The sequence below is a fragment of the Bos indicus genome, chromosome 3 (genome assembly GCF_029378745.1).
Source record: "Bos indicus isolate NIAB-ARS_2022 breed Sahiwal x Tharparkar chromosome 3, NIAB-ARS_B.indTharparkar_mat_pri_1.0, whole genome shotgun sequence".
NCBI lineage: Eukaryota > Metazoa > Chordata > Mammalia > Artiodactyla > Bovidae > Bos > Bos indicus.
In genome coordinates this window covers 119,091,766-119,233,812 of record NC_091762.1, presented here as the reverse complement: position 1 = coordinate 119,233,812, position 142,047 = coordinate 119,091,766, and the positions used below count along the sequence as shown (strand labels likewise).

The 142,047-nt window shown below is 49.4% G+C and overlaps 3 protein-coding genes across 5 annotated transcripts; all 3 read left to right on the top strand.

The window, feature by feature from the left end:
• The first annotated feature begins 38,686 nt into the window (after nucleotides 1-38,686).
• On the top strand, nucleotides 38,687-39,625 carry LOC139180373 (olfactory receptor 6B2). Its single transcript, XM_070782012.1, has one exon. It carries the CDS (start codon nucleotides 38,687-38,689, stop codon nucleotides 39,623-39,625), a length of 939 nt encoding a protein of 312 aa, XP_070638113.1.
• Nucleotides 39,626-50,252: 10,627 nt separating this feature from the next.
• Nucleotides 50,253-51,173, top strand: LOC139180371 (olfactory receptor 6B2-like). Its single transcript, XM_070782006.1, has one exon. It carries the CDS (start codon nucleotides 50,253-50,255, stop codon nucleotides 51,171-51,173), a length of 921 nt encoding a protein of 306 aa, XP_070638107.1.
• A 4,518-nt stretch (nucleotides 51,174-55,691) lies between these two features.
• Nucleotides 55,692-94,675, top strand: NDUFA10 (NADH:ubiquinone oxidoreductase subunit A10). 3 transcript variants are annotated; one of them, XM_070787013.1, is made up of 11 exons: nucleotides 55,692-55,844; nucleotides 63,259-63,427; nucleotides 64,142-64,357; nucleotides 64,873-64,959; nucleotides 66,576-66,697; nucleotides 68,557-68,636; nucleotides 70,461-70,515; nucleotides 72,695-72,780; nucleotides 77,759-77,867; nucleotides 79,309-79,621; nucleotides 94,333-94,675. In XM_070787013.1, the coding sequence occupies exons 1-10, from the start codon at nucleotides 55,806-55,808 to the stop codon at nucleotides 79,618-79,620; spliced, it is 1,275 nt and encodes a 424-aa protein (XP_070643114.1). In that variant the 5' UTR covers nucleotides 55,692-55,805; the 3' UTR covers nucleotide 79,621; nucleotides 94,333-94,675. The 3 variants fall into 3 exon arrangements, with proteins under 3 accessions (XP_070643114.1, XP_070643115.1, XP_070643116.1); XM_070787014.1 differs by lacking the exon at nucleotides 79,309-79,621 and having other exon boundaries at nucleotides 55,693-55,844; XM_070787015.1 differs by lacking the exons at nucleotides 77,759-77,867; nucleotides 79,309-79,621 and having other exon boundaries at nucleotides 55,693-55,844.
• The last annotated feature ends 47,372 nt before the right edge of the window (nucleotides 94,676-142,047 follow it).

Here is a 142,047-nt window from a genome sequence, read left to right as displayed (position 1 = left end):
CAACGAAATCGAGGGAAAGGGCGAAAATATTGAGATATCTGAATAAATGTGGATGTTATAAAATGCTTGAAGGTCAAAACAGAGAGGGATTAAAATAGAAAACACCAAATGTATGCCATTCAGGAGGGGGCAATTAGGGTACAAATAGTCTAAGGCTTTTTGCCTTGTTCAGAAAGTAAATAAAAATGCTACTGTGAGTTGTATTCATTCAAAAATGCAACTTTAATCTTTTTGTAACAACTGAGAGAAAAAGTGAAGGAATGTGAAACATCCCAAGTAATATAAAGAAGAAATGGAATAATAACAGTTTTCAGTGAATGCAAAGGAATGGAAGGAAATAAAGAGCGCAGGCAAGCTCCACTGTTGGTAGAAATGTAAATTGGTGCAGCCACTGTGGAGAACTGGAGGCAGGGTCCTCGAAAAACTAAAAATAGAGCTACCATATGATTCAGCGATCCCCCTCCTAGGCGTGTATCTTGAGAAAACCATGGTCTGAAAGGATGCCTGCACCCCGCTGTTCACAGTAGCCAGGACATGGAAGCAACCTGAATGCGCATCAGCGGAGGAGGGGCAAGGAAGACGCGGAAACACGTTATGGGAGCATTGCGCGTGTGTGTGCGCTCAGCTGCTCGGTCGCGTCGACTCCACAACTACACGCACAGTAGCCCACCAGACTCCTCTGTCCAAGGAAATTTCCAGGCAAGAACACTGGAGGGGGTTTCCATTTCCTTCTCCAGGGAATCTTCCTGACCCAGGCATCAATTTGGCATCTCTTGCGTTGGCAGGTGGGTTCTTGATTACTACCCACCTGGGGCTCAGCCATTAAAAAGAATAAAAAATGCCATTTGCAGCAACATGGACGGACCTAGAGATTGTCATACTGAGTGAAGTCAGGCAAAGAGAAATATTGCATGATATTGCATATATGCCCAATCTAGAAAGAAATGATAGAAGTATTTACAAAACAGAAACAGACTCACAGACTTAGAGAACAAACTTATGGTCACCGGGGAGGAAGACTGGGGGGAAGGGATAGCTAGGGAGTTTGGGATGCACGCACACACAGCAGTATTTAAAATGGATCGCCAACAAGGACCTACTGCACAGCACAGGGACTCTGCTCAATGCTATGTGACAAAATAAATGGGAAAAGAATTTGAAAAGGAGTGAATACAGGTACGTTAGCCGAATAACTCTGCTGTACACTTGAAGTTATCACAACATTGTTGATCAAGTATATTCCAACATACAATAAAAAGTTAAAGTTTGAAAAGAAATACCATGATTACCTTAAACGTCAGGACAGTGCCTACGTTACCAGGGATCAATGGAAGCTGGGGCTCCTGAACAGCCAGGGCACGTGGGGCATGTGAACTGCTGAGCTGAGACTGGGGGTAGAGCGTGTCTTGGCCTGCATGCTTCCTGGGCGGGGGTCTGCTTTGCTATCATGCCTGGACACCGAGTGTGACTCTGTGCACACTTCTGCATGTGTTGTAGTGAAGGTGGAGGGCTGGAGCACTTGTCCGCGTCCTGAAGCCGTGGCACTGGAGAGGGGTCCACAGGAGACCTGCCCTTGCTGACCTGGGGAGCAGCCGCCACCGCCTCCTCTGAAGGAGCTCAAGCCAGACTGAAAGGGAACACATACAGCACTTAATTTACTGCACAGATGCCACTTCCTTATGGATCAGACAGACACCAGGATGAGTTAGAAGTAACCTTGCCTCAAGTCACGTGAGATGAACAAGCAGTTTTTTGCCCCCTGCTTCCTCCCTCTCTAGACTTTCTCCTTTCAGGCTTGGTGACCCCAGTCTTTGCTTGTCCCCAGCCAGGTTCTCTGACCACTTCCTTCATTTCTTTCAGTTCAGTGCGGTTCAGTCGCTCAGTCATCCGAGTGATTCCGCAAAGAGTCCGACTCTTTGAGACCCCATGGACTGCAGCACGCCAGGCCTCCCTGTCCATCACCAACTCCCGGAGTTTACTCAGACTCATGTCCATTGAGTCAGTGATGCCATCCAACCATCTCACCCTCTGTCATCCCCTTCTCCTCCTGCCTTCAGTCTTTCCCAGCATCAGAGTCTTTCCCAATGAGTCAGCCCTTCGCATCAGGTGGCTAAAGTATTGGAGCTTCAGCTTCAGCATCAGTCCTTCCAGTGAATATTCAACACTGATCTCCTTTAGAATGGACTGGTTGGATCTCCTTGCAGTCCAAGGGACTCTCAAGAGTCTTCTCCAATACCACAGTTCAAAAGCATCAATTCTTCAGCACTCAGCTTTCTTATAGTCCAACTCTCACATCCATATATGACTGCTGGAAAAACCATAGCCTTGACTAGACGGACCTTTATTGGCAAAGTAATTTCTCTGCTTTTTAATATGCTATCTAGGTTGGTGATAACTTTCCTTCCAAGGAGTAAGCATCTTTTAATATCATGGCTGCAGTCACCATCTGCGGTGATTGTGGAGCCCCAAAAAGTAAAGTCTTTCACTGTTTCCACTGTTTCCCCATCTATTTGCCACAAAGAGATGGGACCGGATGCCATGATCTCAGTTTTCTGAATGTTGAGTTTTAAGGCAACTTTTTCACTCTCCTCTTTCACTTTCATCAAGAGGCTCTTTAGTTCCTCTTCACTTTCTGCCATAAGGGTGGTGTCATCTGCGTATCTGAGGTTACTGATATTTCTCCCGGCAATCTCGATTCCAGCTTGTGCTTCTTCCAGCCCAGTGTTTCTCATGATGTACTCTGCGTATAAGTTAAATAAGCAGGGTGACAATATACAGCCTTGACACACTCCTTTTCCTATTTGGAACCAGTCTGTTGTTCCATGTCCAGTTTTAACTGTTGCTTCCTGACCTGCATACAGGTTTCTCAGGAGGCAGACTTCTCCACTGTCTCATTCTGTCTGAAACACCTGCCTAGCCCTGTCCACCATGCAGGGGTCACTAGCTCTCTCGTCTCGCCAGGGACCCTCTGTGGCCTGCTCTGCTGTGACTGTTTCCTCCTCTGTGCCATCAGCAGCCTGATCATGCCCCCTCTTGCTGTCCTGGTCATGTCAAACTGCAGGTATTTGATTCCATGTCTGCGGCCCGAGGCTGGCCTTGGTCTGTTATTTGTGCACCCCCAGCATGGGGTCTGTGCCCTAGTAGCGCGTGCTCAGGGTCTGGTGGTCCTGATCTGACCCTGAGCAATGCATTAAAGTGAAGTAGACAGTGGTGCTCTCTGTTTATAATGAAAACTGTCCCTTTAGTCTAAATGGCCCTGCAGCCCACAGGCAGGGCTGGTCAGGCGGGAGGGTGCCCCCACTTCCCCTGCCGAGAGGAGACCTGAGTGCTTACTGTATACACGGCCCTGCTGCCCCTTACACACATGGTCTCCTCCCACTCCTGCAGCCCCTCCGGGTGGCTGCCCTGACCTTACCCTGTCCAGGTGAGGGTCGTGACTCACTCAAGCCCACACATGCAGGATCTGCTTGCCCAGGTCTCCTGAGCTCCTGACCCAGGTCTGTGCTGCATCTGAGGTGGCATCGAGGACCCCCACCCCTCCCCATTCACCTCTGGCTTCCCACGCCGTGAAGCGCCAGTGGGGAGTGGGTAGGGGAGGACGCTGGGGTGTCAGCAAGCGTCAGGCCGGTGCTCTGGGTTCTGGAGTGGGAAGGCCCTGGGTCTTGGTGGAAGCAGGGGAGTCTATCAGCTCACCTGCCCGCCCAGCTCCTGTTGCATCACCCAGGCAGCAGGTCAGGCCCCTACCCTGGGGTCACTGCTGGGGAGACCTCTCTACTTGGCATGGTGAAACTTGCTGCCTCCAGTGGCTAATTAGGTGAGCCGCTTTGTGTCCCAGCCTCTGCGGTGAACTGGGACTCCGTGTGCTCCTGGGGCCCCAGTCACCTGCCCTTGTCTGGTCCTGCTTCACCTCAAGGTCCAGTGAGCAAAGCCCAGAAGCCCCTCAGCTTCCAGAGCGGCAAACAGGAGCCAAGCCCAGAGCCAAAGAACCGGCCCCGTGACCTCAGTGGACATGTCCCCGGGGCGGCAGGGGTGGATGCCGGGGTCCAAAGCTGCTCCATCGCCCCCCCTCCTCCACCCAAAGCGCGCTGCTCTGTCTTAAATGGCTGCTGAGGAGCAAATCCTCCTCTGGACCCCTCTGGGCTCCTCCCTCCAGTGGATCCTGACCTTGTGCAAGTCAGTCCCCATGAGAGAGAGAAGACCACCCTAAATATATTTCTTTCCTGGGGGAGGATGGAGGAAAGTGAAGCATGATAACTGAACAATCTTGATTCTCAAAACCATAAAAGTGTCTGACAAAGTCAGGCAAATAGAAGGTGTTTGGAGCCAGCTGTGAGTATGCCACTGTGTCTTTGCCAATCGCTGACCTAACCTTGGCCAGCAGTTTGATGTCTTCACTTTTGAAACCATGAGGGGAGGAGGTGGCATCAGCGAGCATGTGCATTTTGTAGAAGTTGATTTTTCCTTACAAAAATATGGTCACACTACACATCAGGCCTGTGATTTTTTAACCAAACACTGTAATCTTTGTCCTTCCAAGCCAGGCTTTCAATGTCTCCAGTGTATGGGAAGATCACAGTTTGTTGACTGAACTCCACGAAAATGAATATTTAGGACATCACATTATTTTTTTGTTGTTGTTATGTAAAGAACACTTAGAGATCTACTGCCTAACAAAATTTAACGTGTTGGCTGTGGGTACAATATTGTACAGCAGAACTCTAGAGCTTATTCATCTTGTTTGGATGAAAATTTATGCCTCCTAAATAATAGCTCTGCCCAGTTGCACTGCAACCACCTGCTTACTGTTTGATTCTATGAATCTGAGCATTTTAGGTACCTCCAACGGGTGGGATAATGCAATTTTGTGATTGGCTCATCTTACTTAGCATAATAAACCCATGCTTTTGCATAGTGCAAAATTTCCCTTTGTAAAAAAATGTTTTATTTTTTAAGTTATGAAAGTATGATAACACATTTACAGGAGACTTGGAAAATACAGAACAGGTTACATATAGTTCCACTATGTATTATAATTATTTTTTAACTAGATAAGATTTTTAGTTGGAGTTTCAATATTAATAGAAAAAATTAATTATTATTTTCTCAAAAATTAATAGAACAGACAAAAAGTAGAAGGATATAGTAGACCTGAAAAGCACTATATACCAATTCAATATAGTTAAGATTTACAGTTCTAATGAGGTGGATGAAACTGGAGCCTATTATACAGAGTGAAGTAAGCCAGAAGGAAAAACATAAATACAATATACTAACACATATATATGGAATTTAGAAAGATGGTAACAATAACCCAGTGTACGAGACAGCAAAAGAGACACTGATGTATAGAACAGTCTTATGGACTCTGTGGGAGAGGGAGACGGTGGGAAGATTTGGGAGAATGACATTGAAACATGTAAAATATCATGCAAGAAATGAGTTGCCAGTCCAGGTTCGATGCACGATACTGGATGCTTGGGGCTCGTGCACTGGGACGACCCAGAGGGATGGTATGGGGAGGGAGGAGGGTTCAGGATGGGGAACACATGTATACCTGTGGCAGATTCATTTTGATATTTGGCAAAACTAATACAATTATGTAAAATTTAAAAATAAAATAAAGTTAAAAAAAAAAGATTTACACAATTTTCACACAACAGCAGGATACAAATTCTATTCAAGTTCCCATAGACTATAAACAAGGAGACACTGGAACATATCCAGGGACATAAAACAAGGTGCAGAAATTTCATTGTGTAGAGGCATTGAAATCACACATAGGCTGCTCTGTTATTACTGTGGAATTATGTTAGAAGTAACTATCAAAAATGTTTGAAAATAGCCCACATATTTTCAATTGCAGTGTGACGTTTTCCGAGAGAGCTCTTTGAGTTAGCCGTTGAAAACCTTGATAAAATTAAAAGAATGGAAAAGCACAGAGGGTGACTGTAGAGAAGGAAGTATTTAAATGAGTAATTAATATCAAAATGATAAGTTAATCTCAAAGATATTTTTTAAAACCCTATTTTTGGAAATTAAATGTCCACTTTTAAATGATGGGTGTGTCTAAGATGCCAAAACAAGGAAAATTTGAAGACATTTGTAACAATAAAAATGAAAAGAACTTGTCAGAATTTGTTGCATGTGCTGAAGCTGCTCAATGCAACTAAATACAACGTGGACTCTTGAATAAGGTGTGCAAAGCAACAATGGACACTAGCATAAAATTTGTGAACAAAACTTCCCTTTTCTGAAAGGGTAAATAGTATTCCATTGTATGTACAGACAGCAGTTTCTTTGTTCATTCACTTGTTGATGGACAGCTGGATTGTGTCCACGTCTTGGCAGCTGTGAATACTGCAGCAGTGAACACAGGAATGCTAAAATCTCTTCCAGATGCTGATTTCAATTCTTCTGGAAAAATACCCAGAAAAGGGACTGTTCGTTCATGTGTAGTTCTAGTTGTCATTTTTTGAGAAACGGTGATAGTTTTTACATAGACGTGCATCACTCTGCGTTCTCATCCACACTGTACAGTTTCTCCGCATCCTTGCCAAAATCCGTTGCCTTGCATTTTCAGTTTTGAAAATAGCCATCCTGACAAGTATTAGATGATGTTTCACTTTGCTTTTGATTTGAATTTCCCTGATGATTAGTGATGTTGAGCATTTTTCAGCGTGTCTGTTGAATATTTGTATGAATATGTCTTCTTTGGAGAACTGTCTACTTAAGTCCTTAGCCTATTTATGTTTTTGTCCCTATGTTGTGTCCGACTTTATGTGATTGCATGAACTTGCAGCACGCCAGGCTTCCCTGTCATTCACTATCCCTCAGAGTTTGCCCAAATTCATGTCCACTGAGATGGTGATGCCATCCAACCATCTCAACCTCTGTGTCCCCTTCTCCTCTTGCCCTCAATCTTTCCCAGCATCAGGATCTTTTCCAATGAGTCAGCTCTTCACATCAGGTCGCCAAAGTATCTGAACTTCAGCTTTAGCATCAATCCTTCCAATGAATATTCAGGGTTGATTTTCTTTAGGATTGACTGGTTTGATCTCCTTGCAGTCCAAGGGACCCTCAAGAGTCTTCTCCAACAACACAGTTTGAAAGCATAAATTCTCCAGCACTCAGCCTTATTTATGGTCCAACTCTCACATCCATACATGACTACTGGAAAAACTATAGCTTTGACTATACAGACCTTTGTCAGGAAAGTGATGTCTCTGATTTTTAATACAGTGTCTAAATTTGTCATAGCTTTTCTTCCAAGTTTTTCTTCCTCCCTTATGGCAGAAAGAGAAGGAAAACTAAAGAGCCTCTTGATGATGTGAAAGAGGAGAGTGAAAAAGCTGGTTTAAAACTCAACATTTGAAAAACTAAAATCATGGCATCTGGTCCCATCACTTCATGGCAAAGAGACGGGGAAACAGTGGAATACACTTTATTTTGGGGGGGCTCCAAAATCACTGCAGATGGTGACTGCAGCCATGAAATTCAAAGACACTTGCTCCTTGGAAGAAAAGCTATGACCAACCTAGACAGCATATTAAAAAGCAGAGAAATTACTTTGCCAACAAGGTTATAGTTTTTCCGGTAGTCAGGTATGGATGTGAGAGTTTGACCATAAAGAAAGCTGATTTCCAAAGAACTGATGCTTTTGAATTGTGGTGTTGGAGAAGACTCTTGAGAGTCCCTTGGACTGCAAGGAGATTCAACCAGTCCATCCTAAAGGAGATCAGTCCTGAATATTCATTGGAAGGATTGATGCTGAAGCTGAAACTCCAATACTTTGGCCACCTAATTAGAAGAATTGATTTCACTAAAAAAGACCCTGATGCTGGGAAAGATTGAAGGTGGGAGGAGAAGGGGATGACAGAGGATGAGATGGTTGGATGCCATCACCGCCACAATGGACATGAGTTTGAGTAAACTCTTGAAGTTGGTGAGGGACAGTGAAGCCTGGCATGCTTCAGTCCATGGAGTCACAAAGAGTTGGACATGACTCAACTGAACTGAACTTTCTTCCAAGGAGCAAGTGTCTTTTAATTTCATGGCTGCAGTCACCATCTGCAGTGATTCTGGAGCCCAAGAAAATGAAATCCATCACTGTTTCCACTTTTCCCCCATCTGTTTGCCATGAAGTGATGGGAGTGGATGCTCTGATCTTAGTTTTTTGAATGCTGATTTTTAAGCCAGCTTTTTCACTCCCTCTTTCTCCCATATCAAGCGGTTCTTTAGTTCCTCTTCAGTTTCTACCATTAGAGTGGAATCATCTGCCTATGTGAGGTTGTTTATATTTCTCCTGGAAATCTTGGTTCCAGCTTGTGATTCATCCAGCCTTGTATTTCACATGATGTAGTCTGCATATAAGTTAAGTTAAGCAGGGTGACAATATACAGCCTTGACATACTCCATTCCCAATTTTTAACCAGCCTGTTGTTCCATGTCTAGTTGTAACTGTTACTTCTTGACCTGCAAACAGGTTTCTCAGGAGGCAGGTAAGATAGTCTGGTATTCCCATCTCTTGAAGAACTTTCCACAATTTGTTGTGACCCACACAGTCAAAGTCTTTACTGTAGTCAATGAAACAGAAGTAGATGCTTTTCTGGATTTCCCTTGCTTTTTCTCTGATTCAGCAAATGTTGGCAATTTGACCTCTGGTTCCTCTGCCTTTTCTAAATTCAGCTTGTTTGAATTGTAGGAATTCCTTAAGTATTTGGAGATTAACCTCCTATCAGATATATGTGCTGTGCTTTTTGCTCAGTCGTGTCCCTCTTTGTGATCCCATGAACTGTAACCCACAAGGCTCCTCTGTCCATGGGATTCTCCAGGCAAGGATACTGGAATGGGCTGCCACGCCCTCTTGCAGGGGATCTTCCTGACCCAGGGATTGAACCTAGATCTCCTGCATTGCAGGCACATTCTTTACCATCTGAGCCACCAGGGAAGCCCTATCAGATAGTTTGCAAATATTTTCTTTCATATCCATTTTACTTTGTTGAGTGTTTCCTTTGTTGTTCAGCTTTTTAGTTTGATATAATCCTATTCATCTGTTTTATTTATAAATTAATTTTTACTGGAGTATATTGTGGGTGGGGTGAATTTGGAGATAGGGATTGACATACATACACTATTGGTACTGCGTAAACGAAGATCATGGCATCCGGTCCCATGACTTCATGGGAAATAGATGGGGAAACAGTGGAAACAGTGTCAGCCTTTATTTTTTTGGGCTCCAAAATCACTGCAGATGGTGATTGCAGCCATGAAATTAAAAGACGCTTACTCCTTGGAAGGAAAGTTATGACCAACCTAGATAGCATATTCAAACGCAGAGACATTACTTTGCCAACAAAGGTCTGTCTAGCCAAGGCTATGGTTTTCCCTGTGGTCATGTATGGATGTGAGAGTTGGACTGTGAAGAAGGCTGAGCATGGAAGAATTGATGCTTTTGAACTGTGATGTTGGAGAAGACTCTTGAGAGTCCGTTGGACTGCAAGGAAATCCAACCAGTCCATTCTGAAGGAGATCAGCCCTGGGATTTCTTTGGAAGGAATGATGCTGAAGCTGAAACTGCAGTACTTTGGCCACCTCATGCGAAGAGTTGACTCATTGGAAAACTCTGATGCTGGGAGGGATTGGGGGCAGGAGGAGAAGGGGATGACAGAGGATGAGATGGCTGGATGGCATCACTGACTCGATGGACATGAGTCTCAGTGAACTCCGAGAGTTGGTGATGGACAGGGAGGCCTGGCATGCTGCAATTCATGGGGTCGCAAAGAGACACAACTGAGCGACTGAACTGAACTGATAGAATAGATAACAAATGAGAACGTATTGTATAACATTCTCTGTGGTGTTATACATGTTCTGTGTATAACTCCATGTTCTGTGATGACCTAAATGGGAAGGAAATCCAAAAAAGAGGAGCTGTATGTATAGGTATAGCTGATTTACTTATGTATCCTGTATACATACACTGTAAAGCAAAGATAATTGGGTATATGTACACATATAGCTCCTCTTATAGCTACACACAGCTCCTCTTTTTTGGATTTCCTTCCCATCTAGGTCACCACAGAAGATGGGGTAGCGTTACACAATAGTTGTTCATTTGTTATCTGATCTGTACGCAGTGTCAGTAGTGTCCGTATGTCAACCCCCATCTCCCAGTTCACCCCCCACCCCCCTTCCCCCACTTGGTGCCCATATATTTGTTCTCTACATCTGTCTCTATTTCTGTTTTGCAAATAAGATTATCTATACCGTTTTTCTAGATTCCACAAGCATGTGTTAATATACAATATTTGTTTCTCTCTGTCGATTTTCTTCACTTAGTATGATAATCACGTCAATTCACGTTTCTGCAAGTGGCATGGCTTTGTTCTTTTTAATGACTGATTAATATTCTATCACATGTATGTACCACGTTGTCTTTATCCATTACTCGGTTGATGGACATTTAGGTTGATTCCACATCCTGGCTACTGCAAATCATGCTGCAATGAACACTGGGGTGCATATGCCTTTCTGAATTATGGTTTATCCTGGGTATATGCTGGATTGCTGGGTCATGTGGTAATTCTATTTTTAATTTTTTAAGGAACAGTTCTCCATAGTGACTGTGTCAATTTACATTCCTGCCACCAGTGCAGGAGTGTTCCTTTTTTCCCACACCCTCTCTAGCATTTATTGTTTGTAGATTTTTTAATAATGGCCATTCTGACGGATGTGAGATGATACCTCATTATAGCTTTGATTTGCATTTCTCTAATAGTTAATGATATTTAGCATTTTCCCATGTGTTTGTTGATCATCTGTATATCTTCTTTGGAAAAATGTCTATTTAAGTCTTCCACCCATTTTTTTATTGGATTGTTTGTTTTTTGATATTGAGCTGCATGAGCTGTTTGCATATTTTGGAGATTAACTTGTCACTTGCTTCATTTACAAATGTTTTCTCTCATTCTGAGGGTTGTCTTTTCATCTTGTTTATAGGTTCCTTTGTTATGCAAAAGCTTTTAAGTTTAATTAGGTCCCATTTGCTAATTGTCATTTATATTTTCATTGCTCTAGGAGGTAGGTTGAAAAAGAGATACTAAAATTTATATCAGAGTGTTCTGCCTATGTTTTCTTCTAAGAGTTTTATAGTGTTTGACCTTACATTAAGGTCTCTAAACCATTTTGAGTTTATTTTTGTATATGGCGTTAGTGAGTGTTCTAATTTCATTGTTTTATAAGCAGCTGTCTAGTTTTTCCAGCACCCTTGATTGAAGAGGCTGTCTTTTCTTCATTGTATATTCTTGCTTCCTTTTTCAAAGATTAGATGATAATATGTGCATGGGTTTATCTCTGGGTTTTCTATCCTGTGGTTTTTATTTCCATTTTTGTGCCAGTACCATGCTGTGCTGTGCTTAGTCACTCGTTGTGTCCAACTCTTTGCAACCCCATGGACTGTAGCCCACCAGGCTCCTCTGTTCATGGGGATTCTCCAGGCCAGAGTACTGGAATGGGTTGCCATGCCCTCCTCCAGGGGATCTTCCTGACCCAAGTATCGAACCCAGGTCTCCTGCATTGCAGGTGATTCTTTACCATCTGAGCCACCAGGGAAGCCCAAGAATACTGAGGTGGGTTGCCATGCTCTCCTCCGGGGGACCTTCCTGACCCAGGTTTTGAACCCAGGCCCCCTGCATTGCAGGTGGATTCATTACCAGCTGAGGCACCAGGGAAGCCCAAGAATACTGAGGTGGGTTGCCATGCCCTCCTCCGGGGGACCTTCCTGACCCAGGTATTGAACCCAGGCCCCCTGCACTGCAGGTGCTTCATTACTAGCTGAGGCAGCAGGGCAGCCCGTACTGTCTTTTCTACTGTAGTTTGTAGTATAGTCTGAAGTCAGGGAGCTTGATTACTCTAGCTCTGCTTTTCTTCCTCGAGATTGCTTTGGCTATTTAGTCTTTTGTGTTTCCATACAAATTATAAAAATTTTTGTTTTAGTTCTGAATATCATTGGTGATTTGATAGTTCCACTTGTTTAGTTTTCCTTATGTTGTCTGTACCAAGATGAATATCTTGAAGATTTTCTCTTATATTTTCATCTATGAGTTTTACCATTTCAGTTTTCATGTTTAGGCCTTTAATCTATTTCAAGTTAATGTTTGTGTGTGGTGTAAGATAAGGATCCAGTTTCATTCTTTTGCATGTGATATACAATTTTCCTAACACTATTTGTTGAAGAAACTATGCTTTCCCTCTTATGTATTTTTGGCACCCATGTCAAAGATCAGTTGATCATATATGCATTGATTTCTTTCTGGGTTGTCTATCCTGTCCCACTGATCTGTAAATCTGTCTGTATGCCAGTATCATGCTCTTTTGAATATTGTAGTTTTGTAATATATTTTAGAACTAGGACATGTAATACTTTCAACTTCATTCTTCTTTCTTAAGAATGATTTGCATATTCATAGTCCTTTGTGATTCCATATGAATCCAGAAAAAAATTTTCTATTTCTTTAAAAAGTGTCATTGAGATTTTGATAGAAATCGTGTTTAATCTGTAGATCATTTTAGGTAGTATGGGCATTTTAAGAATATTAAATCTTTAAACAGTGATTGGAATGACTCTGAAGGTGGAACGGGCTACAAGCCAAGGAACGGAAGCAGGCTCTAGGAGCTGGAAAAGGCATGGAAACTGATTTTCCTCTACAGTTTGCAGGAGGAACACAGTTCAAGAGACATTGAAACTGACTTGGGCTTCTGCCTTCCAAAACTGTAAGAGGATAAACTCATGTGTATTTTTTTTCAATGTTAAATCTTTAACAGTCTCGTGCTCTACTCACTGAGCTAGCTGGGCTGCACAAAAAGATATCATATCTTTGGAGAAAAACACACTAATGTTTCACTACTGTCTACTGTATGATTCTAATAGATACATTTTATCAAGTGAAAACATTGCCATGAAGTTTCATATAAATACTACTTTAGCTGGATTACCTAAGTTTTGATATGCAGAGTTTTCCGTATCATTTAGTTTTACGTACTTACCTTTTAATTATCTCTTCTTTGACTTGAGAGTTACTTAAAAGACTGTGTCTTAAATTTCCCAATATTTAAATTTTATTTCTTATGGACATCTACTTAAAGACAGTTAATTAGGTTATTCTTGACCAGCTGGGAAGACCAAGAATACTGGAGTGGGCAGCCTATCCCTCCTCCAGGGGATCTTGCTGACCGGGGAATCAAACCAGGGCCTCCTGCATTGCAGGCAGGTTCTTTACCACCTGAGCTACCAGGTAAGCCCTAAAGGCAATGTATGCATGTGTTCTTAGTCACTGCAGTCATGTCTGACTCTCTGCAACCCTGTGGATTGCAGCCACCAGGTTTCTCTGTCCATGGGATTCTCCAGGCAAGAATACTGGAGTGGGTTGCCTTGCCCTCCTCCAGGGGATCTTCCCAACCCAGGGATGGAACCCAGATCTCCCGCACTGCAGGCAGACTGTTCACCGTCTGAGCCATCAGGGAAGCCCATATGCACCCAACATAGGTGCACCTAAATATATAAAGTAAGAATTAACAGGCATGAAGGAAGAAACAGACAATACAACAATAGCAGGAAATTTCAGTGGCCCCCTTTTAGCAATGTGTAAATTATCCAGACAGAAAATCAAGAAGGAAACATCAGACTTTAACATTAGAGCAGATGGACTTAACATTTACCAAACATTCCATCCCACAGCAACAGAATGCACGCTCTTCTCAGTCACACATGAAGTATTCTCCAGGACAGACCAGATGTTAGGTCACAAAAAAAAAATGTTTTAATACATTTAAGGAGACTGAAATCAGGTTAAGTACTTATTCTTACCACAAATGTATGAATCTAGAAATTAAATACAAGAAGAAAACTAGATAGTTCACAGTTATAGGGGGCTTAAACATTATACTACTGGAAAACCAACACATCAAAGATGAAATCAAGAGAGAAATAAAAAGTCTATTGAGACAAGTGAAAATACAGCATATCAAAGCTTGTGAGATGCAGCAAAAACAATTCTAAGAAGGAAGTTAATGATAATATGTACCTACATTCAGAAATAGGAAAGAGCTCAAACAACATAACCATACAATTCAAGGAACTAGCAAAAGCAAAAAAAAAAAAGCTCAAAGCTAGTAGAAGAATTTCTTACTTTATTACTTTTCAATTAATTTATGATTTCCCTTTTTATTTTCCCTTTAACTCAAGGCACATTTAGAAACATGTTTCTAAGTCTCCAAAAGTTAGGATTTTCCCCCTTTGAATAAATATTTTAAATTTTATTGTATGTGACCAAATGACTTTTTAAAAATATTTATATATTTTTAATTGATTCATGATTGGCTTACAATATGGGCTTCCCTGATGGCTCAGCTGGTAAAGAATCGGCCTGCAATGTGGGAGACCTGGGTTCAATCCCTGGGTTGGGAAGAGAAGGGAAAGGCTACCCACTCCAGTATTCTAGCCTGGAGAATTCCATGGACTGTAGAGTCCATGGGGTCACAAAGAGTTGGACACGACTGAGCGACTTTCACTTTCACTTTACAATATTGGTTTGATTTCTGCCGTACATCAGCATGAATTAGCCACTTAAACTTATGAAGATTTCAATCTATGTCAAAGCAAAGATGTAATTTTGGAATATTCTATAAATAAACAAACAAAATAAACCCAATATATGCTTTTTAAACTGAAATATATTCAATGTGCAATATTATGTTATAGATGTACAATATAGTGATTCACAATTTCTAAATGTTTTACTTAATTTATGTTTAGTATAAAATATTGGCTATATTCCCTATGCTGTGCAATACATTCTTGTGGATTATATAGGTAATAATTTATACCTCTTAACCCCTTCCCCTATATAAGCCCTACTCCCTTCCCTCTCCCCACTGGTAACCAGTAGTTTGTTCTCTATATCTGTGAGTATGTTTCTTTTTTCTTATATTCACTAATTTGCAGAGTTTTATAGATTCCACATATAAGTGATAATAATACAGTATTTGTCTTTGTCTGATTTATTTCACTTAGCGTAATGTCCTCCAAATTCAACCATGGCAAAATTTCATTCTTTTTATTTTATCCTTCTTGTGGACTACTATCTAGACCATGAAGAAGGCTGAGTGCCAGAATTTATGCTTTAGAGCTGTGGTGCTGGAGAAGACTCTAGAGAGTCCCTTGGACGGCAAGGGGATCAACCAGACAATCCTAAAGATCAGTCCCGAATGTTCATTGGAAGGACTGAGGCTAAAACTGAAGACCCAATCCTTCGGCACCAGATGTGAAGAGCCAACCCATCGGAACAGACCCTGATGCTGGGGAAGACTGAGGGCAAAAGGAGAAGGGGGGCAGCAGAGGATGAGATGGCTGGATAGCATCAGTGACCCAATAAACATGAATTTGAGCAAACTCCGGGAGATAGTAGAGGACAGAGAAGCCTGATGTGCTGCAGTCCGTGGGGTCACGAAGAGTTGGACACAACTTAGTGACTGAAAATCAACTATACATACACAAATAGCACATTTCTTAAGTCATTCAGCTGTTGATGAACACTTAATTTGCTTCCTTTACTGACATTTGTAGATTGCTATGAGCACTGGGATTCACATATCTTTTCAAATTAGTATCTTTTTTTTCTTTTTCTATTGTTTAGTATATTCAGTTCAGTTCAGTTGCTCAGTCATGTCCGACTCTTTGCAACCCCATGAATCACAGCACGCCAGGCCTCCCTGTCCATCACCAAATCCTGGAGTCCACCCAAACCCATGTCCATTGAGTCGGTGATGCCATCCAACCATCTCATCCTCTGTCATCCCCTTCTCCTCCTGACCTCAATCTTTCCCAGCATCAGGGTCTTTTCCAACGAGTCAGATCTTCGCATCAGGTGGTCAAAATATTGGAGTTTCAGCTTCAACATCAGTCCTTCCAATGAACACCCAGGACTGAACTCCTTTAGGACGGACTGGTTGGATCTCCTTGCAGTCCAAGGGACTCTCAAGAGCCTTCTCCAACACTGTTTAAAAGCATCAATTCTTCGGTGCTCAGCTTTCTTCACAGTCCAACTCTCACATCCATACACAACCACTGGAAAAACAATAGACTTGACTAGATGGACCTTTGTTGGCAAAGTAATGTCTCTGCTTTTGAATATGCTATCTAGGTTGGTCATAACTTTCCTTCCAAGGAGTAAGCATCTTTTAATTTCATGGCTGCAGTCACCATCTGCAGTGATTTTGGAGCCCAGAAAAATAAAGTCTGACACTGTTTCCACTGTTTCCCCATCTATTTCCCATGAAGTGACGGGACTGGATGCCATGACCTTAGTTTTCTAAATGTTGAGCTAAAAGCCAACTTTTTTACTCTCCTCTTTCACTTTCATCAAGAGGCTCTTTAGTTCTTCACTTTCTGCCATAAGGGTAGTGTCATATGCATATCTGAGGTTATTGATATTTCTCCCAGCAATCTTGATTCCAGCTTGTGCTTCTTCCAGCCCAGCATTTCTCATGATGTACTCTGCATAGAAGTTAAATAAGCAGGGTGACAATATACAGCCTTGACGTACTCCTTTTCCTATTTGGAATCAGGCTGTTGTTCCATGTCCAGTTCTAACTGTTGCTTCCTGACCTGCATACAGATTTCTCAAGAGGCAGGTCAGGTGGTCTGGTATTCCCATCTCTCTCAGAATTTTCCACAGTTTATTGTGATCCACACGGTCAAAGGCTTTGGCATAGGCAATAAAGCAGGAATAGATGTTTTCCTGGGTCATGTGGTGGTTCTATTTTCACTTTTTTGAGAACCATCTATACTGTTTTCCACAGTGGCTGTACCAATATGCATTTCTACCAATAGCGTACAAGGGTTCCCTCTTCCCCACACCCTTACCAACATTTGCTTCTTATGTCCATTTTGCTGACAGCCATTCTGACAAGTATGGGGTGATATCTTATTGAGGCTTTGTTTGCATTTCCCTGATAGTTAGTGATGTGAAACATCATTTCACAGCCTGTTGGCCATCTGTATTTCCTCTTTGGAAAAATGTCTTTTCAGGTCTTCTGCTCATTTTTAAATAGGATTGTTTCTTTATTTTTTTGATGTTGAGTTGTGTGAGCTGTTCATTTACTCTAGATATTAACCCCTTGTCAGTCACATCATTTGCAAATATTTTCTTGCATTCAGTATTTCTTCTTTGACCCTTCCATGCCATTTTGTTTTAGATGTAGTTTATAGATAAAGTATCAAAAAAATGTAGTTTTTTTTTTTTAATCGTACTAAGAGCAATTACTTTGTCAACAAAGGTCTGTCTAGTCAAGGCTATGGTTTTTCCAGTAGTCATGTATGGATGTGAGAGTTGGACTGTGAGGAAAGCTGAGCACTGAAGAATTGATGCTTTTGAACTGTGGTGTTGGAGAAGACTCTTGAGAGTCCCTTGGACTGCAAGGAGGTCCAACTAGTCCATTCTAAAGGAGATCAGTCCTGGGTGTTCATTGGAAGGACTGATGAAGAAGCTGAAACTCCAATACTTTGGCCACCTGATGTGAAGAGCTGATTCATTTGAAAAGACCCTGATGCTGGGAAAAATTGAGGGAGGAGATGGGGATGACAGAGGATGAGATGGTTGGATGGCATCACCGACTCAATGGACGTGGGTTTGGGTAAGCTCCAGGAGTTGGTGATGGACAGGGAGGCCTGGCGTGCTGCAGTTCATGGGGTGGCAAAGAGTTGGACATGACTGAGCAATTGAACTGAACTGAAGAGCAATTCTCCCTGAAAAGTTTAATTTATTACATTTTTCTTCATTGAAATTTTTGATATATTTTGATTTGTAACTCATGTATTTATTATGTTATTTAGTATTTAAAATCTGGTCATTTTTCTTACCTTTTATCAGTGAATTGTATAATTGATTTTTCTTCCACTTTTTACACAGTATTTTGGAAATTTCACATTTATAGATATTCTTTTATAGTTTCTCTTGCATTTTTAACACATGTTAAACATATTTTGTATTGAATCAGAATCCACTTCAAGAAACCAAGAACATTAGCATGCTCTTCCCCCAAACCAACTACTCTAAAATTAACATTACTTAGCACTTTAGAACCAGATTCTATTAAAAAAAAAAAAAACTGTATTACATTCTATATAAAAAGTCATGGGCTTAAAAATATGTTTTACATTTTTGTTTTTCACCCTGACTTCTTTCATCCCCTGTCTCTCTCATTTTTGAACCATTTATTTTACTGGAGTGTATCACATACAATTATCTCCTTTACTTGGTAAACATGATGTACCAGAGTCTTACCTTTTTGGATCTGTGGCTACCTATACAGGACCACACTTCTCTGGCTCTGATTTCAACAAGTAGTAATTTTGAACTGTGAACAAATGCACCCTAAGAAAACTGGGGAGGAACTGGTTCATGCAGACTGGTTCAAGTAGCTCCCCAGTTAATCACCTGGCAAAGCCCTGGAGTGGTTTCTGCCTCTTGCATCTGTTAATAGAACACCGATCATGCTTATCTTCATAGACATCTTCCCTGCATATTTGGGGGTTTTCATCTGCACCGTCTCGGTCACTTCACAGGGCTTTTCCTTTCTGAAGTAATCTATAAAATATCTGCTAACTGATGACATTATTTCTGACTTTCCTAATTATTAATGCAGTTTTACATTTCAGAAATGATCTTTTCTGTCATTTAATGAAATCTGGAGTGGACACAAAAACCAAACATGTTTATTCAGCCATTTGTCCTATGCAGTTTCAATTTGTATGACAATACAATAAGTGACACCTATTATTTGGATTTTTAATCTGAATTTTTATTAACTTCCAAATTAATTAATTTTTATTCAATGAAGAAGAGATTGAAAAAGATTCTTAGGGTTAAAATGCATTTTAAAATTTCTAAGCACATGAGTACTAACATATCAGTTTAATATATCTATCCATGGAATTCTCCAGGGAAGAATACTGGCATGGGTAGCCATTTCATTCTCCAGGGGATCTTCCCAACTCAAAGATTGAACCTGGTTCAACTGCATTGCAGGCATATTCTTTACCATGTGAGCCACCAGGGAAGTCTGATATATATTTGACTGTATTTAAATGACACGCTAGTACTTAAGTGATTAGATGCTGTATTCAAATACATCTTTTAAAATAATAATCCTAATCAACCTATTCTATACTATGCTATGCAGCTAAAATGCATTAACATGCTTATTTAAATATATTCTAACACCACTGTGAATTGAGTAGTAATAGTACCTGGTAATTGGCTCTTTTCAGAGAGCCTACTCCTAGCGATTGAACTGAGACTCAGGTCTAGGTCTTATAATACAAGCTTAGCACTGATTCTGCACGAAAGCTGCTCTTTTCTATTGCCTTCTAACCTCGCCTTATCAGAAATGAGTTAACTATGGCCTCGGACTGTTTACCAATAATGCCAGAGCCTGTTTTTCCCCAACCATGAGGTAATATACTCCCTTGGGCTCTGTCTTCAAGCTAACTCTGCTGCTAACCATCCTGAAACTCTTGCCTCATTAAAGAGTTTCTAATGAGGTAATCAAACATGGATAGAGTGCAGCCAAGGAAAGGTCCTCAGAGGATGCGGCTTCTGAGACAAGGAGGGTTGAGATTTGAACCCCTGGAGAACTCAGACTTGAAGCTTTGGGGGTTCTAATGAACGAGGTTGGCGCACAAACAGCTCCCAATGAGCATGCTGGATCAAAGTGCGTGTGGTAATGAGCACGAGGTCTCCACCCCAGCTTCCAGGGCACCACCTTGGTGAACCACCATGCTGACAAACCAACAGCTGCAAAGCTAAGCCTCACACTCCGTAGTTCTGACATGCACCCACCAAACACAAATGCTCCTCCTCCGTCTAAGCTGTCAAACACTGGCTTCTGAACAGCTCACTGTCCTGTGGGACCAGAACTGGAAAACTCGGAAATATCCAGAAGTTCATATAGCCGAATCCTATCATCTGATGGCAAAAGAAAATGGGACCTAGACAAATGGGGATACAACAGGTTGTACAAACTCAGATGTCAATCACAAACTGAAAATAACTGAAAACTTTGAAAAAGAACAATGAGGAGAGATTTCTTCCCCCAGCGGATATTCACATGTATTATAAAGGTAATGCTATCTTGTACTGTTGCTTGTCTTGTACTGGGCTTCCCTGGTGGCTTAGATAGTAGAGCATCTGTCTACAATGCAGGAGACCTGGGTTCGATCCCTGGGTTGGGAAGATCCCCTGGAGAAGGAAATGGCAATCCACTCCAGTACTCTTGCCTGGAAAATCCCATGAACAGAGGAGCCTGATAGGTTACAGTCCATGGGGTTGCAAAGAGTCGGACACGACTGAGCGATTTCACTTTCACTTTCTTTCACTGTTGCTTAAGCGGCCTTTTCTTTGTTATCTGCTCATTGGCATAGCCACCATCCATGGCAGAGATTAGAAATGCCAGACCCCAGCTTTCTTTACCACCTTATAGCTGGGGTACTTATGTTGGTGCAGTTGTGACCAAGGAGATGTCAAGCGGAATGATCTGGCAAACAGTTTACTCATGCTCAAAAGGGAGAGGAGGCCAAGATACCCTCTGCAGAAAAGACTAATAATTTCCATCAACATCCATTTCCTTTTATTATATTCTAAAACATCCCTATTATTAGCTGTTCACATGATCACCCAGAAGAAAGACAGCAATTTTCATTCTCTTTGGCAATGGGTGTGGCAATGTAGCTGAGTTCCAATTAATGTAATATAGCAATTTCCCACTTTTAGTAAGATATTTGTTGTGTGTGTGTGTGTGCTCAGTCACTCAGTTGTGTCTGACTCTTGTGACCCCATAGACTGTAGCCCACCAGGCTCCTCTGTCCGTGGAATTTTCCAGGCAAACATACTTGAGTGGGTTGCCATTTTCTACTCCAGAGGACTTTCCTGATCCTGGGATCAAGGCTACGTCTCTGTGTCTCTGGCGTTGGCAGGTGGAAATATATACTATTCCTCTTGAACTTCCCTCCCCCACTTCTAGGTCTTCACAGAGCACCAGGCTGGGCTCCCTGTATAATATAGCAGCTTCTTGACATTTTTTTTCCAAAACGGGAAGGGAGTACTTCAAGGCTGTACATTGTCACCCTGCTTATTTAACTTCTATGCAGAGTACATCATGAGAAATGCTGGGCTGGATGAAGCACAAGCTGGAACCAAGTTTGCCAGGAGAAACATCAATAACCTCAGATATGCAGATGACACCACCCTTATGGCAGAAAGTGAAGAAGAACTAAAGAGCCTCTTGATGAAAGTGAAAGAGGAGAGTGAAAAAGTTGGCTTAAAACTCAACATTCAGAAAACTAAGATCATGACATCTGCTCCCATCACTTCATGGCAAATAGATGGGGAAACAGTGAGAGACTTTACTTTCTTGGGCTCCAAAATCACTGCAGATGGTGACTGTAGCCATGAAATTGAAAGATGCCTTCTCCGTTGAAGAAAAGTTATGACCAACCTGGACAGCATATTAAAAAGCGGAGATATTACTTTGCCACCAAAGGTCCAACTAGTGAAAGCTATGGTTTTTCCAGTATTCATGTGTGGATGTGAGAGTTGGACTATACAGAAAGCTGAGCACTGAAGAATTGATGCTTTTGAACTGTGGTGTTGGAGAAGACTCTTAAGAGTCTCTTGGACTGTGAGGAGATCCAACCGGTCCATCCTAAAGGAAATCAGTCCTGGGTATTCATTGGAAAGACTGATGTTGAAGCTGAAACTCCAATACTTTGGTCACTTGATGTGAAGAGCTGACTCATTGGAAAAGACCCTGATGCTGGGAAAGACTGAGGGCAGGAGGAGAAGGGGACGACAGAGGATGAGATGGTTGGATGGCATCACTGACTCTATGGACATGAATTTGGGTAAACTCCAGGAGTTGGTGATGGACAGGGAGGCCTGGCGTGCTGCAGTCCATGGGGTCGCAAAGAATCAGAAACGAGTGAGTGACTGAACTGAACTGAACAATTTCCCAGGACCTTTCTAAAGAGATGGCACACGTATACCCTCTGCTCTTTATTTGTCTCTTCCTCTGGCCTTCCATTTATAACAGATCTTACCAGCTTGGACCATGAATTCATATTCACATGGGTGGAGCAAAAAGGAAGGAGAAATGTGAGTTCTTGCTACATGGAGCTCCACAGCAGCCTTGCACTATCTACCCGGAAGGGTTAACAAGAAATAAGTGAACTTTTTTTCTTATTTAAGCCACTGTTGTTTGGGGTTTTCTATCACTCACAAATCCTAAAGAGTACACACTTTCCTCCATGGTCCCTTTCTTTCTCTCTCTGGATATGTTTGAGGGTGGATGTGATGTTTGGAGTTATAATAGTCACGTTGAAACCCTGAGTATTATACTCAATACTCTGAGGAATGTGGCAAAAGGAGGAAGGAGCCTGCATCTTTGAGCACTTGGAGCACTTTCAGTCCAACTACTCTTGGGCTGTACCCTTGGCACGGTAATAAGGACATTTTTATTTAAGCCACTTTTAGTAAGATATTGGTTGTGTGTGTGTGCTCAGTCAGTCGATTGTGTCTGACTCTTGCAACCTCACGGACTGTAGCCCATAAGTCCCTTCTGGACTCCCACCCTTCTAGGTCTTCACAGAGCACCAGGCTGGGCTCCCTGTGTAATACAGCAGCTTCTTGCCTTTATTTTTTTTAAGCCTGTTGAACTTAAAAATCAGTAACCTTGCTTTAAAAAGGCAGATATTTTTTGAAAGTGCTGTTGGCACAGATTCCCTGTGCTTATCCAAGAATTCCGAGAGGCCTGTCTCCCTTCCTTAGTGGCTTTCTAAGCTCTGAAAAATAGGAGCAATCATTTTTCTTCTCAAATAAATATGCACTGAAAAGGCTGAAGAATACATTACCACTCTCCCTTTCCCAGGAAGAAGGGGGAATGTAGGCCAAGGAAAGCAGAGGCTTTCTCCAAAAATTTCTGACTGTAAAATTGTCAGCCCAACACAAATTGGACAGTCAAAACCAATTTTCATCCTACAATTAGCTCCAAAATTCATAGTCAAACCTAATGTGACCTGTGTGGTTAGTGTTAGCACAACATTGCTTTGAACGGAAGCTCTAATAAGATTCCCTCTTCTAAGTCCCAGGAGCCTAACAACACGTTTAAACTAGTTTTTACTGGAGTGTAGGCGCTTTACAAGGCTGCGTTAGTGTCTGCAGTGCGCGCAGATGCCCTCTCTTCCGGGCTTCCTTCCCAATTAGGTCACCACGGTGCTGAGTCAAGTTCCCCGGGCATACGGTAGATTCTCACTGCTGCTGTTGTTCCGACACTAGGTCGTGTCCGACTCTTTGTGACCCCACGGATGGCAGCCCACTAGGCTCCTCTGTCCGTGGGATTCTCCAGGCGAGAACACTGGAGTGGGTTGCCATTTTCTACTCCAGAGGACCTTACTGATCCTGGGATCAAACCCACATCCCTTGCATCTCCTGCATTGGCAGGCAGATTCTTTACCACTGAGTCACTTGGAAAGCACCAACAAATTTGACAACTTGGATGAAAAATCTACATACTTTAGAAATTCACCGTATCAAATATGACATCGGGCACAGTAGAAAGCATTCATAGACAGATTTCAGTTATAACATATGGAACTTGTAAACAAAATCTTCCAACAAAGAAAATTCTAGGTCCATATGATTTCACAGAAATCTCTATAAAAAGGTAATGAAAAATAATACCCACTCCACAGACACTGCCAGAAAATCTGTGGCTGAAGCTAGTAAAAGCCTGGTTCCAAAACACAAACGTTACAAGAGCAGAAGACAACAGATCATTTGCTCATTAGCATAGTCACAGAAGTCTCTCAAAGTGGGAGCAAAGAACCCAGAAATACAGGAAGGGTGTCATGGCATGACCAAGCAGGGTCCATTCCAGGCTGGAGGATGTTCAAAAATTTTTATGGTAATTTACCAAGTTAACAGAAGAGAAAAAAACATGATGATCTCAATAAATGCATAAAAAAAAAAAAACCTTTGACAAAATTCAATGCTCATTTCAAAATATCTGAGAAAGTAGGAGTAGAATAACTAAAGAAAATGTCATCTGGCCAAAAAGGGCATCTCTAAACTTACAGCTAACATCACACATGACGGTGAAAATTGGAATGTTTCCTCTAAGATCGGGAGTGGAGCATGGCTGTCTGCTCCCCCTATCCTCATTTAACTTTGTGCTGGAGACTTCAACAAGGGCAAGAAGACAAAGAAAAGACATGAGACGTAGCCATTTTGACCAAAAATTTAAGATGCTATTTATTTACAAATAATATGATTTTCATTGTATAAAGTATTCGGGAATCTACAACCCAAATATTCAGCCTAATAATGAACTTAATTAAGCCATAGAACATGAACTGCTTTTCGATATACAAGCAACAAATAATGGGGGAAAAAATTTAATGTGAAAGCTATTTATGATAGTAGAAAAATAAGGAATAAATTTAATAGTAGGCATACACGAGGTCTGCACTATAAATTGCAGAACCTTGAAAAGGAAAATTAAAATAGACCTAATAGAGAAATATATTATGTCCATACTTTTCTAATATAAACACTAAATTCCCTTAATCTGCCTGCGATGTAGGAGTCTCGAGTTCGATTCCTGGATCAGGAGGATCCCCTGGAGAAAGGAGTGGCAACCCATTTCAGTGCTCTTGCCTGGAGAATCCCATGGACAGAGGACCTGCGGGTTGCAGTCCACAGGGTCTCAGAGCCAGACATGGCTGAGCAACTAACACTTTCACTTTCAGGCTTTTCAAATTCCCTTAAATGATCCCAGATGGAAATAGAATAATGTAAAAATCAATGAAGAGTAATTTAAGCATAAATAGATGGATAAATATTAAATTTTTTGGTTGTATAAAAATAAGACAAATGATATGTGGACTAAGATTTATGTGGAAATTTGCAAAAGTTGGGAGAGAGTAAGTGAATTTGAACTTTTAAAGCTCTAGCATTATCATAGCAGTTACAAAATAATAGTTCTCCTTTGACTATACTGAGAGAATAATGCATGTTGTCTTTCATAAGATAGCAAGAAAATAATAGTATAAAGTGTGCAGTAATGTAATAATAAGAGGAAAGCAAAAATCTAAAAAAAATCCATTCAATTGCATGTAGATAAAAAATATAAATAGAGGGGCCAAATGAAAACAAGCAACACATGTTAATAAAATTATACACCATTTACACTAAGCTTTAATGTAATAAATATTTTATTATCAGATTGGCTAAATAAAAAAACCTGTATAAAACCTATGTACTTTTTACAAAAGACATCATAAATATAGGGAGAGAGAAAAGACAGAAGCAGGAGTAAGGGAGAAATCTGGGCTTCCCTGGTTGTTCAGATGGTAAAGAATCCACCTGCCAATGTAGGAGATCTGGGTTCGATCCCTGGGTCGGGAAGATCCCCTGGAGGAGGGCATGGCAATCCACCCCAGTGTTCTTGCCTGGAGAATCCCATGGACAGAGGAGCCTGACGGGCTACAGTCCGTGGGGTTGCAGAGTTGGACATGATTGAAGCAACTTAGCACATAAGTGTAGTTGTTGGAAAAATGACCAGAGGGTGGAGAAAATATTTGTCTTGGAAACCTTGACATAGGAGCCCGACTTGGTTCCAAAACCTGTTGGTAAACCTTCCAGGTAGAGTCCCACCTGGAAGATACAGGTAGATTGGGAGGAGATAGAGCTAGACTGGGCGGTGATGGGATTAAGGTGGAAGTTTGGATGAAAACTGGAATACCTGAATGGACTTCATTGAAGTGGCTGCATCACATTTACCTGACTATATTATTGGGATAGATACTGTGTCTGACTTGGCAACACTTCCCCTGCCTAGTTTTGTAATATGGGAAATGTGTAAGCTCACCCTTCAGTCAGTGTTAATTCAGTATACCACATGGGTGCCCAAAGAATTGCCTGAGCCCATACAGGTCGTTAACTTGAAATAGTGCAGAATTATAAATGAATGTATAGTAGACAAGAAGAGATAACCACTTTAGTTAATAACATGTTAGAAACTGGGATGCTTGTAAACAAATTTCTGTACAACAGCCCTGTGCAACCTGTGAGAGAATCAGACTGCTAGTGGAGACCCACATAGACTGCTGCTGCTAAGTCACTTCAGTCGTGTCCGACTCTGTGCGACCCCATAGACGGCAGCCCACCAGGCTCCCCCGTCCCTGGGATTCTCCAGGCAAGAATACTGGAGTGGGTTGCCATTTCCTTCTCCAATGCATGAAAGTGAAAAGTGAAAGTGAAGTCGCTCAGTCATGTCCGACTCTCAGGGACCCCATGGACTGCAGCCCACCAGGCTCCTCCATCCATGGGATTTTCCAGGCAAGAGTACTGGAGTGGGGTGCCATTGCCTTCTCCACCACATAGACTATTAAGGCTCAAATACCACCCATAACGGGGCTTCCCAGGTGGCTCAGTGGTAAAGAACCTGCCTGCCAGGCTAGGATCCATGGGAGACACGGGTTCAATCCCTGATCAGAAAGATCCTCTGGAGGAGGAAATAGCAACCCACTCCAGTATTCTTGCCTGGGAAATCCCAAGGACAGAGCATACACATACCACCAATAGCATCAGAAGTTCTTCGTATGGTTTCAGTAGTGCAAAAAAAAAATAAAAAACAAGCAAGCTAAAGGAGATGTGTACTCAGGGATGGGTCTTGCAGATGGCCTTTTTCTTATCTCAGTCTTATATAGAAGTCAACCACAGTGTGTCTCCATGTGGAAAGCACCCCATTTTACATTTACCGTCTAGTCACAGGGTTTCCTGAATTTGCCAACTTTCTGTCATAATTTGGTAGGAGGACATTTGTACTTGATGCAGGGCCTGACTGTAATAAACACTAAACTGATATCACAGTAATGTCAGACACTGGAGAGCAAGCTGGGAGTGACTTACGTACACTGCTGGTGCACGTGACTAACAGAAGCCGGTAGGTGAGTCCAGCAAAGACAGAAGGGCCCAGCAGACAGAGAAATTCTTAGGAACGACACAGGAGAAGCCACCCTTGACATCCCACAGGCATCTGAAAACAGACTGCAGTCCTTGCCTCTCCGTGGAACTAAGGAGAAACGCCATGCACGGTTGGGTTGTTCAGAGGATGCAAAGTGCCACATTTGAAGACTGCTGGCTCCTACCCACACCTGACAGAAGCCATGTCTGAAGGGGAGCTGAACAACAGCAGCTTATATCTGAGTCTCTAGTGTGCCCTTATTGGAGAAGGAAATGGCAACCCACTCCAGTGTTCTTGCCTGGAGAATCCCAGGGACGGGGAAGCCTGGTGCGCTGCTGTCTATGGGGTCGCACAGAGCCGGACACGACTGAAGTGACTTAGCAGCAGCAGCAGTGTGCCCTTGGCCCTGAAGAGCATACAGTCTCAGACATGGCTTGGGAAGAATCTGTAAGTCACACTTTTGCGGACTGGAGCGCATGGTTAAAGCCTGTGAGTGCCACCTAGTGGCAAACAGCGGGATTTGGGGCAGGGCACTTCTAGACCCAGGGATGATGAAACATATCTGAGGGACAGTCAGCAGCTACTGTTGAGCATTGGGTGCAAGTGTCCCCAGGACTGATGATGTGAAATAATCCTGAAGCCAAGACACCCATAAAGTCTTGGGTGATGTCAGAGAAACACTGCAATAAGGGGGGAGTTCCATGATAACACGGAAATGGCCGTTCAGGAGCCTGGTGTCATGAGCTGGGTGCCTCTTCCTCCAGGGCTGGCTTTAGGGCCGTCTGCCGAGCAGCCAGACCCCACTGCCACATGGACAACGTCCTACGAGTGGCTCTTGAGTGACCAACTGCAAGCGTCCTGGTTTAGGAAGGGCAGGTGCAGGTGGACAGGCAACATCCTGTTTGGAATCCTGCCATCCTATGACCAACTGATGGGAAAGCCCTGGTTGAAGCACAGAAGAGCCAGCCAATGCAGTGCGCTGAACGCTGTGCTGCTGTTTTCATGGTGATGGGCAAACAGATGTGATAACCATGCTAAGCGCGCAGGCTTAGACTAATTAGCCCTCTCCCAGGAGTTAGCAAAATGGCTGTCTGAGGAGGCCTTACAAATAGCTGTGAAAAGGAGAGAAGTGAAAAGCAAAGAAGAAAAGTAAAGATATACCCATTTGAGTGCAGAGTTCCAAAGAATAGCAAGGAGAGATAAGAAAGCCTTCCTCAGCGATCAATGCAAAGAAATAGAGGAAAACAATAGAATGGGAAAGACTAGAGACTGCTTCAAGAGAATTCAAGATATCAAGGGAATATTTCATGCAAAGATCGGCTCAATAAAGGACAGAAATGGTATGGACCTAACAGAAGCAGAAGATATTAAGAAGAGGTGGCAAGAATACACTGAAGAACTGTACAAAAAAGATCTTCACGACCCAGATAATCACCATGGTGTGATCACTCCCACATTCGGACATCCTGGAATGTGAAGTCAGGTGGGCCTTAGGAAGTATCACTACGAACAAAGCTAGTGGAGGCGATGGAATTCCAGTTGAGCTATTTCAAATTCTAAAAGATAATGCTGTGAAAGTGCTGCACTCAATATGCCAGCAAATTAGGAAAACTCAGCAGTGGCCACAGGACTGGAAAAGGTCAGTTTTCATTCCAATCCCAAAGAAGGGCAATGCCAAAGAATGCTCAAACTACCACACAATTGCACTCATCTCACATGCTAGTAAAGTAATGCTCAAAATTCTCCAAGCCAGGCTTTAGCAATATGTGAACCATGAACTTCCAGATGTTCAAGCTGGTTTTAGAAAAGGCAGAGGAACCAGAGATCAAATTGCCAACATCTGCTGGATCATCGAGAAAGCAAGAGAGTTCCAGAAAAAACATCTATTTCTGCTTTATTAACTATGCCAAAGCCTTTGACTGTGTGGATCACAATAAACTGTGGAAAATTTTGAAAGAGATGGGAATATCAGACCACCTGACCTGCCTCTTGAGAAACCTGTATGCAGGTCAGGAAGCAACAGTTAGAACTGGACATGGAACAACAGCCTGATTCCAAATAGGAAAAGGAGTACGTCAAGGCTGTATATTGTAACCCTGCTTATTTAACTTATATGCAGACTGCATCGTGAGAAACGCTAGGCTGGAAGAAGCACAAGCTGGAATCAAGATTGCCGGGAGAAATATCAATAACCTCAGATATGCAGATGACACCACCCTTATGGCGGAAAGTGAAGAACTAAAGAGCCTCTTGATGAAGGTGAAAGAGAGTGGAAAAGTTGGCTTAAAGCTCAACATTCAGAAAACTAAGACCATGGCATCCAGTCCCATCACTCAGTGGCAGATTTTATTTTGGGGGCCTCCAAAATCACTGCAGATGGTGATTGCAGCCATGAAATTAAAAGACACTTTCTCTTTCGAAGGAAAGTTATAACCAACCTAGACAGCATATTAAAAAGCAGAGATATTACTTTGCCAACAAAGGTTCGTCTAGTCAAGGCTATGGTTTTTCCAGTGGTCATGTATGGATGTGAGAGTTGGACTGTAAAGAAAGCTGAGCACAGAAGATGTTTTTGAACTGTGGTGTTGGAGAAGACTCTTGAGAGTCCCTTGGACTGCAGGGAGATCCAACCAGTCCATCCTAAAGGAGATCAGTCCTGGGTATTCACTGGAAGGACCGATGTTGAAACTGAAACTCCAATACTTTGGCCACCTGATGCGGAGAGCTGACTCATTTGAAAAGACCCTGATGCTGGGAAAGATTGAGGTCAGGAGGAGAAGGGGATGACAGAGGATGAAAAGGTTGGATGGCATCACCGACTCAATGGGCATGAGTTTGAGTAAACTCCAGGAGTTGGTGATGGACAGGGAGGCCTGGCATGCTGCATGCAGTCCATGGGGTTGCAAAGAGTCAGACACGACTGAGCAACTGAACTGAACTGATACAATGGTGTGTGTGTTGATTATGTATGTGTGGAAAATGTTCTTCTCTTGAATCAAAAACTCAAATTTCCCTGCCCCTTTATGAATAATAATGTCCATGAACCCTGAGATAGCACAGGGTCCCCACTGAGTCCATCTCCCTGGAGCAGATCATGGTCATTGTCCCTGGAGCGCCCCCTGGCCCCAAACAGGAGTCATACCCCTTCACAGTCATGACGGGAAGGAGTATCAGAGGTTGGGGTGAAGACAGCACTCTGTGGTGGGAGACTGAGTGGACAGGGGCAAAAGCTCCATCAAGGGCCTGGACCCCTGGACAGGGCGAGGGCGGGTCAGCATTGAAGCCCAGCAGGGCTGTGTCAGCAGATGCCACCAGCAGGGCCCGGAGGCGCAGGCTGGGAGACTCCATGCTAATTGGTGGTGTGGGGGCAGTTACGTCTCTGTGGCAGGGTAATTAGACCCTGGAGCCCCGCGTCTGGGAGGGATGGGGAGGAAGCCAACAGCCTTCTTCCCGGCACCTCCTTTAAATCAGCAGAGCCCCAGAGCTGGCCAGCTGCCTCTCAGGAAAGGCCAGATCACACGGGCGCTGTCTGCTTGGGGGTCAGTGGGCAGAGGGGGCGACAGCAGCCTGTGCTGGGCTGGGGGAAGCCAGCGGCGCCTGTGGCCCTTAGGTAGGTTCCTGGGTGCTTCCTCTCGGTCGAGGGGCCTGTCTGGCGGCCGCTGGACCCGGTGTCTTGGGAGTGTGTGGAGCGGGGCCAGGACTGAGAGGCCCCTTGCGACCTGTGTCCCCCTCCCTGATCTCACGACGGGGGCTTCCTCCCTCCCACGCTGCCCCCACCACCACCCAGCCACATCTCCAGCATCCTCCCCCTGAGCTCTGAAGGTATCCATGGAGGGTCCCAGGCTCTCCTATCGTCCACTCTGTCCGCCAGGAGATGTCCCCCTGCTCTAGAAATGTGGGGGACACGTCCACCAGAGGTCAGCTGCCCCTGCCGGCACCCCAGGCTGCTCAAGGCTGCTCTGCGTCTCCCCTGCCCCCGCTGGGCCCTGCCTCCGTGCCCTGCTTTTGTCCCCTCCTGTCCTCACAGGGATGGACAGGGAGGGACGTGATCAGACAGGGACGCTGGTCCACGTCTGCTCTGTCTTCTGCTGTCACAGCAGGTGCGGTGGGAGACCTCCGCTTTGCCCACCGCCCCCATCAGGGGAGACCTGAGTCTCAGTGGAAGGGACCCCTGATTTTGGGGTAGGGCTACCCTGGCATCCTCTGCTCCTGCCCTCTCGTCCTCCACGGGGTGACCCCCCCCCTTGGTGGCGGAGCTCCCGGAGGCTGCACTGTCCCACTCTGCTCCAATGGGCTTGTCTCCTTGCTGTCCTCTCCGCTCTCAGATGCACCCTAGGGTCCTCCCCACACAGCTGCCCGGCCAGTCCTCACCGCATCAGCTCCTCACCAATGCCCACTCCCACACCCAGCATCGCCAGCCCCACCCGCCCTGACCTGCCCTACATCTTCTCATCACCTGGGAACGCCCTCAGCAACTGATCTGCAAGTTACAAGTGTAGGTCCCTTTCTTTCTGCTTCTATGCCTCTCCTAGAACTTGCATTTCATGAAGGCGGAAGTTGTAGACTGTTTTCTCTCCTGATTGAGCCCAAGTGCCTTGCAATCCTAACTTCCCAGTAGTGGGCGCTCAGTGTCAGATGGATAGGGACTGGCCCCTCCCCTGCCTTCCCCCTACCCCGTGAGGTCTGGACATCAGGGCCCTACTCGCGGGGTCTGGACACGGGGGTCCCTCAAATCCAGCACAGCCCAAACCCAGCTCTTTCTTCCCCTCTCTAGCAAGCATGCTTTCTCCCCTCTGCGCCCAGATCCTGAAGCCTCCCCTTCAGGGTGTCTCGGAGCAGCACTGGGGGCCCAGCCAGCCCTTGGGGAAGAAGACATCCGAGACCTGATGGATGCCCGAGTTCTGGCCTCGGCGGGGCATCAGGGGCACCTGAGGTCAGCAAGGTGCTCTCAGGGACCGAAAGTGGCTCCTTGGGCAGGACTGTTGTTGTTGGAGGGGGAGGAGGTGAGGGGGGAGAAGACGGGTCTGTTGGGAAAGCAGAGTTCGTACCAGGAATGTTGCATGGATGTGGCTGGAAGATCCGCATGCTGTTCTCCACCCTGTGGAGGGTGGACCAGATGGAGTCAGGAAGGCGAGTGAGGATCAGTTAGAGTTCAGGGACTGTCATTCTGGCATGGTGATGAAACCTGAATGCAGGGTAGCTGGGCGGAAGCCCAGGAGAGTGGAGACAAGGGAGCCAGTTCTAGAGACGCCAAGGATGCGGGACGACTAGGACCAGCCTTGGCTGAGCCACGCCGGGGAGAAGAACTGAAGCTGGGCATCTGCCAGGGGCAGCTGGGTGCATGATGGTGCCGCTGCCTGATGACGAACACAAGGAGGAGGGTTTGGACTCCAGGGCCAGTGGAGGCCTCTCGTCATTGGCTGGACACATGGGCAGGATCGGTAGAGAGATGGGGGTGTGGGCCTCACCAGGTAGAGACTTGGGAGTGGGTGGCCTTGCTGAGCATGGACGGTGAGAGAAGATGGCTGGGGTCAAGGCAGCACACGTGGAGGAGAGGCCGGTGGAGAAAGAACTGGATCGTGGCCCGGAAATTAGGATGGGCTGGTGACAGGCACCTGAGGGACTGCTGGTGTGGGGACAGAAGCCTGTGGGCATGGGGGCTAAGACCATGGCGCAGCTGAGCAGTTGCAGATGAGACAGAGGGTGGTACAGCAGGGATGCCGAGTCAGAGAGATGTCTAACCGCTCAGCAGAGTCCACGGCAAAGGAGAGAAGAAGCAGGAGGAGACTGGACAGGGCGCACGCAGGGCGGTGGGGATGGCTCAGCTCTGTGGGAGCCTAGCGCCCATGGCTGGAGCCAGGTAACAGAGGGGCCATGGGTGTGAACAATTTGAGGGCAGCCTGGGGAGCAGGAGTGGTTCTCACACCGTCCTAGGGTTCAGCCTGTCTGAGGGTCTGGCCTGTGTGGGCATGCAGGAACTCCGACCATGCTGTCCCCACCCCTGACCTTTTAATTTTTCAAGAGAAACCAGAAATCTGTGCTTCGCCATGCAATGTTCTGACTGTCCAAAACAATGGCCAAAGGGAGGGTGTAAAGAATTTTCAGATGTGGGTGTGATAACACGCCGGTGTCTGGGAGGGACCCTCAGACTCGCTCAGCTCCAGTTAAGCTTTCCCTCTGCCCCACCACGAAATCTGACCTCTCAGGTATTTTTAAATGTCACTCTTAATCTTTGACTTATTCATTAACAACCAAATTCCAAAGAGTGGCTTCTGCCTCCACACATGTGGGCCACGCTCTCCACTCCATGGTGTCCATGGACAAGGACAGGGCTGGTGGACCTTTGAGTACTGATGTCTTATCCATCAGAACCCTGCTTTCTGGTGTTACATATAAAGAAAAGACTCACTTAGTTTTTTAACAAATATTTAACAGATGACCTTGGAATCATTCATTAAGCAATCTTCCCTTTTCTTCCTAATTATACCCCATGAGATTTGATTTAGAACTTTCTATCTAAGAACTAGAGATAGAGATAGTTGAAGAGGGGACTCCTTGGAAAAGACCCTGATGCTAGGAAAGATTGAGGGCAGGAGAAGGGGATGACAGAGGATGAGATGGTTGAATGGCATCATCAACTCAATGGACATGAGTTTGAACAAACTCTAGGAGATGGTGAAGGACAGTGAAGCCTGGCATGCTGCAGCCCATGGGGTCACAGAGTCGGACATGACTGAGCAACTAAACAACAACATACTGTTTTCACACTGTCCCATCGACTAAGTGGCAGCACTCATTATTTTTAACATTTCTTTTATTAAACCATTCAGTTCAGTTCAGTTGCTCAGTCGTGTCTGACTCTTTGCAACCCCATGAATCGCAGCACGCCAGGTCTCCCTGTCCATCACCAGCTCCCGGAGTTCACTCACACTCACGTCCATCGAGTCAGTGATGCCATCCAGCCATCTCATCCTCTGTCGTCCCCTTCTCCTCCTGCCCCCAATCCCTCCCAGCATCAGAGTCTTTTCCAATGAGTCAAGTCTTTGCATGAGGTGGCCAGAGTACTGGAGTTTCAGCTTTAGCATCATTCCATCCAAAGAAATCCCAGGGCTGATCTCCTTCAGAATGGACTGGTTGGATCTCCTTGCAGTCCAAGGGATTCTCAAGAGTCTTCTCCAACACCACAGTTCAAAAGCATCAATTCTTCAGTGCTCAGCTTTCTTCGAAGTCCAACACTCACATCCATACATGACCACAGGAAAAACCATAGCCTTGACTAGACAGACCTTTGTTGGCAAAGTAATGTCTCTGCTTTTGAATATTCTATCTAGGTTGGTCATAACTTTCCTTCCAAGGAGTAAGCATCTTTTAATTTCATGGCTGCAATTACCATGTGCAGTGACTTTGGAGCCCAGAAAAATAAAGTCTGCCACTGTTTCCACTGTTTCCCCATCTATTTCCCATGAAGTGATGGGACCAGATGCCATGATCTTCATTTTCTGAATGTTGAGCTTTAAGCCAACTTTTTCACTCTCCACTTTCACTTTCATCAAGAGGCTTTTTAGTTCCTCTTCACTTTCTGCCGTAAGGGTGGTGTCATCTGCGTATCTGAGGTTATTGATATTTCTCCCAGCAATCTTGATTCCAGTTTTGCTTCATCCAGCCTAGCATTTCTCATGATGTACTCTGCATAGAAGTTAAATAAGCAGGGTGACAATATACAGCCTTGACGAACTCCTTTTCCTATTTGGAACCAGTCTGTTGTTCCATGTCCAGTTCTAACTGTTGCTTCCTGACCTGCATACAAATTTCTCAAGAGGCAGGTCAGGTGGTCTGGTATTCCCATCTCTTTCAGAATTTTCCACAGTTTATTGTGATCCACACAGTCAAAGGCTTTGGCATAGTCAATAAAGCAGAAATAGATGTTTTTCTGGAACTCTCTTGCTTTTTCCATGATCCAGCGGATGTTGGCAATTTGATCTCTGGTTCCTCTGCCTTTTCTAAAGCCAGCTTGAACATCAGGAAGTTCACGGTTCACATATTGCTGAGGCCTGGCTTGGAGGATTCTGAGCAGCGCTTTGCTGCGTGTGGGGTGCGTGCAGCTGTGCACTGGTCTGAGGGTCTTTGGCACTGCCTTTCTCTCTACTTTCACTTCATTGCATTTTCTCATCTCCAAAATAGCAAGTTGTCTTCACTAATCCTCGCCTTTCTTTTTCCTGAACCGTCTTTGATATTCCCATGTGTTCTTACTTGAAGAGGATTTTAAGGATCATTTCATTCCGTTTTAAGGAAAATAAAGTTTGGTGAGGTTTCAACTGTGATCAAAGCTGCCCTGGCAGTGCCAGTAGCAGATGCAGGAGGCGTAAGAGACGGGGGCTCGATCCCTGGTGGGAAGATCCCCTGGAGAGGGCATGGCAACCCACTCCAGTATTCTTGCCTGGAGAATCCCATGGACAGAGGAGTCTGGGGGCCTACAGTCCATGGGGTCGGACAGAGTCAGACACAACTGAAGCAACTTAGCACATGCATGCACAGCTATAGTCAAGTTAAAATTTAAAATCCACTTGGAAATATTGACAGCTTTACAATATATCTTCAAGGGACATATTCATGATTAATTGCTGGCAGCCCAGGGGTTGAACCTGTGTCTCTTACGCCTCCTTCATCGGCAGGTTCTTTACCACCAGTGCCACCTGGGAAGCCATATAGGATGACTACAGCTTTAATATCATTTTGAAATCCCTTAATCAATTATGCATGAACTTGGGCAAGCATCGGGAGACGGTGAGGGACACAGAGGCCTGGCGTGCTACAGTCCATGGGGTCGCAAAGAGTCAGACCCAACTGGTGACTGAACAACACCAACAATCAATTATAATCTGGGTTTTCTAGGTTAAAGACACATTATCTGGAAATAACGACAGTTTTGTCTACTTCTTTATCCATTTTTGTAGTAGGTAGTAGAGGGCGGCGTTCTTACTTCTTGGTGGTTTTAAAGAATACCCATCTTCATCCTAGTCTCAGCAGAATGTGAGTGATTCTGATACTAACCACAGGGATGTCACAGGCTGTTGGCTGAGTGAGAGATATTTTTTCTTACCTGAAGTCATGATTCATTGGAAGTCATTGCTAAGAGAATCTACTGCAATAGGTATTGACATTTTTGACTTGTTTTTACATTTTTACTGGAGTCCACTTGATTTATAATGGTGTGTTAGTTTCAGGTGTGAGTGAAGAGTGAGTGAAGTCGCTCAGTCGTGTCCGACTCTTTGCGACCCCATGGACTGTAGCCTACCAGGCTTCTCCATCCATGGGATTTTCCAGGCAAGAATACTGGAGTGGGTTGCTATTTCCTTCTCCAGGGGATCTTCCCAACCCAGTAATCGAACCTGGGTTTCCTGCATTGCGGGCAGACGCTTTACCCTCTGAGCCACCAGGGAAGCCCGAAGGCAATTCACCCATAGATTCTTTTCGGTTATAGGTTATTACAAGATGTTGAGTGTAGTTCCCTTTGCTACAGAGAAGGCCTTTGTTGGTTCTCTATCTTATATATAGTAGTGTGTATGTATCTGTTAATCCCAAACTCCTAAAGTACCCCCCACTTACCCCTTTGGTAACCATAAGGTTATTTTCTATGTTGAATCAGAGATTTTTTATATATTAATATTCAAATAAATCACTTATTTGGGGATGGCAAATATATACAAAGTTTGGGATCGTTTTTGGTCAAAGCCTTTCTGCATCAGCAGGACTCCCGTCATCACTCTGATACGTTTGATCGCCCGGCAGCAGCTTGCGCTCTGAGCACGGGCACGCTTGCTTGTCTGTGGCATTTGCTGTCTGAACGTGCTTCTGGGTGCTACCTCCTGGCTTTTCATTTGAGTTTTGTAACTACACTAAATACACACACACACACACTAGGTCATTGGCACCTAGTTCTCCTTTCGTGGAAAGGAATTTGCCACTTGGTGAAATGAATTGGGAAATCCCCGCACCCTGCGACAGTTTATAAGCCATGAGAAAGCTCTGCTCCTGAGAGAAGAGGGAGATTCATTCTGGTACAGCATCTGAGGCCATGGCTGTCTCTGAAGCATCTCTAACAGTTCTTGTGTTTATATCATGGGGACATGGGGCCTTCTGTCTTGTCAGCTTTCTCAGAAAGTGGAGACCTTGAGACTCTAATGTTGGCCATCCCATGAGTGCCTTTAGGAATTGTCTAAGCTCTTGGCATGTCATTTTCATCTGTGAAATTAAGCTATAAGAAAACCACGGCATAAACCTCTGCCTTTTCTTCTGATGATACTATTTATTTTGTGACTTTCTGTTTTATAGCCTGTTAGAATAGTGTCAGAGGGCAACCCAAAGCTCTAACAGTCCATCTTAATAATTCCGAGTCTCTAGCCTGCACCCAAATGGGCTCACTGTTTCTCTTGTTGACGTCCCTTGGGAAGAGTCGTGGCCTCAGTGTCTGAGGACCCGTGTGTCTTCGTGAGTTCCTGAATTTTTCACCGTGAACCTCAGATTTTCACGTGAAAAATCTGAGCCTTGTTTCCCCATGGCCATGGTGAGGGTTACAAGAGGGAATTTATGTGAGTTACATCTGACATATGATAAGGGCTAGGGTCGGGAAGATCCCCTGGAGAAGGAAATGGCAACCCACTCCAGTATCCTGGCCTGGAGGATCCCATGGACAGAAGAGCCTGGTGGGCTATAGTCTACAGGCTGGCTCTGGGGGACCCACCTGCAGGTGGAGAAAGCGTGCCAGGGCAGCCCCTGGACTGTTCTGCAGACACTGCATGTAGAGCTCTGTCTTTATGCCCCTGTCACACACACCCCCTTAACCCTGGTCATGGGCTCGCTGGGCAGGTGGCTCCTCCCTCAGCGGTGACAGGCCCCTCGAGAATGTTCTGGACTCCCCCACTCTGCTGCCCCAGCCCCTCTGCCTTCTGTTTGCTCTCCTCCGGAACCCCGTTGACACCTCCCCTTGCTGGTACTCCCCGCAGGAGTTTCTGATGTTGTGGGGCTTTATCTTTTCATCCTTTACCAGATCTCAAGGGGGCCTTGAGGTGACAACTCTCTCCTGTTGACCTGGGAGGCTCCTCCTGCTCTTCACACCCCCAGCTCTGTGGAGAGATGCCATGGGTCTGGAGTCTGGCTGCTCAGAGAGACCCATAAACCTTACCAGCCCCTGGTATCCCTTCCTTTTACAAAAGCATCTCTGAAACCAGGTGAAGGACAACTATCTTCCAATGTAGCCAAGGACTGTGGACATCCCTTATGGCTATTAGACGCCTTCGGGAAAGTCCAGCTTATAAAAGCAATCAGATGATTTGAAGATCAACCGGGGGAGGAAATGGGCAGGCTATTCCAGAGCCCCACCTGCTCTCAGGGTGTCCAGTCCACAGGAAACCTAGACCCCCCCCCCACACTGAATGCTTCAGGCTTAACTTAGAGACAGTTTCTGTTCCCCTGCTGTCCAAGGACACAGGCGCCCACTCCTTGGGTCAAAACCCACCCCCAGGCTGACCTCTGCTTTCTTTCCCCAGCCGTCCTTGGCCCTCATCTGGCCTGAAGGTTGTTTGTGGCCCTGGGTGCCCCGCACAAGAGAATGAGGGGGAAGAATGTGACCCAGGTCAGCGCCTTCATCCTGGTGGGCTTCCCCACGGCCCCCCGGCTGCAGTACCTGCTCTTCCTCCTCTTCCTGCTCACCTACCTCTTTGTGCTGGTGGAGAACCTGGCCATCATCCTCACCGTCTGGGGCAGCCCCTCCCTCCACAGGCCCATGTACTACTTTCTGGGCATCATGTCTTCCCTGGAGATCTGGTACGTGTGTGACATCATCCCCAAGATGCTGGACGGCTTCCTCCTGCAGAGGAGGCGCATCTCCTTCGTGGGCTGCATGACCCAGCTCTACTTCTTCAGCTCCCTGGTGTGCACCGAATGTGTGCTCCTGGCCTCCATGGCCTACGACCGCTATGTGGCCATCTGCCACCCCCTGCGCTACCAAGCCATCATGACCACAGGGCTGTGTGTCCAGTTGGTGGCCTTCTCCTTCATGAGTGGCTTCACCATCTCCGTGATCAAGGTCTATTTTATCTCCAGCGCCACGTTCTGTGGTTCCAATGTCCTGAACCACTTCTTCTGTGACATCTCCCCCATCCTCAAACTGGCCTGCACGGACTACTCAACCGCAGAGCTGGTCGACTTTGTCCTGGCCTTCCTCATCCTGGTGTTCCCACTCGTGGCCACTGTGCTGTCCTACGGGCACATCACCCTGGCCGTCCTGCACATCCCCTCGGCCTCGGGCTGCTGGAGAGCCTTCTCCACCTGCGCTTCTCACCTCACCGTGGTCACCATCTTCTACACAGCCTTGCTTTTCACGTATGTTCGGCCCCGGGCTATTGATTCCCGGAGCTCCAACAAGCTCATCTCTGCTGTTTACACTGTCCTCACCCCAATCATCAACCCCTTGATCTACTGTCTGAGGAACAAAGAGTTCAAGGGTGCCTTGAAAATGGCCCTGGGCTTTGGTCGAGCTTCACTGTAGCAGACATGTTGTGGACTTTCATTCTGTTCATCTGAAACAGAATCTGAAAATACACCTCTTCTCTTTGAGGACATTTATTTGTAATCATGGAAATGCATTGCATCGTTGCAGTGCTTCATTTATTTTAAAATTTACTTCCACATCAGTTTTTCCCCTTCAGCTCATGGATGCTGATACAATAGCTGTGGGGATGATAATGCCATTATTTTCTGCATTTTCAGTTCAATTCAGTTTCTTAATCACGTCCAGCTCTTTGTGAACTCATGAACTGCAGCACACCAGCCTTCCCTGTCCATCAAAAACTCCCAGAGTTTGCTCAAACTCATGTCCATTGAGTCAGTGATGCAATCCAACCATCTCATCCTCTGTTGTTCCCTTCTCCTCCTGCCTTCAATTTTTCCCAGCATCGTGGTGTTTTCCAATGAGCCAGCTCTTCACATCAGGTGACTGAGTGACTTCGGCATCAGTCCTTCCAAGGAATATTCAGGATTGATTTCCTTTAGGATGGACTGGTTGGATCTTCTTGCAGTCCAAGGGACTCTCAAGACTCTTCTCCAACGTCATGGTTCAAAAGCATCAATTCTTTGGCGCTCAGCTTTCTTTACAGTCCAACTCTCACATCCATACATGACTACTGGAAAACCCATAGCTTTGACTAATGGACCTTTGTCAACAAAGTTGGGTCTCTGCATTTTAATATACTGTGTAGGTTGGTCATAGCATTCTTCCAAGGAGCAAGTGTCTTTGAATTTCACAGCTGCAGTCCCCATCCACAGTGATTTTGGAGCTCAAGAAAGTAAAGTCTGTCACTGTTTCCATATCAGCTTGCCATGAAGTGATGGGACTGGATGCCATGATCTTGGTTTTTGAATGTTGAGCTTTACGCCAACTTTGCCACTCTACTCTTTCATTTTCATCAAAAGGCTCTTTGGTTCCTCTTCACCTTGTGCCAAAATGGTGGTGACATCTGCATATCTGAGGTTATTGATATTTCTCCTGGAAATTTTGATTCCAGCTTGTGATTCATCCAGCCTGGAATCTCACCTGATGTACTCTGTATAGAAGTTAAATAAGCAGGTGACAACATACAGCCTTGATGTATATACTCCTTCCCTGATTTGGAACCAGTCTGTTGTTTCATGTCCAGTTCTAACTGTTTCTTCTTGACCTGCATACAGATTTCTCAGGAGGCAGGTAAGGTGGTCTGGTACTCCCATCTCTTGAAGAATTTTCCACAGCTTGTTGTGATCTACATACTCAAAGGCTTTGACATAATCAATAAAGCAGAAGTAGATGTTTTTTCTGAAATTCTCTGCATTTTCTATGATCCAGCAGATGTTGGCAGTTTGATCTCTGGTTCCTCTGCCTTTTCTAACTTCAGCTTGAGCATCTAGAAGATCACAGTTCACATATTGTTGAAGCCTGGCTTGGAGAATTTTGAGAATTACTTTGCTAGTGTGTGAGATGAGTGCAGGTGTACATTAGTTTGAACATTCTTTGGCATTGCCCTTCTTTGGGATTGGAATGAAAACTGACCTTTTCCAGTCCTGTGGCCACTGCTGAGTTTTCCAAATTGCTGGCATATTGAGTGCAGCACTTTCACAGCATTAGCTTTTAGGATTTGAAATAGCTCAACTGGAATTCCATCACCTCCACTAACTTTGTTCGTAGTGATGCTTCCTAGGCCCACTTTACTTCCCATTCCAGGATGTCTGGCTCTAGGTCAGTGATCACACCATGATGGTTATCTGGGTCATGAAGATCTTTTTTGTATAGTTCTTCTGTGTATTCTTGCCACCTCTTTTTAATATCCTCTGCTTCGATTAGGTCCATGCCATTTCTGTCCTTTATTTTGCCCACCTTTGCATGAAAATTTCCCTCAGTATCTGTAATTTTCTTGAAGAGATCTCTAGTGTTTCCCATTCTGTTATTTTCCTCTATTTCTTTGCATTGATCACTGAAGAAACATTTCTTATCTCTCCTTGCTATTCTTTGGAACTCTTCATTTAAATGGGTATAGTTTTCCTTTTTTCCTTTGCCTTTAGCTTTTCCTTATTTTATGGCTAGGCAAAGGCAGGCTTCCTCATCTTTGAAATTACCCTGCGCCTTTTGGGAAACAGTGAAATGTATCAGGTCATCTGAGGTTTTCACGTCCTAAACAAAGTGCGGTGTTTTGGGGAATGGAGCCCTTGAACTAGGCAGTGAACCGAGCACCAATGTCCACAGAGCAACGTGTGTCTGGGAATCATCAGGGCCTGTAGATTTTGGTTTAAATGTTAAAGTCCTGTTCCACTCAGGTCCCAGCTAGACTCCACCCCTCTGTCTTCTGTATATAAGCCCCCACCCCTCACATATCACTGCTGAGAGAATGAGTTTTCTTACCGCACAAGGTGATCCTGGTTGACCTGTAACACACCCAGGTGCCCAGGCCACTGGAGAGCCATGTGCAGAGACCCTGGCAGCCCTGCATGGTGCCTGGTGGGCAACCCACCAATATTTATTGAAGGAATTCCCCAAGGTACAAACAAGAGGTTCTAGCCATCTGCAGGGAGGAACCAGGAGCACTAACCCCTCAGCCGCATGCTCCAGGGAGCCCACCAGGTGTCCTGAAGAGGAGCTGGCATCTTAGAAGCAGCATCCCTCAGGGGCGAGGTCACCAAGTTGCCACCTGGGGACCGCAGAGTCAGAATCTTGGGATGTGGGCCCAAGAGAGGTCAGGGCTCTCAAAACATCAGACAGCTTTCCACACGGCTCTGATCGGCTGCAGAGTTCAAACCCTGGTCAGTCAGGCAGTTGGGATCAAAAAGAGATAATCTGAGGAGCACCCACACGACCAGGGCCAGGTTTGGAAACACAAGGAAAGGGGGATGGGCTATGGAGACCACAGACGACCTCAGGGCATTTCAACTGCTCTGTATGGACCACCTCTCTCTGTGGAGGCCCCAGAGATTTGGCTTCCACCTTGTCTCTGTGTCCTGAGGTCTCTACCCCTTAACCCTCCTGGGTCCTGCACCCATAGAGACATGCACAGGCCCTTTCTCATTCACTCTCTCATTAGGAGTCATGTAAAATTCATCAGATTCACACCAGCACGGGGGGATGCCAAGTGAGTGGCTTTTAAAGCCGGTGCCTGGTGCTGCCTGGACCCCCAGCCCATCTCTGCTCTGCACTTGTCCCTTCAGCCACGTGCATTTGCTACCATTTGGTTCCCTTTCTGGTCATCCCTCTGTGCCAGGTCCAAGGTCCATGCCAGATAAACAAGGTGAGGGAGACTCAGCCAGCCACGGCAGCCCTCAGGGTCTAGCGAGGAAGAGATGGCCTGAGTGGACCATGAAACCCCAGCCAGGGTGGGGTGTGCAGTGTCCCCTTGGAGCCTGAGCAGGGAACAGACCCAGTGGGACCACCTAGGTGCAGGTGGGAGGTCAGAGGGGAGGGGCTCCGGGGATCCCGCATCAGCTGTCCCAAGGGCAGGAAGTGTGTGTCCTGGAGACACTGAGCTGCGGGCACCTGATGTCAGTGGAGGGAGACCCCAGGGGCAGGAGGAGGGCGGTCCTAGGAGCGGAGGTCAGCTACAGCCCCGGACCCCCCTCCACCTTGTGAAGCGGCTCATCTGCATCCGGTCCACCCTTGGCCTGCTCGGTCAGACCCCTTGGCCCCATGTGATTTAGCAGAGAGAGTAGGGCACCTCCTGGACCACCCCTCGTCCTCCTGCTCCACCAGCCAGAGCACAGCTCCGGCTCAGCCGAGGTGACTGCAGGCCATGCACAGGGTCCTGAGAGCCTGTCTCCCTCATGGGCAGCTGAGACAGAAACCGGTTCCGTCTCCTGGGAACCCCTCAGTCCATGGCCTTCTCTGGTCACAACTGACTGACTCAACCATTTACTCATTCACGCATGTGTAGCCCAAGAACTGCCTACATGCCAGACAGGAGTCAGACAACTGGCGTTTGATGACGAACAAACAGACAAGAACCCAGCCCCATGCAGCTTGCCTTCTGTGATGGGTAGGGAAACACACAACACACACAAGTAGCATGCTCAGAGGGGTGCTCAGGGGCTCACGCTAAGGAGGGAAAGCCCAGCAGGCCCAGGGGGCCGGGAGACGGTCCCCAAGGTTATCTGCACCCCAGAGCCCATGATTGTGACCTGAGTCCTTCAGGATGGAATCAGGGAAGGATGTGGAGATGAAGAGGTCCCTGTGGGCTGTCCAGGGGGAGACACAGACAGCAGAAGACGACTCCTTGTGACCACAGAGGTAGAGATGGGAGGGATGCGGCCACGGGCCAGGGAGCCTGGAGCCGCCGAGGATGGAGAGGCAGAAAGAACCCTCCTCTGGGGCCTGTGGGAGGAGCCTGGCACTCCCACCCCTGATGTGGGACTCTCAGAATCATTTTCTGTTGTGTTAAGCCTCCTAGTTTGTGGTAGTTTGTTTCTGCGGACCCAGGACACTAATCCCACAGGCAGGAAAACAAGACCGTCCTGGGTGGGTGTGGGGGAAAAGTGCTTCAGGAAGGACAGTCCAGAGGCAGCAGGAGTCCAGAGCTCGAGGCAGGAGGAGGGGCAGGGCCATCTGTAGAGCATGAGGTGGGGGGAAGGGGAGGGGCCAGGGCAGTGGAGTTAGAGCAGAGAGAAAAGGAGGGTCTGGGTGAGACCAGAGAGGAGACACAGGCTCCCACTGGTGGCCCAGCCTCCCTGCCAGGCCCCACCTTCGGGACTGGACACTGAGGAGGTTCTGAGCTGGGAGGACCAGGGACTGAGCCTGTCCCATCGGTTCTGTGACTCTGCGGGGTCAACACATGGCCAGCCGAGCCTCTGGCTTTGGCCTGCACCCCTCCTGACAGCAGCCTGCTGTCCCTCCCCGCCACCCTCCTGGGGATGGAGGTGTGGGACCGAGGGACAACTCAGGGACAGCGGCTCCTCAGGTTGGCCCAGGACACGGCCACCGAGCTGTATGGAGTGAAACGGGGGCCACAAGGTGGACACGCAGACCTGCCCTCAGCTGGTCCCAGAGGCCCGAGGACCCACTAATTGGCCATGTGGGCAGTGTTGCCTGCCTGGCAGGGTAATTGGGCCCTGGAGTCCTTGAGCTCCAACTGAAAAAGCCAAGACTTCTGTGCCTCCCAGCCACCCAGGCAGTTCTCCTCTCCAGAGTGAGTCCCAGTCACACTGGTCCCCGTGGCTTGCCTGTGAGTCATTGGACACCAGGAGAAGCCAGTCACAGAGAAGACCAGAGGACCCCAGTTGGGATCCAGCACCTTCCATGTTGATGCCTGTTGTTTTACTGTGATTCTAGAGCATGGTGTGTACACTGCATCCTGGCTAGTGATTTTGTGTGTGTGTGTGAGAGAGAGAGAGAGAGACTCCACCAGCCATGCCTGCCCCCTCACAACAGCCAATCTGTGGCAGGGGCTGTGCAGGACTCCCCTCTGCAGTCCCATCACCAAGACTCGAGGGTGCTCCAGAAATGGCCCTCACACCTGTAGGCCCTGTGCCGACTACACACTTGTAGGCCCTGTGCTAAGCCCGTTTCTGACATCACCCCCAGCCTCACCAACAGCCTCACATGGACTGGGAAGACCAAGGGCACTTGTCCCCATGCTGCCTCAGGTGCTGTCCAGGTGTTCCCAGTTGCGGGGGAAGCGGCTGCAGGCTGCCAGTGCCGGTGGAATCAGGGAGACCCTGCTCTAAGACTAAGTCTCTAAGACCCCCAGAGGCACGTAAATCCATCCTTCCTGGAAAGGGAATCTTCCTTTGCCCCTCTCAGGTTTTCCCAAAGGACCCAAAAGAGTTTGCATTTGCTGGCCTGGTGGGAGCCTTCTCTCTGCAGCTGCTGGAGAACTTGTTTTGGAGCAGAGAACCCCAGGCTCCTTACTGCTCTTGGACTCTGAGCAGGGGACCAGGCAGGGGTGGGGAGTTGGGGCAAGCACACCAAAAATGCAGGCTGTCTGAAAACCATGTGTGACCCTGGAATGGAACAGGGCCATGAGAGGGACGCAAGACCAAATCCCAGCAGGGCTGGGGTCTGGTTGGCGGCAGGGCATTGGGGTTAAGCCAGAGACCAGAGGAGCTCCAGTGCTGTGTGAGATGTGCCCTCAGAGCGGCGGGCATGTCACTGTTGGGTCCCTCTGCACCATCTTTGCAGCTTGTCTAAAATTCTCCCAAACAAAGGGTTTGCTGCAAAAGAAACCAGCCATTGTCCTAAGTGCAGGGAAGGAGGATGAGCTCCAGTTGTCCTGAATTTCTAAGTAAACACAGTTTTTCACTGAACCAGACAATCCAGTATGAATTATCCAGCACACTGGTGATCAGCTGCTCAGTGGCTAAGTCATGGCCAACTCTTTGTGACCCCATAGACTTCAGCGTGCCAGGCTGCCCTGTCCTTCACCATCTCCCAAAGTTTGTCCTAACTCATGTCTATTGAGTCAGTGATGCCATCCAAGCATTGCATCCTTTGTCACCCCCTTCCACTCCTGCCCTCTCTCTTTCCCTGCATCAGAGTCCTCCCAATGAGTCAGCACTTCCCACGAGGTGGCCAAAGTACTGGACCTTAGCTTCAGCATCAGTTCTTCCAATGAATATTTAGCCTTAATTTCCTTTAGGGTTGACTGGTTTGATCTTGCTGTCCAAGGGACTCTCAAGCATATTCTCCAACTCCTCAGTTCAAAAGCATCAATTCTTCAGTGCTCAGGCTTTTTTATGGTCCATCCCTCACATCGGTACATGATGACTGCAATAACCACAGGTCTGACCACATGGACTTTTGTTGACAAGTGATGTCTCTGCTTTTTAATATGTTGTCTTAGGTACCTGACTGGGTCTAAAGTGAGGGAGAAAAGCATGTATGTAATAGCATTTTGGTGAAACACAGGAGCCTTTATAAGGGAAGGTAATCTGAAGAAATGGCCACACCTAGAGTCTGATGCTGTGTGACGTGGACAGTCATGGACCACAAGGCTCAGGGACTACTCAGGGAAGTGCTGAGCCTCAGCCAGGCCTGTCTGGCTCCTTCTCAGCATCTGCTTGTCCTCGGAAGTGAGGATGCTCCTCTCCTCTGGGTGCAGGAAGAGCCCCTCTCATGGGAGTGTCTTATGACCTGATCCAGGGGAGATGGTGGTAGGGTGGTTCAGGATGACCCTCCTCTCTCTGCCACTTCTCAAACTCCTTCCACTTTGAATGGTCAATGTGCCAGGGAGCCGTGTTCTGGGCTGTGCACACTCAACCCATGTATGTAGTGTGCTTTCCTTGGTTTTATTGCCACCTTTGCACGTCTCTGAGTCCTCTGCCTCCTCAGCTGGAACACAAATGCCATCCGGAACAGGACAATTGCCTCTCCGGCCCTGCCCCCAGCATGTGTTCAAGAAATATGTCTCAAAGAAAAGGAAAATAGGATAGCAATGAGGAGGCAAGAAACGTGTGGGATCTGACCTCATGAGAGCCAACCTGGTGAGACAGAGGCCTCTTCCCAGATGGAGACAGAGGCCAGGAAAGCCTTGTGAGTCCGGGGCTCCCATGTTAGTGCTTCCCCAGCGACGCTGTGTCTTCTCACAGGCTCACTGTGTCCTTTGGGCACATCTGTTCTCGTATTAGGAAGTCATCATGTGCAAATCGAGATGTTGTTATTGTTGTTCAGTCACTAAGTCATGTCTGACTCTTAGAGACCCCATCGACTGCAGCGCAGAAGGCTTCCCTGTCCTTCATCATCTCCTGGAGTTTGCTCAACTCATGTCCATTGAGTTGGTGTCGCTATCTAACCATCTCATCCTCTGTTGCTCCCTTCTCCTCCTGCCCTCAATTTTTCCCAGCATCAGGGGCTTTTCCAGTGACGTATGCCTGGAATTATTCTTCACCACCATACCCTCTGCCTGGGTCCCCTGCACCCAGCATGGTTGTGGGGTGGTGCAGGTGGTGGGATAAAAGCCCACACCTGTCGGGTGTCCAGGTGCTGCACATCCATCACCTCCTACAGCGTGGCAGGGAGATGGACACACCACTGTGTTTCTGGGTCAAAGACTCAGGGGCCTGAGGTTGGGCAAGAGCCTCAGGTGCCGTCCAGGGAAGGCAAGTGGGTAACAGGTTCAGACAGGGCCCGAGGCTGCTCTGCTGAAGCAGAGAGAAGGGGCACCTCCTAAGGCAGAGGGGAGCTGAGCAGATGAACAAGGAGCAGGACGGATGGGAGGGTGGTGGGAGCCAGGGGTCCACACTCAGGGGGGCAGGAAGGCAGTGGTCTTGCACCTCAGAGCCTCCTTTCCTGTGGTGCCACCAGGTGAGTCGGGCTCCGTGAGAAGACCCTCTGCCCTCAGGCCAGTCTTCATCTTGGGTGTTTGTCAGAAGTGGTCTCCTTAGCTCCCCTCCACATGCCACTGGCTCTGTCGTCCCATGCATCTGCCTCCTTACCATAGGCACCCCCTGCCTGCCTCCTCTGGGACAGTCTGCCCTTCATGTCCTGCTAGTTGACCTGAGGAGACAGCCCCGGAGGCCAGCAGAGGCCAGGCTCAGCCTCTGCCCATCCCGTGATCTCCTGAAGCCTGCAGCCCTTTCCTAGAACCTTCTCCACCCTCCCCCAGCCCTACAAGCTCAGTTGCGGTTCTTCCCTTTTGGCTGGTGGCCCTAACTTCCTACAGGTCCCTTTCTTCCTGCTCAGCATCAATGGAACAGATCTGAAGGAAGCTTCCAGGCCTGACGATTGCTCCCTCCTTCCCATCTGATAGAGACCAGTGCTGGCCACACTCCCCCTGACCCCAACTTCCCACTCACTGCCCCAACCCCTCACTCCACCATGCCCACAGTCTGCGCTGGCCAGGAAAGGCAGCCAAGACTTCCTGTGTGTGTGTGTGTATGGGTGTGAGACTGTGAGTGTAGTTGTGCTGTATGAATGTGTCAATGTGTATCTGTGTGTGTACATATGGGTGTGAGACTGTAGGTGTGTGTACAAATGTGGCAGTGTATCTGTGGGCGTATGTATATGGGATGAGACTGAGTGTAGGTGTTGTATGAATAAGTCAGTGTGTATTTGTGTGTGTGTGTATGTATGGATGTGAGACTCTGAGTGTAGGTGTGCTATGTGAACGTGTCAGTGTGTATCTGTGTGTCTGTTTATATGGGTGTGAGACTGAGCGTAAGGAAGTTGTATGAATGTGTCAGTGCGTATCTGCACGTGTATGTGAATATATGAGTGTGAGAATGTAGGTGTGCGTATGAATGTGTCAGTGTGCATCTGTGTGTTTATGTATATAGGGTGAGGCTGTGAATGTAGGCGTGTTGTATGAACGTTTTAGTGTGTATCTGTGTGTGAGTCTGTACATAGGGTATGAGACTGTGAATATAGGTGTGTTGTATTAATGTATCAGTGTGCATCTGTGTGTCTGTGAGTATGTATGGGTGTGAGACCGTGAGTGTAGGTGTGCTGTATGAATGCATCATGTGTATTGTGTGTGTGTGTGTACATATGGGTGTGAGGCTGTGAGTGTAGGTGTGTCGTATGAATGTGTCAGTGTGTATGTGTGTGAGACTGTGGTTGTAGGTGTGTTGTATGAACATGTCAGTGGGTAACTATATGTCTGTACACATGGCTGTGAGACTGTAGATGTGTTGTATGCACAAGTCAGTGTGTATATCTGTGTGTACATGGCTGTGAGACTGTGAGTGTAGGTGTGCTGTATGAACGCGTCAGTGTGTGTCTGTGTATGTATGGGTGTGACAATCTGAGTTTAGGTGTGTTGTATGAATGTGTGACCGCATATTTGTGTGTATGTACAGTTTGAGACTCATGGTGGAGGTGTGTTGTATGAATGTATCAGTGTGTACTGGTGTGTGTGTATGTATGGGTGTGAGACTGAGTGTAGGTGTACTGGATGAACGTGTCAGTGTGTATCTGTGTGTGTGTGTATGTATGGGTGTGAGAATGTGAGTGTATGTGTGATGCATGCACGTGTGAGTGTGTGGGTATGACCATGGGTGGGGGCATGGGTTGAGGGTGGGAGCGGCAGGTCACACCACCAGAGACCTGGAGACCCTTGCTCACCTGCAACAGCTTCTCAGGCCCTGACAGCACTTCCCTCTGGGGAGGGGCAGGCATGACCCCAGTCACACCCAACTTGCCTTCCCTGTGCACCTTTCTGCACCAGGGCAGGGCACCGCAGAGGTGGAAGAGCAGCTGCCATGCATAAAACTTGGGAAAAACGAAGTTCAATATGTTTTCCTCATGCTTCGTCCTGATGCAGGTGGTGGAGGCAGTGGATGCTAGTGGTGGCCGAGGAATCCAGGCTCATGTTCTCTTGTAAAACATGCCCTACAGCCAAAGATGGGGCTGATACATCCATCCTGGGTCCCAGACACACATCCCGATGGGCCGTGCAAAGGATCTCCTCTCTTAAGTCAAAACAACTACTCCTTGCATGTCCACTCTCCCTAGATGTCCTCTGTCATTACCTCTAAATGTATGCAGGGCTTTTCTAACACAAAACATGGAAATACTGTTATCATTGCTCCCCTGCTGTCTGAGGAACCAGGCATCACCTCCTTGGATCAAAACCCACCCCCAGGCTGACCTCTGCTTTCTTTCCCCAGCTGTCCTTGGCCCTCATCTGGCCTGAAGGTTGTTTGTGGCCCTGGGTGCCCCGCACAAGAGAATGAGGGGGAAGAATGTGACCCAGGTCAGCGCCTTCATCCTGGTGGGCTTCCCCACGGCCCCCCAGCTGCAGTACCTGCTCTTCCTCCTCTTCCTGCTCACCTACCTCTTTGTGCTGGTGGAGAACCTGGCCATCATCCTCACCGTCTGGGGCAGCCCCTCCCTCCACAGGCCCATGTACTACTTTCTGGGCTCCATGTCTTTCTTGGAGATGTGGTACGAGTCTGACATCATCCCCAAGATGCTGGACGGCTTCCTCCTGCAGAGGAGGCGCATCTCCTTCGTGGGCTGCATGACCCAGCTCTACTTCTTCAGCTCCCTGGTGTGCACCGAATGTGTGCTCCTGGCCTCCATGGCCTACGACCGCTACGTGGCCATCTGCCACCCCCTGTGCTACCAAGCCATCATGACCACAGGGCTGTGTGTCCAGTTGGTGGCCTTCTCCTTCATGAGTGGCTTCACCATCTCCGTGATCAAGGTCTATTTTATCTCCAGCGCCATGTTCTGTGGTTCCAACGTCCTGAACCACTTCTTCTGTGACATCTCCCCCATCCTCAAACTGGCCTGCACGGACTACTCAACCGCAGAGCTGGTTGACTTCATCCTGGCCTTCCTCATCCTGGTGTTCCCGCTCGTGGCAACTGTGCTGTCCTACGGGCACATCACCCTGGCCGTCCTGCACATCCCCTCGGCCTCGGGCCGCTGGAGAGCCTTCTCCACTTGCGCTTCTCACCTCACTGTGGTCACCTTCTTCTACACAGCCATGATCTTCATGTACGTCCGGCCCCAGGCCATTGATTCCCGGAGCTCCAACAAGCTCATCTCTGCTGTTTACACTGTCCTCACCCCAATCATCAACCCCTTGATCTACTGTCTGAGGAACAAAGAGTTCAAGGGTGCCTTGAAAAGGCTCTGGTCTTAGGCCAGGTTTCAAAGCAGCACAGTTTTTCTATAGTCTAATTTATGATGGTAATAACACCTTATCTTCCACTTGAGAATTGTTTGCCTATTCCAACATCATGAAGATATTCTCCTGTGTAACTCCAGAAGCTTTGCTGTTTCACCTTTGTCTCGATTTATAGTCCATCAGAAAATGATTTTTATTTACAGTATGAGATCTGGGTTAGCATTAATTCTTTTCTATATGCATATGAAATTGACCAGAACCCACTCTTTGTTGAAAAGACAATGCTTTGCCCTCTGCAAAATCACCCTTTCCATAAACCAAATATCTATCTATTCTCATCTCTTTTGGACTCATTTTGTCCCATGGTCTGTTTGTCTATTCATGTGTATTATGCTCTTGATGTCAAGCCCAAGAATTCTTTCCCTAATCCTAAGTCCTGAAGGTTTTATCCTATGACTTTTTTCTAAGGGCTTCATAGCTTTGCCCCTACAATGAAGGGCCATGATCCACTGTGAGTCAGTTTTGTATAAGGCGTGATGGGCATATTAAGGTTTGTTGTCCATGGACGTCCAGCTGCTGTAATGCCATTTGCTCAAAAGCCTGTCATTCCTTTGCTGAGCTGCACTGCATCTTTGGAAAGCATCGGTTGACAATACTGGTGCAGATTTATTTCTGATCTCTGTGTCAGTCCTGTCAGGACCACATGGTCTTGATTAACGTAGATGCAGAGTAAATCCTCAACAGTGGAGGAATGATCCCTCCCACTTCACTCTTCCTTTTCCAAATGGTTGCTGCTCTTCTAGGGCCTGGACAAGTGAATTTTATTACAAGCTCATCTACATCAATAAAAACGTTGTTGATATTTTGACAGGACTTGCGTTAAACTTACAGATCAGTTGGGGGAGAGTTCTCATTGTTTCTCTGTTGAGTCTTCTCATGTTGTGTAGCTTTCAGCATACATATCCTGTATGTTTTGCTAGATTTGTATGTCTTTGCTAGATTTGTATGTCTGTGCTAGATTTATACCCAAGTATTACATTTTTAGAGCAATCATAAGTGGCATTGCATTCTTTTTGTTTCCCCTTGTTTTTCTGTTGGTATATAGAAATGCAGTTGATTTTCATGTTGATTTTGTAACCTGAAATCTTGCTGAATTCACTTATGATTTTTTGTAGGTTGCTTTGAGTTTTCTACATAAACAATACATGTTACCTATGTATACAGATAGTCTTACTTCTTCCTTTCCAATCTTTATGCCTTGAAAGTGAAAGTGTTAGTCATTCAACCGTGTTCAACTCTTTGGGACCCCATGGACTGTAACCCACCAGGCTCCTCTGTCGTGCATGTGATTCTTCAGGCAAGAATACTGGAGTGGGTTGCCATTTCCTCCTCCAGGGAATCTTTCCGACCCAAGGATCAATCCTATGTCTCCTGCATTGGCAGGTGGATTAACGCTGAGCCGCCAAGGGAGCCTGCAGATATTGCAGCCTGTTTCTTATTTTAGAAAGAGTAGAAGGAAAGCATCAGTCTTTCACTATCAAGTATGAGGTTTGCTATAGGTTTTTATAGATATTTTTTATCAAGCAATTAGTAAATTGTTGCACCTTATGTGATTTCAGGATAATGCAGCTATAATATTTTTGTTACAATAAGTCCCCTACATACAAACATTCAAGTTGCAAACTCTCAACAATTTGTTTGTGTGTCCAATCACACAAGTAGAACTGTACACAAAGGTTGCAGCAGCTATTCAGAATGCAATCCAATGCTACCGTGTCATCTATGAAGAGAAAAAGAGGTACTATCCAGACATCATCGGATCATTTTTTTCCAAGAGGCTGGATAGAACTGAATCCAGGAAGGAACCATAACCTGTGTGATCCATGTCATGTGTGAGTGAAGCAGCAGCTCACCCTCCATCTCCTGTTGCTGACGATCCTCCAGTTCTACTGTCTCCCACCTCCTCTCTCTCCTCCAGTCAGTAGCTCTTCTCGCCTGTTGAGTCCATGCCAGCCCTTGCGTGCCAGCTGTTAGTATGCACTACTGCACTTTTCAAGGCACTGTGTGTGCTGTCAGGTTAAACATGCTTTTTGTTTGCTTGTTTTTTATATATTGTGAAAAGTATTATAAAGCTATTACAATACAGTATTAGTCAATTGTGTTAGTTGGGTATCTAGGCTCACCTGGTTGGATCTAGAAACGTCTTAGGACTCAGAACAGAACTCATTCAAGTGCAGGGGCCTTAATGTATTGTTGTTTTCAAAGTATCTCATACTGATCCAGAAAATCCAACTTTCTCTCTTATAAGCTAATATTGAACTTCTGCTCATTTGGTTTCACTGCTGTAGTTAAGTGATTATACAATTGCTCCAACTGAAGCTGGACAGATACGCTAGAGACTCATAAATGGAGCTCCTTTGGAAGGGACATCCCCAAGCGCACTGCTTCCTCTCCTTGTTTCTGGATACGGAATGGCAGCACCTGGTCGTGGCTGGCTGTCCAGATCCCAGAACAAATATTCACGTGTTACTATTAGGGACATCGAACATATCATTTATTTCTGTGCACCAACAGCTCAACTTACTCTAGATACAAGAGTATTTCTGTGTAACTGAGTAAGGTTTGGTTTTAAAAAAGTAGTTGGGGAAACATTATATATAACAAACCATGCCTTCCTACAATATTCATCATAAGCATTAGGGTTAAGAGCCGTGAGGAGGTATGCCCCTGTGGACACCATCTCCTGCTCATGATCTATAGCTGGACGCAGGAACCAGGGAGAAGAGGAGACCAGGCCTGGAAAGGCCCTTGACAGAAAGGCAGTTCCCAAAATAGAGTGGTGGGTGTGGGGCCAAGGAGACTGACCATGTGATTCCATTTGGGGGAGCTGTTTCCAGCTGGCCCCAGTGGTAAAGAATCTGCCTGCTAATGCAGGAGATGAGGGTTCGATGCCTGGGTCAGGAAGATCTCCTGGAGCTGGAAATGGCAAACAGCTCTAGTATGCTTGCCTGGAAAATCCCTTGGACAGAGGAGCCTGGCAGGCTACAGTGCATGGTTTAGCAAAGAGTCGGACATGATTGTGTCTGTGTTTGCATGCACGTGTGTGCAAACGTGCACGTGCGCGTACACACACACACACATGCTGTTTGAGAAAACTTAGTACAGTGATACCTCAGGACAGTGATATTTAACTTAAGGTTATTTTGTTTCCACTGAGATCTCGCTCTCTTTTTCACTATGCCATCAGTACAAAGTTAATAAACACAGAACTTGGTCTTGGGAAGTGATAAGAAGGGTGTGTGTTTGCTTGGGTGAAGCAGGAAAGACAACCAAGTACTGGAGCGACTATGCAAATTGGCTAGTGGCACAAGGCCAGAGAACCTGACAGGGAGGCGTCCCCACCCTCACCCCCCACACCCCAAACTTCTCAGACATACTGGCAAGGACATGGGGCTTTCTAGACATCACAATGTGGAGCCAGCACTTGGGTAATAAGTGGTGACTCCACCGGGCCAGATGGCTTGGGGCTACCTGGTCACACCTGGTCATCTAACTGTATTTGAGGCACACCTGTGCTGTGTGAGGAGTCTGCTTGGGGCTGAGGGCACAGTGGTGCAGGATCTGGACACGGCCGTTGCTCTCGGACAACGTATAGAGCCGTGTTTCTCTCAATGTGGGTCATTCACATCAGAACTAGCTGGAAGCTTGCTAAACAGATTTTAGAGCCCATCCCAGATCTTCTAAATCAGACCCTCCGGCATTGGGGGCTGGGGATCTGAATTTTGGACAAGCAGTTCTCTTACTGGAAACACATCCATTGAAAGGACATTTGTTGTGACAACTCCATGACCATTCTGAAAAGCTGAAAACCGAATGAATGTCAAACAACACTTAGGGTATTAAAAACAATACGCCTGAGGAGGAGGAGGTGGAGGAGGGTGAGGCTTGTGAGAAGTTTCAAATGTCAAGTGTAGTAGGAAAGAAATCATCTCAAGCCCCGTGGGCCGGGAAGGGCGATCCTGTTCCCGATCCCTCGTTGAGAGCCTCTCTGAGGATCACGCTTGTCCGGCGTGCGCTCTCACACCGTCCCTCCTTTCACCCGCTGACCGCCCTCCTAGCCTCCGGTGGTTTGTGAGCTGCGGAGACACTTTCAAGATGACTCTGGGTTGCCCTGCAGCCCTGGGGAGTCGGGGGGTGGGGTGCGCCCTGGACGCGGATGAGGCGCGGTAGTAACTACCGGGCCCGGGGCGGCTTCAGCTCCCCACACTGTGCCACCTCAAAACCCGCGGCGGGCGGGCCTCCCTTTAGGATCCAGGCGGCGAGAGGACCGTCCCTCAGAATCCAGGCGGCGGTCGAGCCTCCCCTGGGAACCTGGGCGACGGGAGGACAACCCCTCAGAACTCACCCCTCAGAACTCGGGCTGCGGGCAGGCCCTAAGACGCCGGGTCGAGGCGGACGCCAAGGGAGACCCCTGGCGGACCAGCCCGCGGCTGCGCGCTGTGCGCCTGCATTCGCCGCCGGAACATTCCCGTCAGGCGCGGCGCGGACACCCCAGCCGTGACGTCACGGCGGCGCGCCGGCAGCGGGAGAGGACCCTGTCACGACCGCGTCCCCTCGGGTCCTTGAGCCGGTGCAGACAGCGGAGCCATGGCCTTGAGGCTGTTGAGACTTGTCCCACCGCGCGTGGTGAGCCGGCGGCGGGCGGGAGCTGCGGGGGGCGGGGAACCTGTTTTGTCCTCCTGGCGCCGCCCCTTCCTCGCCTCCCCGGGCTTCCCAGGTCCCTTCCTGGCGGTGGATCCCACTGTCCTCTGAAGTGTCTGGTCGTGCATTGCGAGGGCAGAGCTTGCAAGAGCCGCCAGCTTCTTCAGGCCATTTTCTCTCAGCTCCAAGTAGAACGTGGGGCTCGGAGGTGAATGGGCTGCCTGGCCGCCCGGCAGGGGGAAGCCAGGTTACAGCGGTTACGGGGTGGGCGAGTGAACTGGTGTGTTGAGCCGGGGCCGGGGGCGTGCGCGCTCATTCACTCGTTAACTCCTGAGGCGGCGCTGTCAGTGGCCGGTAAGGGGTGAGTGACGGAGAGCAGAAATGGCAGAAGGCGTTCAGGTCCGATCTGGAAGCATTAGGAGACCTTCTGGAATGACACTGTTCGCAGAGCCAGCAAGACAAGCAAAATGAGTTGTGTCAGGAAAACCAGTTTATGACAGTGACTGCATCTTAGCTTCTGTGGCTCCTAGTGACTGGAGGAACGTTGGTGGCTGTGGCAGCAATATCATTGACTCAACAAGTGCATCCTGCCCAATATGTTGATACCATGTCTAAAAATGTTTCTTTAACTCTAGCAACACAGAAAGTTATAGATAGAAAATTGGAGATGAGAGTAGATGCCTTAGAAGAGGCAATAATGCATATTGGGACTGAGTTACAGGCTTTAAAAGTGAAAATGGCTCTGTCTTGCCACGCTGATTACCGGTGGATATGCGTGACATCTTTAAAGGTAAACGAGACAGATTATGAATGGGAAAAAATCAAAAAACATATCTCAGGTGTTTGCAACAGCTCTGACATTGGCCTGGACTTAGGGAAAGTTCATAATCAAATACAGGCCCTGGAACACTGTCGACTGGATTTTACCACCGCTGGAGCAGCTAATGACTTTTTTCACACCTTCTCTAACTTTTATTTCTGGAAAAAACATTCTGTCTAATATCCTTGGATACATTGCTGCTGGTGCTTTAATTTTGCTTCTCATAATCATTCTTCCTTGTATTGTCAGGATTCTTCGGCAGAACATTCAAAAGCTTGCGACTGAGCTGCCTCTGGCTGTTTTAAGAAATAAAAAAGGGGGAGATGCGGGGAGCGAGCTCCGCCTCTGGCAAAGGTCATGAGGAAGGAGGCTTGGCATACGCAAAGGCGGGATCAAGCCTCAGGAGTCTCCCTGGAAATTCTCGAGCAATCTACCCCCAAAACCAGAGTCTGCCTACTTTCTGCTTTGTGCTTTCACCTACACCTCTGACTTTACGGGGGGCTGTCCCCCACGACCTCTCTGAAAAAAGAGTTAGCTTACAGCTCCAGTTAATAATTCCTGGGTGTGACAGTGTTTAACCTACAAACTCCTTTGGAAATCCTCTAGCCTGCCTGAATAGGTTTTTCCGGCCACATGTGATTGTTCAGAGCCTCCCAACTGTGAGAGGCAGGAGATGTTCTAAACTGTCTAAACACAGATTCTTTTCAGTAGTTAAAAGATTGATTAGAAATTGTATTGGTAAAGGGATTTTCACTTGTTGGGCCAATGTTTGCTGCTAAGTTTCCATATCCCTTACCTGCTGTGTCCCTGGCAGTGTATTGATTAATATAGTTGGTGTAAGTAGTAGCTTTAATGTTTGTAACCTGGGACCCTTGAGTTAATTCTTTTTCTTGTTATAGCCCACCACACCTTTGCTCTGTAGGAATGCAACTTTATCTAATGCTTTTTGGAGGCTGGCGCCTGACTTGAGAATAATCACCTTTAGAGAAAAAGGCCTCCGGGCCAGAAGATGATGCAAATCACCTAAACTTTTGCATATGATAAGTTTGCAGGAAGAAAGCCTGGCTTACTGCATGACTCTACCCCTTCCCCCATTATCCTCTATGCATAACTTAAGGTATAAAAACTACTTTGGAAAATAAAGTGCGGGCCTTGTTCACCGAACTTGGTCTCACCATGTCGTTCTTTCTCTTACCTTCTGGCTGAATTATTCAGCCTCTTTTCTCCACTGAATTTCCTCACTGAGCTATCCTTATTTCAGCCTCTTTTCTCCACTGAATTTTCCTACTGAGCTATCCTCATTCTATTACTCTTTATATCCTTAATTAACGTTTAATTAAGCAATTGTTTCCTGATCCTCGCCGACGCCGTCCCCGCTTCGAATTCCCTGGATCAGCTGGGGCTGGTCCCCGGCAGGTGGCAAATTGTAGAGACTTGACCTCTGTGCTTAGGATTTTGATGAGCAAAGGTTATTGAACAGAACAGTGCAGTGGTCTTATTAAAAAGTCATATAAATGTCTTTAGGAGATAATTCAGGCTGCAAAAGAGAAGAAAAAGAGAGAGATAGTTGTGTTTAACACCCAGTATACTTCCCTGCATTAGTGGAAGTTAGAGCCCCAGGATAGAGCGGGTACTACTCTGCTGCGGGGTGCTCACTAGATGGACCCATCTGTGACTGTGTCCATCCTGAACATCACTCCCTGCAGGGAATATAGATGGACTTCAGTAGGTCCAGAGGAAAATGAATAGGATGCAAAGAGTATGCAGCTTGTTATTAGGTTGGTGCAAAAGTAATTTCATTTCACATTGTTGAAATACATTCTTAAATGTGGTTATGTTATACATCATTTTAACGCACATTTCTCACTTTATGTTTCTTTGCTAATAACATTACTTCCTGTGTATTTTACATTTATTTTAGACTAGGGAAATGATGTTAGACAAAAAGAAAATTTGAGTGATTTTTTTTTTTTTTTTTTTGAGTTCAAAATGGGTCATAAAGCAGTGGAGACAAACTGCAACATCAACGCATTTGGCCCAGGAACTGCTAATGAACGTACAGTGCAATGATGGTTCAAGAAGTTGCAAAGGAGACAAGAGCCTGGAAGACGAGCTCAGTGGCTAGCCATCGGAAGTTCAGTTCAGTCACTCAGTCGTGTCCAACTCTTTGCGACCCCTTGAATCACAGCACGCCAGGCCTCCGTGTCCATCACCAACTCCCAGAGTTCACTCAGACTCCTGTCCATCGAGTCAGTGATGCCATCCAGCCAACTTATCCTCTGTCGTCCCCTTCTCCTCCTTCCCCCAATCCCTCCCAGCATCAGGGTCTTTTCCAGTGAGTCAACTCTTCGCATCAGGTGGCCAAAGTATTGGAGTTTCAGCTTCAGCATCAGTCCTTCCAATGAACACCCAGGACCGATCTTTAGGATGGACTGGTTGGATGTCCTTGCAGTCCAAGGGGCTCTCAAGAGTCTTCTCCAACACCACAGTTCAAAAGCATCAATTCTTCAGTGCTCAGCTTTCTTCACAGTCCAACTCTGACATCCATACATGACCACTGGTAAAACCATAGCCTTGACTAGATGGACCTTTGTTGGCAAAGTAATATCTCTGCTTTTCAATATGCTATCTAGGTTGGTCATAACTTTCCTTCTAAGGAGTAAGCGTCTTTTAATTTCATGGCTGCAATTGACAGTGACCAGTTGAGAGGATCATCAAAGCTGATCCTCTCACAACTGCACGAGAAGTTGCTGAAGAACTCAGCATCGACCATTCTGTGGTTGTTTGACATTTGAAGCCAATTGGAAATGGGAAAAAGGTCAGAAAGTGGGTGCCTCATGAGCTGACTGAAAATCAAAAAAATCGTCATTTTGAAGTGTCATCTTTTATTCTGTGCAATAACAATGAACCATTTCCCTATCTGATTGTGACGTGTGACAAAAAGTGTATTTTATATAACAATCTGCAATGACCAGCTCAGTGGTTGTACTGAGAAGAAACTCCAAAGCACTTCCCAAATTTGGCCAAGCTTTCACCAAAAAAACATCATGATCGCTGTTTGGTGGTCTGCTGCTCGTCTGATCCACTACGGATTTCTGAATCCTGGCAAAACCGTCTCATCTGAGAAGTATGCTCAGCAAATGGATGAGATGCACAGTAGACTGCAGCACCTGCAGCCGGCAGTGGGGAGCAGAGCGGGCTCAGTTCTTCACGACAACGCCTGGCTGCACGTCGCACAACCAACACTTTAGAAGTTGAACGAATTGGGCTACAAAGTTTTGCCTCGTCCACCATATACACCTGACGTCTCGCCAACCAACTACCGCTTCTTCAAGCACCTTGATGAGTTTTTGCAGGGAAAACACTTCCCGAACCAGCAAGAGGCAGAAAATGCTTTCCAAGAGTTCATTGAATCCCAAAGCATGGATTTTTTAACCTATAGGAATAAACAAACTTATATATTGTTGGCAGAAACATGTTGATTGTAATGGTTCCTATTTTGATTAACAAAGATGTGTTTGAGCCTAGTTAGAATCATTTAAAAAAATTCACTGTCCAAAACCGCACTTACTTTTTCATCAACCTAATAATTGAGGAATAATTGAAGAAATTGGAAATGTGTTATGAAAGATCACTATTCCATGTGATTCCACAGAGCAGAAAAATGAGACTGAGGATAGGAAATTACAGAAAGACTATCATAAATGTAAAAAAGCACTTTGGAAAGATTTTGGAGTCAGAGTGACTGATAGCTTTCTACGACGTTGCTGTGCACCCGCTCTGGGCCACAGCTTGTGGTGTCTTCAGGTTGGGGACATGGAGAAGGAACAGTTTGCACATGGCTCAGAGGTAGTCTGGAGGAGTGAGTGAGTGAAAGTGTCTCAGTTGTATCCGACTCTTTGCGACCCCGTGGACTATACAGTCCATGGCATTCTCCAGGCCCGAATACTGGAGTGGGGAGCCTTTCCCTTCTCCAGGGGCAAGAGTGGTTGATTCCCAGGATGCAGGGCACCAGTGTGATTACCCCCTCACTCGTCTCCTCTGCTGCTCTTTCCCCATCCAGTCCCCGTGGCACCAGCTACTCTGGCCTTGCTGACCCTTGCAGTGCTCTAGCCTCAGGGCATTGGCGCTCACTGTTCCTCTGCCCAGATGTCCATGTGGCTAGTTCCCTCACTGCCTTCCAGTCTTTGTTCAGACATCAATCTCTAAGGGTTCTGTGACCATCCGTTTTAATTTACATCCCATCCCATGCACTGTGCTCCCTCTGCAGCACTCACTCTATAATTTCTTTTTGCTTTGTTATCCTGTGGGATCTTTTTGAGTCACTGCCGTATCCCCATATCCTGTTTAGGAAAAGGACAGGATGGTACGGGAATCAAGAAATAGTTGCTGAATGAATCAATGATTGACCTACTGGCACACGGCTGCTGCTCAGTGAATTAGGTTCTTGGTTGTTGGGATTTGAGACCTTGGGAACACGGAGACTGCCCTGCCGTTTACTAAACTGGTCTCCTGTCGATGGGCCTTTGGGTGGTTTGTCTTTTCAGGCGTTACCTCTGGAGCATTGTGATACCTATCGTTCTGCCCGTTGGCTTCCTGTGGTTGCAAGGGTTTCTTAGGTTCTCCTGTGTCTGAGGACTGCAGCAGTCTGGGGCAGTACTGGGCAGGTAGTTTCTCCCTCGATGGGACTCGTCTGATATTTTCTCATGACTAGACTGGGGTTGTGTGTTCTGGGAGGAAGAGCACAGAGGTCAAGTGCCGTCCTCCTCACGTACTGTGCAAGGTACACCATGAATGTGACTTGTCACTGTCGACCTTAGTCCCCTGACTGGGGCAGTGGCAGCGTCTCTGCTGTGAAGTTGCTCTTTCTCCCCGCTTTCCATCGAGTCCTCTTTGGAGGGAAGTCACTGCGTGCAGCCCATACCCAGGGACTGGGGATTATTCTCTGTCCCCAGGGCAGAGTATCCTCATGAATTATCTGGAATTCTATCGTGTGGGAGGCTTGTCTCTCTTCCATACTTCTATATTTATACCAGTATGGACTGTGTATATTTGTTTTGTATTTCGGGCTAAAACTCAGTGCAGCTGTACTGTGTTGCTCAGGCTGTTCCAGCTGTGGCCATTGGGCACTCGTTCAGGTGGCTCCTATATCCCTGCAGCCTGCCCCTCCTGGTGTGTGTGTGAACACTTCCTTACTACCTGGCCTCGCAAGAGGTAGCCATAGAATCAGCCATTTCTCCCGGGAGCCCTTGCTCCTTTGAGTGGAGAACAGCATTAGAAACCAAGATCTAGGTGCTCGGCATAATTGATCCTGGGGTGTTGTTGCTCTAGGCCCTCTTGGCAGACAGAGCAGGGGAGTCCGTTGTACGCACCTCTGAATACCTGTGTCCGTGAGTGTTTCCCTGTGTGACCCCCTGTGTCTGTCGTGAACTGGACATGAGTTCACACCAATGTCTCTAGCTCTAGCCCAGTACTGCACAGGGCATTCCAGCTCCTCCCTGTGCTGATCTGTGGGGTTTTTTGGTTGGGATGGGGGACAGTGGCGAGGCTTGGTGTTTGAGTTTCAGTGTGGAGAATAGATCTGCATGCTGGAGACAGGAGAAGCAGGCTTTTGCGTTACAGACAAGGGATGTGAGATGGCTGCAGTCAGTGTGCCGAGGGGAGGGAGGGGCCGCTGGCCAGAGAGACTTAAGGGTTGGGGTCAGTGGGGTTGTGTGTGTGGTGATGGAGCTGGAGGAAGGAGGAGCGGGTCACAGGTGACTCTTGCCTTTGTTCTGCTTGGTGGGTGGTGGAGGGGAGCTTGTGAGGGGAGCAGATGGGGGTCAGGTCATGCTGAATTTCAGTTTTAGGTCTGTTAGCTTTCAAGTACTTTGAGGACATCGGGAGCTGTTTAAAAACATGAGATAACCTGTTCCACAGACTGAGGCCTGAACCAAAGAAATGTTCTCTGTCCCCTTCCTCCCACCTCCCCTCCATCCTACCTTTCTTTCATTCATCCACACACACCACACCACACACACACACACACCCCACACCACACACACACACACACATACCACACCACACACACACACATATACAGAGACACACACCACACCACACAAAGAGACACACATACCACACATAGACACACACACACACACACCACACCACACCGACACACACAACACACACATACCACACACACACGACAGCACACAGACACACACAGCACACAGACACACACAACACTCACACATACACACACCACACACACACATACCACACACACACACACCACACACACACACACACACACACACACACACACACATACACACGTACAATTTTTAATGAACAAGGAGATGTGTCCTGTTCCAGGCCCTGAGGATTTAGCAGTAGTCAAAACAGTATCCTGCCTTTATGAACTTATGCTGGGGGTGGGACTAGGAGATGGTAATTAAACAAATAGGTTATAAAGATGTTGATGTTGGTTCTTTTGTCACCGAGGGTCTTCTTGGCATTTATATCTAAAAGTTGCTAATGCCTGCAATAACCACGATGCTCCTATGGTGGTGATGTTTGGTGTGTGTTTTTCAGGGAGGAATTCATACAAGTGTCCAGTTCAAGCTGCAGTATGGCCCGTTGGCGTACATACTTGGTGAAAAAGCAACCAAAAAGATGACAGAAAAGAGCAAACTGATAACTGTAGATGGCAATATATGTTCTGGAAAAAGCAAGCTTGCGAAAGAAATAGCAGAGAAACTAGGTATGAACTTGTTATTATGCAGAATAACAGCGTCTTCTCAGGTAAACAGTTCCTTGTCTGGGTGTGATTTTATTTTGAGTAGATAGAATTGGGCCTAAGGTAGGTATTTTACATTTTTGAAACACTCATTGAAAAAGCTGTTTTTAGTCTTCCAGATAAGGGAAACTCTTTGAAGTCCAAGCCGGTTGTGAGTTTGGACTGGGGTTTTATGTTGGTGATGTAAGCTGAGCACATTAACACGAGCAGTCTCACTTGTGCAGCAGCCCCTGGAGCAGGGCCGATGGTCCCCTCACTCACGCACACATGCCCTCATAGGAAGTGGTGGCACGCAGCTCCCTGGTGCAGAGGCAGGTGTCTCCACGGTTCTGACTCTGGGCCGGTATTGTCCGAGCCCCTTCTCTGGTATTTGACAGGCCAGTGCCCACATGCAGGCAGCGGACGCCCGCACGTAGGGGCAGCTCTCCCTCTCGGGAGGAGCTCACACAAGGCTGCGGGGGACCTGCTGTCATCAGCCCTGGGCTTCATGCCGCCCCTGCACATGTGTCTCCAGGGTCTCGCGCGCTCCCTTCTGCACACCAGGAACACAGGCATCAGGGTACCTTTCCCCGGTCTCAGCTGACCGGCCACAGGGATGGTGCTCAGCTGGGTCCCCGCTGCTCCCTGTGGGCTGTGACGTTTCCGCGTCACGTTTCGTCTGGGGGCTTGTCTCCTCAGGCCTGAAGCACTTTCCCGAGGCGGGGATCCACTATGTGGACAGCACCACAGGGGACGGGAAGCCCCTGCCTGTGCAGTTCAGTGGCAACTGCAGTTTGGAGAAGTTTTACGACGACCCGAAAAGCAACGATGGCAACAGCTACCGCCTGCAGGCCTGGCTGTACGCCAGCCGCCTGCTGCAGTACGCGGATGCCCTGGAGCACCTGCTGAGCACAGGTGCGTGTCCCTGCGCGGCGGACGGCTGCTGGGCGTAGGCTGCGCTCGGGCCCCTTCCGGAATTCGGTCCTAGATTGCCTCTCTGTAGAGCTGCTTTTAAGGGGTATTTGACAAGGCAAGTTCTGGCTTTCCAGTTAGATCATACTTGAGATTCACGATGGTGTGGTGAGGGCTGACCCCAGGGTCTCACTGAGCAGTTGGGATGGGGGCAGGATGGGGGTGGGGGTGGGGAGTCTACAGTTCAAAAACCAGTGCCTTTTCTCTGTTAGCTGATGTTCCTGTTGGATCTGCGAAAGAGCAAAACAGAACATTCTATTTCTGAAGTGGATGAGTATTCTAGTTTTAGAAAATGATTTTCTGCTTAGAAGTGCATATATGATGTGTGTTCTTTTGAAAATATTTGGTATGGAAATGGAGTTGTAAATAATTTTTTTCCATTTCTAAAGTGAACAGACTGGTTTTCACTGCTGCAGTTATTCTCTGATTCTGATTTTTGTTTCCATGTTTTTAAACAGGACAGGGTGTGGTGTTGGAGCGCTCCATCTACAGTGACTTTGTCTTCCTGGAGGCGATGTACCGACAAGGCTTCATCCGGAAGCAATGTGAGTCGGCGGCAGGCTGGCCTTGTGGGCACGGGGGTGGCTTTGTAAAGGTCCTGCTAGACCCACCCTGCAGCTAGTACACGTTCTGTGAGCGTCTGTTGTTAATAAGTAGATGAATGATGCCGTTCCTCAGGGAAAGCCAGTCCCTGCCCGCCCCGTCCCTCCTAAAGTCATCTCTCCCCGTGAGAGCGCACTGGAGAGCCCCAGCAGACGGTCGCCCTGAGCGGCCTGTCCTGAAGCCTCCTGCCTGCAGCCACCGTGGCCCCTTCCTGGCCCTGGGAAGGCCGCCTTCCCTCAGGGAAAGCCAGTCCCTGCCCGCCCTTTCCCTCCTAAAGTCATCTCTCCCCGTGAGAGCGCACTGGAGAGCCCCAGCAGATGGTCTCCCTGAGCAGCCTGTCCTGGAGCCTCCTGCCTGCAGCCACCGCGGCCCTTCCTGGCCCTGGGAAGGCCACCTTCGCGCCCACATGCTGTTCTGGTGCTTTCAGTGCCAGTAGCACCGGGTGGGCGGTGCTGAAGGTCTGACAAGTGGCCAGTAGACAAGGGAAAAGGCTCCTGGCTGCAGTTAGCCTGGCCACAAGGAGCGAGGGAGCCTGGGGAACGGCTGACCGCGTGGAGATGGGGTCTCAGGGGCAGCGCCCCTGAGCAGGGAGCCCAGGTTAGGCCACGGTGCTGCGCTCAAGGGAGTGGCATGCGCTGTGGGCACTGGCGAGGCTCAGAGGGGGGCCAGGGGCTGGGGGTAGGCACGCACAGGGGAGCCCCTCGGGGTTAGGCAAGGGAGATGTGTGGTTCCGTTTGAGACCGTTTGTCTGAAGGATGTGTTCAGGGAAGGGAGGTTAAGAAGGAGACCCTCGGTAGGAAGTTGGGGTTGGACGGGGCATCACAAGAGGAAGACCCGCAACAGGCAGTGGAGCACCTGCGGGGCCAGCTGGGCCTGAGGCACCCAGGATGCGCACTTGGCGAGCCTGTGGGGGAATAGAGTGGACCCACCTGCCAGTGGGGCTAACCACCGGGCCGATGGCGCTACCCATTGTACCTTGTATGCAGCCAAGGCATGTGCAGATCTGGGCTGCAGAGAACTCTTGAAGTGAAGTGAAAGTGTTACTAGGCTGGGTTTAAATCCCAGTGTCTAACTTTGGATTCTTGTTATTTAGTCACTCAGTCACGTCTGACACTTTGAGACCCCCATGGACTGTAACCCACCAGGCTCCTCTGTCCATGGAATTCTCCAGCAAGAATCCTGGATTGGGTTGCCATTTCTCTTCTGGGGATCTTCCCAACCCAGGGATCAAACCGGCATGTCCTCCATTGGCCGGCGGGTTCTTGACCACTGAGCCACCAGGAAAGTCCCTGACTGTGGGGTAGTCAGCTGGTCTCTGTGGCCTGATCCTTGTGGTCTGTGGTGATGGGGGGAGCCCTGCTGTGGAGGGGCGGCTGCGGGCGCTGTGAGCCAGCACGATGTGCATGTAGCCGGCGGTCACGGTCATGACTGTCATGCGGCTGCTGGTTGACACGCAGCTCTGAGAGCTGCCGGCCCCTTTTTCCCTCAATCTGAGAGGGACGTGTGCCTGAAGGCTGTCTGGACCACTGGCTGACAGGAGGCGTTTCTCTCCCCCCAGGTGTGGACCACTACAACCAGGTGAAGAAGGTCACCATCTGTGAGTACCTGCCCCCCCACGTGGTCGTCTACGTGGACGTGCCGGTCCCCGAGGTCCAGAGCCGGATCCAGAAGAAGGGAAACGTAACTCAGCCTTCCTGTCCTAGACCCGCCTCTCTGGGTGTCGGCATTCACGGTGGTGGTGTTTACACGTGGTGGGGACTGACTCACTGAAGGGCCCATGGGACCTGGGCGTGCACGCGCCATCCCCCAGGTGCCGGCATGGGGGGCTGCGGGCGGCGCTGCTGCCCTCTGCTTATCCCCTGCTCCCCGGGACCTGGGTGTGCACGTGCCGTCCCCCAGGTCCCAGTGTGGTGGGCTGCGGGCGGCCCTGCTGCCCCCTGCTTGCCCCTGCTCCCCGGGGCCCCCTGGCCCTGGTGTGCCATGCCTTCACCCCCTGTACCTGTGTCGTCTGCACACGTGGCGCCCTGAGGGCAGGCGTGCCCCCTGACGCGGCCTCCCTTTCTGCTCTTGATGGCCGTGCTCTGTCGCTTCCTGCAGGTTGAGTCGTCTCTAACACCCTTTGAGTTTACCTCTCACACCTAACGGGTTTGGGCCCTTTGTCCTCTTTCTCCTGCTCAGTGACTCTGTGACCCCAGAGAGGGATCTCCACACACGTCCATTCACCGCCTTAGTGGTGCTGAGGCAGTCGGTCTTGGAAGCCCTGCGATTTGAAATTGGTCCTACCGGCGAGGTGCATGGTGGCCAGGCCCGTCGTCGCCCTTACAGCTAGTCCTTGTTGGAAAGATCAGTCCTGCTGAGGGTGTTTTTTCATGGGAGCAAACACTGTCTTTTTGACACTGATGTCAGTGTGGACTTGCCTGTGTATCTATTGTCCCAGGGTCCGTCCTGGGCACTGGGGCTCACGTGGGTGCTCAGCGAGTGCCTCTCAGGGCTGGTCGTCTCCAGGGCAGCAGAGATGCTCAGGCGCTCTCGATGCGGCTTAAGGAGCCTGCGGTCACTCTCTTGCCCCCCGATCGGTTTGCGCGTGCTCAGGGTACCTGTGTCTCTGCTGGTGGCCTGGCTGCGCCTTGGAGGCTTTACTCCCGAGCGTGCTGTGTGGTTTGTGCTTTGGAGAACATTCCATCTGGTGGCCAGAGATGGGAACTACAAGTCAGAGTATTTAATTATCGCTCTAGGGAACGCTTTTGCTTATTAAAGTGACATTTATTGAGAAATAGGAAGTTATATATTAATATTTACAGTTCTCTAGATAACTCTTGTTATCTGGGTAGCAATATTTAAGAGACAGTTTCAAGGAACACATTAGATCTATTAACGTTGTTGTTTTTCCAGTACTTGATGAATACCGTCACCAGCTAAAACTACCACTGTGTCTAAGAAAAGGAGACATTTTATCAAAGAAACATTATGTCATTTTTAGACATGTATTCCTATGGCGGATACTAATAGTAAACAGGGAAATAGAACATGCAGACGCCACGAAGAAACTTGGACATGGGGAAAGATAACCTAGCCCTTAGCACTGCTAAACTAAGGTTCTCAGTGTGGAGAGTTGCGCTCACGATTGGAAGTTTACATTTCTGTGCTTGGCAAGCTTCATGTGAAAGGGAAGTGAGCTTGAGGAGGTGGGCGGGGTGGGGAGACAGCTGGTGACAGCGGGGTGTGAGGATGGGGGAGAGGCGGGCCCTCCCCTGCTGCGGCCTGCCACCTCTCATTCCCGGAACGGGAGGCGCCGCGGCCGCGCGCAGTCCACATCTTAGAGTCTGGGAAGAGAAGGCCGCAGCCCAGGCCTCCCTGGGCGGACTCCCGTGCTCTGGGCGGCAGGAGGGGACTGTTGGAACTGGCACTGCAGCTCTTTCCTGTCACCCCCGTCCCTGCAGCACCCCACACGGCTGTCCTGGGAGCACCGTGTTGGTCGCTTGTCTCACACTTTACGTAAGTACAGACGTTTCCCACGTTTGCTTTCTGCTTTTGTTTAGCCACACGAGATGAAGATCACCTCCGCCTACCTTCAGGACATCGAGAATGCCTATAAGGGGACCTTCCTGCCTGAGATGAGGTGAGCCGGGGCGTGGTGGGTTTATGTGCCAGATGGAGCTCTGCACACATGGCCCCCAGCCCCGGGGGCGCTTCTAGTTCGTTTCACTCCATCTCGTCTGGGGAGCCTTAATCTGACGTTTATAAGCAAGAATGACAGCAGACATTTCAGTTTGATTTGGTCGGCTGGGAGTTGGTTTGTTTTATTAATTTAGCCAATATTTATTTTGTCGTATCTTTAGGCTATTCTGATAGTAGAAGTGAGATGAAGCTATGTTTGGTGACAGGTTTTAACATTAGAGAACTCATGTTTTCACTCTCGGTGGCAACTGAGTGGCCCTTTTACCTAGAAAGGTTGTCTGGAGGGACTCGGTGGTTGTGATTGGGAAGGCTCAGCAGCGCCTGTCGGTCCTTTTGAAAGCTGTTGCTTAAGGGGCCTTTGGGTTCGGTGGAAACACCACTGGGCCCCTTTGCAGCTTTGCTTCTCCCTCCCTCTGACAGCACGGAGCATCTGCGCTCTCTGGCCAGTCGTCCTGTGGCCCTCGTGTGTCAGGCACACGGCAGTCATTTCCTGCCGTCACTCACGTCCAGCTACAATTAGGATGTTTCCGTAATGCTGTTAAGGTTTCTAGTAGAATTTCTCAGACTTTTAGAAAGCGTAAGCCTTTTTTGATACCTGAAAATGTTTTGCTCTTGTTATTTAAAATTTCAAAGTAACTGAAACTGTGAACAGAGTATTGTCTAGCAGTTTTGGAAGAAAAGTTTTGAATTAGAATGCAGTTTTTTTAGCTGTAAACCAGTGCTTCCTTGTGATCAGCTTTTCTCTCATGGGTAGTAGAAACAGACTGCTGCTCTATTTTCAAGGCCAGAAGCGCAGAAAGAAAGTCCTGTGAATCTTGCCGGGGCGGGCATGGAGAGGTGTCAGGGAGAGGTGGCCGGCCCTAGACTCTCAGTTCCAAAGATTCCTTGTGGTGATCTTCTAGCTGCAAAGTCACTGCTGAGCAAAGGCTCCCCAGCCAGTCCCAAATAGGACATTGAGCTGTGCTGTCAGGAAAGGAAGTCTTAGATTCGGCTTACAGATGAAATAAGGGTTTTCTTGCACCTGGCATTTAATTTTCAAGAACTCACCCAGGGCCTCCTGTTGGTGAAGTGTCCAGCAGGGGTTCTGAGTGTCCATTGCTTCGTCCAGTGCTCCTGCATGCTCTGTACCCGAGCTGAGTGGGGAGTTAGCTCATACCCCTACACGGGCCTGGGCTCCTGAGGGGCTGCTTTGCGTCCTGCTGGAGGTCAGACAGCCCCCTCCTAGGAGGTGAACCCAGCCCCGCACTTGCTCTCTGGTGGCTGGTGAATCCCCTGTGGAGCCAAGAAAGTTCACATCCTCGCCCAGCAGGGCAGATGGTCAGACGCTGGGCTCCCCAGAATTACAGCAGCTCAAGTAACATGTCCCTCCGCCACCCCATCTGCCCCACCCTCCCGAGCCGCCCCCGGCTGCCGTCCGTGCGGCCCTGGGCCCCCTGTGCTTCCTGCGATGCGTGCTGCCGCCGGTGGAGGTTTGCGTGCCCGCGGAGCTGACCCGTGTCCCTGCCCCGTAAGCACCATTCTCCTGCCTGTGCGGTGGGGGCGGTCTAGTCAGGTGAGGGTCAGAAAACAGGCCTGCTGCTACTACCATCCAGCCTTGGGCACAGCCCTGCCTCAGGTTTGCCCTTCTTGGCCAGCCATTCCCTGAGAGCCAGTTCAGAGAATGCGGGCGTTTCTGTTTAGAGTGGGCGCCTGGCGTCAGGTATTCATCTGTGCAGTGACGTCCACTGGGAAGACTTACAGGAAAGCATCTCGTTTCCTCTTACAGTGAGAAATGTGAGGTTCTACAGTACAGTGCATGGGAAGCTCAGGATGCAGAAAAGGTAAGAAAACGGCTGAACATTTTATAATTTTTCTTAAATTTAACTCCTGTGTAGGGGTTTTGCAAATCAAGTGATGAGTTCGGCTCCTCCTGATGTTAGAAGCATCTGTGTTCCGTGATCTGATACAAGTGCCTCGCCCCTCCCATCACATTTCTCTGAGCATGACGTTTTGATTTTCCTTTAAGGTATTCACTTTCTAGGATCTTAAAATTATGAAAGGGTGGAGATGCAAGGAATTTTGGGTTATGGTAAAATTGAGCATTGGATTAGTTAATAGGTAAGATTTATTGAGACTGTTGACCCTTGAACGACAGGGGTTTCAACCGCGAGGGTCCGCTCACGTGGATTTTCTCAGTAGTAAACCCCACACTGCTGCACAGCGTGCGGTCCTCAGTAGGAAACACGGCAACGCCTCACGGCATCAAGGCTGTGGAGGAACCACTGTCCACGCACAAGGAGGCCCGCCTCCAGGTCAGGCTTGGGTTTCAACTCTGGATCGTGTTGTTTGGGGTCGACCACATAAAGATACCAGCTTTCCCCAAAGTAGTGGGTGCAGGTCACCCTCTGCCATTTTCAGGAGAGCTTGAGTAATCAAAACATTTGGATAGGCAGCTGGTGGGAAGGTGGCGTATGACACAGGGAGCCCAGCCTGTCTCTGTGACGACCTGGAGGGTGGGATGCGGGAGCGGGAAGGGAGGAGGGAGAGGCTTGGGAGGGGTTTACACGGTTGCAGATGAGTCTCCGTGTTGCACTTCAGAAACCAGCATGGCATCGTAAGACAGTTATCCTCCAGCTTAAAAACAGTTTTTGGAAAAGAATAACATTTTCCTTCCCAAGTGTAAAAACATATTACAGATTTACGGTAATGAAGGCACTGCACTATTAATAAAGGAGATAATAGGTGGTTTAACAGAGCAGAGTCCAGAAACAGGTGCACGTGTGCCCACGGTTGGAAAAGTCAGTGCTTTAAACGATGATAAAAGTAGAAGAGACTGGGTTAGCTCTTACATGGTGTTGAGGCAAATGAGCATCATTTGGTTAAAAAAAAAATCCCTCATTTTATATTAAGTATCAATTGAAAAGTGAAATCACTCAGTCATGTCTGTCTCTTTATGACCCCATGGACTATACACATTTTCCAGGCCAGAATACTGGAATGGGAAGCCTTTCCCTTTGCCAGGGGATCTTCCCAACCCAGAATTGAAGTGGGATCTCCTGCATTGCAGGCAGATTCTTTATCAGCTGAGGTACCAGGGAAGCCAATAACTTATTTTAAAAAGTTTAAAAATTCTAAAAGAAAGTACAGGCGTTTGGTCTGGAGTTGAGGACTAGATGGTGACGGCAGACAGCTTTGCAGAGGCGGCTGCTTTAAGGACAGCAGGGCCTCGGCGCCTCCCCCGCGTGGGGAGGGAGCCGGCCCTTCTCACAGCAGGGGCGTGGGGCCCACGGTCCAGGCAGGCCCTGGCCCAGCTCCGGGGGTTCTCTTAGGCTTGCTTCTTTCTGCCTGGAAACGAGGCCGCGCTTCGTCTCCTTCCAGGCTGCTCTGTCTGTGATGTCCGTGTCCTTGTGTTCAGGTTATTTCTGTCCCTCTGGCAGAGGCTTTACATGGCACGGGTCTGGGCAGAAGAGTCGTGCGTGTTCCCCGAGACTGTTATCACTGGAGTTCATAACTGAATGTGCTCACATTCTTGGAACCTTAAGAAGTCCCCGAGTTTGGCGTGTTTTGGGGAGAATGTGTTTGAAAAGGCCGGCCCACTGGGAGGTCCGGCTGTCCAGACTGCAGGCTGAGGAGTGTGGGCTCTTGGAGCTCTAGGAATTGTGTGCATCCTCTTGTCCTGTTGCTGCTTTAGTGGATGAGCTTGCCTCCTGGAGTCAAGTTGTGGGAGGAAATGAGTCTGGAGGAGGCCTGGCTCCCCTCTGCGCCCCAGCCCCTGCCGTCTCCAGTCTGCCCATGCCCAGGCCTGCCCCGTCCTCCCAGCCTGTGGGGAATTGCCACTCCACCGGGGCTCAGCTGGCCCGGCGCCCGCATGGGGCTCACCCCTCCCCCCCAACTTCACTGAAGGCTGACCATCAGACCTTTCTTTCTGACCCTCAGGGCGTGATCCTTCCTGCCGGGGTCTGTGGTTTGTCGTGCGCTGAATGTTCTCTGTTAAGTCCTCTGTTAAATCCCTGCACGCAGGTGGTCGAGGATATTGAGTACCTGAAGTACGACAAAGGGCCGTGGCTGGATCAGAACGACCGCAAGTTGCACAAACTGAGGATGCTGTGAGTTCTGGCGGGGCGGGGTGGGGAGAGGAGGGGCGGGGCCTGGGTGGGGCAGGCCTGGGGGCCAGGACCTGGGCTCTCAGAGCTCTCCGTAGGTGGCTCCTGTCTTCAGAGTGAGGTGAGAGACAGGTCCTCAGTCCAGAGTGGCTGCGAGGGCGGGAGGCCGTGTTGGAGGCTTGAGGGAGGAGCGGGTCCGGGGTGCTGCCCAGGGGTGGGGAGAAGACTGTCGCGGGGAGGCCAAGCTCTGGAGGGGCTGTGAGTGGGCAAGGGCAGGAGGCCGGGCGCGAGTATGCGATGAGGAGTAACGGGGAGGAGCACTGTGGGCTCAAGCCAGGGAGGTCAGAGCCATGAAACCCAAGTCCAGGCCGGACCCGCATCGTGGGAGGTGTCAGAGTTTAATGCGGCTTCTTCCCATCTTTCTTAAAGTGTTTGTGTGTTCCTGTATTTCTAAATAAAAATTATCCTGCATATGTCTTTGTACGGTAACTTTTAATAAGAGTGTGTCCCTATTTTGTTAAATATTTAAAATCAGTTTTTTAATGGCTACTCATGCCTCATAAATCTTCTGAAAGAAGCAAGTCAGCAGTGGGGGACCATGGCCTGGGGGCCCATCCAGGCCTCAGCTGCCAATAATGGTCCTCACATTTTTAAAGGATTATAAGAAAAACAAGGTACATATATGAAGCCATACATAGGCCCTTTACAGAAAAAGTTGATCTCTGAAATACAGGCACAGTCCTTTTCATTTCTTTAATATCAGTCTTTGGGGTTATTTTCACTTCTTCATATTTATAATAACAGTAATGAGCATATTGTACTTATTTTTATTCCATTTCAGGTTACTTTTCTAAAGTATGAAACTGGAGTTATGGGTCAGATTATGTGAACGCATTTTATGGCTACTGTGTGTTTTGAAATTGTTCTCCAGAAAAGGTGTGCCAGCTTGCACACTTGAACCTGTATTGTGGAAGTCCTTATTTTCTCTGTTTCCTTATTTTCAGTTTCCTTGACATCTATTCCAGTTTTTGTTGTTATTTTTTTTTAATCTGCTTTTTTTAGACTTCAATTGCTCTTCTTTCTCCAGTTTCCTAAGGTAGAAGCTTAGGTGATTGGTTTTAGATCTTTCTTCCTTTCCAATATATGCATTTGGTGCTATAAATATTGCTCTAGTTTAATTCTGTTGTGGTCTGAGAACACAGTTCGTGTGATTCCAGGTCTTTTGCATTTGTTAGGGTGTTGTATATGGTTGGGGAGGTTTTGTTTGGGGTCCTGGTGGGGTCATTGCCTCATCCCCTGGGATCATCTGCCTAAACCCGCCTTTTCCCTCCTGACCCCGCCCCTTCCCCAGGTCCCGCCGCTAGGGTGGGGCCGCAGGCCCTGGTTCTGGATCTCCGCTCCTCGATTCATTGTTCTTCATCCCACCCATCCCTGTGTGCCTGCCCGCCAGCTAATCTTCACGAGTGTCACAGTGACCCCGTGTTCCCTTTTCTCAGAACCTTTCTGTGGCGTGCCTGTCGAGGCGTGAATCCAGGTTCCATTTCCCAGAATTAGTTCAGAGTCCTCATCGTCCGCCCTGCCTCTGCCGTCAGGATGCAGGGTGTCCTGAGCCTGTGGCCTCCCCACCTGCCCAGTAACCCCCTCAGGGCCTGAGCATTTTCCTAGGCTCGCCCTGTGCGCCTTCTTTTCTCCTGCGCCCCTCTGACTTTTCCAGACTTTGATTTGACGTGGGCATATGCATGATTCTTGTCACACCAGCTCCCGCTGGGCAGAGTACTAGAAAAACAAAATGGTGCTGTCCCAGCCCCTGACATTTGCCGGGACTGAGCCATGTGGGGACTTACCGCTTCTTCATCAACGGGATTGCTTCTTCCTCATCCCAGTTTTTTCTCCTCTGCCTCCCAAGGATAATTCATAACAATTTACAACGGTAATTCTGCTTATTTTCACTTAAGTGCCATTTCTTAATGTGGGCGACTCAAGCAAAATTATGACCATTTTCTAAGATAATTACAGTAAACCTGCCATTTTCCAGCTATACTCATTCTGTTCAGAACCTGACCAGATTATTGGTTTAGAGCACTTTGTGCATCTCAGAGCGTGTGTTGTGTGTAATCATGTATGTGTGAGTACCTATTCAACCTTGATAGTGTTTTGTGTTCATGTCCGTAATCCGTAACTGACCGCTGCTGCCCTGCTTGCTTCATTTTTGTGCTGGAGACGCGTTCCCAGTCGGGCCTTCTCCATGCAGGGCTGCGGGCCCACCTCTTCCAGAGCTGGGGCTCCCTTCTTGCCCCTGCTGCCTCATCACAGGGACGTGTGTTTTCTACGACTTCTGGAGGCTGTCTTTCCAAGAGAATTCCAGTGCGACGAAACTGGAGGGTAGGCGTTTGGTATCAGAATTGTAGGGTTTCATGCAGAACTTTGCCGCTCAGGAGAAGCTAAAAGATAGCTTTGGACATGCTTTAGGAGAAAGTGTAAGCATTCCGTTAATTGGGAAACAGTTGAGTTGTAAGTCATAATTTACTGTTTTTCTTTCCCTTCTTGCCTCACTGTTGTTTTGAAATTACGTGGCAGAGCACCTCGTTCTGTGAATCAGCCTCGGGGACACACTGTCTTCTCACGGGGACACTTTGGGCTGGGATGTGAAGGGGATGTTCTGTCAGTGTTTGACTCTCCTTAATTAGACTAAATGCTTTGTGAACAGAATGTTTCCTTTCACCGCTTTAGCTTCCTGAGTCATGAAATGTGTCCTGTTGTGTCCGTCCCCTGCTTATCTTCAGTCTGGAATGTGTCTGTAGTTTCTGGAGGCCCAGAGTTGGGTTTACGGGAGAGAGGCTCCAAGGGCTCTGCTTAGTCATCGCGGAAGCTCAGAGTGAATGAGCAGTTTACACAAGGCTGAATATGTGGTAGAACAGTCTCTATAGATTATTTTTTTAATCTTCAAAAGTGGTTTGAAGATATTTGTTCAAAGATACACCCTCTTTGAGAGCTCCTCAGGTGGCTCAGTGGTAGAGAATCTGCCTACCAGTGCAGGAGAGGTGGGTTCAATCCCTGGGTCAGGAAGATCCCCTGGAGAAGGAAATGGCAACTCACTTCAGTATTCTTGCCTGGCAGATCCCACAGGCAGAGCAACAGAGGAGCCTGGTGGGCTACAGTCCGTGGTGTTGCAAAAAGAGCCAGACAGGACTTAGAGACTGAACACCACCTTTTCTGTAAGGGGGTATGTGAACTGTAGTTCTTCCAGATTAAATGTAGATGGCGCTGTTGGTCTCTGTCACACGCGTTCCTAGGCCAGTTTGTTCTTTTCAATTCTTCAGTATGTTTTTAGGTTTTCAAAACTATAGACAAAACCAAATCATACCCCAGTTTGATATTTATTAATATTTAAAAACACAAGATTCATTTTTATTTGAAATTGTTTACAGTGAGATCACCTTAAAAAATATCCTTACTATATAATAAGTATTGGAGAAGGAAATGGCAACCCACTCCAGTATTCTTGCCTGGAAAATTCCGTGGACAGAGGAGCCTGGCAGGCTACAGTCTATGGGGTCGCAAAGAATCAGCCACGACTGAGCACATCAGCATATAATAAGTATAGAATAATTCCATTTGTGTTAAAAGTGAAGACATGTACTTTATTGACACAGGCTTATGAAAGATATTCTGTAAACCAGTTTACAGTTAAAAGGAAGAGAAAACGCTCATATTGAGTGTATGTGATAGCTGTGTGCACGACCAGTGACACCCATGTGCACGACCAGTGACACCCATGTGAGCACACTTAGGGAAGCAGTCGTCCCAGCAGCGTGCCCTGGGACGGTGTCTGGTTACAGCGTTGTCGGTCCTGCGAGTGATGCTGGGGCAGGCTTCCGCCTCCGGTCACTCGCATGCGGCCTGTCGCAGGTTCTCAGTGCCCTGTGGTCCCCGGGGAGGAGGAGCTGGGCCCACCCAAGGTCCTCACAGCGTGGCCGAGAGCCAGATCCACTTAGCTTCCATCTGGGCCATTTCAGCGGAGGCATCTTCTGCCATTATAAGTCATTAATGGGAAAAGGGCCTTTTAAAATAATCATTTTCTTGGTTTTGAGCCCTGAAGAAAGGAGACTTAACATTTCTTCCTAAAAGCACTCAAAATGCTTTTCATCTTCCAGTAGTTATAGTCAGAGTAAATTTAAAGTAAGCAAATTATAACAAAGCATAAACATTTTAGCATTCAGAATAAAATGGCAAGACGGAGTGAGTCCTCTGATGGTGTGTCTCGGCGCTGAGAAAAGCAGGAGGCGTCCCGCGGGGCTCTCCCCGCCCCAGCCTCCTCCACGCGCCCTGTTCAGCCTCCGCTCCTGGAATTGGTCCCCACACTGCGGGGGCCCCCAGTGTGTTCCAGCCACGACAGTGGCTCTCCGCTCGGTCCCTCAGGCGTCATCAGTCGTGCAGGCTTTTCGTGGGCGCTGGCCACACGAGCAGCCCTGTAACAGGTGGTGCTGGCTCTCACCTTTGTATCCCTGCTGTGTCTGTATTCAGAGCACATGCAGGTCCTGCTTCATGTTTTCACATCTGTGTCCTTTCCCCAAAGGGAGTCGCCTGTGGCCGTGGGACTCTTAAAAGACGGTCTGTCCTGAGAGTGGTGTTGGGAGGGTGGCTCCCACAGCCCCACAGGCTCTTTGGGGAAAGTTTGGCTTCTGAGGTGAAGGGGGTGGATATTTTAAACAATCAGCCTAATAGCTTACTTTATTGTATTGACTTTGGTGTTTTGTGTGCCATATTGATTATTGATGTTACTGTATTGATTTTGATGTTTGGTCTGTATGACATCTGACTTTCCTGGATTTATTGTATTGATTATTGATGTTACTGTATTGATTTTGATGTTCGGTCTGTCTGACATCTGTCTGACTTTCCTGGATTTATTGTATTGATTATTGATGTTACTGTATTGATTTTGATGTTCGGTCTGTCTGACATCTGTCTGACTTTCCAGGGTTCAGGATAAGTTGGAGGTGCTGAATTACACATCCATCCCTGTCTTCCTCCCAGAGGTCACCGTTGGTGCCCACCAGAGTGACCAGGTCTTCCAGGAGTTCACAGAGGTAAGGCCCTCGAGCAGTGGGTGTCAGACAGCCTGTGCAAAGTCGGTTCTGGAGCGTGCTCTCTGTGGGTCTGTTTCCGTGAGCAAGCTCCATTTTCGCTGAAGTGATTCTCCTGTGCCCCTTCATCTCTGCTGTGCAGCCCCTCCAGCAGCAGGGCCACACGCAGGGCGCTGCTCTCCTGGGAAGCCGTCTGGGCCGGCCTCTCGTTGCTCCTCAGTTTCTCTCTGTCCTTTCCCATCAGTTCTCACTCCTGGCATCACGGTGTGTCATCCTCAAGGAGGGGAGGTGTGCGTTTCCGCAGAGGCCTAGGGTGCACGGGCGCCCTTGGGGAGGACGAGGGCAGGCGTGAGAGCTGGGCAGGTCCACGGGCTTCGTTCAGAGTGGCGTGGAGAGTCGTCGGGGCTGAAAGTATGCTGGAACATGGCCGGCAGTGATCACTCCTGAGTCACAGCTCCAGTGGGATAGTGAGAACGTCCTCGGTGGCTGTGATTGGTTATCAGCAGAAGCGCAGAATACCTGTATTTAAATCAGAACTTCAAGCTGGGCGGTCAGTGCTCACGTGTGTTACTTGCTCAGTCATGTCCGACTCTTCCAAGTCCCATGGGCTGTAGCCCACCAGGCTCCTCTGTCCGTGGGATTCTCTGGGCAAGGGCGGTCAGTGCACAGACGAGTTGGCATCTGAGTTCAGCATTGTTGTGTGACTAGTTCTCTGAGTTGTGTCTGCACATTGCTGGCACAGCACTGACTGGTGCCCGAGGACATCCACTGCTTTCCTTCTTACATGAGATACTTAGCATTCGCTTTTAAGTAAGTTCTTTGGTGGCTTTCGAAGTGACTTTCAGCACAGATATTTGGGGAGGACCATGAAAGTGTAAAGCTGTCGCTCGAGGTCCCTGCGGTTCGTGTTTCTTTCTTCCGGATGCGCGTCTGTGTTTCACGTCCTCTGAGAGGAGCTGGCGGGCGTGGGTAGGGGGCTGAGTGGCCCGTCACCACAGCTGCTGTCTCCATGCTGCTCTGCCGGGCCAGGGGCCTTGCCCCCGAGTGCTGTCCGTGCCCCTCACGTGGTGACCCAGCAGCCTTGACAAGCCTGGCATCAGGGCTGCCCCATGTGGTGGCCGCGGCCTTCCTGCTTGAGCTCATCCTGCCATGCCCAGCTCCAGAGTTCCAGCTCCTGAGGCCAGAAACCCAGAAGTCAGCCGACCTCTTTCTCACTTTCCAGTACAGACTGGACAGAATATAAAAGTTCAATACTCTTGGTTCTGTCCGCAGTCTGAGCACCGTTCAGAACATCCGCAGTGACCGCCCTGGTCCACACTGGCATGCCTCCCAGCTAACTGCCCTGCTTCTGCCCACTCCACGTACAGCCTGTTTTTTAACCAGAGACCAGGACATTCCCACCAAGTACATCACACCCATCTTTTTACCTCCCTGTATCCTGCAGAGGACAAGCCAGAGCCCTCTCGACAACTGGAGACCTCCCTCTGCTCCAGCCGCAGGGGCCTCCTTCCTACCTCATGAATGTCCCAGGAGCACTGAGCTGCACTCTGCATCCCTGCGTGGACCTGTACGGCTCTCCCGCAGCATCGCATCCACCCCCTCGCCCCTGCCCGCCTCTGCTCACCTGTTACCTTCTCGGCAAGGTCTCCTGGACCATGACCAAGACCTGAGCTTCAGCCCCCCCAGCTCACGGCGGCTCTGCCCTACCCTCCTCTGGGAATTCGGTTTCTCCCCAGCAGTTGCCATCGTCATTTAAGGTTCTCTGTCTTACCTTCTGTTTATTTTCTGTTTCTTCCCACTCTGATGTCAGTGCCTGTCTGAGGTCAGGGATTCTTGTCTGTGTCACGCACAGCGTTGTTCCCAGGGCCTGGGACAGCTCTGGCGCCTGGTACGCACTCAGTGAACATTTAGCGGAATAAATCATTGAACTAACAAACAGAGTAAATGCACGAAGGCGCTGGCGCCTGCAGAACCCGAGTCAGCAGAGGTGCCTACTCAAGTGTCCAAGGGCACCTTGCCCGTCAGGTCACAGCTGCAGGTCAGGTGCCCTGCCGTTCACATTAAAAAAATGTGGTACCTTTTTTTCCCCACAAATTTATTTTAAAAGGAAACTTTATGTCAGTAATGCAAGTGAAAAGCCACCGCCACTCCTCATAAACGGCAGGAAGACTAGCACAGCGCAGCCATGCCGCTGAATTCTGCACTGGCAGATGTGGGAGATGGGTGCAGCAGCCATGCCAGCATCGTGGTGGCTGCGGGAGGCACTGGGGCTCTCAGGAAGTAAAGCTGTGGGCAAGCGGGCATTGACAGTCCCCGTGGGAGAAGGGGAGCGCGTGCCAGCAAAGGAGGACAGTGTCTTTCTAATCTTCAGGCTTTTTCTTAACGTTACTGTGTGGGGTGCCTCTGGTTCCTGGCTGGATAGACGTGGTGACAGTGCTCACCCTTCTCTTGCCTCTGATCTCACGGAGAGAGTTCTCAGTGATCCACCAAAGCGCCGAGTAGCCAGGTCAGTCGTAGATCCTCTTTCCCCGGTCAGGGAAGTTCCGTTTTAGTAGGAGTTTCCAGGGGGCTGCTGTTGAGTATGGATGTTGAGCGTTATCACACTTTTTGTCATGGGTGATTTTCTCTTCTTTCTGTTACTGTGGTCATAAAATTACACTGGTTGATTTTCTAGTGCAAGGCCAACCTTGGTTTCCCAGAGAAGTCCTACTGTGAGCTTCTTATAGTATCCTAGTCAGATTTGTCAGCAAGATCATGCTGACATCGAGCACTAAGTTGAGAGGGGGTCCTCATTTCAGCTCTCTGGAAGGATTTGCTCATGGTCATCATGACTCCTTGCTACAGTGTTGAGAAGGCTTGACTGGGGGAGCCGCGCGGAAATGCTTTTCATCATAACTTTCTTTCATGCGGAATATTCAGGATTCTTCTTGGGTTTTCAAAGCTGTGTTTGTTGAAGAATTTGCCTCTGTTTCATATTTTCTAATTTCTTGGCGTGAAGTTGTTCAAAATGTCCTTTTTAGCGTTTTTCATTCGATCACATTGATGGTGACCCTGTCCGCTTCTCCATCCCGTTACCAGTCCTGCTGTTTTCCCTCCTGTTTCAGCCTCTTGAAAGCAGCTCGTTATTCAGGGAACCAGCTTCTTGCTTGTACTGTTGTACGTTCCATCACTGATGACTACTCCTTATTTTTCCCCTTTCATTTGCTGTTTTTCTAACTTCTTAGTATGAGTGGGTGGATCATTGATTTTCTGCCTGTCGTGCTTTTGAATATATGCATGTAAAGCTGGTCACATTGCCCTCTAAATTTGGCTTAATTAACTAGATCTCATAGTTCTTGATGTTGTGTTTTCATTATCATTCAATTCAAAATATTTTCTAATTTTAGTCTGATTTCTTTTTTGGCTATTGTGCTAATTTGAATTATATTAGATAATTTAGAAACACGCGGAGTGTTTCTAATGGTCTTTTTGTTGCTGGTTTCTGGCTTAACTCCTCTCTAGTCACAAATAGCCTTGTGACTTCAGTCCTTGGAAGGCGGCTGGGACTGACTTTTCAGCTCAGCATTGATCACCTTGGATCATTCATGGTCCTGGAGGAGAAGGCCATTCCGCCCGTCGTGTGCTGGGCTCTTGCAGCGCCCTTGAAAGGAAGTCTTAGTCACGTTACTCAGATGGTCTCTCTCCTCACTGACTCTTTTTGCTTCCTCTGTCAGTTTGCCGTGAGAGGTCTGGGGAGGCTGCCGCTGTCTGTGGGTCTGTTCCTCCTTTAGTTGTGGCAGGTTTTGCTTTGTGTATATCTTGAGGTTGCATTATTAGACTTACACACATTTAGAATTGCTGCACTTTCCTAATAGAGTCACCCTTTTGTTGTTCAATAGCTAAATCATGTCCGACTCTTTGCGACGCCATGGACTGCAGCACACCAGGCTTCTCTGCCCTCCACTGTCTGCCGGAGCTTGCTCAGACTCACGTCCATTGAGTCAGTGATGCCATGCAACCTCTCATCTTCTGTCTCCCCCTTCTTCTCCTGCCCTCAATCTTTCCCAGCATCAGGGTCTTATCCAGTGAGTTGGCTCTTCACATCAGGCGGCCAGAGTTTTGGAGCTTCAGCATCAGTCTCTCTCTGTGTGATTAAACTCTCCTTGCATCACTGGTGCCGGTTCTTACTTCGGGGCACTTCACTGCTCACTTCGGTGGCGTCCACAGCCCTCCTTCGGTTAATATTTGCATGGTGGTGCTTTTTCCACATCTTTCAATTTCATTCTTTCCGTATCTTTGTATTTCCGGTGGACACCTTCTAACCTGAGAACTTTGTCTTTAGTTTTTGCCCAGTCTAACTATGGGGGATATTTATGTGTTCACATTTAGTGCAATTGCTGATACATTTGTGTTTAAATAGTTTATGTTAACTGTATATTTTATATTTTCCTACCTCTTCTTTGTATATTTTTTGTCTTGCCTGCTTGTGGATTAGAGTGCTGTTGTTTGTAACATTTTATTCCGTCTCCTCTTCTGCTCGCTCACTAGTTATGGCTTCTCCCACAGTTTCTTCGTGGCAGCCTGGTGATCAGCGCTCACCCTTGACTCGCTGACTTCTCACGGGCATTGGTGATCCTCTAGTCCCACAGCGTCTGCCCCTGGAGCACTTCTGCTTCCCTTTACCCGGTCCTGTGTGCTGTTGCTGTCACTGTCTATGTAGACCTTCGGGACACTGTGATTATTGTTCATGCGGTCAGTTCACACACACTGAGCCCTGGCTGCCCTGCTGCTGAAGCCTCCCTGGTCTGCACACCTTCCTGTAGGTCGTGGTCCTTCTGTCTGAGGAAGTTTTGCTGACAGCAGAGTCTCACCCTTATTGGTTAAGATGTTCTTTAAGCTGTTCTGATTTTCATCTTGGAATTTTTCAAATTTACAAAAGTAACAGGAACAGAAAACTAACTTCCGAACCTCTGTCAGTGATGAGCATCATGCCCGTGAGCTTCAGCCGTCCTGACACACGGATTCTCAGAGTGTGGTCGCGTGTCAGGGCACCTGGGCGCCCATGAGGAATGCCAGTTCTCAGGCCCCAGCCCTGGAGCAGTCCCTGGTGATGGGGCCTGGAGCCTGTTTTAGGGAGTCCTCCAGCCAGTTCTGGTACACACTAAGGTTTGAGAACCATGGCTTTAATGTGTAATTCTTACAAACAAGGACATTCTCCCACATAACCACAATACAGCTGTCAAGGTTAGGAAATTAACATTCATGCATTACTGCCTCTGATCCACAGACCTTGTTCAGAGCTCATCAGCTGTCCCAGGAAGGTTCACGTGCTGCTGGATAAGATGCAGTAAGTTCCCTAACATCCCTACAAAAACCACACAAAACCTAAGTCTGATCATGGGAAAACATCCAAACCAAACCAAATTGAGGGATATTAAAAAATAACCATCCTGTGATCTTCCAAGTGCCAACGTCTTGAAACTTGAAACTAAACCTTGCTTTAGATGCCTTTGCTCTGTCAGGCAGCATGTGATTCCTGTTTGTCCTGTCACAGGCTCTGTTAACTCTGGTCACCTGACTGAGGTGCTGTTCTCACTGTAAAGTTAACTGTTTTACTCTTTGTAATTAATAAATATTTACAGTGGAAGTTCCTTGAAACCATGTAAATGTCCGTTTCCTCATCAGACTCTGACCTGGTAGTTGGCATCTGAGCATTTTCTTGGCTGAATTAATGGTTAATGTGACAGCTATCAAAGCGTAATTATCCAGATTCCGTCATTCCTTCTACATCATTAGTTACTGTTCTGCTGTGAAGAGATGGTCTCTCCCCTCTCTGCTTATTCATTTATACATTGGTATCACTGGATTCCCGAGATTCCTATTTTATACCCGTGTGTCTGTATTCACTTGTCTGAGTGTACTGACAGCCACGAGTGCGCACCTTTAATTCCAGGCTCCTCTTCATTGTCCCCGTCCCCATCCTGCTCAGGCAGCCAGACACCTGGCCCCCTCGGTTCAGCGTTTCCTTCCCGGCCGCGCCCTCGGGCATCACCACGCTCCCTCCCCTGCTGCCTCTGCCCCATTGCACAGCCCTCGTGGAGCCTGGTGCCGCCCCTCAGTGTCCGCTCCGACCCCTGGAGCTGCTGACCTCTTTTGAAAGGCTTTTCCGTATACCTCTGGCAGGGTCTTGCTGTGTTTGGGGGCAGTGTTTCTGACTTGGTTCTGAGCATCTGTGCTGTCTCGGGGGGTGTGCGTCTGTACCTTCGTGTCTGCTCTGCTTAGAGTTCACGGCATTCTTTGGCTGATGCATGTTGCCGGGTTTGGAGCAGTCTGGCTTGCCCCCGTTTCTCTCCTCTCCTTGGCGCCGCACGCTGGGCCCTTTCTGCCATGTTCTGTGTGCTCCTTCCTGTCTTTTTGCTGTTTGCTCTGTGACCTTCAGCCCAGATGTGCCCTTCACTCTGTCCTAATCACTGACTCTCTTTAGCTCTTCTGGATCTGCTCTTAGGCCTGTATTTTCTATGTTTGAGATTTTAACTTTCATCGTACTTGTTTTTGATTTTAGAATTTCATTCTTTTTTTTCTAAATAATTTCAAGTCATCTGTTGAAATTATTTTGTTATCTAATTTCTCTTGTGTATCAGTCAAAAAGTTATCTGGTAACTGTAATATTTGGACCTCTGTTAGATCTGTTTAAACTCATTCTCCCTCTGGTCTTTTCGTTTGGGGACATCTAATCTTATGTTTTGGTATACTGGTATTTTTTTAAATGCCAGTCGTTATTTTGGAGGAACAGTTAAGATGGTGTGAGGCTGCGGCGCTGTGCTGTCTGTTGTCCGGCAGCATGTCAGTCGGCAGGCCCCCATGTCCGTCAGAGGCCCCGCCGGCGGGCGCTGCTCTGGGGTTTGAGAGGCCCGGCGTGTCTCCCGTGTGTGCTTCCTGATGGAGCCCTTGTGCTGGACTGCTTCTCTGCGGGGGGCGGCGCTTGACCCCTGCTGGGGGCCCACTGGGCTTCTGACTCCTGCCAGTAAGTGCAGGCGGGGCCCCTGGATGCAGTCAGCCCCGCCTTTGCTATCCTCTTCTGGGGCCTTGGAACTTCCCTGCGTTTGATGTCTTGGCACACATTGTTTTTCAAATGTTGTCCATTTTTCACGGTGGCTCGGGGTGGACTGGGCCTGTGCTCGTCCACCAGAAGCTGGACATATTCGTCATTTCGCCGAGCAACTCAGTGAGCCTGTGTGGCAGCTCTTCATCATTGTTGTGTTTTCTCTTATTTTTAATCTGTGACCATTAAAGGGAGGCTGCTATATTGGACTTAGGATTATAGTGGTTAGAAATGTTGGGATTTTTAGTCAATATTTAAATGATTGGGGAAGTCTAGTTCTTAAAATTCTTAAGTTTTTAAAAAATAACTTCATTTTTTAAGAATAATTTTACACTTATGAAAAATTAGGATGATATTAGAGAGGGCTTCCCAGGTGGCGCAGTGGTGAAGACTCCGCCCGCCAGTGTGGGAGACATGAGAGATGTGGGCTGCTCCTGAGTCAGGAAGATCTCCTGGAGTAGGAAAGGTCAGCGCACTCCAGTGTTCTTGCCTGGGAAACCCCATGGACAGAGCAGTCTGGAGGGTGACAGTCCACGGGGTGGCAAAGAGCCGGACACGACCGAGCGTGCGCACACAGAGGGTTCTTGTTGCTGTTCAGTTGCGGCCAACTCCTTGCGACCCCGTGGACTGCAGCATGCCAGGCTTCCTTGTCCTTCACTGTCTCCCTGAGCTTGCTCAAACTCATGTCCATCGTGTTAGTGATGCCAGTCAACCATCTCATCCTCTGTCTGTCCCCTTCTCCTCCTGCCCTCAATCTTTCCCTGCATCAGGGTCTTTTCTAATGAGTCGGCTCTTCACATCAGGTGGCCCAAGTATTGGAGCTTCAGCATCAGTCCTTCCAATGAATGAATATTCAGGACTGATTTCCTTTATGATTGACTGGTTGGATCTTCTTGCAGTCCAAGGGACTCTCAAGAGTCTTCTCCAACACAACTCAAAAGCATCAGTTCTTCGGTGCTCAGCCTTCTTTATGGTCCAACTCTCATATCCATACATGACCACTGGAAAAACCATAGCTTTGACTTAGCTGGACCTTTGTCATTAAAGTGATGTCTCTGCTTTTTAATATGCTGTCTAGGTTTGTCATAGCTTTTCTTCCAAGGAGCAGGCATCTTTTAATTTCATGGCTGCAGTCACCATCTGCAGTGATTTTGGAACCCAAGGAAATAAACTCTGTCACTGTTTCCATTGTTTTCCCATCTATTTGCCATGAAGTGATGGGACCAGATGCAATGATCTTAGTTTTTTTGAATGTTGAGTTTTAAGCCCGCTTTTTCACTCCCCTTTTTCACTTTCATCAAGAGGCTCTTTAGTTCCTCTTTGCTTTCAGCCATAAGGGTGGTGTCATCTGCGTATCTGAGGTTCTTGATATTTCTCCCAGCAATCTTGATTCCAGGTTGCACTTTATCCAGTCTGACATTTAGCATAATGTGCCCTGCACAGGAGCAAGGTGACTCCTTTCCCAATTTGGAACCAGTCCATCGTTCCATGTCCAGTTCTGTTTCCTGACCTGCATACAGATTTCTCAGGAGGCAGGTCAGGTGGTCTGCTATTCCCATCTCTTTAAGAATTTTCCACAGTTTGTTGTGATCCACACAGTCGAAGGCTTTAGCATAGTCATTGCAGCAGATATTTTCCCAGAATTGTCTTGCTTTTCTGTGATCCAGTCAGATCAGATCACTCGCTCAGTCCTGTCCGACTCTTTGCGACCCCATGAAACGCAGCACGCCAGGCCTCCCTGTCCATCACCAACTCCCAGAGTTCACCGAGACTCACGTCCATCGAGTCAGTGATGCCATCCAGCCATCTCATCCTCTGTCGTCCCCTTCTCCTCCTGCCCCCAATCCCTCCCAGCATCAGAGTCTTTTCCAGTGAGTTAACTCTTGGCATGAGGTGGCCAAAGTACTGGAGTTTCAGCTTTAGTATCATTCCTTCCAAAGAAATCCCAGGGCTGATCTCCTTCAGAATGGACTGGTTGGATCTCCTTGCAGTCCAAGGGACTCTCAAGAGTCTTCTCCAACAACACAGTTCAAAAGCATCAATTCTTCGGCGCTCAGGCTTCTTCACAGTCCAATTCTCACATCCATACATGACCACAGGAAAAACCATAGCCTTGACTAGACGAACCTTTGTTGGCAAAGTAATGTCTCTGCTTTTGAATATGCTATCTAGGTTGGTCATCACTTTCCTTCCAAGGAGTAAGTGTCTTTTAATTTCATGGCTGCAGTCACCATCTGCAGTGATTTTGGAGTCCAGAAAAATAAAGTCTGACACTGTTTCCACTGTTTCCCCATCTATTTGCCATGAAGTGATGGGACCAGATGCCATGATCTTCATTTTCTGAATGTTGAGCTTTAAGCCAACTTTTTCACTCTCCACTTTCACTTTCATCAAGAGGCTTTTTAGTTCCTCTTCACTTTCTGCCATAAGGGTGGTGTCATCTGCATATCTGAGGTTATTTATATTTCTCCCAGCAGTCTTGATTCCAGCTTTTGCTTCTTCCAGTCCAGCGTTTCTCATGATGTACTCTGCATATAAGTTAAGTAAACAGGGTGACAATATACAGCCTTGACGTACTCCTTTTCCTATTTGGAACCAGTCTGTTGTTTCATGTCCAGTTCTAACTGTTGCTTCTTGACCTGCATACAAATTTCTCAAGAGGCAGATCAGGTGGTCTGGTATTCCGTGTCTTTCAGAATTTTCCACAGTTTATTGTGATCCACACAGTCAAAGGCTTTGGCATAGTCAATAAAGCAGAAATAGATGTTTTTCTGGAACTCTCTTGCTTTTTCCATGATCCAGCAGATGTTGGCAATTTGATCTCTGGTTCCTCTGCCTTTTCTAAAACCAGCTTGAACATCAGGAAGTTCACCGTTCACATATTCCTGAAGCCCGGCTTGGAGAATTTTAAGCATTACTTTACTAGCGTGTGAGATGAGTGCAATTGTGCGGTAGTTTGAGCATTCTTTGGCATTGCCTTTCTTTGGGATTGGAATGAAAACTGACCTTTTCCAGTCCTGTGGCCACTGCTGAGTTTTCCAAATTTGCTGGCATATTGAGTGCAGCACTTTCACAGCATCATCTTTTAGGATTTGAAATAGCTCAGTTGGAATTCCATCACCTCTACTAGCTTTGTTCATAGTGATGCTTCCTGAGGCCCCCTTGATTTTGCACTGTAGGATGTCTGGCTCTAGGTGAGTGATCACACCATCATGGTTATCCAGGTCATGAAGATCTTTTTTGTATAGTTCTGTGTATTCTTGCCACCTCTTCTTAAGACTTTCTGCTTCTGTTAGGTCCATGCCATTTCTGTCCTTTATTTTGCCCATCTTTGCATGAAATGTTCCCTTTGTATCTCTAATTTTCTTGAAGAGATCTCTAGTCTTTCCCATTCTATTGTTTTCTTCTGTTTCTTTGCATTGATCACTAAGGAAGGCTTTCTTATCTCTCCTTGCTATTGTTTGAACTCTGCATTCAAATGGGTATATCTTTCCTTTTCCCTTTTGCCTTTCACATCTCTTCTTTTCTCAGCTATTTGTAAGGCTCCTCAGACAACCCAATTTGCCTTTTTGCATTTCTCCCTCTTGGGGATGGTTTTGATCACCACATCTTGTACAGTGTTACAGAGCTCCGTCCATAGTTCTTCAGGCACTCTTTCTATCAGATCTAATCCCTTGGATTTGTTTGTCACTTCCACTGTATAATCGTAAGGCGTTTGATTTAGGTCATACCTGAATGGTCTAGTGGTTTGCCTTACTTTCTTCAATTTAAGTCTGAATTTTTAAAAAATGGTAAGTTGAAATTAGAATGTAAATAATAGTGAGTGTATCTCTTCATTCACAGAATTTTGTTTGGACCTTAAAGACGTGAGCAAGAGTTATTGCCAAATTTCACTGTGGAAAGGGCGTTGCGGGGAATTAAAGACGAACAAATAAAACCCGTCTGTGAATTTCTCCTCCAGTGGTCTGTATCCAGAAAGATTTTTCTCTCCCTGAAGGTTCCCTGGCCCGGCTATGAGCATAGTTCTAGAAATGGCCGAGCTAGCAGCCAGCGAGGCCGCTGTCCTCTGAGACCCCGAGACAGGGGTGGCTCCGTGCAGGGGTGAGCGAGCGGCGTGGGGACATTTTAAGGGATTGCTTCTTTCCCAGCCGGATTGATTCAGTACTAGAGCAGAGGGTGGTTTGCGGCCGTTTACTTCCTGGAATAAGCGAGATTCGGCAGGGTGCTTTCTATGGCGATAGCCTGCTGAAGTGAGTTACCTGGTTTCCCTGTCCAGGAAAGCAGCATTTAAAAATGAGTGTCTAGCCGTCTGAATATGAGCGGTTTGTCCAGTCGGCCCTTTACAGTGTGGGGCAAGATCTTACAGGTGGCCCCCTCCATTTCCGCGGTCTGTGGTTCCGCCGCGGTGTTCAAGGGTCAGCTGTATCATCCTGATTAACATAGTAAAGGTAATAAGCCGAAACCTGCATCATGGTCTCCTCAGAAGCCTGAGGAGCTCTGGCCCTGCGCCTGTGGGGGCCTGGGAAGTAGGAGGGGGCGGTGTTCTCAAGACACACCCGTTGACTCGTGTGATGGTAGTGGAGAGGCGGGACTAGGTCCTGCGGGGGAGGCTGAGCTTGTTGATGCTGTGGTTGGAGATGCCTGGGTAGTGCTTCCAATTCTTGGAAAAAGACATTTCTTTTTTGTTCAGCTGACACCTTCTGATTCGTTGGTAGGGTCTTCCTCCTTGCTTCCATCTTCAGTTTCTTACTCTAAACATCGTGAACGCAGTCGCTGTATTCCGTGTGTGGTGTAGGGGCTGGAGCCTGACTCCATCATTTACCGTTTTCTCCGATTCCTACCCGTGGTGGCTTACTTCCTGCTGCCTTGGGAGACCTTGGACCCTGAGTTCATGCTTTGTGGGTGTTTACCCCTGGCCCTCCTCAGGACAGGATGGTTCAGGAAGTTTTGAATTCAGGTGAACCCAGACTGTCTGGAAATCAGTTACCTTGGTTCGTAGCTCGGTGTACTCCTGCCAGGGTATTTCATTCACGGGGCATCCTGTGTTGTCCGCTGATGCTGACGGCCCTGCTCCTAGATGGACTGTGCTGGCTCCAGGCCCAGGGATTCAGGAAGTGCTAGGGTTGAAGCTTCCTTTGCTGCTTGTGGGATCCCAGGCCCCGATGGTAAGGATCAGGAGCCCACACTTGTGTGAGGACCGGCTGAGGCAGTGAATTCTTAAGGTCCCCGTTGAGACCTCCTTGTGCATTCTCCACCCGCCTCCCTCCCTTCCCCTCTCCCTGCCCCCCAGCCACTTCTGAGCTGCACGGAGGCGCATCACCACGACCACTTGCCCGAAGCCCCGGGGGTGGAGCCGGCCACTCAACGCTGCTTTCCCGCTCCCTCTCCGTTTCAGCCCCAGGTGAAATCTCACATTGCTCAGCAGTGCAGCTAAATGCATTTCTGGAGGTTTTTCAGGGTACTGGGCTGTTGTTTTGCTGGAAGCGGAAGGCTTCTCTGTTTTTGATTGTGATCTGAAAGCTGATTTGGAGCTGGGTCTTCCATGCCCCCTCCGCAGAGGGTCCGAGCAGGGAGCTGGGTCTCCCTTTGCTCAGTGGACAGAGAACCGTTGAGCCCCAGTTCAGGGCGCGTGAGGGAAGCCTTGCGCTGTGATGCTCCAGAGAGCTGCGGCATCTCGAGGGCGCTGAATGGTGGGGGCCACGCTCCCCCAGCCCCTACTCCGCGAGGCACGCCCCTGGCGTCTGTCACGTGTTTCCTGTTTCCAGCGCTGTTTGCTGTTCTTGGCGCTGGGGCCGTGGAGGGATAAGAGTTAGCGGGGAGTGCGTAGGGGAGTGCGTAGCAGGGCCTATGAGTGCTGAGGGACGCGGGTGGGGTCTTGGGTGCCTGCCCGCGTGGGTGTTGGTGTCCCTGCCGCACTTGGGGCGGGGGGCAGTGGTCCTGGGAGGTAGAGGCAGGCTCGGCTCATTCCAGGAATGGAAGCGTCCGTGCGGCGGGGAGAGGGGTAGGCAGCGTGCAGGAGAGGAGGGCTCTGTCGGTGAGAGTGCGGCCCAGGGAGGCCCCCCAAGGCTCTGGCAGGACGACCTCCCGAGATTGAGCTGGTGCCTCGCTTGTCAGTCCTTGTGTGGGCTCTGCCACTTCACCTGCCGTGACACAGGGGCCTTGACTAGTGGTGAGCTTTTTAGGAGAGAAAGGGTCTCGGAGTTTCATGTGCTAAGAATGAATGGTTTGGTTTGGTTTCGCTGACCTGTGGCCTGGGTGCTTGTTTGCAGACCTGTGGCGGCCCTGGCCAGGCTCCCGCTGGCCTTCGCCTCCATGCAGTCTCCAGGGACTGCCTGGAGTCTCAGAGGGACGTGAGAGCCATTTATCAGCACGTTTTCCATGCACACACTGCCCCCAGCTCTGAAGTTGGAAGTGACCCTGTAAACAAATTCATATAAATACTGAATGTGTGCATGAGTGCCTACTAATTTTTTTAAGCCATTTTCAAATGCTGCATCAGGTCGCTTTTTATTTCTTCACAGCCCTTCCTTGGGGTAGACAAACCGGGAATTGGTTTCCACTTTACCGATTCTGTCCCTTTCCAATTTAAGGAGGCCAGATGCTATTAAGATACTGTGTTCCCTCCATGAGTCAGATCGTGTCCAAGACAGTGGCTGGGATAGCAGGGTCTTCAGCTTTCTCTCCTGCTGTTTGCATTTCCTTAGCACCTCAGCTCACTATCTTCATTTTCAGTGTCAAGTTCTCCTTTACCAGTTTTAAAAATAGAGTTGTTCAATAACTTTAATATGTTAATGTTGTATGTTCTTGCCTTTACAAAGTTCACTTTACTAAGGACAAACTTGCAATACACAGAAAAGCCTTAGGATCAGTTTATCTAAATCTGCTGAAGAAGACAGGTACACACGTGGCTGTTTCGTACTTCCTCTCGACATTCAGACCTTAGTTAGGACTATTTCGGCATCTGTTTTTTGTGCTGAAATGCCCATTGTTGGTTAGAGGCTGTTTGACTTGAGTAGATGTCTGACGCTTTCAGTCTGCCCTTCGTTAGCTGTGGCCGGAAGAGGCTCTAAGACCTGCCTCTCTCCCCTCACCGCGCCTTGGTCCCCGAGGAAAGCTGCTGTTGCAGTTCAGCGTTAGTCTGCCTGTCCCATTATTTGCATTGCTGTGTGTAGGAAATAATGTGTGTCCCTCGGAGAGGAGAGTCAGCGTCAAAGGTAGACGTCGTGCCAGGTGCACCAGTTTGTGCAGAGGTGCGGGTTTCTTGGGGGCCTGCGGCTCTGAAGAGAAGGGCAGCCTTTTGCCCACAGCCTGGCCAGCCGGGGCGCCCACACTTCACTCGTGTTCAGTTGTCACTTCTGTTTTAGGATTTTTAGGAACGTCCTATTCTCAGGTGTTTGAACAGGTATTGAGTTAGGAGCTTCCTTTTCAGCTCATGTGAGTTGAGTGGAGTTAAGACGTTTACCTGTATGGCACTGCGACCCTGTGGTGTGAGGATGAGCCTCTAGCGTGGGTGTATTTGCAGTGGGTGCTCTGCCTGTCCTGCACTGCATCCCCTTCTCCCATGTCCCGTTGGGCAGGGGGCACTCAGGCCCTCCAGCGCTTTCCACCTGCTGCTGTCCCACTTCCCGACTGGCTCATGTGTTCTGTGTATTTTCCAAGCTTAGAGAACATAGGACTGGCGTTCATGTCTCTCAAAGCAGCTAGGACACAGTGCGTCAGAGGTGGAAGAATCTGTTTCCTCAGGAGAATGAGTGAATATGTGTTTGTTTTCTCAGTTGGCTGGTGTCTGAGCAGCTGGCTAACTCAGCCTGTGCCGGCATCTCTAAGCACCCGGAGCAGCCTCTGTGGCCTCGGACCTCTCGAGCCCCTTCCGGCGCTCTTGCTGTCCAGGCTGGAGCAGGTGGAGCTGGGGCCTTCCCTGGCGTCAGGGCTCTCCAGGGCCTCAGATGCCTTACTGTCCAGGCTGGAGCAGGTGGAGCTGGGGCCTTCCCTGGCGTCAGGGCTCTCCAGGGCCTCAGATGCCTTGCTGTCCAGGCTGGAGCAGGTGGAGCTGGGGCCTTCCCTGGCGTCAGGGCTCTCCAGGGCCTCAGATGCCTCGTGGTCAGACTCGGCGCACCAGTTTGTTTCCGCTCCCGCTGGGCCCCACTCAGAGCTCACACCCACCGTCCCTGCCGGCTCCCCCGATCAGGGCGGGCCCACGCCGGCCAGAGCGCTGAGCTCCAGCCAGGCCAGGGGCTGTGCTCCTGCGGGCTTGTCAGGCACCTCCTGAGGGACGTGCTGGGCGGCCCTGTGACCTCTGCCTTCACGGCTCCACGGAGGGGGTGTGCAAGTGAGGAACTGAATTGGTGGTGGAGGCGCAGGTTGGTGGAAAGGGGATATGGAGTGAGAAAAAGGAAGAAGCTAGTTTTGGGTCTCACTATGAAACACTGCAGACGGAAACCTCCTGGGGTTCTCTGCCAACTTCTCTCCACTGAGAGGGCTGCTGGGATCTGGGGACCCCACTCGGTGCCCACGGCCAATCAGGGCTGCCCAGAGAGGGCCAGAGGGCATACTGTGGTGCAGTTACTAGAGACTGGCAGGCTCTGCGGCTCCAGACTCTGCTCGTGTTTATTCTCTGCTCTGTGGTTTAATATCCGATTCACAAAGAAGACGGCAGAGCCTTCCTGGACCGTCCTGCAGTGCTGGCGGCTGGCCTGGCGGGGTCTGCTGCTGTTATGGAGGCTGGAGAGCCTCTCAGAGCGTCCCTGAGATCCGAACTCTGTTCTCTGGACGTGAGGCTGCAGTCCGTCATTCAGATGAAACGTTACTTTCTGATGTGATAAACTTGAAGGCGTGCCAACGTCTTAGACTGTTCCTGCTACAGCGCCGTGTTTGTGCGGCAGTTGGCTGGGAGCGCCTCGTGGACGAGAGTGGGGAGGGGAAACGTGCCTGCAGCTCCTGCTTCGTGGCTGCTCCCGCTTCCCACCCTGTGTCCTCGGGCCCCCGCCCCGACCGGCCGTGCGGTCCCTGCGGGAGGCGCAGGCAGGAGACGGGAGGGTTGGGGGAAGGGCTGACACGTCCCCTGCCGCCACCCTTCCCGCGTGGCTGCGGCTCCCCTGGGCCAGATCTGTTTCTGCCCGTGGCTCCACGGCCCCCTCGTGACAGCAAGGCAGCGCTTGGGTTGCTGTTGATAGTATTTGTGTTTATAGCGCCCCACCAGGGTGGAAGCTCCCAGGGGCGGGGTCCTGTCGTGTTTTATTCCCAAGGAGCCCCTCACCCTTGCAGCAGGAAGCCCCAGGGGCAGGCCCCCCTGCCCTGGGGCACGAGGGACGGAGCAGGGAGGCTATCGGTGAGCGGGGGACGTGTGTCTGCTGTAAACTGCTGGTAACCACACTCTCCGTTCCACAGCTGCCAGGCCGCAAGTACCGCGCCGGGTACAACGAGGACGTGGGGGACAAGTGGATCTGGCTGAAGTGACGCCTCCCGGAGGCCGCCTTGCAGGGACGAAGACACGCCCAGGCCCCCAGCTCCTGCACTCCGCTAGCCTCACGCTGGGGGGCAGGGGTGCAGACAGAAGCCCCCCAGTTAGGGGGCCCAGCTTCCTTCTACAGCGCTTGTCCCTGGGCAAGCAGCATCCGCTGTGAGAGAGCAGGCACCGCCTGGAGCGTCTCCTTCCCCACAGCCCGGCTGTGTCGGGCCCAGTCTGCGCCTGTGTCTTCAGACTTCGAGAAATAAAACTGTTTTTGTGGCACCTCTCTCCGTGATGCGTCTGCACGCCTACATACGTGACACATATGTGTGTGTGTGCACACCATTAGCTCACAGTTTGCTTGGGTGTGGTTTGGTTTGGTTAAGACCTGTGTCAGGACTGAAGGTGGTCCTGAAGTGCTTATTTTGTGTGTTTTAGAACGTAGTTGCCGCATTAGAGGAAAAGGAGAAAGAACGGAGGAAATAGCCAGAGGAGGGAGAAATTCCCCCCGATATATGGAGCTGGGCACTTGTAGCAGAGCTCTGGAAGTCTCCCGCGAGGACCGTGGTCAGCCAACCTCGTGACTCCTTCCTTCCAGGGGAGGTTCACGCAGAGGATGGCGGTGGGGTAAACCGCAAAAACAAATCAGTGTACCTACGCCTTCATCGCCTGAAAGTCCAGTTTTCAGAAACGAGTCACGTGAGAGCAAGTCACGCTTCTTTATTCACCTCCATTGAAACTTGGAAAACAGAAGCGAGATTTCCTGCAGGCTAATTGTCCCCGTGTGCTCCTCAGGAGTTGAGCTGTTAAGCTGCAGAACCGCTCAGTCAGGTTTTCTGCCCCAGGGCTCCACATGTTCAGCACACCGCTCCAAGCCACAGGTGACTGCTGAAACGTAAGTGAGGTGAGATCCCGTCAGTGTCGGGCTCAGTTCAGGTGCTTCCTCGCCGCGTGGCCTGTGGCTCCAGTCCTGGACGGGGGTTGCTGCAGGAGCCCCGCCGCCTGCCTACCCGCCCACCCGCCCCCTCCTTCCCCTCTCTCCCCGCCCTCCCGCCCTCGCTGGCCTCACTCTGGTCAGGTTTTAAGGATTAAAAAGTTTGCCAGCAGTTTCTGGGTTGGAATCCAGAGGCATTTCTCAAAAAAGCTGCTTTTGTCATTAAAAGTGAGTGCGCCAGGCAGGGGACCAGTCCTGGAGCCCCTCACAGACCCCTTGGAGGAGAGGAAGGCAAGGGGAGGAGAGGAAGGGAAGGAAACTCATCTGATTATCTGCCAGCATCTTGGCCTAAAGAGCCAGCGCTCACTGCGCCTACTGTCACGGCCGCAGGCCTGAGGTCAGCGGGCAGGCCTGTGACGGGCCTCGGGCAGGACGGTCAGTGCTGACCCTATGACCCTGCTCTGTAAGGAGCCAGCGCTCACTGCTCTCACTGTCACAGCCACGGGCCTGAGGTCAGTGGGCAGGCCTGTGACGGGCCTCGGGCAGGACGGTCAGTGCTGACCCTATGACCCTGCTCTGTAAGGACCCAGCACTCACTGTCACAGCTGTGGGCCTGAGGTCAGTGGGCAGGCCGGTGACGGGCCTTGGGCAGGATGGTCAGTGCTGACCTGGTGACCCTGCTCCGTAAGGAGCCAGCACTCACTGTCACGGCGGCGGGCCTGAGGTCAGCAGTCAGGCCAGTGACAGGCCTCGGGCAGGACGGTCAGTGCTAACCCGGTGACCCTGCTCCCTCCAGGCCGCAGGTGTGATCTGTGGGCTGAGGAGGGGATCACGTCGTGCTCGGGGTTTCTTTTCCTGGGAGGTTGGGCAGAAGAGCGCGTGTCCGAGCCTCTGCGCGCACAGAAGGCCCAGGGAGCTACCGCGGCTGCGTCTCACAGGAAGGCCCACAGCCGCGAGAAACCCCGGGGGCAGGTCACAGCGCGCTTCCAGCCTCTCCTGCCCCAGGCTCGGGGAGGAAGCCTGTTGTCACAACCGCGCATGTGTGTGTGTCTCCAGGAGGGAGGCTCCAAGAAGACGTCAGTTTCCCGTAACGCACCTTTTCTCTCAGGTTTTGTCACCAGGGGGGTGAGGCCCCCAGCTGCTTAGAGCGGGTGGCAGACAGGTCCTTACGTCCACCCCAGCTGGCAGGTCACTGGGCCCAGCGCTGACCAGGCGTGTGGCCCAACGCGGGGCAGGTGACCCAAGGATGCTGCTTACCTGTCCTCGTCTCGTCTCGGGCCGGGATCTGTGATACGACAGGAAGGAGACGTGCTCTTGTCTTGCCTACTGAAGCCCATCTTGTTTGTCAAAAGCCCGTCGGCCACCAGTTTGGCCCGGGGTCTCTGTGTCCTGTTCCCTTAGTGACCTGTTTCTGGGCTGGTCGTTCTTAGCGGTGCACATGTCAACACCAAGAAGCAAGCAGGGAGCATGTGTTGGTCGGCGGCGGGCTCTTCAATACGTGCGTGTGTGTGTTTAGCCTCCTGGGTCCCAGCCGCCGTTTGCAGCCCTGGACAGGGGGCAGAAAGGACACAGACCCCGGCTGCAGCTGCAGATGCGGGGTCCCTCGTGGGGAGAAGAGGGGCAAGTGGAGGTCCAGGCAGGCCTCGGGGCATCCCAGCACAGACGCAGCGCTGTGCTGCTTCGGAGGAGGGCAGTGGGCCTGGAGCTGGCCAGGCGGTCCCAGTGCAGCCCCTCAGAGTCCACCTTGCGGGCTGGACCCACACCAGGAGGGCTGGCGCCCAGCACCAGGTTCCGTGTCGCAGTCCCGCTGTTGTAAGGCCTCTGCCGTCGGAGGCCTGCACGTCTCCACTGGCTTGGACCTCGCACAGCCAATGCCCTCCACCCTGCTCTGGCCCCTCCACGCTCTCAGAGGGTCTTGCTCCCCCAGCCCCGCAAACGCTGCGGTTGCCGAGCAGCCCTGCTCCCAGTGCGGTTTTCCACGTACTTAGGTCTATAGTATTTGCATACTTAACGTGAAGCTTGCTTTCGTAAGAGATGAATTTAATAAACTCATTTCTGTTGAAATAAAAAGCAAGAAGACTCTGCAATGCACCAGCCGAAGCCGAAATGAAAATGGATCCCTTCTGTAAAGAGGGAAAATCTTGCTGAGAGAAGTGATGTAGATGAAGAAGGAATTCCGGCTAGAGGTCCCCACTGCATGAAGCCAGCAAGTGAGCCACTTACCTGCGGTCGTGTGGCCGTCTGTGGCTGGGAGGCGGCGGCGATGGCGGGGTGAGCCCTGGACTTAGGACCCTGATTTCCTGTCAGTGAGTCACTGCCTGCCAGCATGCTGTGCACTTGGGCATGTCCAGTCTTCTTGTTCAGTTACTCAGTCGTGTCCAGTTATTTTTGATCCCGTGGGCTGCAGCACGCCAGGCCTCCCTGTCTTTCACCATCTCCTGGACTTAGCTCAAACTCATCTCCATCGAGTCGGTGATGCCATCCAACCATCTTATCCTTTGTCATCCCCTTCTCCTCCTGCCCCCAATCCCTCCCAGCCTCAGGGTCTTTTCCAATGAGTCAACTCTTCGCATGAGGTGGCCAAAGTATTGGAGTTTCAGCTTCAGCATCAGTCCTTACAATGAACACCCAGGACTGATCTCCTTTAGGATGGACTGGTTGGATCTCCTCGAAATCCAAGGGACTCTCAATCTTCTCCAACCCCACAGTTCAAAAGCATCATCTCTGGTCTGGCTCTGGCCTTTTCTGACAGTTAACCAATTTACATTTGAGAGTACAAAAAAAAAAAAATCTAATGATAAATTTTTTTACCTGGTCAGAAGTGACTGGAAAGACTCCAGGCTTTTTTCTTGGCTTTAGAATGAAACAGCCCCCGTCTCCGCTCCGGCAAGTGTCATCAGGTTTGTTTGTCTGGTGAGCCCGGGCCTGTCTCTGCCGCTTCCCTGGAAGGTGCAGGGCCGGCCTGTGCTCAGTCACCACGCCCTCCTTAAAAGCCGCTTTCACTTCTCGGTGCCCTCTGCTCCTCAAGCTGGCTGGCAGGAGCCCCTCAGGGCTGAGACGGCCCCCAGAGGACGCCACTGCGGGTGCCGTGGGGACACCGCAGGCCCAGGCCCGGGATCCCTGGGGAGGCAGCGTGTCCTCCATGAGATCTTTCTGGAGGCGTTGGGAGGCGGGCATGTGAGTGCAGTGCTGTGACCACGCAGAGCCTTCCCTGGGGTCTGGGCACACCCCAGCCCCTGCCTGGAGGTTGTCCACGCGGCCTGCAGCAGCCTCCAGCGGCCTCCAGCCTGTGGAAGGGGTGGTGAGCTGACGCCCCGAGAAGGGCAGTGTCCAGAGCTGCAGCCCCGATGAGGTCACGGCGAGGGCCTCAGGGTGGGGCGCTCAGCAGCGTGTCTTAGCCGGGACCCAGCCCCCCGGGGCTGATCCCACCTGGTCTCGATGGGGTCACCACTGAGCCTGCAGTGGCCTGTGGTGCCGTCACAAGTGACTGGGACTCAGCGGCTTGAACCACGCCCGTGTCCTCTCGCAGGAGGCCTCGGGGCCAGCTGTCCACAGGGGATCCGTTTCCCTGACATTTCCAGCTTCGGGACGCCGCCCAGGTCCCAGGGCTCACAGCCGCTCCTTGGGTCCCTGGCCTCCTTCCCTGAGCCTGGCCCTCCGGAGCCTCTGTCCAAGGGCCCCGTGAGAATGCAGCCCCAGAAAATGCGGAGTGGCCAACTCCAGGCCCACGGTCACACCTGCAGGGCCCCCACCCCACCCACCATGTGCTGTCATGGCCATGGGTTCCAGGGGCAGGATGTGGACGTCTGGAGCCTGACACTCCCGCAGGAGCCCCACTATGCAACAACAGGAAGGCCATCTAAGGACAGCGGGTGGCCTGGGGATGCTGCTGCTGGGCCCGCCCTGCGCCCCACCCCCCCGTCCCCGGGGCTCCTCCCCTCCCCAGTGTCCCCTCCCGGGGCTCCCTGCCCTCCCCTCCCCGGGACCCTGCCCTGACCCAGGCCAGCTGCCCCTGTGCAGCTCATATCCTTGGGGGCGAGTCTGAGCAGTCACCCTGTGACTTGAAGGAGGGTCTCCAGGGGCTCGCCTGGTGCAGAGGCTGCTCAGGGGGCAGGGGTCTTCCAGGAGGCAGTGATGGCCTCGACTCAGCATGGAAGTTGAAGAAAAGCCAGAAAAAGAACCCAGTGTCACCGAGGCCAGAGCCCTGTCCCCTCGGGGGCCCCCACTCTGTGCTCCCCCGCCCGCCCCGCCTGCAGCCTGTCTGTCCCAGGGCCCACACCCCTGTCCACCTGCAGACCAGCTCCTCTGACAGCCTCAGGCCACATGGCATGACGGCATGGGCCAGGCCCGCGGGGTGCCCCGTGTGCAGACCTCGTGAGGACCACGGGCCAGAGTGGAGGCTCAGTGGGGCGCGCCAGGCCCCAGAGCCCCGGCCTGAGTGCTGGCAGCACCGCAACCCCCAGCTGGGCAGGGCCCCCGCCCGGCACTGCCTGCGGGCTGCAGGGGCACGCCCTCCCCACACCCGCTGCTTCGCTGGGTGACAACCAGGCGGAGCGCCGGAGGGCAGGGCCGGGCGTGGGGACCTGCCGCAGCCCACCTGGAGCGTCAGCATATGCTGTGTTTACCACCCTCCTGCCCTGCCCTGATACCACCGCACCGTGGACGGGGGAAGCGCGTTTCCCTCCACAGCCAGCACGGCCCTCGGGCCTGGTCAGGGCCCAGACCCAGGACCCCACTGCGAGTGGACAGCGGCCCCAGGGCCACCAGGGGGCGGTGGTGGAGCCGTGTTCCCCGAGTTTGATCCCGTTTCTTGGGAAGCCCTGGCTTCCGTCTAATTGCAGGCTGCCAGTCCTGGTGAAGAAAAACACTCCCAGGCTGGTGTGGTGGGAGCGCCCCGCTTCCCTGGCTGGTCCAGGCCCGGGCTGAACTACTGTAGGAGAGAAGCCCCAGCCCTGTGGGCTGCTGCTGCTGCTGCTAAGTCACTTCAGTCGTGTCCGACTCTGTGCGACCCTGTGGGCTTCTTGACAGCGAGTCTCCAGCCTGGGCCTCGGAGCTCAGGGCACCCCTGAGGGACTGCAGAGGCCCCCCTACCCCGTGGGCTGCTTTCCTGTTATGTCCTTGATGGGAAAGGCTTCAGCGTCGTGGGTCCCTTCAGGCCTGGCCTCAGGATACCCAGTGCCCGGGCAGGGAGTGGCCAGCCTGCCAGCAGCCTGGGTCTGGATCTGTGCCCTGCATCCTTGGGAGGACCAGCCAAGGCCGCCTTGCACCCTCAGGCTGCTGGGGTGCCTGTGACACACGGGAAGGAAGGAGCCGGGACCTGGAGCCCGAGGTCGCCTGGCTGTGGTTGCCAGGGCGCCCTCAGCTTCCAGCCCCAAGCACCCACGTGCCAAGGTCCATCCCTGGGAAGGCGTGTAGGGACCCCAGCCCTGAAGCGAGGAGCAGAGGAGGCAGGAAGGTGTCACAGAGAGGTGACGGGGAGGAAGGGCCGCCGCAGGCTGGCGGCTCCCTGTCCCACAGAGGCCCGAGGCCCCAGGGCCCGACTGGAGGATGCACAGGAACCCAGCTGTCACTCGTAAGAAGCTGAAGCAACGATGTGGGGCGTGGGTGGTCCCCAGATGGGCCGGCATCCAGGAAGGGGTCCACGGCAGGGAGGGCGGGCGTGCTGGGCGCCCGGGAGCCCATTCCCAGGAGGGACAGGACCTGTGGTGTGTTTGGAAGGTCGGTGTGGCTGCAGAGCGGGTGTGAGGTCCGAAGGGACGGGCGTGGAGGAGGGCGGGCGGGTGAGGGCCGTGCCGGGGCAGCTATGTGCCCGGGCTGTTCCAGGTTCTGCCGGCATCGTTGTTTAGCCCACCCGCCCGGGCTTCAACAGCCGGAGGGCACCCGAGAAGCACCTTGCTTGCCACAGAGCGTGTGTCCCGTCCGGGAGGGCGCTGGCAGATCCGGAACCTGCCAGGGGGACATCTCCCTCCTTGGTCTTGATGTTCCTGTTTTTCTGACCTGGATTTCGGGCACTCTGGCTCCGAAAGCACCAAGGTGCTCCTTCTCATGGACGTTCCTAGCGTCCCCCAAGTCAGGTATGTTCTTATGGGACCAAGAGTCGTCCCTGCTTGTGGATATTCGAAGAGAATGTCAGAGACAGTGGTGAGGCAGAATCTCCTGCCCCCAGGATGAATAGAAAGGAAATAACTAGGAAAAATCAGAGAAGAATCCCAGCAAAAAACAAGCAAGAACACAAGCTTCAGACACTGGGTGCTGAGCAAGGAGGGGACAGCTCCCCCGCGGATCAGAGGCACAGACCGCATGGTCCCTGGGCCGCCCCCTGCCCCAGAGCCATGCCAGCCAGTGACTGGGGGCCAGGAGCCCTGATTCATCTGCACATACTGACCCTGGGAAGTCATGGAACAGCAGAAACGGGGTGGCTGTGGGCTGACCCTCCCAGGAGGGCATGGTGGCTCCAGGCACACCAGCCGTGGGCCCAGGATCCAGGACTGTACACACTGCCCTCCCCCTGTGAGTCCAGGACATCTCACAGATTGCAGGAGGAAGCAAGGCTAGGCTGCTTCTAACAACACCCCTCCTCCTAGACCTCCCTTCTGCCACCAGCACCCCCCTCCCCGAGCTTCCCATGGCGTCCAGAACACAAGTATTCGTGCCTCCGATGGGAAAGCAAACCATCGCCAGGCTTTGAGGGACGAGGGTTACCAACACACGGACACGTGGACAGTCGCTCAGGCTTGAACAAGATGGGAAGGTGTGGGGAGGCCAGGGGTGTGCAAATAGCCACAGGAAAATAAGTGACTCAGTGCACAGGATAGGGTCATAGCAAGATGACTACAAGGCCGACTTGGGATAAACAGCCAGCGAACAGAACCAAGTCTCGTCCCACCCTCTGCCCAAGGGATTTGATAAGAACAGGGACTCGGGAGATAAACATCAAAAATATACAAAAGGCTAAGATCTGAAAACTGGACTCCAGACGTCAGAAAACAAACTGAAACCAGACAGTGTCAATAAAGAACCAGCAAATGAATTACAGACAGCGAAGAGCAAAACGGACAAGGTGGAAATCGAGCCGTTGACACAGAGCTGTGTTCTCAGAGCGTGGTCCCTGGGCCCACGGTGTCAGCATTCTGTCACAAACTCAGATTCTCAGAAGGGCGGGGCCAGCAGCCTGTGGACCGACAGGCCTTCAACGTGACGCCGAGGCCACTGTGTGGGAGCCACTGGCCTCAGAAAGGTTTCAGATGACCCAGTAAATGAAGTAAAACAAGAGGTGTTTATTATGAGTTTTGTAAACCTAAATCACATTAAGAATAAACAAGACAACCCAACATAAGGATAACTGGTGCTCTTGAAGTAATGCACCCAGCAAATGGAGCAGAAAAAGTGTACCTGTGGGGGGTGCATGTACATGCATGCGTGTGCACACGTGTCGTGGCCGTGTGTACACTTGTGGGGTGTACACGTGTGAGTGTGCATGCATACACCTGTATGCGTATGTGTACATCTGCATGAATGTGTGTAGTGGCTCTGTGTACACATACAGGGTGTGTGTGTGTGTGTGTGTGCGTGTGTGTGTGTGCATACATGATGTGATCTTTCAAAATACAAAGCCATTTTAGGGTTTTTTTCCCATTTCAAGGGATTTTTTTTTTTAATCAGAAGTACAGACTGCCAGACTTCGCTGGTAGTACAGTGGTTGGGAGACAGCCTGCCAAAGCAGGGGACACGTGTTCGATGCCTGGTCTGGTAGATGGGCACGTGCCCCAGGGCAACTAAAAGTGCGTGCCACAACAACTGAGCCTGCTCACCCTACAGCCTGCTCACAACTAGAGCGGCCCCTGCTCCCTGCGGCTAGAGAAGGCCCGCACGCAGCAACCAAGAGCTGGCACAGCCATAAATACGTGCATGAATCAATAACAAGGGACCGACTGTTGTGATAACGGAAGTATTTCATGTTTAGAAAATGCAGTAGTTCTGCTTGTTATGTTAAAACTGATGTTAAGTGAAATTAAATATATTTTAAAGTGTTGAGAGCATCCATAGTAAGATTCCATTTTACGAGAGTGCAGCTGCCCTCCTATTGGTACACACTTCAGCGTATCAGGCTCACTTATGTTAATGGCGGTCTTGCTGAAGAGAAGAACTTGGCCGGTTTCCCTTCTTCCCCACGTGGTTCTGTGGTGTGGATGGCGTGGAGGGATGTCTGACACCAGGGATCGAGGTGACCAGGCTCTCGTTCCGGGCCCGCAGTCACGGCTGTACCACAGCCCTCCTCAGTCATTTGCTGACGTTTTTATGTCCTGAGTCACCCGAGCAAAAGGGGCCATGCTCCTGTGCTGAGCACATCTGTGCCGTGTGTGTGTTGTGTGCACATCTGTATTGTGTGTTGTGTGCACATCTGTGCCGTGTGTGTTGTGTGCACATCTGTGCTGTGTGTTGTGTGTACATCTGTGCCACATGTGTTGTGTGCACATCTGTGCCATGTGTACATCTGTATTGTGTGTTGTGTGCATATCTGTGCTGCGTGTGTGTGTTGTGTGCACACCTGTGCTGTGTTGTGTGCACATCTATATTGTGTGTTGTGTGGACATCTGTGCTGTGTGTGTTGTGTGCACATCTGTGCCGTGTGTGTGTTGTGTGCACATCTGTGTTGTGTGTACATCTGTATTGTGTGTTGTGTGCACATCTGTATTGTGTGTTGTGTGCACATCTGTGCCATGTGTGTTGTGTGCACACCTGTGCTGTGTGTTGTGTGCACATCTGTGCCGTGTGTACATCTGTATTGTGTGTTGTGTGCATATCTGTGCTGCATGTGTGTGTTGTGTGCACACCTGTGCTGTGTGTTGTGTGCACATCTGTATTGTGTGTTGTGTGGACATCTGTGCCGTGTGTGTGTTGTGTGCACATCTGTGTTGTGTGTACATCTGTATTGTGTGTTGTGTGCACATCTGTATTGTGTGTTTTGTGCACATCTGTGCTGTGTGTTGTGTGCACATCTGTGCCATGTGTGTTGTGTGCACATCTGTGCTGCGTGTTGTGTGCACATCTGTATTGTGTGTTGTGTGCACATCTGTGCTGTGTGTTGTGTGCACATCTGTGCCGTGTGTGTTGTGTGCACACCTGTGCTGTGTGTTGTGTGCACATCTGTATTGTGTGTTGTGTGCACATCTGTGCTGTGTGTTGTATGCACATCTGTGCCGTGTGTGTTGTGTGCACATCTGTGCTGTGTGTTGTGTGCACATCTATATTGTGTGTTGTGTGTACATCTGTGCTGTGTGTTGTGTGCACACCTGTGCTGCATGTGTGTTGTGTGCACATCTGTGCCGTGTGTTGTGTGCACATCTATATTGTGTGTTGTGTGTACATCTGTGCTGTGTGTTGTGTGCACACCTGTGCTGCGTGTGTGTTGTGTGCACACCTGTGCTGCGTGTGTGTTGTGTGCACATCTGTGCCGTGTGTGTTTTGTGTGCACATCTGTGCTGTGTGTGTTGTGTGTGTGCATTTTGATGCACACACATGGCTACGGGATCCTTGGCCCCTTCTGCTTCCTGGATGTTTCACCCCCGCTGTGTATTTAAGGTCTGTCCTCGCTGTGTGCACCTGCCCCAGGGGAACTGGTGGTGCCAATTCCTTCTGTGGGGATGGACACTCAGGCAAGGCTGCGAGGACAGCCCGCAGCTGAGCAGGGTGTTCCCGCTTCAATACTCAAGGGTATGTTGTCCAGAGAACACGGCCCAGGTCCCCTGATTCTCGCCGTCACAGCTTTGGGCTGTTTCCCAGGCGCGTCCCGCTCCCCGCCGTCCGTGGCTGCTCAGGACCGCTCACTGCCACCTCCACGCACAGCGTCCTCAGCCCATCAACCCGGGTCCATCAGCGTCAGTTCCCTGGGTTCTCTTTGAACCAGTCTGATTCTTAGAGTGAGTAGAATAAAGTCTCCAATGTGTTCCATTTTCTATGTCTCCCAGGGGAGACCTGACCTGACTTTCTTTCTGCAGGTTCTCTTGTCCCCAGAGGGGGCCTGTCTCCTCATGAAGCTGTGTGAAGCTCTGTGGGAAGCATGTCAGAGGAAGAGCTGGCTGACGGGCCAGGCATTGCTGGTCGACGCCAACGTCACCAAGGTCTGCTCTCCCCACCCTCCTGTGCCTCACAGCAGAGGCACCCCTCCGCTGGGCACCCGACCCCACCAGGCCGGGAGAAGAGGGGACACAGCATGTCCAAGGCAGAAGGGCCCCCCTGATGAGAGAATCGCTTCCCTGGTCCTGGGGATGGGTGATGCTCTAGATCAGGGGTCAGCTGACTGTGGCCCGCGGGATGACTCACCACCCGTGTTTGTAAATAATGCTTTATTGGAACGCAGCCTGGCACTTCTGCCAGGCAGTGATGGATCTTTACAGCAGACAGGAGTCTTGCTCACCCGTCTGGGGTGGGGGAGCGTCCATCACGTGAAGCAGACCCACTTGCCACCCAAGCTCGAGGCCTGTCTGGGATCCAGCCCTCTGCCGGGCAGCCGCTTGGATCTGCCTGCTCGGTCTGCACGTGGCGATCTGGGCTGCTCCCCAGCGCAGCCCACCCTACGCGCCGGGCCAGTCCCCTCCCTGACTGCTGCTCCCCGCAGAGCCCTGCTCCCGAGGCCAGTGTCCCACGGGCTCCGCCTTCAGGACTCTGCTTCACACTGACCTCGGGTTTCTCCCGAGTTGCCCACTGCGTTCTCAGCCCCTTTCTGGCTGGCAGAGCTGCCCCTTTCTTGCTGATGTAGAGAAAATCCTTTTCTATTCTAGCAACTGTGCACATTACAAATACCTCCTGCTATTTCTTAAGTGTTTCTGCAGGTCTGGAACCCTTTTTAATGAACCTGCATAATCTTTACCCCCCGAATGAGAATTTTCTTAAAGGTACACACAAGAGTGTGGCAAGCACAGAATTGCTTTGTGCAACGACAGAAGCCTCGGGATGAGCGAACGCCGGGCAGCTGCTCTGGGTTTGGCAGTGTCACTTCCTGGACATGTGAGCCTCGCTGACGGGTGTTTCTGCCTCTCTCCTTCCATGGAGCCCTGCCCGCCTGCTCCCCCCAAACCCACAGTCATTTCAGCAGCCGCCCTGTGCAGGGAGGAGGGCTGCCCAAGTCTACTCCTGGGAGAATTGTTGGAAGGCACCGGGAGGGTGGGGCCTGCGAAGCTGAAGCCCTGTGGACCCTGGGGCACGGCCTCTCTCCCTCCTCGGCGACCCCCAGGGAGGATGGGTGCCATCTGCCGGGACCCTGACTGGATGCAGGCCCCAGACCTGCCCTGTCTGGATGCTCAGGGCCGCCTGTGTGACGGTCCCTCCACCGAGTGATGTTTCTCCCAGCTTTATGACTGAACAGGAACCAGATGGTGGACCGGAGGCCCTGCTGGCCTGCATCACCATCAGGTGTTTATGGGCACAAGCTTGCCAGTGGACACTCCTGCACCCCTGCCCGCAAGCCCCAGGCAGCCCATCTCCCCTGGCCACCCTGGTCTAGGGGTGCAACCTCGCAGGACTACAAGCTGGAACTCGACCTGGCCAATGCCCCTGTGTCCCCATCTAGCAGCATGGCCCTGCAGCTTGGTGGGACCCAAGGCAGCAACTGCCTGGAGCCCAGGGGGCAGGGAGTGGATGTGTCCTCCGTATAGACATGGGGTCCCTTCCTGCACTACCTGTACAGCCTCTGGTCAAATGGGGAGCGAGCCCCCCGTTAGATGAGCCACAGGACACGCATGACAGCTTGTGACCCCGTGAACTCTTTGGCAGTGATACTAGGTCTGGGCACTGGGTCATTATCTGCCAGCACGGCTGACAGCTGAAGATCTTGGGTGGCCGGCCTGGTCAGGTGTGTTTCAGCAGCAGCAACACAAATGTCCCAACAACGTGAACAGGTACTGGGGACCTGGCGTGAGAAGGCTGGGAGCTAGACGCTACTCTCCAGGGCGGGGACTGTGACCTGGGGACCCCATGGTGACAGTGTGCTGAATCGGGGTGCTGGGAGCAGCTGTGAGGCGTGTCACAATCTGCTACAAAGAAGGTTAGTGAGCTCCCACCGGAGTGGTTGAAAACAGACTCAGACAGTAACAAGTGTTGGCATGGATGTGGAGAAGCTGGACTCCTGGTTGCGGATGATGGCAATGGAAACGGGCAGCTGTTCCGTAGACAGCGAGTCACCCGTGACCCGGGAGTTCCACCCCTAGGTTTACACTCGAGTGAAATGGAAGCACACGTGCACACAAACCCCTGCACAGAGGCGTTCAAGCAGCCAAGGGGGGCCCCCGGAGTCCCTGACACCCCGATAACTCGACACGGCACGGGTGAGGCCTGAAATGTGACACTGCATGGACAAAGCCGCTAGGAGAAAGAGCATGCTTTGCAGGGACGCCTTTATTTGAAACATTCAGAGTTTCAAAGCCAGAGAGGCAGAAGGCAGTTAGTGGTTGTCAGGGGCTGGGTGGGTGGTGGGGGTGGGGTGATGGCCAGAGGGCAGGAGGGGTCCCTTGGGGAAGGGGGAATGTTCTAGCGTTGGATTGCTGCACGACTCTGTCAACTGGTGAAAAGTCATTAAGTTGCGTTCTTAAAATAGGTGAATTTTATGGTATGTGAGTTATGCCTCTATAAAGCTGTTAAAAAAAACAGTGGAAAAAGATCAAGTTAATGGGATCCAGTCTGCATGTTACCGAGGGCTTTGTCAATGTCAGCTGAGTGGAGACTGTCTCCAGGTGGCGGCTGCTGGCTGAGCCTCTGTGTCCTTCCAGGGACCTGAGGCTCCATGTGTGTTTCCAGCTTGGGGAGGTGACGAGAGGCTCACAGGACCAGGGTCTCTGCTTCTCTGTCATCAAGGAGACCTGGGGCTGACAGGGAGAGCTTGGGCTGGCCTAGCCAGAGGCGCTTCTGGACAGAGCTGACACCAAGGCCCAGTGCACAGCCTCCCGGAGCACCGAGGGGCTTTGATGGCAGCAGGCCGGCTGCCGCCCCGACAGTTGGGGCTCACTCTTCCCGCTCCTCAGAGGGCTAGCCCTGGACCGAGGCACCGTCTTCCTGGGAGCAGGCCTGCGGCAGAGGACCCGCCCAGGCTACGAGCCACCTGGGGCCTCGGGGCCCCTCCAGGTGATGGGGTCCAAGCCCTGAGCCCTGCTTGCTGCCTGTCACCTGGAGAAGCATTTCTAGGGGGAGACCAGCTATTCAGACATCCTCCACCCGGGCCCCAGCTGCCTCGGCCTGGACAGAACGGGGAGAAGTGGGCCTAGCAAGAAAATCCCTGCAGTGCAGAGGGGGCCTTGCTCGCCTGAGAGGCCCGTCACAGGGAGCCCCACGCTGCCCTCCTGGGGCCAGCTCCCTGCAGCCCATGCCACACACCTACCTCTGCGGTGGCAAGGCCCCAGGCATCAAGGCCATGAAGACCTCCCAGTGCCCTGGACTTAGGAGAGCTGCGATCTCCCTGGCCCCTGCTGCCCCAGCGGTTCTGTTTCAGCGGGGCTAGTGCGGCCATTTGTGAGCAGGGACGAGACCGGCTCTCGGAGCGGCTAGACGGTGGGAGAGGAAACTGCAGGAAATGGGAGGACATGATGGAGCCAGGGACAGCCCTGACCACACGTGTAACAGGGATCATTTATGTCTTTCCTTAAGAAGGCTGGTGGGTGAATGCCCTGCTTGTCCAGCAGGGCCAGACGTGCTCATGTTTCATCCGTGCCTTGTGGAAGAGCAGGTCTTCAACCTGGGAGCTGCAGAGGAGGGATCTGTTCTCATCACTGACAGCTGAGGGCCACCGCCTTCCTGGTCATGTCCAGACAAGGTTCATGAGGGGACTCCCTGCTCCATGCTCGGTGAGGAATACACACACGACGTCCGTAGTTATTATGGTCATGTTTCTGGAAGACTCAACTGAAATTCAAAGCACAGTTGAGACGTCTGCTTTTCTACAGAATTCATTGTAGCTCTTCGTACTGTTCATGGGGTTCTCACAGCAAGAACAGTGGAGTGGTTTTCCATGTCCTCCTCCAAGACAGGAGGAAAATGGTTTGCCATTTCCCTTTCTCCCTTGCTTTCTGCTCCTCATCTTTTATCAGCTATTTGTAAGGCCGCCTCAGACAACCACATTGCCTTCTTGCATTTCTTTTTCTTGGGGATGGTTTTGGTCACTGCCTCCTGAACAACGTTACAATCCTCTGTCCGTAGTTCTTCAGGCACTCGTCTATCAGAACTGATCCCCTTGCATCTATTGGTCATTTACACTGTAATATCATGAGGGGTTTGATTTTGGTTATACTTGAATGACCTACTGAATTTAGGTTATACCCGAATTTCCCTACTTTTTTCCATTTAAGTCTGAATTGGGCAATAAGGAGTTCATCATCTGAGCCACGGTCAGCTCCTGGTCTTGTTTTTGCTGACTGTATAGAGCTCCATCTTTGGCTGCAAAGAATATAATCAATCTGATTTTGGTTTTGGCCATCTGGTGATGTCCATGTGTAGAGTCATCCTTCGTGTTGTTGGAAGAGGGTGTTTGCTATGACCAGTGCTTTCTCTTGGCAAAACTCTGTTAGCCTTTGACCTGCTTCATTTTGTACTCCAAAGCCAAACTTCCCTGTTACTCCAGGTATCTCTTGACTTCCTACTTTTGCATTCCCATCCCCTATGATGAAAAGGACATCTTTTTTTTTTTTTTTTTGTCATCATTCTAGAAGGTCTTGTAGGTCTTAATGTAACTGGTCAACTTCAGCTTCTTCAGCATCAGTGGTTGAGACACAGACATGGATTAGTCTGATATTGAAATGTTTGCCAGGGAAAAAACTGAGATCATTCTGGCATTTTTAAGATTGCACCCAAGTACTGCATTTTGGACTCTTTTGTTGACTGAGGCCTACTCCATTTATTCTAAGGGATTCTTACCCACAGTAGTAGATATAATGGTTAGTTCAGTTCAGTCACTCAGTCGTGTCTGACTCCTTGCAACCCCATGGACTGAAGCATACCAGGCTTCTCTGTACATCAGCAACTCCTGGAGCTTACTCAAACTCATATCTATTGAGTTGGTGATGCTATCCAACCATCTCATCCTCTGTCATCTCCTCCTCCTGCCTTCAATCTTGCCCAGCATCAGAGTCTTTTCCAATGAGTGAGTTCTTTGCATCACGTGGCCAAAGTATTGGAGTTTCAGCTTCAGCATCAGTCCTTCCACTGAATATTCAGGACTGATTTCCTTTAGGATGGACTGGTTATATCTCCTTGCAGTCCAAGGGACTCTCAACAGTCTTCTCCAACACCACAGTTCAAAAGCGTCAATTTTTCGGTGCTCAGATTGCTTTAGAGTCCAACTCTCCATCCATACATGACCACTGGGAAAACCAAAGCTTTGATTAGATGGACCTTTGTTGGCAAAGTAATGTCTCTGCTTTTTAATATGCTGTCTAGGTTGGTCATAACTTTTCTTCCAAGGAGCAAGTGTCTTTTAATTGCATGGCTGCAGCCACCATCTGCAGTGATTTTGGAGCCCCCCAAAATAAAATCTGTCACTGTTTCCATTGTTTCCCCATCTATTTGCCATGAAGTGATGGGACCAGATGTCATGATCTTAGTTTTCTGAATGTTGAGCTTTAAGCCAACTTTTTCACTCTGCTCTTTCACTTTCATCAAGAGGCTTTTGAGTTCCTCTTCACTTTCTGCCATAAGGGTGGTGTCATCTGCATATCTAAGGTTCTTGTTATTTCTCCCAGCAATCTTGATTTCAGCTTCTGCTTCTTCCAGTCCAGCATTTCTCATGAGGTACTCTGCATGTAAGTTAAATAAGCAGGGTAATAATATACAGCCTCGACGTACTCCTTTCCCAATTTGGAACCAGTCTGTTCTAACTGTTGCTTCTTAACCTGCATACAGATTTCTCAAGAGGCAGGTCAGGTGGTCTGATGTTCCTATCTCTTTAAGAACTTTCCACAGTTTGTTGTGATCCACACAAAGGCTTTGGCATAGTCAATAAAGCAGAAATAGATGTTTTTCTGGAACTCTTGCCTTTTTGATGACCCAGCAGATGTTAGCACTTTGATCTCTGGTTCCTATGCTTTTTCTAAATCCAGCTTGAACATCTGGAAGTTCATGGTTCATGTACTGTTGAAGCCTGGCTTGGAGAATTTTGAGCATTACTTTGCTAGTGTGTGAGACAAATGCAATTGTGCGGTAGTTTGAGCATTCTTTGGCATTACCTTTTCTTGGGATTGGAATGAAAACTGACCTTTTCCAGTTCTGTGGCTACTGATTGGTTTTCCAAATTTGCTGGCATATTGAGTGCAAAACTTGCACAGCATCATCTTTTAGGATTTGAAATAGCTCAACTGGAATTCCATCACCACCACTAACTTTGTGCATCGTGATGCTTCCTAAGGCCCACTTGACTTCACACTCCAGGATGTCTAGTTCTAGGTGAGTGATCACACCGTCATGGTTATCTGGGTCATGAAGATCTTTTTTGTATAGTTCTTCTGTGTATTCTTGCCACCTCTTCTTAATATCTTCTGCTTCTGTTCAGTTCAGTTCAGTTGCTCAGTCGTGTCCGATTCTTTGTGACCCCATGAATAGCAGCATGCCAGGCCTCCCTGTCCATCACCAACTCCCGGAGTTCACTCAGACTCATGTCCATCAAGTCAGTGATGCCATCCAGCCATCTCATCCTCTGTCGTCCCCTTCTCCTCCTGCCCCCAATCCCTCCCAGCATCAGAGTCTTTTCCAATGAGTCAACTCTTCGCATGAGGTGGCCAAAGTATTGAAGTTTCAGCTTTAGCATCATTCCTTCCAAAGGACACCCAGGACTGATCTCCTTCAGAATGGACTGGTTGGATCTCCTTGCAGTCCAGGGACTCTCAAGAACCACAGTTCAAAAGCATCAATTCTTTGGCACACAGCCTTCTTCACAGTCCAACTCTCACATCCATACATGACCACAGGAAAAACCATAGCCTTGACTAGATGGACCTTTGTTGGCAAAGTTATGTCTCTGCTTTTCAATATGCTATCTAGGTTGGTCATAACTTTCCTTCCGAGGAGTAAGCGTCTTTTAATTTGATGGCTGCAGTCACCATCTGCAGTGATTTTGGAGCCCAGAAAAATAAAGTCTGACACTGTTTCCACTGTTTCCCCATCTATTTCCCATAAAGTGATGGGACCAGATGTCATGATCTTCGTTTTCTGAATGTTGAGCTTTAAGCTAACTTTTTCACTCTCCTCTTTCACTTTCATCAAGAGGCTTTTGAGTTCCTCTTCACTTTCTGCCATAAGGGTGGTGTCATCTGCATATCTGAGGTGATTGATATTTCTCCTGGCAATCTTGATTCCAGCTTGTGCTTCTTCCAGTCCAGCGTTTCTCATGATGTCCTCTGCATAGAAGTTAAATAAGCAGAGTGACAATATACAGCCTTGACGTACTCCTTTTCCTATTTGGAACCAGTCTGTTGTTCCATGTCCAGTTCTAACTGTTGCTTCCTGACCTGCATACAGATTTCTCAAGAGGCAGATCAGGTGGTCTGGTATTCCCATCTCTTTCAGAATTTCCCACAGTTTATTGTGATCCACACAGTCAAAGGCTTTGGCATAGTCAATAAAGCAGAAATAGATGTTTTTCTGGAACTCTCTTGCTTTTTCCATGATCCAGCAGATGTTGGCAATTTGATCTCTGGTTCCTCTGCCTTTTCTAAAACCAGCTTCAACATCAGGAAGTCCACGGTTCATGTACTGCTGAAGCCCAGCTTGGAGAATTTTGAGCATTACTTTACTAGCATGTGAGATGAGTCCAATTGTGTGGTAGTTTGAGCATTCTTTGGCATTGCCTTTTCTTGGGATTGGAATGAAAACTGACCTTTTCCAGTCCTGTGGCCACTGCTGAGTTTTCCAAATTTGCTGGCATATTGAGTGCAGCACTTTCACAGCATCATCTTTCAGGATTTGAAATAGCTCAACTGGAATTCTATCACCTCCACCAACTTTGTTTGTAGTGATGCTTTCTAAGGCCCACTTGACTTCTCACATTCTAGGATGTCTGGCTCTAGATCAGTGATCACACCATCGTGATTATCTGGGTCATGAAGATCTTTTTTGTACTTAATACACAGAAATGTGTATTCTTGCCACCTCTTCTTAATATCTTCTGCTTCTGTTAGGTCCCTACCATTTCTGTCCTTTATTGAGCCCATCTTCGCATGAAATGTTCCCTTGGTATCTCTAATTTTCTTGAAGAGATCTCTAGTCTTTCCCATTCTGTTGTTTTCCTCCATTTCTTTGCACTGATTGCTGAGGAAGGCTTTTTTATGTCTTCTTGCTATTCTTTGGAACACTGCATTCAGATGCTTATATCTTTCCTTTTCTCCTTTGCTTTTTGCTTCTCTTCTTTTCACAGCTATTTGTAAGGCCTCCCCAGACAGCCATTTTGCTTTTTTGCATTTCTTTTCCATGGGGATGGTCTTGATCCCTGTCTCCTGTACAATGTCACGAACCTCATTCCATAGCTCATCACGCACTCTACTATCAGATCTAGGCCCTTAAATCTATTTCTCACTTCCACTGTATAATCATAAGGGATTTGATTTAGGTCATACCTGAATGGTCTAGTGGTTTTCCCTACTTTCTTCAACTTAAGTCTGAATTTGGTAATAAGGAGCTCATGATCTGAGCCACAGTCAGCTCCTGGTCTTGTTTTTATTGACTGTATAGAGCTTCTCCATCTTTGGCTGCAAAGAATATAATCAATCTGATTTTGGTGTTGACCATCTGGGTGATGTCCATGTGTAGAGTCTTCTCTGGTGTTGTTGGAAGAGGGTGTTTGCTATGACCAGTACATTTTCTTGGCAAAACTCTATTAGTCTTTGCCCTGCTTCATTCCATATTCCAAGGCCAAATTTGCCTGTTACTCCAGGTGTTTCTTGACTTCCTACTTTTGCATTCCAGTCCCCTATAATGAAAAGGACATCTTTTTTGGGTGTTAGTTCTAAAAGGTCTTGTAGGTCTTCATAGAACCATTCAACTTCAGCTTCTTCAGCGTTACTTGTTGGGGCATAGACTTGGATTACTGTGATATTGAATGGTTTGCCTTGGAAACAGAGATCATTCTGTCGTTTTTGAGATTGCATCCAAGTACTGCATTATGGACTCTTTTGTTGACCATGATGGCTACTCCATTTCTTTTGAGGGATTCCTGTCTGCAGTAGTAGGTGTAATGGTCATCTGAGTTAAATTCACCCATTCCAGTCCATTTCAGTTCGCTGATTCCTAGAATGTCGACGTTCACTCTTGCCATCTCTTGTTTGACCACTTCCAATTTGCCTTGATTCATGGACCTGACATTCCAGGTTCCTATGCAGTATTGCTCTTTACAGCATCGGACCTTGCTTCTATCACCAGTCACATCCACAGCTGGGTATTCTTTTTGCTTTGGCTCCATCCCTTCATTCTTTCTGGAGTTATTTCTCCACTGATCTCCAGTAGAATATTGGGCCCCTACTGACCTGGGGAGTTCCTCTTCCAGTATCCTATCATTTTGCCTTTTCATACTGTTCATGGGGTTCTCAAGGCAAGAATACTGAAGTGGTTTGCCATTCCCTTCTCCAGTGGACCACATTCTGTCAGATCTCTCCATCATGACCCGCACGTCTTGGGTGGCCCCACGGGCATGGCTTAGTTTCACTGAGTTAGACAAGGCTGTGGTCCTAGTGTGATTAGATTGACTAGTTTCCTGTGAGTATGGTTTCAGTGTGTCTGCCCTCTGATGTCCTCTTGCAACGCCTACCATCTTACTTGGGTTTCTCTTACCTTGGGCATGGGGTATCTCTTCATGGCTGCTCCAGCAAAGTGCAGTCGCTGCTCCTTACCTTGGATGAGGGGTATCTCCTCACTGCCGCCCTTCTTGACCTTCAACGTGGGATAGCTCCTCTAGGCCCTCCTGCGCCTGTGCAGCCACTGCTCCTTGGACATGGGGTTGGTCCTCCCGGCCGCTGCCCCTGGCCTCGGGCGTGGGGTAGCTCCTCTCGGCTGCCGCCCCTGACCTCAGACTTTGGTAGCTCTTCTCGGCTGTTCCTGTGCCATCGCAGCCTGGGACTCTCGGCCACTGCCCCTGACCTTGGATGTGGGGTACCTCCTCTTGGCCAAGCTTAAGTGCGCTGGTCACAGCCGCCTGCGCTTCTGTTAGGTGCATACCATTTCTGTCCTTTATCGAGGCCATCTTTGCATGAAATGTTCCCTTGGTATCTCTCATTTTCTTGAAGAATCTCTAGTCTTTCCCATTCTATTATTTTCCTCTATTTCTTTGCATTGATCACTGAGGAAGGCTTTCTTTCTTACCTCTCCTTGCTATTCTTTGGAATTTTGCATTCAAATGGGTATATCTTTCCTTTTCTCCTTTGCCTTTCGCTTCTCTTCTTTTCACAGCTATTTGTAAGACCTCCCTAACCCTAACCCTAACCTATTTGTAAGACAACCATTTTGCCTTCCTGGATATATACTGCCTTCCTCAGTGAACAGTACAAAAAATAAAGGAAAACAACAGAATGGAAAAGACTAGAGATCTATTCAAAAAAATTGATGATATCAAGGGAACATTTCATGAAAGGATGGGCACAATAAAGGACAGAAACGATAAAGCCCCAACAGAAGCAGAAGATAGTAAAAAGAGGTGGCAAGAATACACAGAAGAACTATACAAAAAAAGGCCTTAATGACCCAGATAACCATAATGGTGTTGTCACTCACCTAGAGCCTGATATCCTGGAGTGTGAAGTCAAGTGGGCCTTAGGAAGCATCACAGCAAACAAAGCTAGTGGAGGTGATGGAATTCCAGCTGAATTATTTAAAATCCTAGAAGATGCTGCTGCTAAAGTGCTGCACTCAATATGTCAGCAAATTTGGAAAACTCAGCAATGGCTACAGGACTGGAAAAGGTCAGTTTTTATTCCAACCCCAAAGAAGTGAACTCACTCAGTCATGTCTGACTCTTTGCAACCCCATGGGCTGTAGCCTACCAGGCTCCTCCATCCATGGGATTTTCCAGGCAAGAGTACTGGAGTGGGTTGCCATTTCCTTCTCCAGGGGATCTTCCCAACCCAGGGATCGAACCCAGGTCTCCTGCATTGTAGGCAAACGCTTTACCATCTGAGCCACCGGGGAAGTCAGTCCCAAAGAAGGGCAATGCCAAAGAATGCTCACACTGCCGCACAGCTGTGCTCATTTCCCATGCTGTAAGGTGATGCTCAAAACCTTTCAAGCCAGGCTTCAGCACTACATGAACTGAGAACTTCCAGACGTACAAGCTGGGTTCAGAAAAGGCAAAGGAACTAGAGATCAAATTGGCAACATCCACTGGCTCACAGAGAAATCAAGGATATTCCAGAAAAACTTCTATTTCCACTTCATTGACTAAGCTAAAGACTTTGACTGTATCAATCAAAACAAACTGTGGAAAATTCTTAAAAAGATGGGAATACTAGACCACCTTATCTTTCTCCTGAGAAACCTGTATGTGGGTCAAGAAACAATAGTTAGAACCTTATATGGAATGACTAGTTCAAAACTGGGAAAGGAGTATGACAAGGCTATATATTATCACCCTGTTTATTTTACTTATATACAGAGTACATCATGCAAAATATGGGCTGGATGAATCACAATCTGGAATCAAGACTGCCAGAAGTATCAACAGACTCGGATATGAAGATGATACCACTCTAGTGGCAGAAATTGAAGAAGAACTAAAGAACCTCTTGATGAGGGTGAAAGAGGAGAGTGAAAAAGCTGGCTTAAAATTCAGCATTCAAAAAACTAAGATCATGGCATCCAGTCCTATCACTTCATGGCATGTAGCCAGGAAAAAGTAGAAGCAGTGACAGATTTTATTTTCTTGGGCTCCAAAGTCACTGGGGACATTGACTGCAGCCGTGAAATTAAAAGATGCTTGCTCCTTGGAAGGAAACCTATGACAAACCGAGACAGCATATTAAAAGGTGAAGATGTCACTTTGCCGACAAAGGCCCATCTAGTCAGAGCTATGGTTTTTCCAGCAGTCATGAATGGATGTAAGAGTTGGACCATAAAGAAGGCTGACTTCCGAAGAATTTATGCTTTTGAACTGTGGTGCTGGAGAAGACTCTTGAGAGTTCCTTGGACGGCAAGTACTCAAACCAATCAATACTAAAGGAAATTAACCCTGAATCTTCATTGGAAGGACTGATGCTGAAGCCGAAGCTCCAATACTTCGGCCACCTGGTGGGAAGAGCTGACTCACTGGAAAACACCCTGATGGTGGGAAAGATGAGGCAAAAGGAGAAGAGGGCCACCAAGGATCAGATATTTAGATAGCATCACCGATTCAATGGACTAGAATCTGAGCAAACTCTAGGAGACAGTGAAGGGCAGGGAAGCCTGGTGTGCTGCAGTCCAAGGGGCCGCAAAAAGTTGGATATGTTGGATGTGACTTAGCGAGTGAATAAAAACAAATAAATGAAAACTAGAGGTGGACTACTGCTTCTTTTGAACCCGCTCCAGTGTTCTTGCCTGGAGAATCCCAGGGACGGGGGAGCCTGGTGGGCTGCCGTCTATGGGGTCGCACAGAGTCGGACACGACTGAAGCGCCTTAGCAGCAGCAGTGCTTCTTTTGAGGGAACTTCTGGCTGAGCTACTTCAAAATAAGTACTTCAGAGTTTATCAGGAAAAGTATGACAATCTTTGCCTCACTGTTTGCTACTCTGTCTATTCTAAGGATTTTCCAGACATCTTTATCATATATGGCTACTTTTCCAGATAAACAGACACTGCACAACAAAAAAACAGTTAACTTTATCCCTCTGGCTTTATTAAGGCCAAATTTAATCAGGTTCAATCTACTTCTGTTCTCAAGCTTCTCTAATTTGCTCATCTGTAATGTAAGCACATTCATGTTTTTCACTATGAGAAAAAATAGGATATTAAAATTGTTTTTCTCTGTTCTTGAAAAGTCATCGAAGGTAATTCATCTCACATAATTTTAATGATAGATTTTTTAATAAAAATAGAATCTGTTATTTAATAGAAACTTGAATAATTAGCCACTTAGATGTGTATATTTACATTTTAAAGAAAGAATGTTCAAGCACATCTGAGCACTGAGAAGATTTCCATATTGCTCTAAGCAATGAAAAGACAGCTACCAAGTTGAGACAAAGTATTTTCATGCCAGGATCCTCAGGCATTGATGGGAGAATTTAAGTATTTTCATTAACTGCTTAATAATTTGTTGCAAAAAAAAGATAATTCAGTGTTGAAAATAGAATTCCTTACAAATTAAGAGAAAATGTTTGTTCTTTAAAAACACATAATAAAAATGATAAATGTTTTGTTTTCCTTCTCTCCATTACAGAAAATTTAAAAACACTTTAAAAAATAGAGAGAATAAAATGATGTACCTATAACCCAGATGCAAACGTTTTAAATGTTTCCAATCTTGTTTCATCCATTCCCTTGCCCCCTTTTCTAAAATCGATTAAATGTCAAACATCCTGTCATTTTGCCTGTAGACACTTCCGCTTGCATCTTTAATTGATAAAGATTTTTCCTCCACAACCACCACACACACTTTTGTCATCTGACTAAGTTAATAAGACTTGCTTTATACCATCAAACACAAGTTCATGTTCAAATGTCCCTAATTATCCACTCATCATCGACTCAACAGACATGAGTTTGAGCAAACTCTGGGGGACAGTGAAGGACAGGGAAGCCTAGCGTGCTGCAGTCCAAAAGTTTGCAGAGTCGGATATGACCGAGCGACTGAACAACAACAAAAATTACCCAGGAAGGTGTTTCATAGGTGATCTGAATCAAGATTCAAACAACCCACCTTGCAATAGGCTGTGAAGTGTCCTTTACTCTCTCTTCTACCCTTCCTTTCATTCCCTGTGCCCTGGACTTCTTGGAGAAAACAGGTCACAGACCCTGCGGAGTGTCCCATGATCTGGATTTGCTTACCTGTGTCCTTGCTGTGTCATTCAGCTTGTTCCTCTCTCTCCACATTTCCTGCAAGTTGCAATTAGGACTAGAGGCTGAGTTGCTTTCAGGTTCATTTTTAGAGAACATTGAGTAGGTGATGCTATGGACGTCTTACCATATCGAATCTTGATGTTTGTGGTACCTGGTTGTTCCACTTATAATAAGGCCAAGAATGACCAGTAACTCAGGTGGTATTCAATGGAAGCTAAGTTGTTTTTCTTCTGAACATTTATGAGACAGAAATATTCTTGGTTTTGCCATCAATCTTGATAAAGACATATGTGAGGTTAGGCAGCCTTGTTGGGGATGTCCATGGGGCAGGGGAGGTCACTGCATCCCCTGGCATAGAATATTCATCTCTGGATCCCAGCTGACCCAGGGCACAGATGGGTCAGCTGTGCTCAGCTGTCTCCTGGGTTCCCTGTGCTCAGCATGGACTGGTCATGGAGAAGACACCTAAGTGCCTGTGAACAACTCAGCGAATGGAAGCAAGGGGCCTCACAGGCATCCTGGGGAGGAAGAATGAGGTGTGAGCTGGACTGGCAATGCTAGGGATGAAGAAGAGGATGAAGCCAAGGCTCTTCTCTTCAGGGCACAGTCAGCCTTGGGGCTAGAATGGGTGTTGGGGAGAAGAGGAAGGGGAAACAGGTTCCAGGTTTCTGGTTTGGGTGACTGGGCAGAAGGAGTGCCTGGAGAAGGGGGTCAGGTTTGTTGGGTAGCAACTGCAGGATCTACTGGGGACCTTCTGAATTTCAGGTACTTCAGGAGCCTTGCTGTAGACCCACCCATCATAGAAGAGGGCACCTCGTGGGGCAATTGGTGGCCCCTAAGTTTCAGCCTGTGCCGTGAGAAAGATGGGACATCATCAAGAGACTCATGGGCAGAGAAGAGGTGAGGATGTTAGAACAGGGGGTCCATGGAGAGGTGAAAAGGGAGAGTCGCAGAGACCAGAGGACAGCTGAGAGGTGGTGCCATCACAGGGATGGGGGCGGGGGGGGTGCTGACGGAGCAACATGGGCGGAGAAGCAGACAGAAGCATGCCCTGAAGGGGCCCGTTGGAAGTGAGAAGAGGACACAGGCCAGAACCACTAATGAGGTAGAAGAAACAGGCCTTGGAGACAAACCTGAGACTGGGGGCTGAGGGCACGGAGGTCTGGGGGAAGCAGCGACCTGACTCTCGCCCTCTGGAGCAGTGAGAGGTGGGGCGGTGGACAAGGGAGGCCAGGGCCAGCGGGAGGGGGGGACCACGAGAGAGTGGGAGGGCGGAGCTCAGACACGCGCCACTCCCAGCGCTCGCCCTCCGCACCGCCAACATCCACAGTCACATGGGGGCTGCCATATTGGCACACTAGACCCCACCCCTGGTCTCAGCCAATTGGCTCAGGGATGAGCACGTGACCCAAAGCAGTCCAATCAGGGCCCTTCCGTGCAGATTCCGCACTGTCCTTGCAGGTGCCGTAAGGCCTTTCCAGCCGCTTGCTGCGTGGGAAGTGGAGATGTTTGGCCAGCGTCACTCTCCCTGCCTTCTGGCTCTTTGTTGGGTCTGGCAGGTGGGAAAGCCCAGCAGGAGACTGGAGGAGAGGTCCCACCAGTCAGGGTACTTGTTCCCTGCTGGCTGCACCCCGGGTGGTTTCCTGTCCCTGGTCACAGCCCCCCAGGGCAGCAGCTCCTTGGATCAGCACTCACACCTCTGGCCAGGGGAGCTGTTGCCCTCTGCACTACCCTCGGACCTGGGCTCTCACCTGTACTTCACTTATCCTCTGTGTGTCCACCCAGACGGTCTGTGTAATAAGCGCCCCCTGAAGTACCCTAATGGACTGTGCCGTCTGGTTTCTGTCGGGACCCTGGTCTCCCATGGAGATGGTGAACCAGAGCAGAGGAGAAGACTCGGAACTTGCCTGGGTGGCAGAGCTAAGGCACTGAGGCAAGCCCAGTGGCTCATGGGCTGGGAGTGAGGCCGATGAAGGAGACCCAGAGTGAGGAGCTGGGGGACAGGCTTCTCCCTTCTCTGGTCCCCGCCCTTGTACTCAGAGCTGTCCCCCAAATCCCTGCATAAATTTGCTTTTCGGCTTAAATCACCACAGTTTGTTCTCTTCTGTGCAACTGAAAGTCCCAGCTGACACGTCACCACAGAACAGAAAGTCTAGAAACGGGTCAGGCGGCTTTGGCATGCGTGCCCCCCTTTCAGCTGTTAACTTTTCCACACATCCAGCATTGTAAGATGTTGACTGCGGGTACCAGAGAGAAAGGCGCTCATTACAGAACGAAGCAGGGATGACTCAGGCCGCTGGAGAAGGACGTCCTGTGGCAGGACACAGGCGTGCCCGGAGTTCACGCAGAGAAGACGCTGGCCAACTCAAAACAGGAGGAGAGCTGAACTCTGCTGGTGTGACTGTGAACCAGGATGAGTTTTTGCAGAATTTCTAGGGCTCCCTTGCCTCTTGCCTCCTGTCTTCAGCACCTTCCATCCATTTGACGATCTACGTGCCTCCTGGGCCCCTGGGCCCTGCTGACATCAGTCCTGGGTCCTCCTCATTTTGAAGGCTGTGCTGGAACCCAGAGGAAAGGCTGAGAATGTAATAACTACTTCTTGGAGGTCAGTTTAGATCTGAAATGTCCATGTCATGATGGGTCACAGTCAACTTGGCCAGTGAACAATTTCATACAAAATCTGATGTCCCGGCCAAGCTGTTTTTCAGGTACACAAAAAGCACTTGGAAATGTGAATAATAACTGAAGTTGGGTTTCATGTGAAGATGGTGAGAAATGTGTTTTCAACACTGATATTTGTGATCACTCCAAGAGGCTCCTGGACTCTCCACCAAGAGCCCAGTTAGAGCAGTTTCTCCATGTGAGGGCTGACTGAGGAGCATCTTTCCTCAGTCATGTGCTGAGTGGGATCAGGAACACCCCAGAAGATATCAAGCATGCTTATTTTATGAGCCACAGTCAAACATGCAGGTGCTGCTGCTTTCTTTAGACATTAAAGGAAAACATAACAAAACCTGTCCACTCTGTTGTGTTGTAGCTTAGAAGTTCCAACCCAGGGCTTCCTGAGTTAGCAGAGACGGCGGTGCCACAATGCCCCCAGCTGTGGCTGGATGCTGTCCACACAGCTGCAGAAGCTGCTGTGATGCTGGGGACAAGGTACCCAGAGTTTCTCCTCCCCTTCTTTGCTCTGCTTTATTGAAATGCAAGGTGTGCAGCGGTGCTAAACCCTGGATGGTGTTGCAAGTGAACACATGTCCACCTGTTCTTCTTTGGAAGATGTGATCCTGTCTGTCTGCTCCCCATTCTGTTTGTGGTCCCGGTCTTACAGCCCTTCTGTAATTCTCGACTAATTCCCACATCTCCTTTTTACTACAGGCTCACGAAATTACTTATTCCCATCCTCAGTGTCTAATCTTCTGTCTTCCACAGAACTGCCAGCTCTGTCCACTCTTCTCATGCATGAGAAGCAGCAGCAGCTTGGTCCTAGCTTGTGTTTCTAAGGTAACAACAGGTGTTTTGTTTATGAATCAATTCTTGGAGCGCTGGCTGTTGACTGACCCCAAATAGAGGTTGCTCATTCTGCTTTGTGTCCTGAGATGGCTTCAGCCTTGATCTCTGGGGACAGTGACATCAGGCCTCCTCTACCACTTCAGCGGGCATCTGCCAACACTATCCACAGGCTTTCTCGGGGCTTCACTCAGGGCTGGTGGGCACATCCGAAAGGCTGGCCACCTGGAGCAGCTGTGATTCCAGACTTCTCGGCCTTCCTGTGTGCCTTGGCAGAGCTTGCGTTGGCTGGGATATGGGGGTGGAGGCCACCCCTGGCCCCTGACCTTGACTTTGAGAGTGTCACCATCAAATTCCCCAAGGCCAGGACCCTGACCCCTGCTGGAGCTCCACTCTGCTCATGTTTGAATGGTTTAGATCCAAGGAAGATGAGCCCTTGCCCTCTGGTCAACATGGTGGGGACTCTGGTGGGAGACTTGGCCCCAGCCCAAGTCTATGTCCCTCGTGACTCTTGTTTGCATGCAGGGTGATGGTCTGAACTAAGCTCCAGGCAGGCCTCCACCTGCAGGCACTCATATAAACAGGTCCCCCAGGTGCTATTAAGACCTCACTCAGAAGAGTAGGCACCCAAATACTGCTATCTGGTAGAAAGGAGGCAGCTGGGGTGGGCCTTGAAGGGACAGAGCCAGGGCTCCCCTGGGGAGAGCCACATACCTTGAGTGCTTGAGGGATGGAATTTCAGCCCTGTGGTTGGCCTTTTCTTATGACAGTTTCAGGGCAGGAAGGCAAGGCCTGTATGAGGCTGGGCCAGACATGAGTGGGTCCCATGGACACCCGTGGGATGGGGCTCCAGGCTCACCTTTATAAGTGGGGTTCCTGAAGCCAAGACCAGCCAGACCTCAGAGCAGGACGGGGCCAGCACGTGTTCTGCCCTTCAATCTGGATGGTCCAAGTCTCAGAGCCACGTTCCAGCCACTGCTTAGCACCTGAAGGGCTTCACTGTTGCTCTGGGCTAAGCTCACGTCCCGGCAGTTACTTTCCATGCTTCTCTGTTGCACTGCAGGAGTCCTGCTAAGCTTTTCCCATTTTTTCAGGTGTGAGTTGTTTTCCTATCTGAGTCTTGTTGTGTTCATCTGGCTGTGTTGTGTGTGTGTGTTTTACTTATGTAAAACAAGTAAGTGTACAGTCCAGTGGTTTTCAGTATATTCGCAGGTATATACAACCATCCATAGTAAATTGTAGAACATTTCATGACTCCCGAAAGAAATCCCAAACCCTTTAGCTATCATCCGCATCATCCTCCCATCCCCTCCACCAAGCATAATCTACTTTCTGCCTGTGCTTATTTGCCTTTTCTGGACATTTCTTTGGGGACTGGCTTCTTTCACTTCGAATGATGCTATAGAATCTGTTAGTCTGTCTTTCCCTTTTGTGCTTAAATGGTATTCCACTGTGCGGATGGACCACATTGTGTCCATCCGTCATGAGCTGATGCACTTTTGGCTTCTTCCCACCCTCTGAGAACTGTGAATAACGCCGATACAAGCGTTCATGTGCAAGTTTTCGTGGGGACGTGTGTTTTCATTTCTCCCGATTGTTTCCCTGTGAGTGGAATTGCTGTGTTGTATGGGACTTCCCAGGTGATTCAGCGGTCAAGAATCTGCCTGCCAATGCAGGAGACACAGGACTCTCAGGTTTGATCCCTGGGTGGGGAAGATCCCCGGAGGAGGAAATGACAGCCCACTGCCGTATGCTTGCCTGGAGAATCCCATGGACAGAGGAGCCTGGCGGGCTACAGTCCACACAGTCCCTCAGAGTTGGACCCCACTGAGCACAGAGCACAAGGCATGCACGATGGTGCTTCTGTGTTTACCCGCGGAGATGCCGGACCGTTTTCTGAAGTGACTGCACCATTTACCTTCCCACCCCCCGGCCGCAGTGCACAGACAGCCTGATTTCTCCTCATGCTCAGCCACACTGGCGTTCCTTTATAATTCTTTGTATTTTTGTGAGATTGGGCGCCATGGCCCCTCGTTTTCTTTTCTGATTCTAGAAGTTTTCCTCTCCCGTTTTTCTCTTGGCCAGTCTGGCTATTAGCTTGTTGCTTCTGTTTGCTGTTTTCAGGAACCAGTTTTGGCTGCATTGATTTTTCTCCATTGCTTCTCTAGTCCCTGTTTCGTTCATTTCCAGACTAGCAATGTTTCCTTCCCTCTGCTTTTTCAAGAGCCAATGTGTCTTTCTTTCTTCAGTGTCTTAAGGAGGAAGGTTAGAAAGGTGGGGACATTTCCTTCTCGGCGTAGTCACCGATGACAACGCACTTGCTCCTGAGCTCTGCCTCAGCCCCGCCCCGCGTCTTGCTGTGTCATGTCAGGTTATCATTTATCCCGAAGAATTTCAAGATGTCCTTTTGCTTTCTTCTTCAGCTTATTTAATTCCCACATATTTGCACCTCTCCCAGATTTCTTTCTGCTGTTGACGTCCATTCCATCGTGGTCCCTGAACGCAGTCGTGTTTCTGTCCAGCTGCGTTCACGGAGGTTGACTGGTGGCCGAGCACGCGCTCCCTCTTAGTGTCCATGCGCCTTCCGGAGGCGGGCGTGCCCTGCAGCTGCTGGGCGTGGCCTTCTCACACATCTGTCACCGCGTTATTTAAATCTTCCCTCTGTTTCCCCATGGTTGACAGCCGGGGCACTGAGACCTCCAGCTACTGTTGGAGTGTGGAGGTGCCTCTTTTCTCCTCGTTTCTGCTCATTTTTGCTTCCTGAGCAGCACTGTCTATTGTCAGGTACTCTTCCCGATGGGTTGACCCTTTCCCTGTTTTAAAGTGTCACTGTTTATCCCTAGTAGTATTTTTGTTTCCAATTCAATTTTGTTATTAAAGCGGACACTCCAGCCTCCTTGTGACTGCTGCCACGTGCTGTAATTTTCCATCATGTAGTTCCATGGATTTACAATCTGCCTGCATCTTTGATCTAAAGTGTGTCTCACAAAGACAGCTTGTGCCTCGCACTTGTGAGGCAGTTCAGTTCAGTTCAGTACTCAGTCGTGTCCGACTCTTTGCGACCCCATGAATTGCAGCACACCAGGCCTCCCTGTCCATCATCAACTTCCGGAGTTCACCCAGACTCACATCCATCGACTCAGTGATGCCATCCAGCCATCTCATCCTCTGTCGTCCTCTTCTCCTCCTGCCCCCAATCCCTCCCAGCATCAGAGTCTTTTCCAATGAGTCAACTCTTCGCATGAGGTGGCCAAAGTACTGGATTTTCAGCTTTAGCATCATTCCTCCCAAAGAAATCCCAGGGCTATCTCCTTCAGAATGGACTGGTTGGATCTCCTTGCAGTCTAAGGGACTCTCAAGAGTCTTCTCCAACACCACACTTCAAAAGCATCAATTCTTCGGCGCTCAGCCTTCTTCACAGTCCAACTCTCACATCCATACATGACCACTGGGAAAAACCATAGCCTTGACTAGATGGACTTTTGTTGGCAAAGTAATGTCTCTGCTTTTCAATATGCTATCTAGGTTGGTCATAACTTTCCTTCCAAGGAGTAAGTGTCTTTTAATTTCATGGCTGCAGTCACCATCTGCAGTGATTTTGGAGCCCAGAAAAATAAAGTCTTACACTGTTTGCACTGTTTCCCCATCTTTTTCCCATGAAGTGATGGGACCAGATACTATGAACTTCGTTTTCTGAATGTTGAGCTTTAAGCCAACTTTTTCACTCTCCACTTTCACTTTCATCAAGAGGCTTTTGAGTTCCTCTTCACTTTCTGCCATAAGGGTGGTGTCATCTGCATATCTGAGGTTATTTATATTTCTCCCGGCAATCTTGATTCCAGCTTGTGTTTCTTCCAGTCCAGCGTTTCTCATGATGTACTCTACATATAAGTTAAATAAGCATGGTGACAATATACAGCCTTGACGTACTCCTTTTCCTATTTGGAACCAGTCTGTTGTTCCATGTCCACTTCTAACTGTTGCTTCCCGACCTGCATACAAATTTCTCAAGAGGCAGATCAAGTGGTCTGGTATTCCCATCTCTTTCAGAATTTTCCAGTTTATTGTGATCCACACAGTCAAAGGCTTTGGCATAGTCAATAAAGCAGAAATAGATGTTTTTCTGGAACTCTCTTGCTTTTTCCATGATCCAGCAGATGTTGGCAATTTGATCTCTGGTTCCTCTGCCTTTTCTAAAACCAGCTTGAACATCAGGAAGTTCACAGTTCACATATTGCTGAAACCTGGCTTGGAGAATTTTGAGCATTACTTTACTAGCATGTGAGATGAGTCCAATTGTGCGGTAGCTTGAGCATTCTTTGGCATTGCCTTTTCTTGGGATTGGAATGAAAACTGACCTTTTCCAGTCCTGTGGCCACTGCTGAGTTTTCCAAATTTGCTGGCATATTGAGTGCAGCACTTTCACAGCATCATCTTTCAGGATTTGAAATAGCTCAACTGGAATGCCATCACCTCCACTAGCTTTGTTCATAATAATGCTTTCTAAGGCCCACTTGACTTCACATTCCAGGATGTCTGGCTCTAGGTCAGTGATCACACCATCATGATTATCTGGGTCATGAAGATCTTTTTTGTACAGAATACACAGAAATGTGTATTCTTGCCACCTCTTCTTAATATCTTCTGCTTCTGTTAGGTCCATACCATTTCTGTCCTTTATCTAGCCCATCTTTGCATGAAATGTTCCCTTGGTATCTCTAATTTTCTTGAAGAGATCTCTAGTCTTTCCCATTCTGTTGTTTTCCTCTATTTCTTTGCATTGATCACTGAAGAAGGCTTTGTTATCTCTTCTTGCTATTCTTTGGAACTCTGCATTCAGATGCTTATATCTTTCCTTTTCTCCTTTGCTTTTCACTTCTCTTCTTTTCACAGCTATTTGTAAGGCCTCCCCAGACAGCCATTTTGCTTTTTTGCATTTCTTTTCCATGGGGATGGTCTTGATCCCTGTCTCCTGTACAGTGTCACGAACCTCATTCCATAGTTCATCAGGCACTCTATCTATCAGATCTAGGCCCTTAAATCTATTTCTCACTTCCACTGTATAATCATAAGGGATTTGATTTAGGTCATACCTGAATGGTCTAGTGGTTTTCCCTACTTTCTTCAATTTCAGTCTGAATTTGGCAATAAGGAGTTCATGATCTGAGCCACAGTCAGCTCCTGGTCTTGTTTTTGCTGACTGTATAGAGCTTCTCCATCTTTGGCTGCAAAGAATATAATCAATCTGATTTTGGTGTTGACCATCTGGTGATGTCCATGTGTAGAGTCTTCTCTTGTGTTGTTGGAAGAGGGTGTTTGTTATGACCAGTGCATTTTCTTGGCAAAACTCTATTAGTCTTTGCCCTGCTTCATTCCATATTCCAAGGCCAAATTTGCCTGTTACTCCAGGTGTTTCTTGACTTCATACTTTTGCATTCCAGTCCCCTATAATGAAAAGGACATCTTTTTTGGGTGTTAGTTCTAAAAGGTCTTGTAGGTCTTCATAGAACCATTCAACTTCAGCTTCTTCAGCGTTACTTGTTGGGGCATAGACTTGGATTACTGTGATATTGAATGGTTTGCCTTGGAAACAAACAGAGATCATTCTGTCATTTTTGAGATTGCATCCAAGTACTGCATCACTGACTCTTTTGTTGACCATGATGGCTACTCCATTTCTTCTGCGGGATTCCTGCCCGCAGTAGTAGATATAATGGTCATCTGAGTTAAATTCACCCATTCCAGTCCATTTTAGTTCACTGATTCCTGGAATGTGAGGCAAGTGTCTTATAATCCCCGATCACAGGTACGCTCCCTGGGCCTCAGATACAGAGTCATATACCTGGAACCCCAGCCCTGCTGCTGGGGTGGTCTTGCCTGGCTCCCTGTCCACACAGCCTGAAAGTTCCTGCTTTCTCGTGGGTCTTTGCTAACCATGCTCGTGGTCCTGCAGCCAGTGGGAGGGAAGCAGACTCAGAGCAGGGCCAGGCCTGTCTGACCTCTGGGCTCTCAGCTCATCACCAGGCCGTGGTGGCACCTGGCTGAGCCAGGTCCACGCCATGGCAACAAGATGGATCGGACAGAGGTTTATCCATGGCACAGAGTCCACAGCTGGTGGACTCGCCCCTCCCAGGCCTGATCGCAGCCAGGGGCTCAGCCTGGCCGTGACCTGGCCCTGTGTCTTTGGCGTCTCCTCCCCTTCCTGGGAAGGGTGACCTTGGTGCCAGCAGGAGGTGGAGGGCAGTGGCGCTCAGGTGTCACAAGTGCCTCTCCTTGTGTGACCCAGTGGCCAGAGCTGTTGACATGGCAGTGCTGCCTGCAGGGGGCGAGGCTTCAGTCCTGGACAGCAGAGCACTGGCCACAGACCTGGCACCTGGTGCTGGGTGCCCTCAACCCGGTCACCTGAGTTCAGCTGCAGCGACTCTGAATCGATTTGCTTCCTGTTTGATGGTGAAGTGACCTTCTTCCTTCTCAGTCTCTGCTCATGACTGGCTGCTCACCTGGGTGCTGAGCTCGGCGGGATAGAGGGTGCCATCTGTTCTGTGTTGGTAAAGGCTTCTGCTTTGCACAATGGGGGGGTTTCGCAGCCTGCCTGGGCCGCTCATAGACGAGCATGGTGGAAACCTTCTTGGAAAGTCTTTTTCAGGCCAGCACACTCCCCTTGGTCCAGACGTCCACTCTGGAAGCCTCCAACCTGTGCCATCCTCTGATGCTGACCTCCTGCAGCGCCTCTGCCTGCTCCCCAGTGTGGCCGCCACCACCAGTGGACGCTGGCTCTGAGCTCTGGGCACAGAACTGGGGTGGTGTGCCCAGCGGGGTGGGGGTGAGCTCCCCGGCAGGTGGGCTGTCCAGGCACCCTAAGCGAGGTGGGGGACCCAGTGTGGGGGGGTCATATCACCTCCTGCACGCTGGTCAGTCCGGAATGATCTGCACCACCTGGAAGCCTCTGGAGGCCTGGAGCCGCGAGGCAGGTGTCATCTGGTCAACAGTGACCTTAGTACTCAGGCAGAAGGTGACCTGTCACGTGGGGCGTGTGTGAATCCAAAGTCTTGTGGATTTCATTTCCTTTCCAATTATGAAGCTCTTCCCCAAGTATAAAAACCCTCGCCTGTGCGCCCACCACCCAGAGGTGCAAGGAAAGGCATCTCAGCCGCCCTGTGACTGTCCCCTTCCAGCTGGGACCCCCACCGCAGGTCCCAGGAGCCTGGCCTTGTGTGCTTCCCGCCTCCCGGCCCCTAGCACCAGTGAGAAGTGCCCAGCACCTGCGTCCCCTGGATTCCGCCCTTTGCTGTGGCCACTGGACTCTCAAGGGGGCTGTGTGGGTGTTCGCTCCAGGAAATGCGCTCTGGAGGGACGCACGTATCCACACAGGGGGCTAGATTTAGGGAAATCAGACTCTGCTGGGTTATGATTAATGGAGATAAATCTGCCCAAGAGAAGCTAAATTTAACAAGCATTTCAGCCCTCAGCTTCCGCTCTGCTCCTGCAGCCACAGGCAGACGGCGTATGTTTCCATTGGCCGGGGCCCAGACAACATCAAGAGGTGGAAAACAATCCCCAGAAATCTGAAAAATGTTGAACAAGGAAAGAAACTGTTCAATCGACCAAAACAAACAGAGATACAATCTCACCCCCGTGGGGTTTGCTGGGCCTGGGGTTGGGGGGAGTCTGAGAGACTGGAGAAGAAAATGTGCCTTAGAAACACGGGGCTGGTGGAGACAGGGGCCGAGCCTGTTGCTCACAGAATCCAGCTGGAGGGGCCCGGACCCCTGGCCAGGACGCTGGTGGGAGTTGGCTGGGGCTTTCTGGGGTTCTGGGCACCTGGCCAGGTGTTCCCTGGTGGTAAGGAATGCCTCTCGATTTCCGCCGTTTACCTGCTTCTCTTTCTTTGATATTTCAAGAATCTTTGTGTTTTGAAGATGCATTCACTTGTTCTGTCACTGAGTCTGTAAAGATGCTCTGGGCCGGGCATGGGCAGAGCCCGGGACTGGGCTCCCCTGGGAGGAGGTGGGGGCGTGGTGGTGGAGGGGATGTTCGTGGGGGATTCAGCTTCTGATTGGAGCGGAGGGGCCCTGGGAAAGCAGCAGGCTCGCCTTTTGGCACTCCTTGCTATGATCTCAAGGTGTGCATTCCCTGGAAACCCTTGAATGGTGCAGCCAAGCGCTGTGCAAATGAAAGGCTCCATTTAGTTCTGTTCAGCCCTTTGTTCTGTGCACGGGCCTGGCGGTGTCTTAGAACGAATCGCCAGTCCAGGTTCCATGCAGGATACAGGATGCTTGGGGCTGGTGCACTGGGATAACCCAGAGGGATGGTATGGGGAGGGAGGGGGGTTCAGGATTGGGAACACGTGCACACCCGTGGTGGATTCATGTTGATGTATGGCAAAACCAATACAATATTGTAAAGTAATTAGCCTCTAATTAAAATAAATAAATTTAAACATTAAAATAAAAAAAAGAAAGGCTCCGTTTGAGGAAGTGCTGCTGCTGAGCTGGGTGTCGGTGCAGGGCCTGAGGGGCTGGAGGGCTGGCCGCCCCCTCCACCGGGCGTGGCTGCTGGCCCGGCCGTGGGCAGCAGGGCAGACACTGTGGCCACCACCCGTCACTCCCCTTGCTGGGCAGCTTGCTCACTGTGGGTCCCATGACCTGGGTCCCTCTCCCCAGGGGCTCTCGGGACTCTGCGTGGCTTGGAGATGGGCTCTAGAGTGCAGCCCCAGAAGTCGTGGCACACAGAATTAGTTGTGCTGGACACCTCTGGGATCTTCCCAGACAGGGGATCAAACCCACGTCCCATTCATCGGCAGGTGGACTGCCAACCACTGGACCATCAGGGAAGTCCCTCTTATCAGTGTTTTAATTTCACCCTTTCTATATCGTTATGCTGACATGAATTTCTTGCTGTCGCCTAGAGTTGGGTATGGTTTGTTTATCCAGTCTTCCAATCTCTGTCCTTTAACTGGCGTACTGAGACTCTTTGTACTTAATGCAGTCGTGGGTATGTGAAGGCTGTGGCTCCCAATTTAATTTTTGTTTTCTGCCAGATACGTTTTTTGTTTCTTGTTCCTGTATTTCCGTAGGTTACATGGCACGTTTTTAGCATCCCATGTTGATTTGTCTATGGTGTTTTGGTTGTGCATCTCTGTAGTTTTTTCAGTGGCTATTTTAGGTGTTATATTGCACATACATAACATCAAGTTTAAAGGTGCCATTAGTTGCCAATTTGAGTCACGTCCCCCTACAAACCTTTACCCCTTCCCATTTATAGCATCACTGTCTTAAATATTTCCTGTGAATACACTTGGAACTGTGTCAGTTACAGCGTTTGCTTATTCTCCAACCATACTTTGCAGAAACTCATGAATGAAAGGAAAATCTGTTGTGTTTACCCACTGTTTGCTTACCTGTTATTTCTTCCTTGCGCTTTGCTGTGCTTAGTCATTCAGTCACGTCCAACTCTTTGCAACCCATGGACTGTAGCCCGCCAGGTTCCTCTGTCCATGGGGATTCTCCAGGCAAGAAAAATACTGGAGTGGGTTGACATGCCCTGATCCAAGGGATCTTCCCAACTTAGGGATGGAACCCAGGTCTCCCGCATTGCAGGGACTGAGGGACTGGAGGGTGTCCACCATCTGAGTCACCAGGGAAGCCCAAGAATACTGGAGTGGGTAGCCTATCCCTTCTCCAGGGGGTCTTCCTGACCCAGGAATCGAACTGGGGTCTCCTGCATTGCAGGTAGATTCTTTACCAGCTGAGTGACCAGGGAAGCCCCTTTCTTTCTTACTGGTACCCCAAGTTTCCCACTTTTATCTTTTCTGTATAGAGGGTTTCATTCAGCCATTTTTTCAGGGTAGATCTGCTGGTGCTAAAGTTGTCTGAGTTTTTTTTCATTCGAGAATGTCTTCATTTCCCTTCATCCCTGAAGCTTATTTCTGGTGGATCTAGGACTCTGGGTTGACAGCTCTTTCCTTCAGCATGGGAAAATGTTTTACTGCTTTTTCTTTCTGGGTTCCACGGTCTCTGAGGATAAATTCAGTCATTTAAATGGTTTCCCCCACCCCTGGCCTCCCCCACCCTTGTTAGTAATGCTTCATTTCCGTCTGGTAGCTTTCAAAACTTCTTCTTTGTCAGATTTTACTCCAGTCCATCCCAAAGGAAGCCTGTCCTGAATATGCATTGGAAGAACTGATGCTGAAGCTGAAACTCCAATATTTTGGCCACCTGACACCAAGAAATGACTCACTGGAAAAGACTCTGATGCTGGGAAAGATTGAAGGCAGGAGGAGAAGGGGACAACAGAGGATGAGCTGGTTTGATGGCATCACCAACTCAATAGACTTGAGTTTGAGTAAACTCCAGGAGTTGGTGATGGACAGGGAGGCCTTGTGTGCTGCAGTCCATGGGGTTGCAAAGAGTCGGACATTACTGAGTGACTGAATTGAACTGAATCCTAAAGGAAATCAGTCCTGAATAGTCATCAGAAGGACTGATGCTGAAGCTGAAACTCTAATACTTTGGCCAACTGATGCAAAGAGCCAGCTTATTAGAAAAGACCCTGATGCTGGGAAAGATTGAGGGCAGGAAGAGAAGTGGATGACAGAGGATGAGATGGTTGGATGGCATCACCCACTCAATGGACATGAATTTGAGCAGACTCTGGGAGATAGTGAAGGACACGGCAGCCTGGTGTGCTGCAGTCCATGAGGTTTCAAAATGTCGGGTGCGATTTAGTGACTGAACAGAAACAACAGGTTTGACTATGGTGCTGTCTTTGTGTGGACTATTCGTGGTTTATTCTGTTCGGAGTTTGTTCAGCCTCTTGAATCTGTAGGTTAATGTCTTTTGCTAAATTTGAAAGTTTTTTGCCATTATTTCTTCAAGTACTTTTTTTTTGGCCCCTCCTCCCTTCTCCTTTTTTTCTGAGGCTCCGATGGCACAAGTCCTCAATCTTTTTAGAGTCCCACCGGTCCTTGCAATTCTGTTATTATTACTTTTAGTTAAATGTTCTGTTATTCAGATTGGGTGATCTCTATATTCTCTTTTCCAGTTCACTTATTTTTCTTCTGTCTCCCCCATTCTTCTGCTTGGGCCCATCCATTGTTCTTTTTAAATTCTTTAAAATTTAGTCATTTTAAGTTCTAAAATTTCTGTTGAGTTTTCTTTACATCATCTATTTCATTGTAGGGACTTTCTAGTTTATTTTCTGAAAACTTGTAGTTTTTTATTTATTTCAAGCATATTTTTAATTGCTTATGAAAGTATTTTCATGATGGCTGCTTTGAAATCTTTGTCAGATAATTCTGATATCTCTGTCATCTAATTGTTGGAATGTTTTGATTTTCTTGTTTTCTTCAGTTTGAGATTTCCTGGCTCTTGGTATGACAAACGACTTTCAGCTTATCCGGATTCTTTGTGTATTATGTTATGAAACCCTGGATCTTATTTAAATCTTCTCTTTTAGCTGATTTCCTGTGATGCTGCTTTTGCAAGGGAGGTGGAGGCATTGCCTCATTACTTCCAGGTGGGAAGAAATCCAGGTTCCCTACCTGACTTCCATTGACCCCTGGGGGCAGGGATCCTGGCTACTGCAGGGCGGGGACAGGAGTTCTTGACCCCCTGGAGGTCTCCACTGATACCTCCCTGTATCAGCAGTAGCACTTGATGCGTAGAACTTATAAACGACAGATCAGTTTGGGTATTTACAGCTACAAGTGACGGAAAATCCAACAGCATGATCTGAAGCATCAGGATATCTGTCAAGATGTCAATAAGAATTCTAGGTTTAAATAGTCTCAAGGTTAGTCTGGCAGCTCAGTAATGCCCTCAGAAATCCAGATGCTTTTTATCTTCTGACCGTGAAAGCTTTTCAACCTTATGCCTATACCGCACAGTTGCAAGATGGCTGCCGCTAGTGAGGAATCACGTCTACATTCCAGGGCAGAGAAAAGAGGGAGGAGAAGCACCAGGGAACTCTCCTGTTGTATCTATACTTCTTAGGAGGAGAGAAAAGCCTGCCCAGAAGTCTCCCTGAAGTCTCCTGCTTACATCTCCCTTGGCTTAGGTGCATCATATGCCTGTTCCTTGCTGTAAGGGAGGCTGGGAGAGTGAGCACCTGGAAAATAGGATTGGGGCTTTCAAAATCCACTAAGAAGCAGGGGAAGAGTGTGTGCTCCCTGAGAATATGAGATCTCCCCTGCCTCCTGACCTAGTGGGCGATCTCTTAGCAGGAGGACTGTGTGGGGTTGGGGACCTGCTGGGAGGCAGGCAGCTGTCTGCACGAAGACCTCTCAGCAAGCCAGCCATCCTCCTTTTGGGGTGATTTCTTTGCTGATGATCCCATCTTGAAAAGTCAAAACCTCGCTGCCCGCCCACCTAGCCCTTCCTACATGTGATGGAGCACTCAGTGTGTTCAGGATGTCCTTGCTCCCATCGGGGCTTCAGGCAGGTTCCAGTGGGACGTGTGGACCCGAGTGCAGAAAACCCCCTCCTCCCCAGAGATGGTCTGAGGTGCCCGCGAGCCCAGGTGGAGGAGGTGGAAGGACGGGGCTCTCTACGTCCCTCCTCGATGGTCTCTGCACCACACAGCATAAGGCAGGCCCCATGTCCAGGCGTCTCCACCATCAGGAGTCAGTGACAGAGAGAAGCAGACCCGGACACCCTCACCTCCTGCTGCTGGTGCTGAGACCCGGGCTGGCTCCATGCGCTTGTCAGCTGAGGTCGGGAGGCGGAACCTGCAAGGCAGGGAAGTGAATGGGGAACAGGGGTGCAGAGAGCAAATGATCGACAGGGAGAGGCTGCACACAGTGGCGCTGGGCAGCAGGGCACCTGTGGAGAAGGGGGCGGAGAAGTGCCCACCTCCTTCCCGCCCCCCAGCTTCACAGCACGTGGTCTTGCCCACGGAGAGCTGAGAACCTTCCAAGGCCTGTGCGGGGTCCGGGGCAACCATGCTGCCCAGTTTTCTCAGAAGTCAAGGTCCCCTTTAAGAAAAACGTGGGGCATAAGGAAGTGACTGATGCTTGGTGACAAAGGACATTTCCCCAGATGCTGAAGAATGAAGTGTGTGGGCTCTGTCAGGGGGCACCACCCCCAGGGACGTCCCTAGAGGTGACAGACAACCTCTGAAGGTGATGACCCCTGGAGGTGGTATCCCCCCGAGGGTTGTGTCCCCTGGAGGTGATAACCACCCCCTCCGGGTGGTTCCACTGGGGGCGATGCGGTATGCTTGACTCAACCTCCTGCCCGCCTGAATGCCGCCCCCCACCCTGAGGCCTGACGGTGAGACTTCTGGGTCTCACCGTCCAGTTGGTCAGTGGACTGAACTGGCATCTCCTGTTACACTAACGATGACGCCTGAGTGCAGGACCAAGTCAGGTTTTGTTTTCCTTTATTCCCCTTAAACCACAGGGTCACGAACTAGGAGAATGGAATCAACCAAAGGGCCTCAGGGCCACACACACTCGGGCTTCACAGAGGCAGGAAATCTGGCCACCAGGATAAGGGCCGTCCAGAGGCTGCGGGGTCCCTGAAACTGTGGTGTGGGTACTCCGGGATCCCAGGCCAGCGGCCAGGTCACTCACCTCCTGGCAGACAGAGCCTTGAGTCCCCAGACTGGCTGGGGGACGAATAACCCCCCAAGAGACTCACCCGCACCCCTGCCCTCGCCCCTTGGACAGCGTGTCTCGGGGATCCCCACGACATACAGCCCTGCAGCTGAGCTGTTGCCCCTGCAGACCCCCAAGGGGTGGATTGTCTCCCCTGAGAAAGGCTGGGTCCTAACCCCAGGGCCTGTGAAGGTGACCTTACTGAGGAGCAGGGTCTTTGCAGAGGCTCAAGCTCAGATGGGCCATTGGGATGGACCCTGATCCCATATGGCCGTGACCCTGAAGGTCCCCATGGCCCCCCCAGAGTTGTGTCGGGAACAGGGGACGGGCCGCCTTGGATTAAGGTGGAATTATCTAAAAGTCAGAAGGGAAACCTTCCATTAAACCTGTCTGCCAGGAGAAATCAGATGAGATGGGCAGCTAGTTATGAATCTAAATCTGACATAATATTTAGACCAAGAAGTGTCCAGGTGGAAATCGGAGACGAGACCACACTGACTCTGAGAACTAAAGAGGAAAAAAAATTCTCTGGCCAAAATGACCTTGATCGGTGGGTTCTGCCACCAACTGCACCCCCCCAACCTCAGCCCCAGGGAAGGTGTGCCTGGAGGTCAGAGGGCCTGGGGTGGCCCCAGTCCACTCCCCTCCCTCACCTGTGTGATCGTCCAGGGGGCCAGGAGGGCAGACGCCCCGGGTTCCCTCCAGGTGGACCCGTGGGGACACAAGGCTGGGGACCAGGCTCCAGGCCAGCCTTGCTGGCCAGCCCTCCTGTTCTTCAGCCAAACCAGGAGGGCGTCAAACACATCAAAGACCCACTCAACATTTTCATCGGTTCTGTTAGTGGGGCTCTCAATCAGATTCTATTTTTCAAAAGCATTTGGGCTGATGGTTTGAAGCAAGGACTCGATCAGCGATCCGAAGCACAGGGGTCACGCAGTCTCTGTGCAGAACCCAGCCTGTCTGTGCCCTGCAGAAGCCAACTTGAGATCAGGGTGGAAGCACAGGGCGTGTTTGAAACCCCTGCAGAAATGTGTCCTTAGAAACAGGCCTAAGAATAGCTTTCCGGGAAAGTCATAAAACTTTGCTGACAAATATAAGGACCTGAAAAAATCGAGGATGATGCCACGTCAGATGGTGGGCAGACTCTGTTCTAAACATACTCGTTCACCCCCCTATTAACTTGTAAAATCAAAGCAAATCTACTTGAAACCCCACAGATGTAACAGGAAAAAAAGACTTTTCAGGGAACTTGACAAAGCGATTCTAAAATTCGTATGGAAGTATAAATTGCAAGCAGTTTTAAATTGGAAAAGCGAAGGATGTTTTTTGTTTTGTTTTTATTTATTTATTTTTTTGTTTTCTGTCCCACCAGCTGTTAAGGCACAGTGTCCCGTACTTACACGAGTGTGGGGGTCATGCAAACAGGACCAGGAAGACCCAGAAAGAGGCCATTTATATTGTGAACCAGAGCTTAACAGATCCAGGGAGGGCAGGTGGCCATTCACCAGATAACTTGGAAAAGTGACTACTTTATAGGAAAGATTACATTCCTGCCTCACACCATACACACAGATGAATTCCAGATACACTTATTAAAAACTTAACTGTGAAGAAATAAGGAGTTCTAAAACTATTTCTATAGAGGAAAGAGTATGTTCTGCTATTGACATGTGGGAATCCTCCTTCAAAGAGAGAATTTATGGCAAAATGATGTATGGATGTGAGAGTTGGACCAGAAAGAAGGCTAAGTGATGAAAAATTGATGCTTCTGAACTGTGGTGTTGAAGACTCTTGAAAGTCCCTTGGACAGCAAAGAGATCAAACCAGTCAATCCTAAAAAAAATCAACATTGGATATTCTTTGGAAAAACTGTTGCTGAAGCTGAAGCTCCAGTATTTTGGCCACCTGATGCAAACAGCATCAGGAAAAGACCAAAGCTCATTGGAAAAGACCCTGATTCTGGGAAAGATTGAGGGCAGGAGGAGAAGGGCAGAGGATGAGACGGTTGGATGGCATCACCGACTCAATGGATAGGAATTTGAGCAAACTCTAGGAGATGGTGAAGGACAGGGAAACTTGGCATGCTGCATCATGGGGCTGCAGAGTCGGACACGACTGAGCGTCTGAACAACTACACCACAGCTCCTCTAGGAGTGCCCTGGCATTTTCTTCAAAACTGGCAGTTTACCTCCAATTCAGCTCCTAGCTCTCCAGCCTGGAGAAGCTCTCACACATTGTACTAGGATTGCTACACGTGACAACATGGGAAAAGAATCAGAACAAAGCACAACATCCAAACCCTGCAGATGCAGACAGGGCTGACCCTCCGGTCTTTCACACTGTGGGACTCTCGGTGTCAGTGAAAAGCGTTAACACAGCGCTCCAAGGCCCTGCAGGGGAAGACTGCGTCTCACCCCCTGGGCAGACCCAGCCCCCCAGAGCCCCTCTCCAGGCAGCCGCTTCCCGCCTGCGCCCGTCCTCACTGACTGGCCTGAGCTCGCCAGGGGCCGGACTAGGGGACCGTCCCACCTGCAGAGGACGCAGCCCTGGGCCTGGCGCTCCGCACCCTCGGTAGTTGTCTCAGTGAGGTTTCTGATCCACAGCTAACGTTTATTGTCTTGGCTTCGCTTTAATTCATTATTTTCTGCCCCCCTTTTTTTTTTTAATGACTCTTAGTAAAATTCAGAGGCAGTATGTTCTCTGTGAAGCTCTCGCGCCATTGGGTGTGACGTGCTTGCAAAGAAGCCCTAGTGTGTCCGATGGCTGGATTCTGCCCGTCTGCAGGGGTGCCTGGGAGCTGAAACCAGCCCGTTATGTGTGGGTCATGAAACACAGTCTGATGCCAGCCGGGCGAGAGGGCCGGGGTCTTCGTCCAGACCCCTCCTGAACACCCATGGTTCCTCCGTGTGTGCAGGCAGCAATGTGTGGAGACGTGAACACCACACTGCCTCCAGTCTGTCGAGTGGAGCCTCCCACCCAGCGGCCGCGTTGCTTACCAGGCCCTCTGGGTGCTTTCAGAGACCCTCATGCCGGGGAGCACCCATTTTAATGGGGTCTCTGCGGGGCAGTTGATCTCTGGAGGCACCGGGAACCCCAGCACTGATGCACTTCCCAAACCTCTTTGGAGAGAATTTCCTGGAGTTCTCCTTAAAATACAGATTCCTGGGCCCAGTCTGGATTGGTTAACCCGGAGCCTGTGGGGGCAGAGAGTAGGGGTCAGGTGGGAGCCGGTGGTGGGAGGGGCGAGGTGGGAGGAGCCCGGGTGGGAGGAGCCGGGGTGGGAGGGGCGAGGTAGGAGGAGCCCCCTTCTGGCGCAGGCGCCCTGTCCGCCCATTCCTGCTTCTTGCCTTTCAGCTTGTAAAAGGGTGAGCACCCTCCGCCTTCCCCACTGAGGCTCCCCCAACCCTGACTGCTCAGCCCCGCATTCCAGTGCCTGGCATATAGTTGGTGCTCAAGAGATGTTTACTGAATGAACAAATGTGACTTTGAACTGTCGCTTCTGCTCTGGGGTAAAGGTGCATTTGTATGGGAAAGGGCATTGCACCTAGAGTTCTTAAGGTTTCAGAAGGCATCTGCCGTGCGGAGCAGTCCGTGACCCGGCACGTAGCGGCCGCACCGCCTCACCAGGGGCCCACAGAGCTGTGGCACCTCCCGCGGCGGGCCCTGCCTTGTCATCATATAACAGGATCACGGCGACCCCTGTGCTCAGCCCCGCCCCTCGGCACAGGGGGCCCCCCGGGTCTCTTCGAAAGGGCTGGTGAGGAACGGTCAGGCCAGGCGGCCAGGCCTGGCTGGGGTGCGACCCTCTAACCTCCCCGCCCTGAGGGTCGGTGGCCGGTGCCCAGCGGTGGGTGAGGGTGTGTAGCGGGGAGGGGTCCTTTATCAGCTGCAGCAGCTGATCTGAGGAGCCTAATCGTCCGTTTCCTGTGGGCCATTGATCCTCTAACTGCGTCTCCAGCTTCAGGCCAGCTGTCTGCCATTCCGGGCGCTCACAGCCTTCTGAAAAATGTCAGGTTTTCCTGGTATCAGCAGGAAAATAGGAAACGGCTTGGAAAAGGGGGCTGCGTCAGACAATGGTTTAAGGAGGCCCAGCTGTGGATAAACAGTTCTGGTTGCCCTTTGGACTCTATGGATTTAAACACACGCTCAGGAATGCGTGTTCTGTGCCAGGAGATAAACAACCTAGAAACGAAGTAGGCCAGCTCATGTTGCCGGTGGACGCAGGAGGGGCCGGCAGGGGGCCCCCAGCTGCTCCGATGCAGGGACTCATCCTGGGGCCTCCGCCGGCTGTGGGCAGGTGCATAGCTCCCCGGAACTCAGTGCGTGCTGGGCGGTCAGTGCGGGGCCTGGCCCTGCCAGGTGGGCCCTGCTGCCCGCGGCGGGGGTGTACCTGAGGCCTACTCATTTCTCTGGCCTATCTGGAGGCAAGCAGGCTCCAGGATTTGTTTGGGGTCTTCAGAGGTGGCTTCTGTGTTTTTTCCACAGGAGTAGGGCATTTGGGAACTGATATTAAAAGGTACGGGGCTTCCCTGGTGGCTCAGTTGGAAAGAATGCACCTGCCAAGCAGGAGATGTGGGGTGGATCCCTGGGTTGGGAAGAGATCCTGGAGGAGGGAACAGCAACCCCCTCCAGTACTCTTGCCTGGAGAATCCCATGGGCAGAGGAGCTTGGCTACAGTCCATGGCGTTTGCAAAGAGTTGGACACGACTGAACGACAACAGCAACACGTTAGAGGTACACCTACCCAAGGAGTAAAGTTCCTGGAAGTGGCCCCTTGGCTCTCTGGTGGTGGACATCAGGCGTGGCCTGCACAGCTGTGGGTGACGGTGACCCTGAAGGAGCCGTATGCTCAGTGTCCCTGAGCGTGACTGAGGTGCCGGAGCCCTCATCCTGGGTGCAGGGCTGAGCTCTGCACCCCGTTGTGTCGGATCCTTAGGCCTGCACACCTGGTGGGGACGCCCCTGCGGCCACTTGGTTTCTGAGACTAAGGTGTGGATGAGCCCCAGGAGCAGGGGGCGCTGCTGGGGAGCTCCCAAGGAGATGGGGGAGTCTTGCCCCCACCCCCACCCCGCTGGCTCCTTTTGTCACCAGGCCACCTTTGCCACATGGTGGCCCAGGCTGAGTTCAAGGGCATCTTGTCCGGTCTGAAAGGTGTGATCTGAGCACCACCCCATTTCGAGCCAAGTTCCAGTGCCTAGCAGGAGAGGGGCTGCCAGGTCCTGTGGGAGCAGAAGGCTTTGCTGGCCGCTCCAGGCTCCTTCTCTGTCGAGAGAAGGATGCATCCAGGCCTGCCCTCTGCCTGCCCTCCACCCATGTGCCCACTGGTGCCTCAGGTCGCCTGCCTGCCCAGGTCACAGCTGTGAACACTGTGGGGAAATATTTGGCAACAATAACATACGTGGCACTTCCCGGTGGCTCAGCGGTAAAGACTCTGCCTGCCAATGAAGGAGACCTGGGTTCGATCCTTGGGTTGAGAAGATCCCCTGGAGGAGGCCATAGCAACCCACTCTTGTATTCTTGCCTGGAAGATCCCATGGATGGAGGAGCCTGGCAGGTACAGTCCATGGGGTCGCAGAGTCGGACAGGACTGAGCATGTCGGGTAGCCTTGTTTGTTAGCTCACAGT

Excerpts from the sequence above, each read along its gene's own strand:
- NDUFA10 (XM_070787013.1), top strand. The coding sequence starts at position 55,806 with ATGGCCTTGAGGCTGTTGAGACTTGTCCCACCGCGCGTG. Across the intron at positions 64,358-64,872 it reads GGAGCACCTGCTGAGCACAG|GACAGGGTGTGGTGTTGGAG; the intron begins GTGCGTGTCCCT and ends GTTTTTAAACAG. Across the intron at positions 72,781-77,758 it reads TTGCACAAACTGAGGATGCT|GGTTCAGGATAAGTTGGAGG; the intron begins GTGAGTTCTGGC and ends CTGACTTTCCAG.
- LOC139180373 (XM_070782012.1), top strand. The coding sequence starts at position 38,687 with ATGAGGGGGAAGAATGTGACCCAGGTCAGCGCCTTCATCCTGGTGGGC.
- LOC139180371 (XM_070782006.1), top strand. The coding sequence starts at position 50,253 with ATGAGGGGGAAGAATGTGACCCAGGTCAGCGCCTTCATCCTGGTGGGC.